The sequence below is a fragment of the Saccostrea echinata genome, unplaced genomic scaffold, assembly GCF_033153115.1.
Source record: "Saccostrea echinata isolate AGI-Se365-2 ecotype Australia unplaced genomic scaffold, CSIRO_AGI_Sech_v1 ptg000016l, whole genome shotgun sequence".
NCBI classification, from domain to species: Eukaryota; Metazoa; Mollusca; class Bivalvia; order Ostreida; family Ostreidae; genus Saccostrea; species Saccostrea echinata.
The window spans coordinates 5341605-5485783 of NW_026889765.1; the positions used below are offsets into that span (position 1 = coordinate 5341605).

Consider the following 144179-nt stretch of genomic DNA (forward strand, 5'->3'; position numbering starts at 1 on the left):
TCTGATCAATTAAGTAAGTGTTATCCATATTTCTCAGAAAATTATGCAGAGGAATTAAAGATCTGGGGCCCGTTTTTAAAAGGAACGTACGACTTAGACCAAATTTAATTCTGCTTATAACTTTCTATTTTAGTTAGTTTGAAAATGGTTTTAATCTTGTAAAAAAGGAACTTAAAAAATGTATTTTTGCTAGCAATTTCAAATAGAATAATTAATTTTTGCAATATTTTACAATCGACTTAAGTTTTTGATCTTAATCGTAAGTTCTTTTGTAAAACGGGCCTCTGGTCTTTTAATTGCAATGTCAAATCAAAATACTTAGTTCTTGGTACCAACGTTTTGTTTCAAATGAATTTATTTATAAAGTTATCAAAATTGATTTGATAGTATATAATATGATATTTTACAAAAGAATTAAGGACCAAGACCAAAATTTACTTTTATGCAATTTATGTTATTTTTAGAAGGATGTTATTGTGATTTTGATGTTAATAAGATTAATTCTTTTATGTAAATTTATATAAGTATATAATATCACAAAATTATGAAGTTGGTGAGAATTTAAAACTAAGTGAAAATTTCAAGGAGCATTTTGATAAGAGACAAATTGCATCTGTTAGTTTAGAGATTTATAAATGTGTTCAATGTAAGAAGACTGTCTTAATCGTTTCTGTTCAAGGTGTTATACATATCTCTTGGGAATTTAGCAGAGAAATCTGGCCTCTTCATTGCAATTGCTAGCATCTGTCAAATCAAAATAGTTCTTGTTGACCAGCCTTTTATTTTCAAAAATAATGTGGTATAAAGTTATCGAAATTTATTTGATATTAGTATTGCAGATATAATATTATTCTTTTTTATATCCCAGTAACCAACTTGCGGAGTGTCATGTCTCAATAAGATGACAGATAGTTCATTTTATTTGTTTTATTACGCTGTGGCATTGTTTCTCTTTCATAAAAATACGACATCATGTACTTTTTGTTCTAATTAATAACTATACAGCATATTAGATGCACATCAACCATTAGAAAAAGTAAAAAAGAAAATCATTGAAATCTTTGTACCAAGTTTGACATGATTTTTTTTTATGCACACTCAAACAATATTTGACGGTTGTATCATGTGCTGTGAGGGTGCACTGATAAAATGGATACAAAACTCCACTATCATAGCTCATATATTGCTTCTGTAAAATATTGTTTATCGTATCCATTTTTATTCTGTTCAATACATGTTATGGATTTGGAAAGACATTTCTTAAATATTCCATCCAAGTTCTGAATACATTCACGGTAATCTGTTGATCTGTCTTCTTTTTGATTTATTTGTGAATAATTTACTCATGAAAACCAGATAAACAATAGGATTAAACGCAAAATTTACCAGCCAGGCCATGCGGGAAGCAATCAAGATCTGTGCACAATTTCTCTCATTCGAACACACCCGGAAGTAGATCAGTGCAAAGGAAATGGGGAAGAGAGTCGCCGACGCAATATAGATCCATAACACAACCCAAATCATACGTGACATCTGTCGAATCTGATGTTTGATGTTGTGAGTTCTTGAGTCAATGCCAGTTTCCGATAGATTTGATATCCTTAATGAATTCCGTAAACGAGAAGTTTTGCGACAATGAAAATAACATATAAATGAAATCGGAATAATGATTAAGTATCCGCGGAAAATAAATACAACCGATGCAATATTTAATTTTGTTTCAAAACGCAGAAGGTGGTACAATCCACAATATAATGCACTTATAAACCAAATGGATGCCAATACTTTAATTATTGTTAGGTGTTGTATGCTCTCATATCTGAATGGTTTTGAGACACTGAAGTAACGCAATCCTAGAAGGAAAATCACGTGACAAGCAGAAGCATGCGCAGTGAAGTAGGAAATTGTCATGAATGCTGAACACACTCTGATTTCAATTGTTATTTTCAATAAATGTAAAGAAAAGTGTGAAATATAGAACAATAGGCTTATCATGTCACTAGCTGCAAGGCCAGCAACGACAATAAAAATTCCTTTACGAAAACTTTCATCCAGAATGATTTTCAAAAACGCTACAAAATTTCCTAGTAATCCAAGAAACGTTAAAACAATTACAGCAACCGTAACATAGATAGATTCTGCTTCCAAATAAACTGGCACAATAAAAACATTCCTAGGATCTAACTTGGATGTGGTGTTTTCCATCAAAAGGGCAGACGGTGGCCTATAGCTGGAGCAAATTAAAATTATTTTCAGCTGTCTCCGTAGACGTAAAGGTTGCTGTATTCCATGAAAATGAAATCCCTGCACTGAGCAAGAGGAATTTTAATCATCCATTGTTGTCGGCAATGCTCTACATCTATATACTGCCTCAATCTGTTAACAGTTTAACAGCGTTATAATGAAGTGGTGTTATCAAGATTAAAGAAACTTAATTTACGTGTATGCAGCGATGAAATTTCACACGTTTCTCCATTAATTGGATAACCTTTATAATAAAACATATGTTTGTGAAGATATTAAAACAGGAAGCAGCTAGCTGCATGGCATCATACACAGCTGATTAATTGTGGTTTGATAACTTCCGGAATATCAGTCGTTTTACATGTAGTTCAATTAATATGTTCATATACTTGAAGCTACCCCCATTCCAACCCCGAAAGAAAAAAAATCATGTTTTCCCCCAAAAAAGCGTCTGTCCGTTAGAAGTTCCGGTGATAACTTTAGATTCCTTGACGGAAATGAGGTCAAGCTTTACATGTACCTGCTTAAATCGAATTACTGACTTTTTTTTCAAATATTGTTAATCTTGCCTTTGTAGTTAAGTCTAATTTATTCAGGGACACCTCGTCAATATGTGTTCAAGATAATGGAACATATAAAGAAAGAACTATCCCAAGTGATATTTCTTTTATAAAAATTACAGTAGATGAATACCTCGTGCAATAGTATCATACGCTTCATGGGAATTTGAAGGAAACGGGAAACATAGTAACGGTTTAAATTTCATGTAAATGTAATGGATTTTAGGGCAAACACATTGCATGTCATTTCTTAATCATTAGATGAGAAACTACTGATACAGAGAACATATTTCTTACACGAATTACAGTCATTAACCTTAGTCAGGATGGTGCCAATGCCCATATTTGCAGTATTTTATTTTATTATATTGGATGACTTAGGCATACCTTGGGGGGAGGAATCTTTTATGTAACAAAATGCTAAAAATTAAAAAAAAAATGGCAACTTGTAATTTCCATTGTTCCTTTTTGGTGTTGATCAAATATGTCGCCTATCCCTATCTCATTATTTCTCTATGTCAAGACAGTTTGATATCTCAAGGCATTAGAATTTTATTAATCTCACTTCATTTTGAATTTTGACAATATTATACTTCATATTACTTGAAAATTGTGTGTGATATTTAATGTACTGCCGGTGTAACGATATTCTACTGCAAGTAGAGTCATTTATCGACGGTAGAAAACCCATCCAGGCCTGTAATTCTACCACTCCATGGCCATACACGTTTAAAAATGACCCCCATAGAAATCTGACTCCCTATTTTATAACTATAGTATATAATACAAGTAAAACTTGTCTAATATATCTATAACCCAACATCTTGCTTATTATATAATAATACGATGTTAACTCTTCTGACAGCGTAAATTTCAAAACTTTTTTAAAGAAATCAGAAGTCCAACAAGCATTTTGATCGTATATCGGTCTTAAGAAAGTATCACAATACGACACTTTTGTGTCGTCTGCAGAGCAGAGCTGCACTTAGGGATCAATTTACCCGGTCTGTCTGTCCGTCTGTCACATCCTTTATCTCGAGAACTGTAAGAGTTATGGATTTGATGTTTTGCACTTATACAGTATATATTGCTTGGCACTATGGCTTTTGTAAATTACCATGGTTACTGACCAGGTGACCTTTGACCTTTACCTTTGACTTACTTTTCAAAAATATATCAAAGTGCCGATATACGGAATATTTTTGACATTTAAGAGGTAAGTAAGTTATTTAGCATGTGCACTGTTTGTCATATTATGAAAAATATCAGCATTACAATTCACCCATAATAATCATGTAGACTGACAACTGCAGTAAAGACAGACTGAAATATCTTTTGGAGCATTGTTGGAAACACGTTGAGCTTCTGATACAGTGCTTTAAAACCGTATCATATTCGCTTATTCATATACACTTATATTTAAATACTATGAAAATACATCGGAATTGGTATTCCAAGTGGATCATGTAGACTGACAATATTGCAGTAAAGACAGACAGAAATTTCTTTGGAGGATTGTTGGAAACACATATTAATAAATGATAGATACTAGTATGTAGTTATCTCTAATAATTTCTATTTAATTATTCATTTGAGGGATTAGGAACAATATTTTCTTGTCAAATTCTATTGCAGTCTTATACTAATCCATGGATGCCATTTATTTTCTTTGCAGGCGAATAGTAAAATATAGCTGACCATTATGATTTATTTTCATCTTTAAGGAAACTACAAAGCAGGCGACACATGTGCTCCATGAAACATTCTAATTTGTCAACGAATTGCAATACATCGGTATATATTTTAGTTTCTTTTCTGGAAAGGTTTGCATAAAAAAAAGAACAAAACAGAACACAACCACAAACACACAAAAACAAAACAAGTAAAAGAAACAAAAACATAAAGGATATTAAGGGATAGGGGTAATGAAACTTCTGAAGAAACTAGCCGATTACCTCCATAACATAAACTTAAAATTTAACAAGGAATCCGTGTTACCTTGGAGGGTACTATTTCATTTACTACATATATGTAAGGGCCCCCCTCCCACACTCGTTCCTCTTCTGAACAAAAGAAGTAAAAAGGCAGCCTTCATGAGAATAGGGTGCTAAAGTATGGAGGGTAATCGTGCATGTTCAAACATCCAGTCTTGTAAGTTTGTAAATCCGAAATTGCAATCGTGGCAGGTTCATAGTCTACACATGTAAGTAGGTAATTCCGATTAATTTTAGCATGTAGTTCCGAACATACAACTTAAGAATTTACTGTAATTTTACCCCGCTTGATATCATTTACTTGTACACTTCGTCTACTTGTGGTAAACAAGATACTAAACTTGCATGTATTGTAAGTTATCCTTTCATCCATCTACATGTTTTCTGCTATCTATATTACCAAGCTCTTAAAAAACATATAAAGACAATTCATAATTCTACAAATGTAAAGTCTAGACGTTTGTCAAATTTTGATAATGAGAAGGTATGAAGGAGTATCAGTACCACTTTTTTAAGGTTTTATTTTCTGGTATTTATTTTAGCGAGGAGTAAAGAAAGTGCGCTTTAGTTATAGAGACTGGAAAACATGTAGAGAACTGATTGGTAAGTTGCAACACAATGAACACATTCAAGTTAAATTAACTTGAAATACATTCAAGTTAAATACAATGTTTTATATGAGTAGATGAAATATACAAGTATGATATCAAGCGGGTCAAAATAAGAGTAAATTTTGAAGTACCCATACCAAAGAAGCAAAGTTTACAACATCAAAAATACAAAAACATCAAAGTCAGCTCAGTTGTATATGCAAAACAAATTATATAACTTTTAAATGAAACTGCAACACCACTCTCTCCATCTCCCGTCTCTCCCCCTCCACCTGCTATCACTCTCCCCTCTCATTCTAGCTAATTTCTCTCTTTCCTCTCTCTCTCTCTCACACTCCACATTCTCTCTCCCCACTCTTTCTCCACACTCTCTCCCACCACTCTCGCTCTCTCTTCCCCTCCCCACTCTCTTTCTCTCCCCACTCTCTCTCTTTCCCCACTCTCTCTCCCCATACACACTCTCTATCTCCACTCTCTCCCATCACTCCACTCTCTCCTCCTCCCCACTCTCTCCCCCCACACATACTCTCCCTCCCCACACACTTTCTCTCTCTCCCCACACACTTTCTCTTTCCCCACACACAATATCTCTCTCTCTCTCTCTCTCTCTCTCTCTCTCTCTCTCTCTCTTTATTTATTTCTTGTCCGTCTGACACGGTTTTACTTTAGCCTTGAAAATTAATTATATATATGCCTAATACATAGATGTTTCATAGTTTTTACAATAAAAAATAATGGGGAAAATACTTATTCTACAAAAAAGAGAAAATATTTGATAATTATTTTAAAATAAATTAAAAAATATTTATTCTTGATCTTTTTACTTTAAAATGGATTTAACAGAAATGTTTATTTTTGCAAGAAATGAATGCAATTTAAAATAATACGGGCGATAACTTCACACAACAGAAAATACTGCTTCCCAGATTTCAATTAGATCATTGCGTTGTTTGTTTGCGTATTTAATGAAGAAGAATTTTATATGCTTGAAGGACAATACTTATATGTTTACTAACATGCAAGGAGGATGATATGTCAGCTTGAAATCCCAGTTGGATATTATTTGATTGTTGTACCGTTATGAAAAGTATCTAAATTATCCACATGCTGAGAGGAGTTCTATAAGATATTCTTTATTTGACCAAGTATGTAATAATGGTTTGACATTCACTATCCCTTTCTCTTGTATGCATTCTGTTTACTTCAATTTTATATTTTTATAATTTTTGTCCTGTTCATATATCTTGTCGTTGCGTTGAATATTGGCCAAAATACTTTTGCATCATGACTCCCTCGTTGTTCTACGCATTACCCGGTATGTCATATTTTCTGATTGCATATGAATGTTCGTTTGGTTCTTTATTCAAATGCATACTGTTAATAAAACCTACATGTAACCTTTACTTGTTCCATGGTTCTACTCTACTAACCTTAGCTTTTGAATGGATAGTGTCAAATGATTTACCGCTAGGCCATCAATGTAATTTGAGTAAATGTTCACCATATAACAGGCCTTAGCCATGCTTCTGGGAAAATTACAATCATTTCATTAAGCAGAAGAGCTATTCAACAAAAAAAGCAAATTGTATGCTTAAAAATTGTTACAACGTTGCCTCTTTCGCGCATACCGCCCTCCTCAAGCCATGTAACATTATAGAGATATTTTTTTTTAAATCGTAATGAATTTACAACAACCTGCATTACAATGCACATATGCATTATGTAAATACAATCCTTTTAACAGTATTTTCGGTGAAAGGAAAAGGTTTTTTTAATCACTTTTATCCTAAAAACCTTTCTATATTCTTAAACCTCGTTCCAGACAGCAAGAACGCTTAATTTGTTTATAGGAAAGACGTACATGGCCAGAAGGGAATTTTTTCCTATAGGATACTAATAACCCCTTCAAAACTCGCCACTATAGATACGCTTATACGAATCTCAAATGGTACACTGTACTTGATTCTAACACAATGTGTTACAATACTTTTTTGTACAGTTCTATATTTTTTTGCACACGCAACTTCAAATGTGCTAATATTGCCAATCATACTCAGGAAAAAAAATTATATAAATTAGACTGAAAAGCTTTTTTCATAATGCAACATTCTGGGGTTTTTTTTCTATTGGCAAAAATTTTCACATGTAATGAGAAAGGTGAAAGACGATACTACCGTGTATAAACTTGTGTCAATTCTTGGTATTCCAAACACCTTTTTTTAAGCAATCATTTTTTTTATGCAAAAAGCCTCATTTTCTAGAAGACTTTGTTGACACTAACAAAAGACATTGATAAAGATTTTGAGATAATCACTTTCTGTACCCCTGAAATCAAAGGTCAGAGGCATGTTGATTTAGTTCTGTGTTATTTTTTCACAAATGTAATCTTCCCTTCTATATTGTGAGAAGAAGTCTGAGACTTTATTTATACAAAAACAAATATATTTACGAGATCGAATTTTCTTATTCAATCTTCCATTTTTTCACGCAGATTTATTTGGGTAGGGTTCCAAAACGTCAACCTTTCTTATAACTTCTAAAGAAAAAAGGAAGACTATATTTTTATTTGTTGCACATAATTTTCCCAGAGTAAATCAAAGAGGATTACAATTATGGAAGCTACACATTTTTTTTATTTATATGTTTCACTTTCTTACACCAGCTAAGAAAATGATCTTGATTTTTTTAAAAATAATTACAAATGTGGAAACTTTTAATTTATTAAATGTGATAAAACAAATCAAAGAATGTACGTAAATGTATTCTTGCTTTAATAGTGATAGAACATCATTATAGCCCCGTTAGGCTTTCCTTTAATGGGGAAAAAAACATCTTGAATTATTAATGTAAAGTATAGTATTACCTTTTAATTTTATCATTTAAACTTTAAAGCTTTTAGAAATGAACACTTCATATCATAAGGTTGCGTGATGTAACCCCTATGTATTTACTTACTTACCTATGCCTGCTACCCCTTTTGTGACAAGATTCCTCCAGGCCCTATGTATCTGCCTAACAAGAATTTTCCTGCCAAAACCATGCAGCTTTTTTTCAAAAAATGACATGGGGTCAGTTTTCTACAATCCAAATGGAGAAAAATGACCCCAAGGGCATAATTTCTAATTTCTAAAAAGTGGGTCATTATTGACCAGGGGGACAAAATTCTACGTAGACAAATGATCCTAGGTCAATATTCTACGGGGGTCACTTTTTGTCGTTACACCGATACAATAACATAATCTACTAATCTCGGCAGACATTCTTTGGACTGACGCCTTCACCGAATCTCGGGACAGTCCTTGACAATTCATGTCTAGAAATTTAGCTCCAACTTCAACCGCTTGTCGCGGTTAAAGTCGGGACATACCTGTGTCCCACTCGCTTCATTTTGTCTCCTCAGCCATCCTTTTACTTATCATATTCATTGCCGTTCAATGCACATTTCTGTCCATTACATAAGGTAATTCCAACAATTTATCTAGCTCCTGTGTTTGCTTCGATTCAAACCGCCATTTTTATACTTTTTTTAAAATAAATGAGTTCCAACAGAGTCATTTGGAGGCTTTCGATCAATGCCCATTTCTGTGCATCATCTTCATTAGACAAGCTTCTCGAGGAGCTCTAGATGAGCGAAAATGGAGATAATACAGCATGGCCGTAGGAACCGGGGGCACAGGGGTAGTTGATGACCCCCCTTTTTTGCTTGTCAGGAAATTTTTCGTAGTGCTCCCTCAGCTATCAACTGAAAATGTATGGCTGTGCCCCCCCCCCCCTTCAAACTGAATTTGCTTCCTACGTGTACAGATCGATACACTAGCTGTAAAAATTGTTGGAGAAATACTAAGTCAAGATAAGACAAAGAGATTTCATTTAAATAAAATAGTTAGAAAGATATTCAAGCTGCAAATTTGAAGCAGGCAAAACACAGATATTCCCTGATTTTAACGACGACAAGCGATCGAAGTTGGGTCTGAACTTTGAACTGTATATGAAGGACTGTCCCGAGATTCGGTAGAGGTGTCAGTCCAAATATCTAGCCGATCCGAATCTCTGCCGAGATTAATAATCTACATAATTATGTACTCAAACAAGTTTTTGACGGTTACTTGGAAGAAACTTCAAAGGTCAAATACGTGTATTTTTGTTATTATGACTTATTAGATAGTTTTCAGTAGGCCCAAATTAGCAAGAGTTATTTCCCGTTGGCCGCCATATTGGAGGTCAACATGCCCATATTCCTTCATTATTCAACCAAATTTAACTTTTTATACTGGCCATTTTGGGGTAGGAAGCATTGTTTTTCTGAAAAATATACATTTGTTAAAGCCTCCTAACAATAGAAATTGGGACCGAAGCAACTGGAGGACAAAGCTTGTTGGGTACCGACTTGTCGGTGACCCTGACATCAAAAGTGTGTCTCGCTAAAATTGTGTCATTCCTAGCTGGAAGACTGCACGTGGAAAAACAAGAAGCGATTCACTGTAAATTTCAAAGATGGTTCGAGCATGGCACATGAACGATGTGACTGAAGACCAGAGGAAACCCCATATGACGGATCCCCCACAATTCGTCACGTTGGATCAACTGAAGGATCTGGGAGTTTTGTATTTTGAGGTAGGTCCTCAATTTCATTTTATGGTAGAGTGATGAAAAGAAATTAAGCTGAAAATTGTTTTGAAAAAGTAAAAATTTTCCTGGTTGGGGTAGGGGTAATTTGATTCTTTTAAATCATTATTTACAATTTTCATATATATCATGTATATATTTAAAAATAAGTATATCTGTTGGAGCACATATAACCAATGATTTATGCTCATTGTGTATGTGAATGACTTTCACGGTTCACCTCCGAGAACTTGTTTACCTTATATTTTTGCCCCAGTAAATATACCCATGTACCTCATATATTATATTATGCATTATGTAAAATGATATTTTTTAAAAGGATATATTTTATTGAAGGTTATCTTTAAATTTTGCAATGTATAGTTATAAGCAAAATATATCAGTTTATATAAAAAAAAAAACAATTATAATAGGAGTTAATTCACCAAACACCCCCCCCCCCACTGGAAAATACCCTTGAATGACCCTTTTGGGACCTCGGCAGTACCTATGCCCCTCGCCCTATCTAATCAGATATCTTAAGCTGCAGATCTGAAGCGCGATGGTCTGAAAAAATTGGGATGGACGACCAGAGCGCTACGGTGCTACTTATTGAAAAAACTGTAACTTTATTGCGCACAAAAAAAATACAAGTTCCTTAAAAAAAATGATCGATTAACCCTTGTTCGAATATTAGAGTTTTACATGCATGCTTAAGTTAAAACATTTTGGTAGTAGATTAATTATTGAAACCAATTTGGGACCCTTGGGGCATGTATATACAAATGTCCTCTAAAAAAAAATAAGAATTTTTTCATATTTAAATTTTCATATACAAATTTAAATTGAAAAATTCCCAATTTTTTGTAGAGGACACAAGTAGAAAGGAACACACATAAGAAGAAATTCAGAACTGATAGCAGCAACATGTAGACATAAAAAAAAAATTAATTATTTTTTTTAAATCTAGAGATTATCTATATAAATGTTTACAAAAAATATAATTAATATACGTACAAAAAGTTGTAACATGTATATTTGTACTAAAGTATTACATTTATTTGGTTCGTTTTAAAGATTATATAATGCACTATATTTCTTATTTTAAAAATATTGATTAAAAAATTACCTAGCTTGATAAGTAACATACATGTATCACTCTCACTTGACTTAATCCACACAATTTTTTTCTTTATTTGTTAAACTATAAAAAATTATTTTATGTAAATTATTTCAATTTTTTATTTGTTGGTACATGTATTAAATGTTAATGCATTGATTGCATGTGGAAAGTTAAAAAGGAGTTGGGTTGTTCAATCATATATATAAAAATATATATACATGTATTTGATATACTTGAAACGCAAAAACAGTCTTTTTACCATTCTATTTTGAACAGTTCCTAGTTACTGTACATATATATCATGCATGCATGAGAGGAATTCACATGCAATAAAAGGATATAAATTATGAAATCAAGAACATAATATTTAGCCACGAATCAATTCCAAAAAAAAAATTTTGATACTAGTACCATATGTTCTTTAACATTAATTTAATACGACAGATAGAACAAGCTGTTATACATAAATTATGCAGTTATAATATAAAATGATATAGTGAAAACAATAGAAATTGGGACCGAAGCAACTGGAGGACAAAGCGTGTTGGGTACCGACTCGTCGGTGACCCCGACATCAAAAGTGTGTCTCGCACTATAAAAAATTAATTTATGTAAATTAATTCAATTTTTTATTTGTTGGTACATGTATTAAATGTTAATGCATTGATTGCATGTGGAAAGTTAAAAAGGAGTTGGGTTGTTCAATCATATATATAAAAATATATATATTTGATATACTTGAAACGCAAAAACAGTCTTTTTACCATTCTACTTTGAACAGTTCCTAGTTACTGTACATATATATCTCCTACATTACTATTCTGACCGGGGAGAGAACAAAGATTCTATTGTGCCTCAATTTTGATTTCACTAAAGTCTTATGAATAACCCAGCTGTTGGTACTACTAGTATTTAAACATAATATTACAAAAGTTGAAACAACACACTGAAAAACATATACATCATATAACTATAAATTGTTGATTAAACTTTATGATAATAATTATTGATAGATCAGCTCAGACCCTGCTAAGGCCGAGGAACAGGTGAATAAATTACGTAAGGACCGAGGGTACACATACCAGGACGAGATCACGTGTAGCAGGGACAAACTGCCTAACTACGAGGAGAAGGTATTCAGCCTCTAATATGGGGGGGGGGGGGATTAATGTGTTATAAAGAGATCTCAGTGCTGTCAAACATGCACTTGTAGAGGGATGTCAGGATCGCGGGGGGAAGGGGGTCAGGAGACCCCCTCCCGAGATTTTCAGAGTTTTCAAAGTTGTATAGATAAGTAAGGAAAAGATGACACTGTAAGCCCACCTCCCCAGAAAACACGGATCGACCTCTTAGAAAACATCGATCCCTGGTAAAATGGTAGTAATTAATATATACGGAGGAAAGCGAATTGGTCAGACGACACAAAATTGGTCAAAGTATATAATTTTCCCCAAGAATTTATAATTGAAATATTGCTACTTAAAGAATTTTCCTGGGGAAATCACTTGAACTGCTGATATCACGATTTTAATTTGGTTTATATATTTTTTCAGACATATATTGAAAACAGTTTAGAAATCAAAAGATTCAAATAATTATAAATATTTTTGGTATATTACAAAGAGATTCCAAAGCAGATATTCAAGGGACGTATCGTCAAACCTTAAATTCATAGTAGAATTCTTTTTAGCTCACCTGATGATCTACAAATAATTACCTTGAATATTGATATAAGTAGGAATGCAAGACCTTAAGTTCATTGTATGAACGCTGGTCATTTCATCTGTTTTCTGGTTTGTTTTCGACTGAAAAATTTTCTATTAGATATATATATATATGTGTCATGGTCGGTGATAACTTCGTCTTTCATGTACTCTAAAATTGGTTTGCAGTTGAAGATTTTCTTTGAGGAGCACTTGCACGCAGACGAAGAGATTCGCTACATTACAGAGGGCAGTGGTTACTTCGATGTCCGCGACAAAAATGACAAATGGATCCGGATTGAAGTGCTTCCAAATGACCTGATCATTCTTCCGGCGGGCATTTACCATAGGTTTACTCTTGATGAAAAGGTGAGAAAATATGCTAGACTTGATCACCAAGACGCTTCGACTATCCCGCTTTCTAATAGGAAAACGTCTAAATGATTGAGACTAAAATATGCATGACAGTGAGCAAAGATTTTTATATGTAACTTCGATAATGTTAAACAACGTCCATGTTATTCCTTTAGTTTTTGAGTGTGTATTACTGTTGGTATATTACTCACTTTTAATTCTTATATTAACACAAAATTGATACCATGAAAGATCGGTGCCTACAATAGTTGAACTATTTGTTTGTATTCCTGTTATGTATAACAGCTAATTTGCTTGCTTCAAATTGTATTTGTTTGTTAAATTTGTTTGTTTTTTTATTTTGAATGAGATCATTTTAGTTTTAATATAAAATTGATTTTGTAGAACTACATAAAAGCTCATCGTTACTTTGTCGGGGAACCTGTATGGACCCCACACAACAGACCAGCGGACGACATGGATGTTCGAAAAGAATACGTTAAAAACCACATGACGTCAGGATAAACTGATACCGCCATAAAAGCGTCTGATTCCAGTTTATTCTAAATGGACTGTCCTGCTGTAAATAATATGTTATATTAGAACTATTTCCATGAACGAACTCCTTCAATATTACTTTTGTTTATAAGAGTGCATACAATGTACGTTTATGACAATAGCACAATAATCCCGATTCATGTTTAATATTTTGACATCAGTTAGGAATTTAAAATTCCTTGGTACAATAAAAATCATATGTAGTTATATATAACCTTAAGCATATATCTGTAATTGTGGAAATATTTGTTATAGATTTTGTTTGAAGAGGAGGGGACCTTTTCGAGAAGATTTGGAAAATTTTATAATTTCTTAAGTTATAAAATTATTTCTGCATTTCTATACAATTAACCTCCATAAAATTTTTAAAACTTGGAGATATTATTTCCCTCAAATATATCCACATTTACATAAACAGTCCTAAAATACATAATGCTACCAACATAACTAACAACTATCATTGAATTTTTCGGGTTTTAATAAAGTTGATCTTATTTGTGTTCTGTTTTTCTTTGCCTGGGTAATGATTACATGAAAGCCTTGTTATACATGTACAATGTTGCATAAAGACGTGATATCAAAAATGGTTACTGTTACATAAAACCATTACAATTCAATGTAAATTCACATTATTCTGCGAGAAAGATATATATATATATATATATAAGGAGGGTATCAATACACGAAATATCAAAAAAAAAATAAATAAATAAATAAAATAAAAATAAAAAATTACAATTGTTGCATTGCTTGTGGAATGAAATTTTTATTTTTTATTTTTGTAAATTTCTATACATAAAAACCTTCTTCATAGCGATCCAAGCATTTAAATCTTTATTTCATTACAACTGAATTAGTTCTAAAAACGCATGTACACACATTGGGTCAAAGCACATTGCGAATATTTAAATGTCGTATTGATCCTTGATTTATATACATGTATTGTTGTAGATAAGGTTTAAATTCTAGCTTGTTAGTTCTTTGAGTCGAAAATAAATATCCGACATTTTGGTACGTTTAGGATATACATTTAACAAATGTCCGTCCAACCTTTGGATGTTCGGACGGTCCAGGGAGGTAAAAAGGGGAGTATTATTCCTCCGGCCGATGAGGGGTATTACCCTAAACTTCCGCCGATCCTTTCAGCGCAACCACCTGGAAAAAGTAGGTAAACAGAGGGAATAGTGTCGATTGATCTTGTTACTGAACTTGTTTACATGCATCTATGTATATATAATACTTATGTTCATGACGTTTTGCTAAAATAAAATACGGAACTTGAGATTAAATTTAGGATAATTTAATCAAATAGGCAAATGAAAAATAGTATCTCAATATTTTTATCCAGATCATATGATTTCTTTTAATATGTATGAATTTTCATATACCATATAAATTATAAGAACATTCCAAACTTTAAAAGCTTAATACACATGAAGTAGCATATTAAACTTTACTTACGTCAGAAACAATGTTAAGATAAGTACATGACATTGTATACCTGCAGTAACATTTTTTTGCATTTTATAAATTTTTTCTCGACAAGACACACGCGTGGTAAATAAATAAATACTTAAATAATAAACAGGTAATAAAAGGGAAAAACTGATTTTATATGATTATTTCAAAGCTAGGTCAATTTCAGCGGTCAGTACTAATGCCCTCAGATGTGCAGTTCTAGTTTTATATAACAATGTCTGTCCCTCGCCGCATTGAAAGGTACAAAATTCAGTGATTTTTTTTCAAAGTAGGTTTAAGATCGGAGACTTCGAACGACTTCGAGGTCAGTGAAACCATGAAATAATGAGAAAACGTTCAGTATTCAAGCTCAAAAGTCCGCTCATACAATACAAATCAGAGGTAGGATCGGGTGCCATCGAGGAGTGAGCATCCCCTGCCGACCGGTCACACCCGCCTTGTGCTCCTGGCCTTGTTATGAACAGGGAAAACGGAAAAATCCGTAGACATTCAGTGTGTAAATAATGGCCTAACAATTAGTATGAAAAAAGTCAGTCAGTATTTGACTTAACGATAGATTGTACTTGCTGACAAGGTCATTGTATCGACCATAGAACTTGCGAAATGATGACTTTAAAGGAGACTGTTGATTTTCTAGTTTCATCAACTTGTTTGTCGATAGGTTGCCTCGTTTTAAAATTTTTGTACGTAGAGCATGCTCTTGAGTATCGAATCAACTGGGAGACAAAAACCTCATATGCAGGTGATAAGGGTATATTGCTACAGAAGTTAGGGAAGTTGACGATTGAAATGTTGAAATTATGTTTATCATAAAGCTTGGTTGATAGGTTACCATTAACGTCTTTTTCTAGTAAAATATCCAAATATGAAACAGATGTGTCAGACTCTGTGGTATCTTTTATTTCAAGCTCACTTGGATATATCGAGTCGACATATGAATGAAAGTAGCTATTGTTAACTGATAATACGTTGTTGATATATCTAAATGTCGAGCTGAAGGTCACAGCCAGTGTTTTCTTCTTCTCATGTATAAGAAAATCTAAAGCTAAACATAAGCTTAAAATCAATATATATTTTAATCCCAGTTCAAAAAGTAAATTGTACTAGCTGTACTTAAAGTATAAATCAGTTCGAAATACTTTTGCAAAGTATAATTTTAAGGTATAAAGGAAAGTAATTAATCTTGGTAAATATTCTGATCTCCAAGAGGTTTTGCATCAAGGTACAAATTTTCCGCCCTCTTACGCTCAAACATGTCGCTCTGTAAGTATCAAGTGACACATTATAAAAATCCAGAGAAGATGTATGGGATTCAGGAAAAGTACATTCCTTCTTTCTTTCTCAATAGGGCCCGATCCCCCTTCTTATATCTCGTTATTCTTGGCTCCGCCACCTGCTAACAAGAAGGCGAGTGTATATGAAGATGAGCCCCCATCCTGCTGGGAGAAGACTGGCTGTTTGTGTCAAAAATCAGGTAATTATCAGTGTAATTTTACCTAAGTCATTTGATAATCTCATTTAAATGGTGGATGAATCTGCTACCACTAATCATTTAATCATAATATCACCTGTCAGGTCTTATATTGTAGACTTGTCACTTATACACGTGTTTTTGTCAGCACTTGTCAGATAATTACATCGACTTGTCAGAGCTTTTTGTGGATTTGTCCCTTATTCATGTGTTTCTGTAAACACTTTTCAGATAATTATATCAACCCGTCAGCTTTTTTGTTGACTTGACACTTATTCATTGTTTCTGATATTACTTGTTGGATAATTATATTGACTTGTCAGATCTTGTTGTTAACTTGGTACTTATTCACGTGGTTAAACATTCAGCATGAAAACGTGCTCATGCCCAGTTTGTGCCATCCAGTTGACAACCTATATTTCTGATAAATCCACATAAGGATCTGACAAGTCAACATTATACAATTAATTACCCCTTATGCGGTCAACATGGTAAAATAAGGACCCGAGACCTGGCCCACGAGGTGACCTGACCTGACCGAGGCCGCGTAGCGGCCGAGGTCAGGTCAGGTCAGCGAGTGGGCCAGGTCGAGGGTCCTTATTTTACCATATTGAACTCATAAGGGGTAATCAATTGTTTTATTATACCGATATAAGTTAAGGCAATTTTTGTAAGCTTAATTACTAAAATAATCAATTACATGTATAAGACCTATGAACTGTTATCAGTGTTCCATCGGGATCGGGATTCGCTAGTGAAGTTGTTCACTTTTCGGCTGCTAGTCTTGTAAGTTTTTGCACCGCCGATTTATTAAAACACTCTGTGATTGTCAGTAACATTGCATTTTTATAAATTCACAGATACCATTCCCGACTACAATGACAATCTGGTGTAGACTTTAAGTGTACAAGAGAGCCGAGTCTGCGTTCGTTGAATTTGACATTGTATTGTAACGAAAGTTAATTTCAATGAAAACGATAAATGTTATGACGCATCTAAAGGCCAATCGTGTTCCGTATCCTAAAAATACTATACATATTTTTATAACGGCAATTTTTGTAATGTAAAATCATTACTGTATGCATATTTTTTTTTTAATTTGAATGGAATTTGGAGTAACAGGTCATTTTAAGCGGTCATTAATTTTATTGACCGGTCATTATACCCCACGTGCAATGATTCCTAGGTCATTATTGCTGTAAAAGGTACTTTTTGGAGTCATTATTGAGTTTAAAAGCCTTCTAACAAGCCAATCAAATTTGAGTATTCTTATAGAGGTATAATAATATCTTCTGACACATCGACATCACTTCTAGCATACTTATCTGACAAGTCGACATACATGTAATCATCTGACAGTCGACATCTGACAAGTCAACATTTTTCTTTCTAGTCGACTTAGCAGACATAACATCCTACAAGTCGACATTATATGTTGCAAGTCGATCGACATCATTACCTAACAAGTCGACATAATATATGGCAAGTCGACATTATTATCTGGCAAGTCGAATTGATCATTGAAAATTTATGTCGACTTGTTAGATAATAATGATGAATTGTCGAAATTAATATGTTTAGTTGTCAGATAAATATGACGAGTTCTCAGATAATTATATTAACTTGTCAGATAAGTGTTAAATTGTCAAAAAATTATGAAGATTTGTCAGAAAATTATGTCTACTTGTCAGGAAATTATCATAATGTCGATTTGTCGGCACAATACCTAGACCTACCTTTAACACAGTATACGATAACTGAAATGTATACTGTAGACAAATTGACCTCTACATGTAACATTGCAGACAAAAAAATAACTTTAACTGCAAAAATATGCGATAAAGTATGAATGAAATACGATGAACGTGTTTATTATATCGTACTATAGCAAACATAGCTAATTCATGTTTGTGTCCTCTCAAATATTACGTCTGATGACCTTTTTCTTTTGTATTGCTTGTCAAAGAATTTTTGTTTGATAGGGCACCCCCCCCCCACCCCTCCTCCTCTAACTGAAATTGCTTCCTACGGGCCTGATATGCCATACTTATCAATGTTTCATGTTTCTTTTCTTTATTTCAGATATGCGATTTTTAATTTTTGCGCTATTGCTGGGTTTCGGAATCCTGTATACATACGAGGGTAAGCTAACGTGGAATAAAGACTGTAACAATATATTGTATTCTAAAATTTTATACATCACGTCAGTATGAATGACATATATTTAGTATCTAAATCTAAGAATCAATCATGAACTTTTAGAAATTCTTAATTACAAGATATCCATTGGAAATGGAGAGATAGAGAGAGACCTAATCATTCCTGTTGATTTCTACATTCGCAATATATTTTCTTAATGTTCGAGCACTCCCCTTTGTATTTTTGATATTTTTAGGTATTACCTACATAGACCTCTGCCCCGCAGCCTCCTCCTTGCCCCTGTTATTGGGAATTGAAGGGGGTTCCCTGCTGTTTTACTTGTTTCTTTACCTTGTTCTGTTACCAGCGACTGAAAATCGGCGTCCAGTGAGACAAAGCGAGGAAGACATTCTTAGCAAACAGTTCAATTATTTGATTCGTGTTGTCCTTTTATTCGTCTATATTACTTATCTATATGTAATATGGATAATTGGTGAGTAAATGTCTTTATTTAATTGAAGGGGGGGGGGGGGGTCACCTGTCGGATTGTATAATTTGATGTTTAAGAGAAATTTGAAACAAAACTATAAATTATAAAACAAAATGTCATATGTTATTAAATTGATTTCGTACTATTACAATTCAAAAATAAATTATATATGTATTTTTACAAATAAAAAGAATCATAGCGTTCGAAATGAAATTTTCATCAATCAATTCGAACATTATCCAATAACTACGTAATCAATTTATAGAGATAAGGTCCCAGTGAGGAGGTAGACCCCATCACAACTGGGACCTCCTTTTGGAACCTCCTAAGAAATCCATGTACTATAGTAATTAAACACTGGCATTAATGTCTGATGACACGTTCTTCAGTTGTATTTATAATTTTTCCCAAGAATTTCTGATTGAAGTATACTGCTCAATATGTACTTTAACAAGTTTCTCACAAAAAGGGTTAAACATTGTATTACCTGGCATTTGTTCAAGATTCAAGACAGGGCTCGAAATAATTGATGGCCCGCTGATCTGGGGCCAGTGAATTTTCAATCTGAGCTAGTTTACATTGCAGAGGGCATGTGCCCTTTGGGTCAGCATTTTTTATGCAATTAATAGCGATTCTCTGTAACGACTTAAACTTCTTTGCCACGCATGGTCACCGATTTTGATGAAACTTTGCCCATTATTACAACTTGACACCAGAAACATATATCAAACAAAATTTCGTTGCTATGTGTCTTGGTTGCCATGGTAATAGCCAGAAAAGTTGAAAAAATAGAGATTTTCAGCTACTTTAAATCTTTATTAAGCCTTAATAAATACTAAGAAAAACAAACAAACTATTCTCCGAAAAACATGACACCTTGTTGCCAGTTATGCTATAAAGAAACTATTTAGAATTTATCTCTAAGTAAGTGGTAACCATGGGTACATTTGGAATACATTTTAGATGCTGAAAAATGCTCAATATTCACAAATGATAGATGTTACATGATCAAACTCAATCAACAACCTAAGAAAAACAATGAAAAATATTTGACATTATGTAGTTAGGTATTGACAATATTATTCTAAAAATAACTTTCATGGTTGCCATGGTAACACAGTGGCACCATGCAAAATATGTTGCTATGATTGGTTTAATGCTACTATCGTGAGGAAAAACAATTAAGTTCATGACTGGCACATATACATCCTTAGGACCTTGCAACACCGATAACATAAGAAAAATTGAGATTAATTGTTACTTTGCAGTGTAACCATGGAAACAACGTACTAGTTGTTTAAAGTGATATTTTTTTGCTGCTTTAGGAATTTACTAACCTTTTAATCAAGAAATATATTATTTGAATCACCTTGAATAGTACTTATCTCGTAGAACAAAAGTTGAATATCATATATTGATATGTTGAAAAATACAACATTGTTGCTATGGTTACCAAGAAGAGAAAATGTTCGATTTTGTTAATTTTATGTCAATATTCGACCCTATGTGCCAGCTTTTTGCATCCAGTTAGAGATTGGGTGGTAGTCAAAATTGAAAGTCAGGTTAGTTGTTGACATATATCAATAATTAAAGTTTTGGGAATCTACATACAAGGGTACGTATCCAAGGAAACAGAGTATTTTTCAGATTTTTATGCATGTTTTTTCGCCTTATTTTCATAGCAAAGCACTTTTTAAAGAATTGAAATTGATTTTTTTGAAATGTGAAAATTAGGGTCACACCAACGCCTTTAACAATTGATCATCTGTTATATAGAAATATGCCTTTTTAAAATATAGGATAAGATTAAAACACTAAGATAGTAAATTTAAAATCCCTTCGTGGTATTAAAACCGTGGCAACCATTGCCAACCTATAAGAAATATCATATTTTGTCCTTGGTATATGTTACAAGTATCTCTTTTCTATTATTTGCTTGCATTTCAACCTAAAATTGTTTTTATTCTTAAGTGTATGACTTTATAAAATTAAATGAACAAAATTATTACTTTTGAATACATTGTTTCCATAGTAACGTAGGCTATAGTTGATTTACCAAACATGTTTATCATGCATTGAAGACACCAGGCCTTCAACTTTCGGAAACAGTCATTGCCACTTGTTTGCTTTGCCGCAAACGTTAACTGTGGGACTCTGAACATGTTGAAAAATGCCATTTTTCAAACTTTAGGATACGTTGCTATGGTAACCATGACACGTAGCAACTAATTTTTGCCTGATTTGCCTTTATGGTATCAAAGACTTTTATCATAGAGAGTTTGGAGAAATTCTGAGACTATGCGTGCCACAACTCCTATATAAAAGTTGAATGGCTCTTAATTCACAGTCGGGCTAGTTAGCTTGACAGGGTCTGCGGTTTCTTGTTTTGTTAAGTGTGTACTTCTAAGTATCACAATATAAAATTTTTTACTATTATTATTATGGTCTTGGGCTAGTCATTTTAAAATCTACTGTCCCAGTGGGACAGTGAAAGTACTAAGCTGACCAGTAAAAATTTAAGGCGATAGCCCGAGTGACCAGTAAACAAAAATAATTATTTCTAGCCCTGCAAGAGCGTGGTGTTTCCTATTTAATCCCATTTGGAGTCTCGTGAATTGTTGATATCACAAGTTTTGGAATATAGTTTTGAGGAAATTTGCAACCAGTTTAGAGACAACAAGACAATAATGATATAAAATATTTTTGGTATATTACGAAAAAATACCAGAAAGGATACTCCAGGAATGTGTCGTCAGAAGTCATGACTTTGTTTTCTTGCTTTCAGGCTGTGTTCAGATTTTTGAAATATCTTCCGATTCAGTAAACAAGTCGAGGGAAATCGGAAGCAAGGCTAAAAATGAGTCGTGGTACTGTGACACAAACTTTTATGACGTCATATACTACAGCAATATATGTCAATCAGTTGTACAGTCTCTGATAGGACTACTAGTCATAATATTCTGGATGTCGAACCCATCCGAAAGTAAGTTGATTCTTAATTCAAGAGAGAAGTTACCAAGTTACTGTTACTGAGGGAAAACGTATTTTCAGAAACTAGAAATCATAGTATACATGTATAAACTTTATAATATTCTATTAATTATATTTATCAAAGGGCTAATTCATATCATTTTAGTATTAAACCTCTACTATTTTTTCCCGATTTAAAATTAGATCATTATATATACGAATGATTCCTTAGAAATCGGTGTGAATGGACTAATCACCGTTTTGTCGTGCGTTATATTCAAGTTAGCTAATTCCTTCTTCGAAATCTGTATCGATATAATAAAAAGGGGTATCATTCTCTAAAATAGATAAAGAAATGATTAATTTATTTATCATTTTATGATATACAGTTAAAGTATATCAGTGAGGGAGTGAGCAAGATTCCAGTTCCCCTTGACCAGGGCTTTTTCCCCCTCGTCAAATAGTCCTTGCCTCGAGGAACTGGAATCTTGCTCACTCCCTCACTGATATACTTTAACTGCATGTATATCATATAATGATAAATAAATTAATCATTTCTTTATCTTTTTTACAGAATGATACCCCCTTTTTTTCCTTTATGCAGAATTATGTTTTCTAATAACATACTTATTCCCTACGTATATTAAAATTCGCCATTTGATTAAATGCTTTTAGTAAAACTATATTACACTCTTTTCAGAGCAAAGGTTCATGAGAATGAAATGGAAAGCGTGGTTTCGGATGTTAGATCATGATAAGGATGGGATAATCAGTCAAGCCGATATGAACAATACTAATGAAAAACTGGAGTCCATTCGCATATACCTCAGGCAGAGAAATGTACCATTGGATCCAAAGAAATCTAAAACTTGGTGGCAAACGCATATTTTTCGAAGAGGGACGAATTCTATAACCTTTGATCAATTCTGCAATACCCACAATAATTTTACTGTCCAATATACTGAATCTCAAGAGTTTCAGTCAGCTGTACTCCGTTGTGTAACGGAGTTTTTTGATTTTTTCTCTACGCATGAGCAAGGTCGAAATCATATTTTAACTGATGAAAACTTTGTGCGCTTTTGGAACATGTTAGCTGGTATTGATGAAAAACATGCTCGAGAACATTTAATGGAATTTCCTGCATTACTCTCAACTGGTGATCTTATGTTAGCATGGATGGGATTTTTACAAAATACGAATCGTTTTGCTTATAAATATTACGAGTCTCAAGCCGTTTATCATATTTTAAAATAAAAACAATTCGAAAGAATCTTTTGATGGAGATTGTGATTGATTTGAAAAGGGAGGGAAACTTCACAGATTAACGGGCATTCACAAGAACAGAAAAAAACGAATTTGACCTTAAACTGCAATTTTTGTAATCTAAATGATAATTATACTAGTAGCCATTGTTATTAATACACTGTTAATAAATTTATAGGTGCGAATAAGAAAGGAGTACTACACATCTTTCGAATGTTTGTCATACATACTTCTTGTTTTACAAAGTGCCTCAATTTTACAAAACATGCATCAAGTATAAAATAATTGTGAAAGATTAACATGCAAGTGTATAATTATGCTTGTCGAATTTTTGTGAAGGTCATATTGTGATCACCATTTTTTGCAGAAAAAATTAACTGATATCTGCAAATTGTACTAGATGTAAATGTGGAATTAAATACTCACAATTTCTACTAATTAACCAGAATTTTAATCCAGTTTTTCAATTCATGTGCATGGTTAACATGTGCAATGTACCTCATATTTCTATAATATTTCTATAATTATTCAAGCCTCTGTCGGGGCAGTCCTTTAATTCCCTAAGTTTGTGCGTGTATGTGTATGTACTATTATTCCATTTCTTTCATTTTATACAGGTATTTTACATCAAAATTACCCGAGAAAAAAAAGACATCTAAGATTTTTAGATTGTAATAACTTTTCGACAAAATCCGAAATCAATACATATCCGGGGGTAGGAAGACTTTGGTGGCAATATGTACTACTCCATTAGTGGCCGTAAAATCCGGAAGTATCAGGAGGGAACCACTCACAGTAACATTACCTTAAAAGATGTCAACATAATGACGTCATAACTCGATATATACGTTATCAGTCATAAATTATGAAAATAATAAAAGAAAGCAAGAGTTTCAAATATTGGAGACCTTGTTGGTACAAAATATAAGGATCTTTCTGCTTTATGAAATTCGACATTCTAGGACGTATATTGAATAATACCGGTATTTTATCTTCTTCCTCTTTTTAAAGGCCTTTTAAACATGGATTTTGATCTTAACTGAGTTTTGGCAGATTTTTTCTAAAAACACACCTTTTATGGAATCGACCGTCAGAGTTTCTCCTAGCATCGTTGTAAATCTATCGTTTTGTCTCATTCCCTTTGTAAAATATGTACCGGATAGGATATGATTCTCCATAACACCTGTAAAATATGTACCGGATAGGATATGATTCTCCATAACACCTGTAAAATATGTACCGGATAGGATATGATTCTCCATTACACCTGTAAAATATGTATCGGATAGGATATGATTCTCCATTACACCTGTAAAATATGTACCGGATAGGATATGATTGTACCGGATAGGATATGATTCTCCATTACACCTGTAAAATATGTACCGGATAGGATATGATTCTCCATTACACCTGTAAAATATGTACCGGATAGGATATGATTCTCCATTACACCTGTAACATGAACTTATTACAGTTAAAATTATTGCCCAATTTACTAGTAAGTTGAGGTTCAACCGGGATAATATACGATAAATTAAGTTTCTTACAAATAGCTCTATGTTTTCTAACTTAAAGAATGCACGTGGAAAGAATTTATTGATAAAATAACAGGTGCTTGAGGAATGAGGATAGGTCTTCCACCCCCACCCACCCCGATAAGGACCTCCGGACGTTTTGGATTTTTTTTCTCATGAATAAATTATATTTCAAAGACATATTTGTGATATAATAACTGACATTATTTCCAAAAAGCATCTAATACATGCATTTTATATTAAAAAAAATGTTTTTGGATAATTTTTTCTAATTGATAGCATATATAACAAGTATGTCCTTAAGAGATAAGTTACGGGAAAATCAAGCAAATTTAGATATAAAATCGTTGTCTTAGTGGTTGGGATGCAATTATATATAGCATATTGTAACTGTCTTCTTTGTGCACCATAAAATAATAAATTATTGAATTAATAAAAGTTATGGCAAAAAGTAAGGCTTCTCAAAACTGCATCAAATTCAAGATCAAGGTCATGAGGTCAAATATCATAATACAATCCAAAAGGTTTTGTCGCAAGTACAGAAATGCACAAGTGAAAAATAATATGAAAGCCCTGTCTCTTCTGGGGCAAAGGTTATGGCCAAAGTTAACTTTTTTGATAAATACATGAAATGTCTAGGTCAAGGTCATGAAGTATAAACTGACTGGAAAAATGTTGTCATAATGTTGTCATAATGTACATGTAAAAATAAATATTACCACTGTAAAAAAAAAATTTGAAAAAGACTGAAGGTTAAACTTACAGGTCAAGTTCACAAGGACAAAAACTAGAGTAAAAATAGAATAAAAGGAACTTGAAATAGGTTAATATACACATGTAAAATGTACATGCCTTATCATCCCTCATTCAAAAGTTAGTGAAATTACGTCAAACTTTAAGGTCACAAATATCATAGCAATTTATGGGAAACTTTTTTGTCACAGGTTATACATTCGACAAATATGAACGCCTTATCATTTCTCATTCAAAAGTTATCAACAATGTTAATTTTTGAAAATTAGATCAAACTTCAAGGTCAAGATCAAGAGGTCAATTAAATCATAGCATGTTCGGAAACGTCTTGCCACAAGTACAATTTGTAAGGCACATGTCCAATATGAATGCCCTAGATTCTCTCATTCAAAAGTCGTCACCAATGATAAAATGTTTGAAAAGTAAGTCAAACTTCAAGGTCAAGATTACGGGGTCAAAAATCATAGTATATTTGGAAAGGTTTTGTCACAGGAAATGTACATTTTTTTTTGTCAAACACTTCAAGGTCACGGGGTCAAAAATCATACTAGGAAAGGTCTTGTCACAGGTGGTGTATATATATGTGAAATATGAAAGCCCTGTCTCTTATTCAAGTTATGAGCATGGTTAAAGTTTTAGTTAGGTTAAAGTAAATAGACGGACAGACAGACAGACAGACGAATGAGATTTAATGTCCCCTTGCTTTCTCTAAAGCGGGGGACAAAAATCGGAAAAGGTCCAGGGTCTTCATCGGGAGAGGGACCTGTCCTCAAGCACTTAGCTGTGAATACAATTGAACTTTTACAGACTCTAATCAATTGGAGAACAACTTTTTATACACCTTTGTGATATAATTCATTTCTTACCGATTAAAACAACTTTAGACAAATCTAGAATTGATAAACTCTGAATTTTTAAAACTTTGTGTTTCTACTCACGACGAATAGCCGTTTTGTTTCCAATAAGAATGTTCATAGTCTTATTTGGTAGTGACTCAAAGGCCAAGTCTGAAGGGGCAAAAAGAGTAAATGGTTCCTTCCCTGAAAAGGTAAGAGACTGATGTTTATTTACGAAAGAAACAAACTATTAAAAAGAATGTCAATGTACACGTATATTCAGTTAAGCAGCCTTTTTTTTTTTAAATAAAAATAGTCAGCTATTTACTATTTAATTTTTCTGCTAAGCCCCCATCAATAAGCCCGTACATTACATAACGTGTAATCGGAAGGGACGTCAGCTGGGCAATCGAACCAAAAGTGGGAGGTAGGTACATGACACGTGATAGAAGGTGAACAATTCCATTGGTTGCCTCGTTGTCAAACTTTATCATTGGACTTCCGGATGCTGTAATGACCTGCTTGAAGTTAAAAAAAAGAGAGGATAGTTTACGTCTCCTAGGCACCCGATCCTATACTCCGGTGTTTCCAGGGATTCATGTTTTTTGCCCTGTTCACGATTAGCATTCTTTACAGAACTTATAAAGATTGATCAGTCCGTTATCTTCATCTTTTCGAGATAATGTTTTATCCTCTTTGTATACTGTAGCTACAATGCAGTCCTGTCTGACAAACTTCATGGCTAGGTCTAAAAAATATATTATCTCGTAGAAGTAATAAACTAAGAATGCATAATCTAACAAAGTTTAAATTTCTTCTACTTTAATAATAATGAATCTTTTAAATACCCTATTGCCTCCAAGCCTTACCTCTCCCTCATGATAAATATTAAGACGAACTTGTAATAGCGCATCCCCTCCCTCAATCCTGGATTCCGATTTGTATGTGACCTCATTTTGGAAGCTGGCTTTTTTGTGGTATCCGTGTACGATGTGGTAGAGTAGGATAAGTTTGGCGTAAGAGGGGTCTTTGAGATTGTTCCTCTCGTCTTCTGGGAGCTCGTTAAACGCTTGGTTAGAGGGAATGAATACTGTAATTGGACCTATGTAAAAATATTGATACATGTATAAAAGGTCCTTAAACGAATTTGATTTTCCCCTCCCCCTCCCTACTCCTCCGGCTCGTGCACCATGTGTCAAACCCTGACTACTATTTAGGCATAGTATATGTAAAAGCACAACACTATTATATAAATATAGATAGGTATTTATGGACTAGAACCCCAACTCTTGTTGTGGGTGAAATATATGTATCCAGTGAGAGAGAGAGAGAAAGAAAGAGAGAGAGAGAGAGAGAGAGATCAATTTCATTAAAATCCGTATGGAATACTACGCATATAATTTAGTGTAAACTTTACCTTTCTGAGTAAAATTCCTTGTCAGGTTAGTTTTTTTAACTAAATCCAGGAATGTTGTTGCTCCGAGTTTTTCTGCTACGTCTAGTACACTAGCACTTGTCGTCTTCGGTGAAGATTCATTTCCTTGTATTGAAAAAGAAATTCCATTCAGAAGAAAGCATGTGATAATATATCGCGAGTACCTTGAGTTCCCGTGCGAATTCATTTAATCAAATTGTGTTATTTATTGGGATAATATTTGACATAAAAATAAAAGTCAAAATAGGCCACGATCTGACCTGGCTTTTTCTGTTTAGTGACAAATCTATATACAGAAGATAAGGCATTAATAAGGAATAAATGTGTATCAAAAGTTTAGTGCAGAAGAAAATACAAATTTGCGGATCTCAGATTCCACCTTCTGACATTGTTAATCATTTAGAAAAATAACCTCTCACCAAAACATGCAGGTAGTATCACACCCCCACCCCCCACGCCTCCTTTTTTTTTCGAAAATGCCTTATGCTCTTAAATTTTACCACCATCACACCCCTTTCACAAAATAGGCTTTTCGAGTTAAGTTTTGGCTTTTTAGGGCATTTTTTTATTGCATGATTGTCAGTTATATTCTGGACCCCCAATAAACTTTGAAAATGAAGATTTCGTAATTCCGTATACATGTCTGCACAAAAAGCTGATGGAATTATAAACCAAAGAATTACATGTGTACGTGAAAGTTAAAATAAATATCAATTTATATTTCAATTTTCATTGAAAAGCCGCATGTCCTCCCCCTTTTTTGTTGCAGTACAGTCTAATGGCTGAGGCTATCTGGTACCGCTTGCAAGGTGGCTGGCAGGAGTTATCTCTCCATAAGTGCGTACGAGTTATCTCGCATTAAAACGGTGATACCCTTATTAAAAAGTTCCACATCAATCATTCGGTACCAGATAGCCTCAACCCAAATCACCCCCATGGTAATGTATTATTATTTTTGTGGAAAAAGTTGGAATCTCCCCCCTTCCCAAAATAGGATTTCCGAGTTTGCTTGTGTCAAACAGTTTTCAGGTAGGCTTAAATTTTCACCCCCCCCCCTTTTCACACTTCCAAAAACTATAAGTACTACGTCGGACCCATTCCCACTTTTAAATTTGATATTTTTTTAAGCTAAAAATTAAAAAGTCTGTGTAAATTAGCAATTGTATGCCAAAGAATAAAACTTCCATAGATCCAACTTTTTCCGGAAATCACTTTGTCCGTTTTTGTATTTTATTCAATATCCGGCAGTAGTCCATAGCATCCAGGCGTGGTGTCAACTCGCACTTTGGACTCAAGTCAGAAGCATTTTATTATTTCTTCATTTACAGCATCATGAATTCAGCCGTAAGTGAAAAAACTGACTGCTTTAATCTTACTGCAACGCTTTGTAAAACATTTCAAATTATTCTTTATGAACTGTTGTTCGAAATAATCGATATTTTTTCAAATGGGCGGATCAAAGGCAATATTGCTTGCAATGACTTTGAAGAGATTTTTTTGCAGAAAGATCATGTCAAACCATTTTATTAAAATTATTTAAAATAATAATAAACACTCAGTTGTTTAAATTTCATGCAAACGTTGTAAGCTTGAGAAAATTTGTATTGTAGAATATTGAGAGTGCACAGATAATCAACATGATCATCTGAACAAATTGTTTTTTTGTTTTTGTGTGTGTGTAAAATGCAGGCAATATATGATAACTATAATTTTACAACATGCAAGGACAAGATTAAATCAATATTTAAATGATTCATATGAATACCCTTTATCTAACATTTCCTGTTAATGTGCCGATAGAGACACCTTGATGAGATCAGCAAATATCAATGATTCACCAGGTATATTGCCTGGAGAAAATGTAAATGTTACCAGAAGATGATTTTCTTATCCATCTTCAGGGTGTTATTTTGTTCTTATTCTCTATTCAGTGCTAAGATATAAAATTATGTTAACCTATTGATTGAAAGACTTTATTATAATAATGCTATGTCATTGCTGAAATTGCCAAGTTGAAAAAAAAATCTCTAAATTTTTTTACTATAATTTTGGATACGATCAATTCATTGCGATCAATTAAAAATTGAATGAAATTAGGCAAATTGAAAAATATGTTTTATTTTAAACATATTAAAGAAAATTAACAAATCATTTATGTTTATACTAAAAAGCAATTCTTATAAAATATGCAGTTGGTATTGAACAGAATTAATGTAAAATGAAAGAATATCGTAATGTTTAAATCTTGTGTCATGATGATTGAACTTAAAGGTTTCAAAAGGAGCCACATATGTTTTTCCATCTGTGATGTGATAAACAAAACTTTCATTGTCATGAAAGAGTTCCACTACCAGTCTTTTAAATTCTGGGTATGCAAAGTTTTGAACCAGTCCCTTTGAAACAAAAAACTGACACATTATGTTCTAAATGCAGCCAAATATTTGATTACTGTAAAACCAATTACTATTAGCAACAACTTTTCTTTGCAACTCATCAGTTTGAAATTCTTCCACAACTTCTAATTTTTGCAAGTTAGGTTGTACATTCTATGTACCAGTAAAAACTCATCTAAATAAATGCTTTGCAGCAAGAAATAGGAAGACTACAAAACTCATGAATATTTCTCAGACACAAAGAGCAAATGCAAGGAATATTGTAAATAAACATTGTGGGACAACTAGAGGGTATAAATTAACATTATAAAATAAACATGGTCCTCTTTAAAGAAATTTTAACCTTCCATATATTGTAGGAGTTCCAGAAAGCAGCTGAGGATGTTAAAAAGCTGAAGAACAACCCCTCAGACCAAGATCTGTTGGAGGTGTACAGTCTATATAAACAGGCCACGGTCGGCGATGTCAACACAGGTAGGTCATTCAAGGTCACTGTCCAGTCTGATAGCTAATCCATATAGGGCAGTTAGAAAGGCAGAATTATGTCTTTTTTTCCTCTGTATGAATCATACAGATACTGCAGATACTGAGAAAGAATAATATGTTACACTCATAATCATGATAATACAGTGTATTTGTTTTGACTGTGTAAAAACTTTTATGTTATCATGGTTATTGTCACTTGATTAGTGCATGAATGACTAAAAATATTAAAACATTGATCTGAACCTATGAATTTGATACAGTACAATTTATATATGCTCAAAATTCTGTATAACTGATTGGAATTCAACACATGTAAAAATAACTTATGAATTTCATCCCACCACCACCCCCACCTTCATTCCTTGACCTCCACCCCAAAATCCTTTTCTCTAGAGAGATGAGAATTTAAAGATAAACTTTATATGGCATACAATGTACTTACTAAGAGGTAAACTGTGTCTTTCAGCCTTGTTGAGAAAACGAGTTATTCCGCGACTTGTGTGGCATTTTGGTGAATAGTGTGTGTTAATATTGCACACTTTCAGCAATTCTTGTATTATGGATTTCTTTTTGCAGTGAAGACAATTGTTTCACTTTCAATTCAAAAAAAAAAAAATGCCAAAATACCTTTCATTTCTGTTCATAATTGTAGACAATATTAATCAAATTACACCATTATTTCTAATCCTAATGAAAAAAGAAACTATATGAGTGGAATTGTGCTTCTACACATGCAATCTGACAATGAACACACAATGTTGTTTACATATGTGCAGGAAGAGTTGAATTTTACAGCTGTCTAAACTTTCTGTTTGTCCTCTTATTTCTTCCCAAACACAGAGACAATTTCATCATGTGTTGATAATATTCTGAATAATGTTTATATTCTGAATAATATTTCAATCTTTCTAAAAATTTCTGTACATGTATGCAATGTATGTCATTGCTTCTGCCAATAAAATAGTGTCAGAGAGTATATTTTTTGCAATTTATGTTTTAACATTTATTTTTGCATATAATTAAAAAGTCTGGCTTTAATAAGAATATGTGTATTTAGAATTCCTTTCATAGCCAGTGCAATAAAGAAACTATGTGTGTTCAAATCTTTTAATCCTGTTTATATTTCAGCTCGGCCAGGAATGTTAGATTTAAAAGGCAAAGCTAAATGGGATGCTTGGAATGGAAAGAAAGGTATGGTTAAAGTCAAACCTCCAAACCCTTTATACATGTAGTTGTCTGTACAGACCAATAAACTCACTTGTTGTGAATTTGTTGTCGGATGGCATAAAATTCACAACAAGCGAGTTTAGTGGTCTGTACAGAAGACTATAAAGGGTTAGGAGGTGGATAAAATATAGAGGTTGGTTATAGAATATGTCTAGAATAAGGGGATGAAAGGTCGTTGATTAACCAACGCTGGAAAATGGCGAAATACATCCCCAAAGTGCGCAGAAAATCTTGCGTTGTAAATTGCACTTTATTTACATTACGGGATCTGTAGCGTTATAATCAAAGACTAAAATATAAAACCATAACGCTACAATTCTGCAGCTAATTTGAATCCACTTACTGATAATTATCATTACTTTTTAGAATTATTTTTCTAGTGATTTTTATTAAAAATTACTTTTAAAATGAAAAGTGGGGTGTGGGGATATTTTCTGTAAGAATTTTATCAAATTTCAAATTAAATAACCATAGATATTTGTTTCTCATTTAGGAATGAGTAAAGAAGACGCAGAGCAAGCCTATATAACAAAAGTAGAACAGATGAAAGGAACGTACGGATTTGATTAACAAGGTATTTTCAGATATACAGTAAAACACGTTTCTAATGAAGTGTTAGGGACCTACAATTTTGATTCGTTACAATCCATAATATCTGTTAGTTCACAACACATTTTAAAAATACTGGGAATGAAAACCACTTTGCTGTAAGCATAAATTCATTATAAGCATGTTCTCTTTAAGGTTCAGTGATACTCTGATAAGAAAGATAACTCTTAATGACATTTATGTCTATTATTCCTTTATAAATTTGTCCAGTTGAAGTGTCTTTTTTGTCCAGTTTTGCCCTGCAAGCTATGTCATATTTGTTTGTATTTTACTTATAAAATACATTTCTTTTGGAAAATCAGAACAGTTAAAGCAATATTTTATATGAATGAGCAGAGGGTTTATGAACCTTAACTGTGTTTTACTGTACCGGGTAGTGTGTCATTGGGAACTGAAAAGTAAATACCTGTAATGTAAACAAAAACATGATTGGTATGTTGACTGTTTATAAATGTACCGGTACTACATGTGTATTATGGCAATTTTAGTATATTCGAAATTTTTAGCAGTTGTTATTTCTCACTACACAATCAATGATGATTTTGCCAAGTTTCTATTAAATTCAGAGAGACTTGCAATGGCTTTAGAAAATAAAAATTCTCAAATTCTGTATGTATCATGATGCTTTGTGAAATTTAGACCAGTAAAATATGTGCATGTTGAGTTGTTTTTTTTCTGGGAATTGTTTTCATTTTTTGTTTCAGACAATGGATTATAGGCACAGCTTAACAATCAACATTCAGTGAACAACATCTATTCCTCAATGGTAGTGATTAGAGCCTTACATGTGCATATTATGTGTTCTTTTTAGCATTATAAATTTAGATAGATATTTTAGATGATTTGTACTTTTTGAAATATTATGACCTCATATGAAATAAAAATTCATTTTGATCAACGAACCAATGTTTAAACTCATATACACATATGAATTGTTTTCTGTACTTTTGTAAAGTTAAAAAAAAAATTGTGTGTAACACTTGTTTACTTGTTTTCACAATGTTTATTGAAAAATCATGTATTGTGATGTTTTGATAATTAAAGTAAATGTACCTCAGTTACATCATTTGATAAGACTTAAAGTGTACCACCATTGAATATATTTGAATTCAATTTGGATTATTGCACAGAAAAAAAATGAAGTTTTGGGATTTGCTCAACCTTTCTGCTTTTAAGATATAATCTTACATAAATTGGTGCTCATAAGGTGAATTGTAGGTATAATTTAGGGACTTGGCAAGAATTTGCAGTTGGCAACTTCTAGCAATTACTCTGTAAAATAAATTCCTGTCTTTCCAAATATCTCTTCCCATGATCATTTCATGTTTTGATACCAAGTATTATTTTGAAATTCATCTGGAAGGGTGTTTTTTTTTTTTTTTTTTTTGTTTTTTTTTTTTTTTTTTTGAATGAATTCAAAAAGGGAATTAACTGTTTAAAAAATTTTGGGGGAAAAAAACTTGATGAACAAAGGATGATAACTCTAAGAAACCTGCTTTGGATAATCTGAGGTCCTTTCTGACTGGTCAGATTTTAAGCTTTGATTTGTGATTCATACATATATATGTGTAATTTGTGTTTTCACTTTTTGATTGCCTTGATTTAAAATGGTAATTTTATAACTAGACTATATTTGCTTCATTCCACATTACATGCAATTTTTTGATCTCTTGGTGAAGGGCATTTGTACAAATAATTTATGTATATTGATTAAAGATTGATTATTTTTTTCATCTTGCAATCTGGTTTTTATTGTCTTAACAAACAGAGGATTTAAACTTTCCTCCTGTCAGTCATACCAACTTGATTTTGAATTAAATTTTGCCGTATTATTTATCTTGTATACTTAACAGGGGGGCTCAAAAATTTTATATATTTGCCATTTACATTTTGAATTTGAATATTTGAACACAATCAATTTTTAAAAAATGGCCAACTATTTTTTTGTCTGATGCATATAAGTATTAAAGAAACTGATTGATTCTTATTTAGAGTTGCCATGTTTCAAAATGGTTTTATTTTAATCAATGGTAAAATATTTCGGAATATGTATGGATGGAATTTTACTAATAATTTGTAAACGAAGAACCAATAAACAATTATGTTTGCCTGAATTTATTGGAATGCTTAAAATTTGAGAAGAAATGTACATGTTTTAATGAGACATGAAACCTTTGACATGTTTTCCGATTTGTTCTTTGACAAAATTTAGCATTTTAAAACAATTTTTACACTTTTATTATCTATATGAATAAACACTTGCCAAGCATGGATAATCCATTTTCTATTTTTGTGTTATAGTAGAAGGGAAATAATGCAGATTGTCTCTTTAAACTTTAAATGAGAGAAAAAGTTCAAATTGTAGAACAATTCATTTGTGATCGTAGCTAAAAAGCATCATGTTCTTAAAGTGTAGGATGTTAAAATTTATTACATTTTCAACAGTGAAATACTGTGATTTATTCATTGAATAAAAGTGATATTCTCTCACAGTGTGAAAGGATACCAAAAATGATATTCTCTCACAGTGTGAAAGGATATCAAATTAAGTAAAAAAATAATTTCTAGCCTGTCATAAGATAAAGATCTATAGCAACTAAGCATCTTGATAGAGCTAAAACTGCATATTTCTTCCTGAATATGTTGCTAAAGTCCATGCTATGTAATGTTTTCAATCTGACACACAACTTCTAAGCTATGACGTCTCAACCGCTCAACTATGACGTCAGGCCTACGACACTGTGTTAGAAAAAGACACTGAGAGGCAAAGGGAAAATCAAAGAAAATGTAATAAACAGAAAATTCCATGTTTTGTAGATGAATATGGAATTTATTTCACTCGTGAGACAGGATTTTTTGATATTTTCATTCGTGCTTCGCACTCGTGAAAATATAAAAAAAAAATCCTGTCCCACACGTGAAATAAATTCCATATTCATCTACAAAACATTGAATATCCTCTATGTACTTTTATATGGCATTTGTGCATTGTTCAGATCTAACTGTGAATTTTTACATTATTTTGCAAATTATCAGAGATAACAGAGTCGATTTAAATGAAGCCAAAAAATACCGGGCAAGCAAAGAGGTGTTACTATAATACAACAATATGTGTTTCTGAAACACTGATGACCCTACAGGGCATGCAGCTTATGGTGAAGCTTAAAGTTACTGAAATGCAAGTCAAACTCCAAGGTCAAGAGATCAAAAATGCACTTAATGGTGCAATTAAAAAAAAAAGTCTTATCACAAGGAATACACGTGAAATATGAAAACCCTTGCAACAACCATTCAGAAATTATGGCCAGGTCAGACACAAGTAGGTCAAACTCCAAGCTCAAGTTTATGAAGTAAAAAATGTATCATAATGATACATAAGAAATGGTACAAGGAATAATATCTTTGAAATATGAATGAAAGCCCTAGCACGAGGTGTTCAAGAGTATTGACTTTTCAAACGTAGGTCAAACTCCAACAAAAATGGTACCCAAAGGAGTGCCAACATTTTACAAAATCAAATTCCCACGTAGCCAGCATTTTGGTTTTTACACCTGAGTGATTAGCAGAATTTAGTCTGTTTTTCATGTATTTTTATGACGTCGAGCTCTTGGAGCTCGAACGTCATCTAGCAAGCGCCCAGTTGAAATCGTGACCGGATATGTACGCGACCGAATGTGTCAGTCGATGCATCCGCAATAGAAAGTAGCAATAGCTATAAACCAATTTCTTTGAAAACGCTCAAAATGAATAATAGCTTGAAAATAAAACTGCATCAATTATATCTGCAATTAATTCTATTGCAAAACAACAATATTATGTTTTATTCTCACACAAGAAAAACGTGATGGTTGTTGCGGATGAATTTCTACAGAAAGGTGCGTTGAATGACATGAATAACATTTCGGAACGATAACCGTGTAACATAAACAACACAACAGGAGGTAAAATAATTACAAAATTACATAAACACGAATACTACAAGACTGAAAAGATTGAATTTCTAAATCTTAGCTTTACTTATACAATCTTCTAACCAACTCTATCCTGAAAACCGATGATATTGACCAGTATTGCTGTATTTCTCCATTTCCTCAATTTCCCGGTATACCGTATACCACGCCCGATCGTAACTCGATCGTAATTGTAACAGAACAGAGTCTTGGTTGTAGTTTAGATGCAATCACTAATACAATGCTTTGACATTGGCAATTAGAAAAAAATATTATATAAATTCATGAAATCCTTCATAGTTCTTCAACTGACTGAAAGACATGAACACATTCGACGGTATCTGGTCAATTCGAACCCTGCTCCATTCGGACCATGACATAAGGCCCCAGACTGTAATTTTGATATTTTGTTTAAACTATTTTTTTATTACGTTTCCTGAGTCACTCACTTGACTTATTGCTATCTTCAAATTCAAAATGATCTTTTGAAATTGTTTTTCTTCTTCGACGTCATTGAAGCCTTTCAGGCTTTTGATTTGTATTTTACCTGAGAATTACTACCTTAAAAAATAGTATAAAAATAAACTAAATGAAAATTTAAGTAAAAAAAATATGATAAAAATTAAAAAAACAAAAACAAAAAAAACAACAACAACCAAAATTCCAGAAATATAAATGTGGTTAAATATGTCTACATTTCTTTTAAATTAAAGATTGATAAAAATATTCAAAATTAATTAAGAAATGAATTAAGTTTGATACAAAAATGTGTATATTGGAAACAATTTTCAATATCTAAAATATGATTATCAATTGTGATTAAAAATATTTATCTAAAGCATGGAACATTCAGTAGTTTGGTCTTTGGTCAACACAGCCCAAATAATGAATTTGACCTATCTACAGATATAGCGAAGTTTTTTGCAATCCCCGACAAAATATTCTCAATAATTCTTAGTAAAACTTGTTTAGTGTGAACACGAATATAGTGAATTTACGGATATAGCGAAGTTTTTTTTTTTTGCAATCCCTGACAAAATATTCTTAACAATTCTTAGTAAAATTTTACAGATATTTACAAACTCGGATATAGCGAATTTACTATAAGAGCAAACTGAATTTTGTGTGCCCTGGAAGTTAAAAATAATTTTAATTAAATTACTCTGTAATTTGCATATCATTATCAAATATTTAAAAGAGATATATTTATACCAGAACAGAAACTCAATACATCACATTAATATTCCATTCATATTATATACCAGGTATATTCGCTATACAAAATATTTTATTCGGTGTATTATAATCTTAAAACAGACTATATAGCCTACCTTAATTAATATATTTCTTTTGTTCACCTGCATCCCATTCCCACTTACTGCTGTATTTTCTCGAAATATTGACTAAGTGCGAAGACACCAAAGAGACTCCAGACAAGGATTTTGCAAAAAAAGATTTCCTGACCTTGACCTTTGACATATACAAAATTGGCTCAAGATGATTGCATACCCTGTACTTATGGGCACTCTGTGGGTGAAGTTTAAGCCAAACTGCTCCAAGGAAAGAAAAAAATATGTTCTGAACAAGGATTTTACACAGAGAGGCTTTTTGACCTTGATCTTTTATCTACAAAATTGGCTTAAGATCATTCCAAAATTCCGCACTCTCTGCCCACAGGCACTCTCTAGGTAAAGTGTGCCAAGGGGATATAAAATATGCTCTGGACAAGGATTTCACACACAATGTTTTCTTTCAACCTTGACCTTTGACCTAGACCTCTTCTGCAGAACAATGCTAAAGAGGGTTTTGCAGAAACTTGCGATTATTCCCTAAATCGAGAAGGACATTTAAATACCCACGACGCATGAGGAGTTATCTCTAACTAGAGATAATGCTACGTAGATGACTTTATTTATTACATTTTCAACAGTGAAATACTGTGATTTATTTATTGAATAAAAGTGATATTCTCTCACAGTGTGAAAGGATACCAAAAATGATATTCTCTCACAGTGTGAAAGGATATCAAAGTAAGTAAAAAATAATTTCTGTTCTGTCGTAAGATAGAGATAGTAACTAAGCATCTTGATAGAGCTAAAACTGCAAATTTCTTCCCAAATATGTTGCTAAAATCCATGCTATGTAATGTTTTCAATCACACAACTTCTATTCTATAGATAGTTTTCATATGACGTACAGTGTATTTTCTCTCCGAGTTATTTCCCTTGGCCGTCATCTTGGTGGTCAACCTGGTAATTTTTCCTCTTTGTCTTACCAAATCTAAGAGGGTGTAGCAGAAATATTTGGGGAAAATCTTTATAGAATAAAAATAATGAAATAAAGGAGGCTTTAACAAATGTATATTTTTCAGAAAAACAATGCTTCCTACCCCACAATGGCCAGTATAAAAAGTTAAAGTTGGTTGAATAATGAAGGAATATGAGCATGTTGACCTCCAATATGGCGGCCAACGGGGGATAACTCTTGTTAATTTGGGCCTACTGAAAACTATCTATTGGACGTCTCAACCGCTCAACTATGACGTCAAGCCTATGACACTGTGTTAAGAAAAAAACATCTAGGCAAAGGGAAAATCAAAGAAAATGTAATATTTAAATAAACAGAAAATTCAATGTTTTGTTGATGAATATGGAATTTATTTCACTCGTGAGACAGGATTTTTTGATATTTTCACTCGTGCTTCGCACTCGTGAAAACATAAAAAAAATCCTGTCCCACCGTGAAATAAATTCCATATTCATCTACAAAACATTGAATTTCCTCTATTTATACGACGGGTATGTCCAGCTTGTTATAACAAAATATTTCACATTTTACGTTTATTTCATGCATATACTTTTTTCCCAACATAGACTGGCGACCTGTAAGTAAACTTTTTTTCTGGTCACTCTCGCCAGATTGCACGAGAAAAGTTAGAACGATAAAAAAGCACAATTAATGGCAAGTGCACCTCGCACATCATTTTGAAAGATGTACTGTATAGACAGCGTGCGTTAATTTAATTTTTCAGTATATATAAAAATGTGTCCAATAATTCACGCTGTTGATGCAATATCCAAGAAATTCCATTGATTCATTTCAATTTAGTTGTTTCAAGTCAAATATGACATTAATTTCCACTAATTAACAGATCAATAATGAAACGAAATGCGTATGAAAAAATTAAATTATTTAAAATGATAGTACTTTATGTTTTAAGACATCACCACTAAATAATAACATTAAATATATATCTTATTAGTTTTAGATCACAATATCAAAGAAAACAATTTAATTCTGCAAGCATTTAAAATATTACCCATTAATTTTCTGACATTCTCTCCCTCTCTCTTTCTCTCTCAAGAGAGATGTTACATTGTACTTCTGTCATATTGTAATTTTTGAATTTACCGGGTGGTAGTAAATTCAAAAATTACAATATGACACTTCCATTATACATGTATAAGAAAAAAATATGTATATATATACCAGCCATTCCAGGATTCGAACTCATTCTCATGAATCTTTGCATAGAGTCCACACGCTTTAAATTTACCATGCATGCACTTGACCAGCTCCGACAGTGAAGTATCATGTGCTATTTTATGTGCACATTTTGCATTTCGGAAAGATAATAATTTTTATTCGATTTTTGTGATTTTCAAAAATATGCCTCTTTGAAACAAAAAATGGGAAATGGCAGTTTTGAAGAAAAATCCTGTCTCTTTATGTGTATATCAAATTCATTCTGTTTCAAGAAGGCAATTTTTCAGAACAATGGGGATTCCCTATTTGAAAAACAGAAAACTTAACTTATTTTGCTATGTGACTAAATTACACTTCATTTAATGGCAAATTGGAAGTCGATATGAAATTTCTAAATATTTTTCTACATTGTGCACGTGCTGTATATACCGTTGTATCTGAAAAAAATTTAAGACCGTTTTCTGTTATTTAAATTTTTTTTTTAAACTGCTACAACTTGAGGGAAAATAACAAAAGAACTGCAACACCCTCTTTAACCAAACTTGTCATAAAGCATTCTTTAGTTTAGGAGATTCTAGTTTGTTCAAATGAAAGACCACGACCATACCCACAATAACACCCCCACCCCACCCCCGGTCTTAGGAAACAGACACCTCGTAAGGTGGTAAGGAGAGTTGTATACACAATATATGAAGGAAATCAAGTCACTCTATATAATAGTAGATTGCATGCATTATATAAAGAAGATGGGAGAACAAGGCGATCGAAATGCCTATATTGTGCGACAGATAAAAAAGTAAAACATTAATTAAGTCTCATATGCAATTATGACAAATTTTCTTTGATATTTCATTTAACATTAACGTATATTAGTACTTGATGTAAAATCTCCACAAATCGCAACAATCTCACAAAGATTAAAATAATTCATCTATGAAATAGCATCACAGGTACACAGGCACTTGTTTCGGTAATAAATTGTTTAACCCATAGTATAATAATATATTATTATACTATGGGTTAAAAAATTTATACCGAAACGTGTACAAGTGCCTGTGATTAGCATGCATACACCAAAGAGGGCAAAAATGACCAATTCTTCACACTAAAACGCATTGAGGGGTCTTCGCTCCATCTTTAAAAAGATTTTACTCAAAGTTTGCGTGAAAGTGTACATTCTTCGGTTAACATATGGAGCAAAGACCCCACTTTACCTTAAAAATACACTTTTATGGCACAACCTTCGTTATTGAAGTCCATTTAGTCAAAGGTCATACATGTATCACATGTTTGGTATAAGCGGTATGCATGTAGCGGAGTGATTAGCGTGTAGTCTCAAATGAAAAATTGACACTCAGGATTTTATTGCTTGGGTTCGAATCCTAAGAATTACGTGTACAGAGTAAACTGTTAGTATTAATTCCAGTTTTAAAGTTAGTAATTAACCATGGCAACATACCTGTTTTTGTAAATCGTAGAATGATTTTTGTCGCAGGCCCGTAGAACGGGGGAGGTCAAATTGCAGGATGTGAACAGTAAATTTTGCTTGTCAGATAATTTTGGGAAGTCCCCCCCCCCCCACACACACTTTTGAAACCGTTGCTCCGGGACTGTGTCGAAAGAATTTTCCAAAGGAAAGTTTTGTTTCTCATACTTTCATACCTTTCAATGATAAGAACTTTAAATACTAAATTCACAATGTTCCTACATTTGAAGCTATGTAGGCATTTTGCACGCCTTGTTCCCACATCTTCTCAAAAAAAGTGCACTATATACGCGTCATTTCAATGTCTAAAACTGCCCTGATTTAGCTATAAATTTCCTAATTTTAGCCCTAGATTAGCCCTAAATATCGTTTTCTTAATTTTAACCCTAAGATTCGCCCTTATTTTTATTTATTTATTCATTTAATTATTTATTTATTTATTTATTTTGTCAAAAAAGTGCAGCCTGAGTCGGGGAAAAATCTATTTTGCGATATTTTTAATGAAAAGGACCAATCATTTTTTAGCAATGAATTTTCCTTTTTAATTTTACAAGGTTACATTTGGTTTACTTTCATATTCAGCTATAGTGACTTTAAAACATGCGTTTTACACGTACTTTATAATAAAAATCCAGGTATCACTGACAGGTCCATACACGGATGGATCTTGAAAAGGGGGGGGGGGGGGTGGGGGAGTCGGCCGGAGAAGTCTATGTAAAAGTAGCGAAAAAATGATCTTGGAAACCCCCTTCCCCCTAAGAACACGGAACACGCACCTCTTTAGAAACCTTACCACCCACGAAATAGGATTTTCGGGTTTGGGCAAGGTGTTTCGTTTTCTTTCTTTCTTCTTCTTTTTTTTTTTATTTTGCTTGTCAAAAATTTTCCGAGCCTGACATATGTTACATATAATTATATATTATAAATGCGCTTGATGTGAACCCCCCCCCCCGGAAAAAAAACCTGAATCCGCCCCTGTCATACATGTAACCTTTAGAAATAAAAGACTTATATTCTTTTTGTTTATTTATTTCTAAAGTAACCTAAACTTTCATTATTTCTAGCTGATTTTATGCATTTCAAAACAATACATTGCAAATCCGGCCGCCAACCTAGCGAGGTTACTTTTTACTATTTTTCTTTCTTGATCGATAGTTTAAAAAAAAAAACATCAACAGATTAATATATTTTACTAAATTAGAAGCATGCACACCAGTATTCTGTGAGAGGAATCATCATAAACTGTTTTATCTTCAAATTGATAAATTTACGAAGTAAGTTCCAAGTTTTGTCACTTATAATGCACTTGGAGTATTTTATCCAATGAAATAACATCGGAAAGTCACGTGATCTGCATTTTTGTGTGTAAAGTCTGCCGAACTTACGTTGACTGTATTTTATCGAAAATTGAGTGGTTAATGGAAGGCTGAAAGCTCTATTCGTTCAGTTGGGTGTTTATAAACTAACTGTGCTTCCTTTTCTGGATATAGCATTGGAAAAATGTCTACACAGCCGCAACGAGTGCGGAAGAACGCGTCGCCCTCAACGATGCGGCCTATGAAAGCCGTGCAACCCTTCAAATTGAAAGGCAGTCCCACCAGAAAAAGTCCGTCCTCACCCACACCATGGGTACCAAGAAGATCTCCAGATTCCAACTACTCCCCGGAGAGGAAGTCTCCGAATTCGCCAAGTTTCAAAGGTAAAATTTTAGCCTGAACAACGTGCAGTGAAAGAAGTTGGCATCAGGCCAAGTTTTGGAAGCTTTTGTCGAAATGTCAAATCCACTACACAGTTTTTGAGTGAATATGTTTCTTATTTAAAGTGAAATCGGTAATCGCCGGAAGACCCTCCCTAGGAAAGATATTTATCTATATCAAGTAGCTTAATAAAAAGGATTTCCTTCAAAGTTTATTTTATAATTTACAGGCGAGTTACACGAAATACTTGAAACCTTGTTTAAGACACCAATCATTAAAATGGCCGAAATTGTGGCATAGTGCCAATTTTACCTTCCAATAAGGCATGCTGAATTGGAGAATTTAAAAAATAAAATCTTTACTATCATATTCAAGAAATATTTTCTAAGCTCAATATTGTTCGATATTTTAATGAAATTTATTTTGAAACCCATTTAAATATAATGCAAACATTTATTCATTCATGTACAACATATACAGTGTATTTGTTTTTACATGGTTTATGTTTGTGCACAAGATTATATTTTTGTTCAGTTCACTGTGTGGGGAAATCTTGGGTTTTCCACTTTACTCTTGTTTAACAGCAGTATGTCATAGTATGACACATCTATTGATCTGGGTGGGGAGTATACTTTGTCAGTCATATTGTTAATGATGATGATTATAATATTTGTGAAAGTTGGTAAATAGGATTATTTATGAAATTCCTGAAATAAATTATAAAAAGAAAAAAATCATAATTATTTACTCACTATTTCTTGTTATTTTCATTAGCTTTAATCATTGTTGTAAAACGTCTATGTGCATTTGAAGAACTGAGATGTGTAAGTGATTTTTCTTAGTATGCACTGTGGCAGACTGACAGATTTTTTTGCAAGTTGAACAGAGTTATCTGGCCACTGGTGATCAAACCAGGGCTCGAGCTGTGATTCGCCATTTGCGCCAATTGCGAATTTTCTCCAAAAGTGGTGAAAAGAAATTCAAAAGTGGCGAAAATGAACTTTTTTTAGATATACCATTCAAACATGACGAAAATTGCAGAGCATGGCTGCTAATTTTACCTGATTAAAGTCAAAATAGTGTGTTCATTATACCATAAACTGACAAAGAGTGAAAGAGATACTGGCTTGGAAACAAAACAATACTTTTGTCAATTATGCTGAATTATTTTCAGTTATATGAATTTATATGCATATACACCCAGTGTCCAAGTTGTTAAATTAAGCCAAGTTTTAAACCTGATTTTAATTACTTCTTTTCACAATAAATTGTTGATATGATTAAAATTTTCGCCTATTAAATTATTTTTTCATTTTTAAAAATGTCATATATCTTTACTAAGTCTGTAACCCCCCTCCCCAGGCTAAAAAGTTATGAACAAGAGGACATCTACTGTTAAGAGTTGGCTAATATCAGTATCAGATTAATTGTATAAATGTAGAAATAATTCCTATATCAGTTTTGTAAGTGGATACAACTTTAAATTTTACAATTTTAAAACAATGCCTGTGATATAAACAAATTGAAATAGTGCTATTAGTGGAGTGTTTAACACTGTACACTTGTCGAGACGAGATGTAAAAATGTGATTCCTTTCATCGCGAATAGTGGCGAAAAATATTTTCGCTCCAGTGGGAGCTCTGTGATCAAACCTGCCTGACCACCACAAAATAAAGAAACCATGTTAGGACATTTAGAGATTTAGTTTTATTAATACCATAAGGTCAACAACAAAAAATATCAGTGGCGGATTTAAAGGGGGCGCGCCCCTAAAAATTGTCAAAGTAAAGCGTAAATCAGAGTTTCGTCGAGAAAATGTAAAAATGTTCTCGGTAGACCTCATTTTTACCCTACAAAATCTCTAGAATCCAGGACCCCCTGCCTACTTTTTGCGTCCCCTCAAACTTCAATTCCTGGATCTGCGCCTGACGTATATAATAAGAACATATAGTAATGTTGGATATATAACTTAACTTGCTACTCATATTCCTTTGTAGTGAAAAACAGTAATTTAGTTGATAACAAACACCATAAACCCAACATATAATGATTTTAATGAAAAATGTTTACCCCAAAATTCCTACAAAGGTCACTAATTTTCTATATTTTTTACGGCGCCGGTTCCAGTCCCAAAAAGTGGTGTGAGGACCCTGAAATTTACATTCTATTAAATCTGAAACTGAAAGACAAACTTTCTTGAGTTTTTTTTACCATGCATATTTTATTACTGAAAATTAGGCAGATAACAGGTTAAAGTTGGTGACAATTTCTAGTGCTGTGTGGTTATTTTGTTCACCACTTTTTTTATTTATTTAAAAATACACAATAAGTCGTCACTATATTTAAAATGTGAACAAAATTTAATATAATACTTTTATGATTCATCTGATGTAAAACATGCAGTTTTAGTTTACAGGGGCTGACAAAGCCCATTGCCTGACACCTGGGGCTGGTGAATTTTAGAGGCGGGCAAGTGAATTTTTAATAGGCACTTGTCCGTGGGCAAGTGACTTTAAAAAAATCAATCAATAAATATTTATAAAAATGCTTTAGTTTTACTTGAATGCAATCCATATTTTTTTGTCGTAAGAGTTATCTTCCTTTGCTTGTCACACTTCGTACGCAAACCAGTTTAATTGTGTCATCATGTATCTTTTATTCCATTCATTACAAGTTTTGCCAAAAGTTTTTAGCATACGTATTAATTTTGTACTTAATTGAAAGTGACAAATTGGCGTCGGAGAAATGGAGAAAGTTTTGACAGTTACGAGACAGAAAACGATCTAAAGCAAATGATAAGTACGTCGTCCATATCAATTTTAGCGAAAGAACTCGGTACAAAACCGACTAAGCATGCCAAGTATGAGAAATAAAAACAACGGTCGGAAACAATTATTTTTAACAAATAACAAGTATCATTACAATAGCTGAAATATGATAGTGACATAGATTGTATGGTACTTAGTACTTACTGGCAGGAGTTTTCAAATGTCACCAATATTCAGAACAACACATTGAGGTTGCAAAATTTTTTGATTTGGTCAAGAATTAATTCATGATGATGAATATGAAGTGCTGGATAGTACACAACAATGAAAAAATTAAAGGAAGTATGTTTTATTGTTTTAAATGTAATCAAAATTGTTTTGTTTTAAGTGTTATCTTTAATTATTATTTATAGTTTACTGTGGGGCAAGTAAAAATTGAAGTAGGGCAAGTGAATTTGACCATGCACTTGCCCGTGGGCAAGTGCTTGAAAAATCTATTTGTCAGCCCCTGGTTTATTTCTGTCAGTTATACTAACTTGTAAATTTTTAATTGAGCTTCAAATATCATGAATATGTGGAAGTGAGTTGGAAGTTCCAACCACTTTTTCCTTAGTTATTTTTAACCTCCGTATCTCAGAAAGCATGACATTATATTTCTCAACCCCATCAACAATGATCAACTTCAAGATAATGAGGTTGGACTATTTATATGCATAAGCCATGATTGAATTCGTCTTCATATTTGAGTACAGTATATAATTAATTCAACTTAAAATAACTATGGAATTGCCATAAAAAAAAATCAGTTTTGCTCCATTTAAAAAAATGTTAGTTTCTGAATTTTAAAAATGTTAGTTTCTCAATTATAAATGAGTGCTGAAAATATGATATTTAAATTTTAATCTTAATGCACTGAAATTTACATCAGGAAGTATTTTAAGCAGTGTATGCCATTATAGTATTTTAAGCAGTGTATGCCATTATTTAAGGTGTTCAGCAAATCATGGCACCTGGGGTTTTGGTATATTAAGAGAAAAAAAAGATATGTTGAATGATAATCAGCAGAAACTACCTGTTACCTTCACTTTTGCTTAAATGTATAAATCTGGAATTTAAGTTTGTAAAAGTTTGCATGTTTAAAGTATGGTGTATAATTGAGAGGGTTATTTTAGATACAGCTAACATTAAGAGATTTTTTATAAACCAGATCTATGTAAAAATGTATTAATAATATTAAATAATATATATTATATGTTTATAAACATGATAAAATAAATGTCATTTAATTATATGCCAACTCAAACTTTGCCAAACTATATCAGTTTTCCCTGAAAAAGAGAAGTTTCGCAGTTATCATGAAAGGGTCTAAAATTTTAGTTTTTTTGCATGTGGGATTTTGTCCAAATTTATTTGAAGATGTGAAAATGCAGTTTACTTTGTAAAACCTACTTCCAAGCTACATGTACTAAGTTATATATGTAAATCAACAACCCATCCGTATTTATAAAAAAAAAATATCTCACAGAAACCAAGCAGTAAACACCATTTTACATGTATTTAACTACATGGTACATGTTTAACATTAGTTGTAAAGATTTAATATGTATTTGTTTATTTTTTAGTTGAACGTCCCAAAGCTGTGAGAGTGACCAGTAGCCCTCTGAAGAGGACAGGGTCACTAGAAGCAATCTACCTAAAGGGACAGTGGCCCTCACCTGAGTTTCTGTCAAGTTTCAAGGTCGACGCCTGCACACAGGTAATGCACAGTCATGAACAGTAGAGGGGTTTTTACCTTAATTTTTACTCGAGCCTTAGAGGGACTTGAGTTACCGGTATCTGTAACGATGCTAGGTCATCAATTTACTCAGTAAAAAAATCATGAAAATGTATTATTTGTGTAAATAAAAACATTTCTAGAGACAAAACTGAAGCTTATCTTAAAAATGTCATCCAAAGATTTTAAGTGTTAAACATCAGATTATGATTTTATGCCGAAAGAATGATGAGTGATGCTACGCAGCCGCAACAGTTTCTATACAGATTTCAGGCTTTAGTTTGTGTGGGGATCTCAAAATCTCGGGTACTGTAAGTTTTCCAAAGATCGTCAATGCATGGACGAATTCATTGGTTGCTTTTAAAGATGACACAGGTTAACCCTTCATTAAAAACATTCCTCAATCCTGAGAATGAGTGATGTATTGGATACAATCCACTTTTAAAAGTAGCACGATTAATTATATTAATTCGAAGTTCTATATGCATCGTAGGTAAAATGTTATTTTATCACGCAATTGCAACTTCGTGTTAAGGCCAATATATATATATATATATACATGTATATGTATTTGTTTTCTAGTACATGTATTTTATTCAACAGAATTTGTTGAATCTTGGTAGCCTACATCTTACAGTGTATGTCATTTTAGGACATTTATGACATTTTTAAAACTTTTTTTTTTTTTTGGCAGTATTGACTATTGAAGTTTATACTGTATTTCCAGCCATACTTTAGCTAAACCTACCAAAAAAAAAAATTAGTTATCAAACTGTCTTCAAAACATACAAAGAACATATGTAAAGGGTTTATTGGCCAGTCTTTGTGGAATTAGTCAGAGAATCAGTTATACATCTGATAAATTATAAATAAACAATATAAATTAAAATCAGAACAAGTGTCAACTCAACATCTGTCTGGAAGTGAGGTAATGCCATTTATAAACAAAAGGTTAATTGTCATTTTTGAAACCAAGTAAAGGTTTTTGGCTGATGTCATATAAACAAAGATTTTATTGGATTTATTGTCCAAGGTCAGGTCACACAATTATTAATTTTATGTTGACTTAGGGAACACTGTCTCCATTGTCTTTCTGTCCCTTTATCTGTATCTGTATGGGAGGGGTCAAACTTTCACAAAAAGGTCGCCTGCAGGTGACACGTGTCCAAGTGCACTCTTGTTTTTAATTAGTGTATATTTTCTAGTTTATAAAAAATATAAAGCCAAGGCCTAAAGTAATATACTGTTTGTTTGTCATTAATTGGCACAGCAAACCCATGAAAATTCATTAATCCTGCTCAAAAAACATTTTATTCCTTAATTCTTTTCATGCTTTTAATTTTTTTTTTTCAATATTGTTTAATGTATATTATCATTGATATAATTTTTTCATAAAAAACTTGTTTGATTAAAATGTTACAGTTATATGATTACAGAGATTATGAAAATTTGCATAAATATTTATCTGAATTTTAAAATGAAAAATTAAAGTATTTTACCTACCTTCATATCATTGATAAAAATCTGGGTTGGAAAAAGGCAAACAGGCCTTTTTTTTTTTAAATTTGGCGCAATGATCTTTTTATGAAAAGCTGCAAGTCTTTCCATTGTTTGTAGACTACATATAAACAGGCATGGCAAATACATGCATTATGCATACATGTATAACTATTGTATTATCATGAATATAGTGTATAAATACATGATATACAGTAGCAAAGTTTGTTCTTTGAAATAACAAAAACCATAAAATTGAAGTTTCTTGACTCTCTTCTCCAAAACAAGTTCATAACTTGTAAAGTAATTTAAATTGTTGAAAAAAAAATGCATGAATCACCCGAAACATTTACATTGGTCTTTTAAGACAGTGATAAGAAATGCACTGATCTTCTGAAATTGAATTTAAGATTTAATTTCAGAAATTGAATGTATGGAGTATGTTTAAGTTCAGGGGGTGGCTACCTCTTTACTAGTGTATATACTGTATAAACTGTAAAATTTTTGCCTCTGTTTTATTTTCGCCCCTTTCTCCCTAGACACAAGTGGGCAAATTTAAGATGAGGCGAATTCAAAGATTCTTAAACAGAAATGTGACTGGGCAAATGTAAAATAGGGTAAAATTGTTTGGAAGTATGAAAGGGCGAAAATAACACAGGGCGACAATAATCCTGTATACAGTATACAGTGTCTTTAGTATACTGAATGACAGATTTATGACTCTTTACAGACAGAAGAGGCTGATGTGGCTCGTCACAGCTCACACAAACTGGACAAAAAACAGAGGAAAAAGTCCAAAGATCACAGACGATCCAGGTCATTTGGACCAGGTGACCAGTTAGCTGTAAGTCTGTAAACTAATATATCCCAAATATTAAGGAATAAAAGAATTTATAATCAGTGAAATATGGTTACAGCGTATGTCCATCATAAACAATCACACTGGGTGGTTTTTCATTCCCTGTAGAAACTGAATGGATATCATGAATTACTTTAAAAGTACCACAAAATTGTTTGATCCTTAAACTTTGCTTTATATATGTTAAAAGTACTGTATTTGACACAAAGTATGTAAAGTGTTCTGTAGGAGTTGTCTTTCCTGATGATTCTTCCTGTGCTCCAATAGGAGTTATCATTCCTGATGATTGTTTTGCAGGCCATCAGACAAAGGTTGAAGAACTCCAGTAGGAGTGATACGCCAAAGGCGCGACAAAGTCCAATCCCGGCGAGTCATGATGCACTGTCTGCCACAGCTCCCGCAGCCCTTCAGAACCTCATTGTGCCAATCCGGACGTCTAAACCCCTGGGGATCCCAGCTCACATCCCCTCCCCCAAGAATATGTCTCGGTACCAGAGGAACAGTGTAGAGGGCCTCAGTATGGTATGTGTTACCATACTATATGGGTGGAGGGACAAAGTTATTTACTTTGGAAGTATTATTTTTTGAGTAAATAGTGCATTGTTTTGATTCATTTGTTAACATTTTATCATAAAAAAGTTATATGAGGATCTATTAACTTCTGTTTCATTTAAATCTTTGGGAAGGAATAATATACAGATCTATTTCAATGGACACCAGATGTTGCTTTTCACTTTGAATTATTTATTACATGATGTGCATATTTTCTCTAGGAGATTGAAAAACTGGTGCTCAAGAACATAGAACATGACACCGAAGAGGCAGAAAGAGTGAGTCTTGGCATTAAAAATTCTTTGTCCACATATCTTTCAAAGTTGTGGTTTATAAAATGATTCATTTGTGTTGGTTAGAGATATAGTTAATTGAAAATATTCAACAGATTTGATACAGTAAGTGGCATAAACAGATATCAATGTGTGAATAAGAATCCAGACATTCATTGACATAGTTTTTTAAGTTTCATTATTTTGCTTAAATTTTATTAAATGCTGTATTAGACCTTTTTGAAAAATCCACAGATAGATGTCCAAAAAATAAATTTCCATATACAGTCAAACTTTGTTATTTTAAACTCAGTAGGGGCAAAGTTAAAAACTTTGAGATATTGGAGGATTCAAGTTGAAGATAACCACGAAACGAGACGAAAAAGGAAAAAGTAGTTAGGATTGCCAACTCACTTGGACATAACCCTTGTATTCGAGATATAGGTGTTCAAGATAACAAAGTTCAACTGTATATATATGCAATGCCCATTACTCATTCAAATGAAAATTTGTTACAGATTGAAATTCCCGATGGGCATCGTGCTCCAGTCCCCGAGCCAGTGCACCGGACCAGTAGTACACGCAGTATGGAAACTCAGACCCCCTCAGGAGTACTTGACACAGGAACACCTACTATCAGTGTGGATGACATGAGCTCAGGGAGTGGGTCACATTCCGGTAGTCCAGCAATCCCCATCATTCCTGGCCAGATGGACTCCTCTCGTCCGTCCAGTGGAGCAGACTCAGGCAATGAGAGGACAGAGAAAGGTACTCTCACTAACATAGAAGAACCACTTGTGGATACAAAAGTGGCTGACTTTGAAGATTTTGTCTATCAGCTTTCACACTTATATTCATTGAATAGAAATAATTGTTATACCTCTACTGATTTTTTACTAAATAAAAGTAAATCAATATATTTTGCTGATTCCCTGAAAATCACCATAAAGAGACTGATTCTCTGCAAAAAGGTGCATCAGTTTGATGAACTTATACACACCTATTCAAACACTGCGCAATTTCTTTTAATTGAATATGTTCCCAATAAAATCATGAATATTCATAATGCTGCTCAGTTAAAGTTACATGAAAGGGCTTATAAACAGAATATTGCTTGCAGATTTGTGTATTCTAAAGACCATTAATTCAAATGCAATGCCTTTCTATTGAAATTATTCATTTATTTTATCTACATTCTGGGTAACAGATATTTCAGTTGTGCACCTTATAATTGTACTGCATATAAAATAGAATTGCAAAACTTTACAAGTTAACTGATATAACAATTGTATACTAAATATTGGGTCGTATAGATCTAGTAGACATACATGTACATCTGCAAGCCTTGTCTTTTCTGTCTTGTAGAGGAATTATTTTTTGTGTATCAGTGAAGTTACTATGCACACACATTTCATATGATATGAAAATCTCTGGAATATTTTAAATCCTTGGGGATAATATAATAAGGGCTCAATTTTCCGTCATACTGTACAATTTTTGTGTAGAGCTGTAATAATTTTGATACCTTCTTACAGATATAATTTTTGTGTAGAGCTGTAATAATTTTGATACCTTCTTACAGATATAATTTTTGTGTAGAGCTGTAATAATTTTGATACCTTCTTACAGATATAATTTTTGTGTAGAGCTGTAATAATTTTGATACCTTCTTACAGATATAATTTTTGTGTAGAGCTGTAATAATTTTGATACTTTCTTACAGATATAATTTTTGTGTAGAGCTGTACTAATTTTGATACCTTCTTACAGATATTGAGGGATGCGAGTCACCAGATTCTCATTTCAAGGTGGTAGCTAGTCCTCGTCCTAACAAATCCTACTCATTCGTCAGGGAACCACCAGATGGCTGTGAAAAGATTAAAGTCATCACTGAAGAAGACAAGTAAGTCATAGACAGCCAGGAGTGGGGGAGGGGGGGGGGGTTTAGTCATAGACAGCCTGGGGGAGGGGGGAGATTAAAGTCATCACTGAAGAAGACGAGTAAGTCATAGACAGCCTGGGAGAGGGGGGAGATTAAAGTCATCCATGAAGAAGACAAATAAGTCCAAGACAGAGGGGGGGGGGGGGTTAAGTCATCACCGAAGAAGACAAGTAAGCACAAGACAACCGGGGGAGAGGGTGGGGATTAAAGTCATCACTGAAGAAGATGAGTAAGCCCAAGACAGCTGGAGGGCTCCAAAATCTGCAAAAACCCTTTAATTAAGATTCATCATTCTTCTGTTCAAGCTTGAAAAAAATTTGCTCTAACACTAATGATTTTCCAGAAGAAATGTAATACATGTACTAGTGTAATGAAAATGCATGCAATTTCAACATACATTAGGGGACAAAATTTGACAGAAATGGCCTTTTAACTTGACAATTTTATGAAAGAATAATTGTCATATATATATATTCCTTTAATTGTATAGAGTTATCTCTTTAAGCAGAGGGCCAGTGTACCTTAAAAGCAAGCCTTCTAATGTTTGTCACTTTTTTTTTTTTCAGGAAACCAAGTCAGCCGTCCATTAAAGTACCTCTACTGTGTCCAATCAAGACAACCCAATATGTCTTCAAACCCAGCATCGATTCTGCTTTTTGTCCCCTGAGAAACATGTACACAAATCAAGGGACACAACCCACCCCTGCACCAATTACTAATTAGAGTATTCTCCCCATGGGTGACCAATCTGTTGTTAATTTTTTTTCTCTCTGTGTATTTCTGCTTGTGAATATTATTGGTTTTTTTCCCATTCATTTTGATTAACTCAATAGAATAGTATTTATTTAGTAATTTGTTAAGAGGTTGTATTAATTTTTTTTATTACTAGAATCTCTAAACTGAGGATTTTGATCAGTTGAGCTAATTTCTTAGTTATGTGTAGTTGCAATTCTATTGTTAGGTTGACATTTTGCTCTGTTATTGGGCTCTTAATTGCATGCAGTTACATGTAAATGTGTTTAAGGTAAATGCTGAAATACTATCTTTGGCTTTATCTTTACCAAATACATAACTTAGTATACTAAATATTTAGGGTGAAGGTAGAAAAGTCAGAATCTATCTTTTGTACTTATGTTAAAGTTTAGGTTTTACATATTTTTTGCTTAATTTATTAATTTGAAGACAAGGAAATTTTCAGAAAAGACTATTATTGCAAGATTTTTCCTACCTTGGGAATCTCTTTTAAAATTTTATTTGAAACTACACAATGATGTAAAAACATTCCGTATGTTTTGGTATTTAACCAAATGAAATGTAATTTTGAGATCATATAGATTTTTTCAGGCATGTGTGAATTTTTTGGTGGAATGTGAAATAATGTGGCATCTCCATTTAAATGGCATTAAGTCTAAGGAGAAATATTTACTTAGTAAAAAAAAATACCTCATTTACATATACATGTATCACTAATCTAACGAAATATTTCCTCATGATATTTCATAAATAAGTATTTTTATATTCATGTTTCAATGTTGTGCTGCGTAACCTCAAGGGATGGTTAGTTTTCATACTGCAGATGAAATGTACTTGTTCTTGTCTTTTTTTTTAGTTAACTTTTAATGTTTCATTCACTATAAGTTATGATATTTTACAGAATTAATTTCACAGCAGTAGATTTGATTGAATATATATGAATGATGATGGTTGACCAATTTTCTCATGCATAAAATTTCTTGTTAACTTGAAAAGCTGTACATCAATTAGTAGAAAATAACTACAAACAGATCCCCTCTGTATTGACAGTTCTGTACAAGCTCACTTTTTATCAGAACCTGTCTATCTTTATTGACAGTTCTGTAAAAGCTCACTTTATCAGAATCTCTCTATATTTATCAACAGTTCTGTACAAGATTACTTTAATCCAAGGCGTAAGTAAATCATTCTGATAAAAATTCATCTGTTTTCTCACAATTCTACATCATACCAAACTTTTCACATTTAACCTCTTCCTTTGAGCTACAGACATTTGGGCTTAAATGTATAGTAGACTAATTGCTTAAGATTTTTTTTTTCTTCTTCTCTCAAATGGCAGTGTGGATGGACTTTGAGTGATCTCTATAAAGAAATGTTCAGCAGTAGATATTTTCTTGGGAAAGTCCTTGTACCTGAAACTAGTCTTTGCACAAATATTTTTTGTCATTTTGCCAAAAAATCAGATATTTTATGAATGATAAGCATTTTAGTACGACCACAATGACTGTGCTTTTTTGACTGCTGTTTATGCTTTTATGATTTTGAAATGGTAGGTCACCACTGTAAAGCAGATCTTGAGGCTACTTGTTCAGTGGGGTTTTTTTCCTTCCTATATACATGTTATTATCCTGTATACTTAAAATCTATTTGAGGTTGTTTAGACACAGGATATTGTGAGCTAGGGCCACTCGTTAAGTAATTGCTAATTGCTATGCTCAATGTGTTCTCTTGTAAGGTACTGTAAAATTACTAATTTTTATGAGAGTTTAATTGTTGTTTTCATGATATGAAGAGACCCAAGAATTCATGTTCTCTGCAAACTGTAAAATTTTAAATGTGTAGCAATGCCACATCTCTTCAACCATGAAATCAAATCCTCTTGAAGCAATATTTTTTTCCTCAAACCTCAAAAATCTGACACATCAGAAATATGTGATTTTATAGTATGACATAGATATGAAACTTCAGTTCACTTTAAGTATACATTAATTGTAGTATCTTAACATCTGCCAAGTTTGAGAGTAAGTACATGTATTTAAATCTTATTTCAAATTAAAGCATGTTTTTAGGCATTTGACTTTCATGTCTCTTCCTAATATGTACATGCCGCCAAATCGTTTCTTTTCAATGTCAAGCCCTTAGTGTACTTAACTAATGTAGACCAGATGACACTAGTGATTTTATCCTGTTAAACCGATTCTGGTTTAGTTGTAATTATTTTTCAGGTTTAATACATATAACTTGATTATCATACATTTGGTAAAAATGAAGCAAGATTTTTTTTTTTAAATTCAGACATGTTCTCTGTTCGTAGTTTGTAATTTTCAAATTTTCTTTATTCTGATGTGGTTTCCAGAATTCACAAACAGATTCATAAAGACAATTTGTACCGAAGTGCTCATTTGGGCTGCTTTAAAATTTTGACAAAATTTGTGCTAATATGTCTGATATTAAATGAATCTCACATTCCTTACTGTGGGAAACGAAAACTGACAACATGGGCAGATAAGCCTTGCATCAGGTATTTTCACATATCTCCGTCCATTTAGATCCTCCACTCAAGTTTCATGATCATGTTTCACTTCTATACCACTTCATCCCAACTTTGAATGATCCGTCCAGACAGTTTTTTTTTTTTACACTTTGTCCCAGAAGGTGTGTTTTACTGGTCATAATGTTTCAGTATTCTTTATTTTCCTCTGCTTGGGTTATGGAACAATTAAGATCTGCAAAATGTTATATTTGTATAAAGAAAACTTTTTTATTTCAACAAGTCTTAAAGCAGTTGAAAGGTGTCTGAAATGGCTTTTGTATGCCTATGTGTTGTATTGAAGGAAGGGGGATTCACTGTAAAAGCGATGAAGATGTATATTATTAAATTTAAAGGCTATCATATGATGATTATATGATGGAAGTCAGAATTTTTGTTCTTTCTAATGATATTCCATAATTATAAAAGCAAAGACTGTGCGAAATTTTGCAATGTTGATAGATTTCTTGTATTTTTTTTTTCTATAGCATGTTGTAAATATATAGTTGCAGGCTTTGACACACAAGACATGAGTTTTTAACTTGATGCTGACTCATGGTAGCTATTTTTTTTTTTAGAGAATTGCAAATAAAAGGGGAAGTAATCTATTCTTGCAATAGAATTTACATCCATATTAAAATTAATAAATTTTTTTGCAATACATTAAAATGTGTACAAATAGTTTTCTATTCATCTTTTTTCTTTGTGAAATAAAGTATCTGTAGAACTTAATAACAACCTGAATATCATGTCAACCCGTTGAACAATATAAAGTGAAAACTCTTTGTTGGAGGGGGGGGGGGGGGTGTAGGTGGTTTCAATTAAAAAAAAATATTTATACTTATTTATAAAAGTTAATTTATTTAATTTATGTATTTGTTCTTTGATTAAAAGACTGAGATTAAAGTAAGTATAAAATAGACTTTCATTATGCAGAGATATCATTGATTGACAAAAACTTGTAAAATGTCCAGAATTTGCAGTGAACTATTTAATCATATTAATAGCACGTGATTGTATTAAATGACAATGTTGTAAATGACAATGTTGTAAAATAAGTCCAGTTTTAATATTTTAATTACAGCTCTAGATTAATTTACAAGGGTAGTTTTGGAAACTTTAGAAAGGGCATGCCAATGTACTTGGAATGTTACAAGTCATGTGTACATGTACGTTTGTGTACGGCAATTTTCTGACATGCCAAACAATGTATAAAAATTTTGCATTACATGTATATAATAAATTTTGTGTGATTTTTTGAAAGGTCAAGGGGGAATTTTTCAACCTTTCTACAAATATAGAGGAAAAATGAAGATATATTGAAAAACTTGCCGATTCTGTACAAAATTTAATGTATGCATATACATGTACTCTCTGCATTGTTTGACTTGATCGAATCCAACTGAACAGCTAAATAGAGCTTTGACATACACTGTAATGAATGAGAAAAAAAAAACGAATTAAATTGGCAAGTCAAGTATCTTCACATTTTACGATGTTTCGTTATTTTTAATGTTATGAATGAAAAGTATAAACTTGTATTGTTAAAAAAAAAAAAGACAAATCATATGAAGCAATTGCAAGCTTTAAATTCATCGTCTTGAAAGATGTTTTTTTTTCTTTATATTTTGCTTGTTAGAAATGAGAAGTTTTCAAATTGTGAAAATTGTTTTAAAAAAAAAAAGAGAAGAAATAAAAATGTTATCTTTTGTAATTTTAATTGATTTTACAGTGTTGTGTGTTTTACTTCTATTAGAGGATAACATGTACCAAGAGAAAAAGTTTCACTGCAGTGGTAAAAGTACATGTACAGCATTATAACTTTCTATGTTAAATTGTGTAGATAATACCTGTATTACAACATTGTCACAAACCACAGATAAAATGTACAGTCCTGTAGGAGAGCTAAATATGTGTATATGTACATGTATATGGACTCTGCACTGTGGCTTAAGACGATGGTACTACAACAAAATCGTACACTTGTTTAACACTCCTATTGTTTGAGGTCAATTTCTTTAGCATAAAGGCCTTATGACATATAACAAAATTCAAGTTTATTGCAAATGCCTAGGACAACGGCATCTAATTCTTGTCTGAAGTGTGCAGACTCTGTAACACTGCTAGGAATTATAGGAGCTAGGTACACGCAGGGGGGCTAAGCCCATTTGGACCTCCAACCCTTTGTACCCACATTTTAAAACTGCAGATATATTTAGTAGTGATACATCACAATAGATCAAGCAAAAAACTGACTCTGTACAAAAAAATTATGGGCACGAAAATTTTGGGACAAAATGGGCATATCTCCTGTGACTGCAATATTCTAGCCTTCTTCCAACTTATCAGATATTGTTCAAAAACATAACATTGTGTATTCAGTGTAAACAAGAAAACTGAATAGTCGGCAAGAGCCCCGCAGAAGGATAGAAATCCAAGGGTGCAGCTAAAAGATGAGAACTTGACTTAAGAAAAAAATTAGAAGGCCGAAACTAAAAAATACATGAAAGGTCAAAATTTAATAAGATATGAATATAAAACAGCAACTGTATTTATAAAATTTGGACATACCAAACTACTTATTAGAAATTTATACCGCATATGTGGAATTTTTAGCAAGACACAAATTTAGCGATTTATCCCAAAAAATAGGTACAAGTTTTAACGAGAAGTAATTTTAGCGATTTTATAATGTCAAGAAAGATACATGTATCTGTTACAACTGTTACAGGCTAAATTGTTAGCGATATTCAATTTTAGCAATCTCAAAACCCTCGCTAATAATGCCAAAATTGAATCCTTGCTAAAAATTCTACTTATACAGTAGTATCCTTAAATTTATATAAGGGAGAAAAAACCTCATATCACTTGCAAACAGACTTGTTAATTAGTCTTAATGTGACAGATAAAGATAAGGTACTGCATTTTCTGAAGCAGGCAAGATAATTAATCCCAGAAGATTAATTGTACTGCTGTCTCATCCTTTAATTTTAAGTTTACAATTGAACCTTTAATTCTAATTTACAATAAGAACATTTTCAGCAATAATAGAATGAGGCTATTATTACCATACCTATTAGATTAATTATAGTTTCCTTGAATTTACACAAGGCAGCAATAAAATACTGATATTTTTAATGCTATCTTTTTTTTTAAAATTAATTTCCCATAAAAATTGTTATTTCAAAAAAAGGGAGTGCTGCCAAGAATACAATTCCTTTGGAATAAAAGGAAAAATGCTAATACAAGACCGAAAAGTAAAAGAACTAAAAAAAAGAAAATGATGAGCTTACTAGACTTCAGTAAAATCAATGGCCTTCAAATCACTATCAGTTTATGGAAAAACTGTGTCTTATAAACATGTATACCGGGTATATAAATAGTGCTGGATTTTAAAGACTAAAATATGCATATAAATGTTGCAGTAATGTATACTATTTTGTTGCTGTAATGAGTACATGTAATTATGTCACAATAATGACTATTTTGAATGTGTTGCAGTAATGAAATGCACCCTGAAGGAAAAAAAAACTGGAGTTTTTTGTAAGAAGTGAACAAATAATTTTAATTCTGAAATCCTTGCTGACATATATCATAATATAAATTTAATGTACAAGTTTTAGTCAGTCCTTCATCCTTGAATCTTCACTTTGGAAAGAAAATTCCACTGGCCGTGCCTTACACTTTTTTCTCAAAACCTCTGCAAACATGAAAACAAAAAGTCATGGCTGAATCTTTAGTTTGAGGGGAGGGATTTTCAGTCCAAGTCTTGTCACATTTTCTGTTATGTCTTCTCCTATTAGACTCCTGCAACAGAGAACAAACACTATATTGTAAACATAACAAACACTATATTGTAAACATAACAAACACTATATTGTAAACATAATACACACTATATTGTAAACATAATACACACTATATTGTAAACATAATAAACATGATATTGTTAACATAACAAACACGATATTGTAAACATAATAAACACGATATTGTAAACATAATACACACTATATTGTAAACATAATACACACTATATTGTAAACATAATACACACTATATTGTAAACCTAATACACACTATATTGTAAACATAATAAACATGATATTGTAAACATAATGAACACTATATTGTAAACATAATAAACATGATATTGTAAACATAACAAACACGATATTGTAAACATAACAAACATGATATTGTAAACATAATACACACTATATTGTAAACATAATACACACTATATTGTGAACATAATACACACTATATTGTAAACATAATAAACACTATATTGTAAACATACTTTTTTTTCTTTAGGGTCATAATTCTGTGGAATCATAATTTTGGTTTATTACTCTAGCTGGTATTTTTGTATGCTTATTTATAAGGAGAATCAATATTAAACTGAATTTTAATTAGATTGAATCCAACCTCACACAGCAGTTTTTCATTGCTTTATATACTCTTATCACTTAAATACAGTAAAGCTCGGTTATAGCCAAGTCACTGGGACCAATGAAATTACTTTACTATATCCGTAATTCGTTACATGTATATCTGTATAAGGAATTTATAAAATTTATATAGCTGTGGAACCAAGAAAACTTCGCTATATTTGTGAATTCGCATTATCCACGTTCGTACTAAACGAGTTTTACTGTATATATGTAAAGTTCAAGAATCATCTATTAACTTTACCTAGCTCTGTATGACTCTGACTGTGGATCTTTTGAAATCCCTTGTCCAACTTTGAGTTTCTCAACCCCATTCCTGAAGAAAAACCAGAGTTCAAAACAGTTTAACCATATAATCAAACATTAGATATTGTATAATTGTGCACTTATTTTAGAAGAATTCATGATTTTTGTGCAATATAGACAGTCTAATGTGAGCAAATTCAAGAACATTTCCAAAAACTAAACTTCTGCATAATTCTTTAATACAAACATCAACAGCTCTTATTCTTGATTGCAATTACTGGTAATATAATTTAAGGTTCAATGTCTCTCTGATAAGAGAGATAACTCTTAACTGGGATAAATGGCTATCATTCCTTTACACAAATGTCAAATTCAAAGACAATTTTCCTCAAATTTTGCTTCACAAGGTTTACTAAAATTGTGTGCATTGAACATAAATTAGATTTGGGAGAAGGGGGGGGGGGTCATTACCATTAAAGCTGTTATAATGAAATTATACATAAATAAATAAAAAATAAAAACAGAAGTCTGTAATCCAATGCTCACTAGTAATACCCCACTCTCATGTGAATATACACAAGTTTTCAGTTGCAACGGAAATTTGGTACGGACAGATGCATGGGTAAACAGAAGTTGACATTGAATTCGTAATGAAATGAATCCCACCATATGGCATACCTAAACAAAGAGTGTGCTAAAATTTCAAGCATCTGCAATGATTAGTTGCTGAGAGAACTGACGGAAATGTGGTACAGACAGACAACAGGCACACACACAAGGAAAACAGTATCGTCCCCTCTCCTTCAGAGCAGGGGTATAATAGGTACACAGACATACATTTAGAATCCATGCTGCCTATTTTTATCATAGAAGCCACTCCTTTCTCTGAATTCAGAAATTTATCTATTGTAAAAAGTTTTGATTTAACTTAAAATCCCAACATTACCACAATGATTTATCGTACGTAATCCATTTTTCAGTCATAATTTTGAATTTGAACTTCCTCTCCATTTTAGCTTTACTTATCCATAAATTTTCATGGAGTAGAGTGTATTTCTCATTTTTTTTTTTTTTAGTTCTAAAAAAGTAAAAAAAAAAAACAATAACAGCATGGATGGACTTGGTTGGTACATGATCAAATCTACTAATCTTCACAGGATTTGATCATGTGATCAAAAAGGTTCATTTCCCTGTGAATATTTTAACCTTGTTATTTATTTTTTTTAAAGAAAATACTTTATACATTGAATTTCATTTACATATACGTACAAGAAAATAGTTATTCACACCGACTCACCATGCAATCATGATGCCATTGTCTGTACAAAGCTTTGGAGGGGGACAGATTAGTCTGGCAGAATTTTCACCACACACCTGCTGTAGACATTTTCTTATGTACTGGTTGCTAGCCACACCCCCTGATACAACCTGAGCACAAAGAAAATATTACTGTAAATCACTAGATTTTTGTGACACCTTATTTTACCGAGATATGTAATTGATATTAATAAGCGAGACAAAATTTTCACAAATTCTGTATAACCTTAACTAACAAAAATATATGCGAGAATGAAATTTTTGCGAGCAGACAGTTGTGAAAACGCATAATTACACGAAAATAAAGTTAGCGTGAATAAAAAGTTATTTACAGTACTATTACATTTCATTAATTTTGTATCTAGTTTTTTAAATACTATTTTCACATTAAAATAATTCTAAAATTGAAGTTAAATTATTGGAGAATAAGATTTTCACATTAAAATAATTCTAAAATTGAAGTTAAATTATTGGAGAATAAGATTTGAAGAGTAGTGTTTTCTAAAACTGTAACTCAGTTAGCATACTTGATTCTGACCATCCGGCGCGCCCGGGTAAACCGGCGATGACCGGTGACATACTTGATTCTGAGCCGGTATTGCGCATGCATCAAGCCGGGTGAGCCGATTGAGCCGTAAAAATTTGATAGGCTCGAACGGCTTCAACATGGCGTCCTTGGGGATAGTAGTGTTGAAAGTTGTTTGTTTTAAGACATGAAGCTTTTGACCGAGGTACGCTTGTGAAATGAACATATTTGCAAAAAGTGTAGTCCTTTCCTATGCTAGATAATGTTTTACGATAGAAATACAAATATTTCTATTACTTTACATGAGCCTGTTCGCTTGATTCTAAGAGAGTACCGGGGTTTACCCTGCTTGGTTCAGCTCGGACGAATTCTATCACAATCAAGTATGCTAAGTTGGTAGAACATATTTAGAGTTCAGAGTTCAAGGGGGGGGGGGGGGCTGGTCTGTCACATATTTTCTCCCTTCCTGATATATTCAGTACCATGCCATGAACATCCCTAGAAGTGACAGTTGAATGACCTGCCAGGGAAAGTCTGAGTTGGTGTCTTTGGGGGCAGAGACCTTTAAGGAGGAAAGATTGGCAGTTGCCAGATACTGTATACAGGGAAATTTTTGCTTCCATTTTATTTTTGCCCCTTTTGCCCTACTCACAGGTGGGTGAAATTAAAACTGGACAAATTCAAAAAACAAGGTATAATTTCTTACACAGAACTGTGACTGGGCGAATTTAAAACAGGGCAAAATTGTTTGCAAGTGTGAAAGGGCAGAAATAACACGGGGCAAAAATAACCCTCGATCTATACAGTAGCTCAATTAGCAGGGCACCTAACAAATGATTCAGAGGGCCTGGGTTCTGAACCATGACATTTTCTTTCTTCCTGTTACATTTATCAGTCAATCTTCCTTAAAAATAATAAAAACATATTAAAATTTTCAGAGCTGTGTAGTCAAAATGAATCTTACAAGTGTGGGATTACTTGGCAATAAATCTTTCATTTGGCAATAGATGAAAGCTCTTTGAAGTCTGCGACAGATCTGAAAGGCAATACAGTACTGCAAGGAGGCACAAAAATCTGTCACATCACTGATCACTTCATCTTCAGAGATTCCTGTAAAATAAATGCAATCACTAGGTAACTATAAATACAACTGAAGATTATATACCAGCATCTCAACTTTCCTATTCTAATATTCTTGATGTTGCTTAATTCGTTCATTTGTTTTTAACACACTGACATTGTAAATCATGTTTATTTTCACATTTTTTTTTGTGGGACTGATTCTATGGGAGAGTAAATTACCAAGAAGTAACTATTAATTATTACTAATCACAGACAACATGTAAAAATTACAAGATGTGTATGTGAATCACTGATGCCCAAAAAGGCAGCTCATGGCCAAAGTTAAAGCTTTTAGAAAATAAATCAAACTCCAAGGTCAAAGTCAGCAGGTCAGAAATGTTCGTATCCAAAGAAAGGTCTTGTCACAAGGAATACATCTATGAAATATGAAAGTCCTATCACCAAACGGTCAGAAGTCATGGGCAGATAAAAGTTTTTGCTGACAAACAGACGGACAGACCAAAAACTATATGCCCTCGAACCTCTGATTATTGTAGATGGCATAATAACTTGAAAGTAAGAGAAATGCTACTGTCTCTTTAAAATAAGTGACAAGAAATATACTTGTAAATGATAATTTAAATATGGATTTTATGCAAGTTATAATTTTTTAATACATAAATTTCCATGATCACAATTAATGTACACATTAAGTCTTTAATCAAAAAGGACTGACACTTGACGACTGGATTTGTGGTACAAACCTTCCTCTTTTCGTTGCAATTCAATCACATGCTCTCCTTGACTGCGTAGCCCAGAAAAGGAGAAATTACAGCTTGGCTGCTTAAGTACGGCAACAGAAAAGGGAATCTTATGGGGGTCACCTCCCTTTGTCAAGAGTTCTATTGCAGCACCCCCATTCAGGTTCTCACACTGAGGCAGGGACTTTAAATTCAGTTTCCTAGCAACCTGAAGGACATTGTAAACAAGAATGGTTTGAGTTACACATCTTATAATGGGAGAAACAAAAAATTCTCCCAACTCAGATATCTGTCTTTTATTAATACAATCATAATTATACAAATTTAACAAGAGGTACATGTACATACTGTTCTTGGAATTTAAAACTTTAATATAGAAATTAATTTAGACAAGGTCTAAATTGAATTTTTGTTTGTTATTAAAACATTGTGCTCCAAATCTATGAATTTTGTCCCTGCATGTTTTTTTCCCCTCTGTAAAAACAAAGTACCGGTAATCAATATGATACATGACTTGCAAATTTTTCATCAAAATTGTCTTGATGACCCCTGGTATGATAATGTTCACTTCATTGTTAAGGGTTACATGTAACAGCACAGGTCTAAATTTATATTCCTTCACTTCCAGCTTGTGACATCTCAAAACAAGTAAAAAATGCTCTCTTTGACAGGAAAAAAGTCCGATACTTACCTAATTCGAATAAAAAAATGACAAGTCAAAAAAGAAATACAGTCAAACCTCATTATCTCGAACTCAATATGACCGAGATAAAACTTCGAGATATCTGAGGGTTCAAGTTATCGAGGGTTAAATACTTAAGAAATACATGGTAAGGACTTCTCAATCACTTCGACATATCCATGGTATTCGAGATATCCGTGTTCGAGATACCAAAGTTCAACTGTACATGTAGATCAAGTTAGTCTAACCAGTTACACAGATGAATATTTGATTCATCTTCTCCATACTAGTACCTTTTCTAGACAGTCGCCAGGTGAGGTGTCAAGGCCATTCCCAATCATCAGGAAGCGATTGACATCTTGTGCCACAGTAAGGATGCAATGTCCGCCACTTATCAACAATACAAGGAAAGGAAACTCGATACTGTAATGTCAATGTCAAAACTTTATTACAATTAAAGAAACAAAAGTAAGCAAGCTCACATATACCCCACACTTCCATATTGCTTGACATATGCTACACATAATGAATGGAAATGCTATAAGCATTATATACAACAAATGACCCCCCCCCTCCTTTTTACAGATATTTGTCACATTAGAATCAGATCTGTGTGTAATAACTCAAGGTATACTGAATATTAAAGTATTTCGGAATTCCAATTGGGAATACATCCTCTTTCATCATTTAAAATCATGAAGCATGTGCTAAATAAATACGTTTCACACAAATTACACAAAATGGTATTTTGACCCAATCTTCTAAATTCAAAGGGACATAATTCCCAGAAAAACAAGATGTGTTTGTGAAACACTATGCCCCCGTATGGCAGCTTATGTCGAAGGTTAAAGTTTCTCAAATGCAAGTCAAAATCCAGGCCAAAAGATAAAAAATGTTGATACCCAAAGAAAGATTTTGTCTCGAGGAAAACACCTGTGGAATTTGAAAGACCTAGATACAACTGTTCAAAAGTTATGGTGAAGGTTAAAGTTTTTTAAATAAAAGTCAAACGTCAAGGTCAAGGTCAAAGTGGTTGGTATCCAAAGGAAGATCTCGTCACAAGGATTACATATGTGAAGTATGAAAGCCCTAGCACCAACCATTCAAAAGTTATGGCCAAGGTTAATGTTTTTCAAAAGTAGGTCAAACACCTAGGTCAAGGTCAAAGGGTCAAAGTGGTTGGTATCCAAAAGAAGGTCTTGTCACAAGGATTACATATGTGAAGTATGAAAGCCCTAGCATCAACCATTCAAAAGTTATGGCCAAGGTTAAAGTTTTTCAAAAGTAGGTCAAACTCCTAGGTCAAGGTCAAAGTGGTTGAAATCCAGAGGAAGGTCTTGTCACAAGGAATACACATGTGAAGTATGAAACCCTAAGCACCAACTGTTCAAAAGTTATGGCCAAGGTTAAAGTTTTTCAAAAGTAGGTCAAAGTCCAAGGTCAAGGTCAAAAGGTCAAAGTGGTTGGTATCCAAAAGAAGGCCTTGTCACAAAGAATACACATGTGTAGTTTGAAACCCCAAGCTCCAACTGTTCAGAAGTTATGGCCAAGGTTAAAGTCTCATGAAATTTTGCAAAAGTGGGTCAAACTCCAAGGTCAAGGTCAAAAGGTCAAATATGATGGTACCCAAAGAAAGGTCTTGTCACAAGGAATACACATGTGAAATATGAAAGTCATAGCTCCAACCAATCAAAAGTTATGGGCAAGGTTAAAGTTGACAACAGACAGACAGACAAACAGACAAACAAACAGACAAACAGACAAACAGACAGACAGGACAAAAACAATATACCCCCGGGATCTTTCGATCCGGGGGCATAAAAAGCACATCTACACAGTATGCCTTTATCAACTAAATAGTTTTATGAAGTTTAATATAGGGGTTAAAGAGGAGTTGCGCTGAAAAACTGTTGCATTAGTTTAATAATTTTGGCCAAACTTCTTAGTTTATTAGGGGAATAACAAGCAGAAAAAATTGGATCAGAATTTCCCGTAAATATGCACCTCTACACACTAGTCGGTATGTTCTTATTAACTTAAGCATTTCCTGATACTCTGTGGAGCAGTTTCAGAAGAGTTGTGATGACAAGAACAGGGCTGAAGGAAGACAAACTTCTAAGTTTAAAAAGGGCACAACATCCAGAAAAGAAATTGAACCAAAATTTTCTGCAAATATGCACATATACATATTATGTCCTTATTAATTAACTACATAGTTTCAAGAAATTCTGTTGAGCGGTTTCAGAGGAGTTTTGATAACAAAAACAGGACTGATTGACAAGTCAAAAACATTACACACTCCACAACTCCTTGTGTGGGGTATAATAAGTTTTCCTTTTAGGAGGAATACTGTAGATGTATTACATTTGGCTGTGTATTCTTTTTATCGCCTTGAGCTTTGGCGGAAAGCAACTTCCACTAATTCAATTACAACGCCAAATGTCTTGCACATATACACATAAAGAGAAATGCCCTAAATCAAATCTATGCTAACTTGTTCAAAAATCAATTTCCGCCAAATATTGTGCACGCTAAATATAATACATTTACAGTAGCACATTGTCATTTTTTTTCAGTTGGGATATGTGTCACAAACGCAGAATTTATAGTCGATTTTGTAAAAGTTATTCTGTTCAAGGAAACTGCTTGAGTAGCTACAAATACGAAGATTAAAGTGTTCACTTGGTAAGCTACAAATCAGGTGTTTGATCCCAGCTGCAAAGTTTTTGATATCAAAGCTTTATTACTTTAATCAAATAATTTCCATCAGTATACTTTGTTATAAGTGCAAATGTTATGCCTTTTAAATGTCAGTCAGTATTTCTTCATGTACTTTCATTTATCCTTTTTACATTCAAACAAAAAGTCTACAGTCGCACACCTTTAACCAGAAGTCTCTGACGAGACTGTAGCTCTACTGGTGTTTCACTTAACAAAAGTAGAGAAAGGTATCACTTGGACTAGAAACTAAGGCAACAGCAATAAATAAAATAATGATCTTTCGTAAAGTCTCTTTCTGATCAAGTGCAATTGGACAAGTAACATTTGAAAGAATTTCACAGAGATTTCTATCTTTAGTAACCACTGCAACACTTCAACAAAATCAAAAACCGATAAAAAGAATTATGTATCTTAATGTAGTCTACTTGTGTAGTAAGTTATATTGAAATTGGACTGAAACTGTAGGAGAAGTAGGGATTTGAAAGAATTTCACAGAAATTTCTATTTTTAGTAACCATGGTAATACTATTTCATCAAAATGAAAAACTGATAAAAAGAACTATGCATCTTAGTGTAGTCTATGTGTGTACCAAGTTATATTAAAATTGGACTAAAACTGTAGGAGGAGTAGCATTTTAAAAGAATTTCACAGAAATCTGTTCATCCAAATCAAAACTGATATATAGAATTATGTACCTTAGAGCAGTCTACTTTCCACTTGTGTACCAAGTAATAATGAAATTGGACCAAAACTGTAGCATTTTGAAAAATTGTTTACACTTACAGACAGATAGACATAGGACGCACACCTTACTATCGCATAAGCTCTTCTGGTCTCTGACCAGTAGAGCTAAAAATTAAACATTTTACAATGTGAACAACAACTTATGAATGCATTTTAAGAAGCATTGAAGTTCTATTCTCATTTAAGAATAAAATGTTCTTCTGAAGTCCTTGTGCAATCATCAGACTTACTTTTCCAACATTCTAGCAGTCAAAGCGTGAGCCTGCATATGGTGTATGGGGATCATGGGTAACCTTTCAGAAGAAAAGGACAAGAAATAATCATACATGGTAATAATACAGCATGAAACTCTGTAAATGGAATGTGAAACAAACAAAGAAAATTTCAATGCATCTAATGCAATCAAATCAAAAGAAATATCATTACCAGTATATTGGTTCTTTCTATAAAATGAAATTTTAATGTCTCGTTCTTCATAATGTTTTTTTATTGCGAATGCGGAGAATTAATCTCCATGTCAATTTCTTCTAAACACCATGAACACAACACTTGTAATAAATCTGATCAATTTTCCTTCCTTATCTAATTTTTAAAATTACAATCTTCATTTGAAAGTTTCCTAAAAAAAATCAGAGATACCTGTGTATTTAAGTCACAAATAGTATACACGCTTTACCACATTTGGTTAAAAAAAAATAAAGCATACAAGATGCCAATTTTCTCTAATGGAAGCAAGTTTTCCTAGATTTGTTTTTCATTTGATTTTCTACCCTACCCACTCTGTGCCACCAGCTCCTTGGCATAACCCACTCCAACCCCCAAACAGATGGACAAGCCTGGTTCTACAGTGACAGCTATCGCATCTAATTCCTGAAAAATAGAAATCACAATGAAATGAGGCATTTGGACCTAGTTCACGGCATATTGTTGATCTTTATGTTATTAATTAATACACAAATATGGATATCTTAAATACCATGCACTGAAGTGAGATGGATTCCCAACCACTTTTTTCTTTATGTATTTTTTGACCTTAATATTTCAAAATCTTTTTTATCTTAAAGTATTTTCCTGGTCCCAAGTTTGAAAAACAAGATTTGATTGTATATGTTTAATATGTACATGCAAAATGAAATAAACTGTTTACTAGAGTAAACATCTCCATTTGCATGATTTCTGGAATGAGATTCAAAATGATTTTGGAACTCAATGGGACCGAGAAAAACTTCGAAATATCTGAGGGTTTGAGATATTGAGGGTAAAATACTTAAAGAAAAAGGTACTTGGGACTTCTATATCACTTCGACATATCCATGGTATTTGAGATATCCATGTTCGAGATACTGAAGTTTAACTGTATAGGAAAATTTTATCTCATATGAAAATTTTCAACTCTGATATGAAACAATGCATAAAACTGCATTGGTAAAATAAAAATAAAATAATAACCTGCAATGATTTTCCTGATCTTTTTAAGGCTGTATTCACCACATTTTCTATTTGCTCTCTATGTAAGGACTGGGCTGTACGGGGATTAATTCCCCCAGATCTGTAATAGCAGTGCATAATAATTACTAAGGCCTAAAAAAAAATTATGTCTGTTTCCTGTAACATTCCCAAAAAATCAAGGGTCAGTAGGTAGGGATTTTTTTTTTTTTTTTTTTTTTTTTTTTTTTTTTTTTGCTTATGAATAATGGAGTTAAACATCCCCACACTGAATTATCCAGGTGTTATATATACAGTGGACACCCAACATGGCTGCCTAGCGGCAGAAAACGAACTTGAAAAAGTTGTGGGGGAAATTGTTGTTACAATAATGATTACTCTTTATATTTAAGGTAAATGTTGACTAAGTTGACATATTTAATATCTCAAATAAAGATACAATTAATTTTTTTGAATAAATGGAATCAGCTGAATGATCAAACCAGAGAGCAAATGCAGATTTGGCAGAAAAAAAAATCCACCCGTGGGTAATTTGAATGGGTCGGTCGGGTTACAGGAAACAAACATAATTTTTTTTAGGCCTAATGACTTTCTCTGTTTAATTGTTTTAACATTGAATTTTAATGATAGAGAATCTACCCTGTGTCATCACAAAAAATGCAAAAATGATACCTTTGACACAAGCAATAATTCTAAGTCAGAACTAATTGGGTGTAGTCTATCTACTTATCTTATTGAAATTGAATGAAAACTGGGGAGGAGTAGTGTTTTGAAAGAATTTCTGAAAAATTTCTATTTTTAGTAACCATGACACCTTTTGTCGAAATTAAAAACCGATGCATAGAATTATTCACCTTGATGTAATACACATATGTACCAAATCTTATCTAAATTGAAGCAGAAATGTAGGAGGAGGAGTGTTTTAAATGAATTTCACAGAAATTATTTTAGTTAACATGGCAACACTGTTCATCAAATCAAAAACCTATGCACTTAACTATGTATCTTAGTGTAGTCTACTAGTGTGCCAAATTATATTGAAATCGTACCAAAACTGTAGCAGGAGTAGAATTTTAAAGAAATTTCACAGAAATTTCTATTTTTTGTAACAGAGACAAAATCCAAAAGAGTTGTATTTCAAACATTCTGAGGCCAAAGGGTGTATGGAATACAATCCAGGGTAAATTCCTTTATGTACATCGCTGCCATCTGAACCCAGAATTCTACACATCCCTTTTTCAAATATCAAGCCTGTCCAGCACAAATCTGCCTGTTAGTGATACACATATCCCTCTTATGTGCTTTCAAACCCCAAGATATTCTTAAAAGGTGGTCTACGGATTAACCAATCTGATAAAAGACATTCGTTTTATCATGCTTATTTAGGGTTGGATACCGGTCCTCGGTACCAATACCGTACCTAAAAGTTACTTCAAAAATACCGGTAAAATACCGTTTCATTTAATACCGGTACTAATAACGGTACTTCTTAATCTTTAAAACATTTTAATACATTCAATTTGATTTTAAAAAAAAAAACGATAATCGAATTCTCCGCTCATTGAAAAGGTAGGCTAATTACATGTAATGAAATGGATTCTTAGAACGATACTTACTTTCGACTGCCGATATTTGAGGTAAACCAATACGTATATTTAAAAAAAAAAATCAAAATACATTCACTGGTACATGTAATAAATGTAAATTAAAAATGCAAAATGTCACAAAAATGTTACCTATCCATTATCTAATGTTTTGTCATTTAGTGCGACCAAACAAAAGGGGTCCTGGCAACCGGGTGAAGCAGTCAGCCAATTTGTGTAAATTAATTTGTTTGGGATTCAGTTGATTTGTTTTGTTGATCATTATTAAAAGGTTGAAATGAAATGTTTGTAATTTGAATATTAGGAATATCTATTGTTATCTCTTAAAAGCATAGAACAAAGTTTATAAGCTCATTTTAGTTTATATCATTGAAAGGTTAGTGAATGGTGAAGGCACATTTGTTATAAAATGAACCCTCATTCTCATTCATCATTGCATAGTACCGTATCATTAAAAATACCGTATCGTTTCAAAAATACCGGTATGGTATCGTACCGTTTCATCCTTAACGGTATCCAACCCTATGCTTATTTGACGATTTGTCTATTTAGATGTTAAAGGCGTTGGGATAAAACAGAAGGATGCATAATAATTTAGAGAATGTATAATCGAATCAGCTTACTTTATGTGTATGTTAGATTGAGAATATAAAGACTCTCCAAGAATTTGACCGTCCGTATCAACAACTGCTGCACCTGTGTCATCACAACTTGTTTCGATACCAAGGACTACTTTCGGTTTAACCCATTGGTGATTTGGCCGACTAAAAGATGAAGTTATCCCTCGTCTCACATTTTGTAACAGCGTGCGATTTATCGAGTAAGATAATTTCCTAAAAATAACCATTATTTTGGCAATTTCACCTTAATTTGATTCTCTAGGTAATGATAATGTTTCTGAAGGTTTCATCACATTTCTTTTGGGCGCAGCCACCTTGGATTTGGAAATAATAGGACAACGAACGAGGAGATTTAAAATTTAAGCACTTCTTCTTAAAATATTTGTTACATAACTATGCATACATTATATGTACAACTCAAATAATTTTGTTTAGTTTTTTCTTTTTTTCTTTATTAATTCATTAATCTGACTTCAAATAATCACATACATTTATTGATAAATTGTAAAAGATCGGGCTCGAACATCTAAAATTCAGTTTCACTTTTACTGACGGAAGCGTGGCACCGGGCTGTCAATCATCCATAACATCTCATGAGACATATCTTGAGGTTGATTTGGCCACGACCACTAATTCTTCACCTAAAACAGACCATTCATTGTTGTAGCTTACTATCTGTAAATCGGAGACCTATATCTCAAAAATTTGAGAAACAGACAGGAACAATGGACCACGAGATAGAGGAAATGCTGGCACCACTGAGGGTTGCTGTAAAAGAACAGGTAAATTAAAAAGAATGATGCAACATGCACGTGTTCCATATGTTTATGAATGTAATTGTTTATGTTGTGAATTATACATTACTCGATACACGCGTTTAAATAATCTTTTTTCCTCTTTTTCTTAATTCTTGAGTTGACCTATCTTAATTTTACCAAATCCATTTAAATCTTTCATGAGAATGTGTAGATATCTTCCCATGCCTAATTACTACTGTACAGCTGTTGCTGAATTAAGTAATGGTACATGTATATTCCAAAGTTCATAATCTTGAATGCTTCATAGTTGACCTTACATACATGTAGCAAAACATAAATTAAAGATAAAAGTTGTTGGGCATGTACAATTTTTTTTTTTTTTACAATTTTTAAAAAAATAACTTTTCAGTTATTAACCTTTGTTAATCTTTAAAAAAAAAATCTGAAAATCCCTGGATGTGCTGCTTTCCACACCTTCTTTATTTATCTCCCAGAATTTTGTGATGTTTGCTTTCAAGAGAGAGGCCCAAGAATTCATAATCCATGTTTATAATAACATGATTACTATCATAAAACAAAATTCAAATAAAGTAAAAATGTTACCAAGTTATACACATATAACCGTGATAACCTGGATTTGGGAAGTTCATGCTTTATAAACCACAGAGTGATTTATAAAAAAGCATTAACTGTTCCAACCAAGATTGTAATAATAAATTAGTATTTAATACCTGCTAAGGCCATCTTTAATAAAGATGGTAGGGCTGAAACAATACGCCCACTCCACGATACGGTACGTATTGCGATACTAATGTGTCACAATTCAATTTTTTCAATACGATACATTTTAAAAAGAAACAAATCATAAGAGTAAAGAAAACATATTCAGATTTCAAAAGGTAAGTAAAGGGTGGTGATACAATAAAGAGCATTAATTTACTCAATGTGCTTCTGTAGATTAAAAGAGCACTTTGTTTGTGTCAATACTAGCAGTGGCAGCCTGCTCTGAAACTTTCTCCATCACAATTTTCTTCCTCGTGTGTGTCAAACTATTAAAATGAGGTCGAACCCGAACTATTTCAAGGAGTAACCAAACCCGATTATAAAAAACGTACTGAACCAAAAATCGAGATAGTGAATCGAACATTGAACTGAGCAGTGATATTGAACAATATCGATATTTCGGTGAATCGTTTCAGTCCTAAAACATGTAAAAGATGGCCTTACCCAGGTAATACTAAAATTAGTGAGAGCTATTCAACTGCATCAAAAACTTTTGACCTTGAACTTTCCTGTGACCTTGACCTCACTTTTCTTGAATTTGCATTTTGCTTAGTTTTAAAGAAACCATTTAAGATATTTTTATGTAAGCTTATGCAAAACATAATTTGGTGAGAATTTATCATCTATATCAGTGAGAATTTATCATCTATATCCAATTTTTTATGTAAGCTTATGCACTTATACATAATTTGGTGAAAATTCATCATAGATATCCAACTTTTTAGATTTCAATTTCAATTTTAAAGAAACTATTCAAGATATTCTCATCAAACTTCATACACTAGTAGAAAATTTTCATGTTGCATTACTAATATACCCTCTGTGGGGCATTCATGTCCTATGGACATATTTCTAGTGATAAAAGCATCTGTCCTGTGAATTAGAGATTAATTGATGAGTTTAGTGTAAGAAGATTTCTGGTAGAGTATTTCTGATCACACAAGCAGGTATTATCTATATCTTTTGGGAACTGGACAGAGGAATCTGCCTCTTAATTGCAATTGATAGTATCTGTCAATTAAAATAGTTCTTATTCAAAATTGGCTAGCCATATCTTTCAAAATTAATTTGGAATAAAGTTATTAATTTGATATTGTATAATAAAATACTTAAATTTTAATTTTTATATCTCAACAACGAATTGCAGAGTGTCATGTTTCACTAAGTCTTACATGATGACATTGATCGAGTATGCAAGGCTTTTACCTAAAAAAAGAATGTTTGAATTACTGCCTGGGGTATTTCAGACCCAAGAGGGAGGGAGGAATATTATTTTTTCCAAATTGAAGTTAATTAAAAACTGATGATAACAATTGCAAGAAACAGTGAACACTTTATTTTCTGAGTTTTTGTTAAAAAAAAAACTCCCATCAAGCCAGGAACCCTGGTTTTTTTTTGGGTTTTTTTTTTCCATAGATCTGAATGGATGCTAATTAATAAGTGTTTTGGCAGTGCATTTGATAATAGACCAAGAATTCATCAGATGAAAAAAAAATCTAATTTTCGGTGTATAAAGTTTTTTCAGGAGGAGGTTATTTCAGTGAGGTGGCAGGCAATTCCAAACAAGCACTAATTTCATTATGGCCTATCTTTTAATTTCATGCTTTATCATGCTCATGTACCTAAATTATATTGATTTATATATTTCATGAAGCAAAACGTAATATAATTGGTGTGCATTTACCGTGTGAATTATGACACAGTACATTGAGCCATGACAAAAAAAAAATTCCTATTCTCTTCCAAATTTATTGACAAATTTAGGGCAGATTTCAATTTTTATTTCTGTCAGTGGATAGATAATTTGTTGACAACATCAATTTGTGCAGATTTTATTCATTACATAGCCTGGATAAAAGTCATGAGTTCCACTTAAATGTACATATCTTTTACTATACATGCTATACATCCTCACCAATCTTTCAAAACCAATTCATATTGCAGCAAGCACTATTTTGCCAGCTGTAAAATCATGCCAACTTTTGCAGGATTTTTCAAAAACAGAAGTTTAACGTTAAATTGAATATATCCATCTCGATCAGAATCGAGACAAAGATCGAACTGTTAAATTTTAAATGTAAAAAAGAAATTTTATAAAATTGAGGCCGGGGTAAAAAAAAAAATCAGGTTAGGTGGGGATGAGAATCCGGGAATTTTTTTATTAGAGGAGTGTTAAAAATAATTATCTCATGCTTCATTGATGTGCTTTGTAGTCAAAGAACTAAATAATTGACTAAAGCCTATGTGTGTTTTTTCACTCTCAATTTTTCATGTTGAATACAGTGTTCATAGATTATAATTAAAACTTTGATGTTTTTCTACTGAATTTGTGAATATTTTATAATATTTTGTGTAATATAAGGGAGATATAGTGAAGAAGCTAAAAGAAGAAAAGGCTCCTGACATAGATATACAGAAGGCTGTGTCTGAGTTAAAGCACAGGAAGAAGACACTAGAAGACAAGGTAAATATGTAATAGCACAGACATCACAGCACAAGACAAGTAGACACTGTACTGACATAGACATACAGAAGGCTGTGTCTGAGTTAAAGCACAGGAAGAAGACACTAGAAGACAAGGTAAATATGTAATAGCACAGACATCACAGCACAAGACAAGAAGACACTGTACTGACATAGACATACAGAAGGCTGAGTTAAAGCACAGGAAGAAGACACTAGAAGACAAGGTAAATATGTAACAGCACAGACATCACGGCACAAGACAAGTAGACACTGTACTGACACAGACATACAGAAGGCTGTGTCTGAGTTAAAGCACAGGAAGAAGACACTAGAAGACAAGGTAATTATCTCACAGCACAGACATCACAGCAGAAAACAAGTAGACACTATACTGACACAGACATACAGAAGGCTGTGTCTGAGTTAAAGCACAGGAAGAAGACACTAGAAGACAAGGTAAATATGTAACAGCACAGACATCACAGCACAAGACAAGTAGACATCACAGAGCAAGACAAGTAGACACTTTACTGACATAAACATACAGAAGGCTGAGTTAAAGCACAGGAAGAAGACACTAGAAGAAAAGGTAAATATGTCACAGCACAGGCAAGAAGACAGCACAAGACAGGTAGACATCATAGCACAAGACAGGTAGACATCATAGCACAAGAAAAGAAGACACTTTTCTGAAATAGACATACAGAAGACTGTGTCTGAGTTAAAGCACAGGAAGAAGTCACTTAGAGGACAAGATAAGTATGTCACAGCAGAGACATCACAGCACAAGACAAGTAGACATCACAGCACAAGACAAGTAGACACTGTACTGACATAGACATACAGAAGGCTGAGTTAAAGCACAGGAAGAACTCACTAGAAGACAAGGTAAATATATCACAGCACAGACAAGAAGATATCGTAGCACAAAACAGGTAGACATTGTTTTGATAGACCTACAGAAGGCACTAGAAGACACATTCATTTTAATATATCAAAGAAGCATAGGCAGGTAAACATCATAGCACAAGACAGGTAGAAATCATAGCACAAGTAGACACTGTCCTGACATAGACATACAGAAGGCTTAAAGCTTAGGATGAAGGCATTCGGCTTTTTTAATTTCAAATTTCAAATGTTATTTCAAGTGTATGTTTTTGGTATCTTGAATTATAAATCATGAAACACTAATACTTGTGCATTTGCATTTTACGACTTGCATAATTTATGGAGACCCATTGATGACGTTAAATGCTGACAAGAATCCATCCTTAATTAGAAGAAATGATATTTAATATTTTTCCTGTACAAATATTATGTAAAATTTAAGAAATTTTTCTTTTTTTATAGTCTTTTACTAGACAGTATATGATTGCCTTGAATTATTTTTAATCATTACAGGAACTTGACCTTGGGGCCAAAGATAATATAGATCGAGGAAAAATGGAAGATTTACTGAAGCAGAAATTCTTTTTTGATCAGTCATTTTCAATTTATGGAGGCAAGAAATTCAAACATGTTAACAAAATTTCAAATGTGTCCTTTATAAATTCAAGTTAAATGAGTGAAGAAAAAATGAATATTTCTTTTCTCCCAAAAATGCCTTTTACCCTTCAAAAAATATATAGTATTCTCTAATATTCTATTACATTTGCCAATGGACATTTTTCATGTGCACAGGAGAAATGACTTTAAATTACCTTAAAAAATTCTTCTTATGACTTGTGAATCTCCTTTTGCCTTGTAGGTGTGAATGGCCTGTATGACTTTGGCCCCATGGGGTGTGCAGTCAAAGCTAACCTCCTCCAAGCTTGGAGGAACTTCTTTATCTTGGAGGAACAGATGCTGGAGGTGGACTGCTCCATGCTGACCCCAGAGCCAGTCTTAGTGTAAGTCATGCTCTATGCTGACCCCAGAGCCAGTCTTAGTGTAGGTCATGCTCCATGCTGATCCCAGAGCCAGTCTTAGTGTAAGTCATGCTTCATGCTGACCCTGGAATCAGTTTTAGTGCAAGTCATGCTCCATGCTGACCATAGAGCCAGTTTTAGTGTAAGTCATGCTCCATGCTGACCTTGGAACTAGTCTTAGTGTAGGTCATGCTCCATGCTGATCTCAGAGCCAGTCTTAGAGTAAGTCAAGCTCCATGCAGAACTTGGAGCCAGTCTTAGCTTGAGTCATGCTCCAGGCTGACCCTGGAATCAGTCTAAGTGTAAGTCATGCTCCATGCTGATCCTGAGCCAGCATTAATGTAAGTCATGCTCCATGCTGATCCCAGTCATGCTCCATGCTTACCTCAGATCCAGTTTAAGTGTAAGTCATGCTCCATGCGGACCCCAGAGCCAGTTTTAGTGTAAGTCATGCTCCATGCTGACCCCAGAGCCAGTTTTAGTGTAAGGTATGCTCCATGCTGACCCCAGAACCAGTTTTAGTGTTGTTCTCCATGCTGATCCTAGAGCTAGACTTAATGTTAGTCATGCTTCATGCTCATCTTAGAGCCAGTCTCAGTGTAAGTCAGATGGAACTCAGGCTTGTTAATTAACTTCATTGATTAACAACATTAATTTTATAAATTTAGACAAAGAATTTTAGAAGTAGTTTACAACATTTTGTGGAGAAAAATTTTTTGATGTTGTTTCTGACCAATGGAGAAATTTCCTGTGTACATACTGATTTTCTTTTATTAATGTTCCTTAGTCAAATTTGCTTTTTAACAGTGAATTTTCTATAAAAGTTTACAAAAAAAAACTTTTAACCACATATAGGTATAATTAAACAAGAGGCCCATGGGCCACAACGCTCACCTGAGTAAATTTGGCCTTGGTGTTTTTCACCTGATCCCCCCCCCCCCCCCTGTAGTACTTATTGTGGCCCTACCCCCAGGGGTCATGATTTGAACAGTTTAGAATCAAAACTACTCCAGAATGCTTCCACATAAGTTTCAGCTTTTCTGGTCCAGTGGTTCTTAAGAAGAAGATTTTTTAAAAAAAATTTCTGCATATTTCAGTGTAAAACTTGGATTCCCTATTGTGGCACCACCCTACCCCCGGGGGTCATGATTTGAACAATTTAGAATCTACACTACCCCAGGATGCTTCCACTTAAGTTTCAGCTTTTCTGGCCCAGTGGTTCTTGAGAAGAAGATTTTTTAATGACCCCACTCATTTTTTGTCTTTTCTTGATTAACTCCCCTTTGAAGGGGTCTTGGCCCTTCATTTTAACAGTTTAAACATCCCTTCACCCAAGGATGCTTTGTACCAAGTTAAGTTAAAATTGGCCCAGTGGTTCCTGAGAAGAAGTCGAAAATGTGAAAAGTTTACAGACAGATGGATAACGGGTGATCAGAAAAGCTCACTTGAGCTTTCAGCTCAGGTGAGCAAAAAATGTCTGAGATCATGCAAAGACATACTAGTATACAACTCTTATCATGCTAATTATGTCATATGCTGTGAGTCCGTTGTTCACCGAGTTATAGTCCTATTTTTATTACACTTCACATTTTTTATTCACAGAGCCTCCGGCCACGTAGAGAGGTTCCAGGACACCATGGTAAAAGATCTGAAGACAGGAGACTGTTACAGAGCAGACCATCTGATTGAAGGTAGGAGCAACGAGGAAATCAGCAGTTAGCTATTCAAGTACAGCTGAACTTACTTATCTTGAATGCCCATATGTGTAATACCAGAGGCTTGCTCAACAGAGCAAACATTCTCGAGCGCTCACCAAAATTCCTTATCCCTCCAACAGAATTGTTCTCAAGCACTCGCAAACATTCGCTCTATTGAACAAGCCTCAGGAGCCCATAGTTCCAACTGCTGATGTTGTGATTTTTTTTCTGTTGGACAGAGTTTCAGATGTCAAAGTTTAACTGTATTTATTTAGGATGTGATTCTTCTTTTTCATTAAGAAATACATGTTCTGTACTATATACATGTAGTTCAAATACAGTCATGTAGGTTTTAGATAGTCTTTGAATTTTACTGCTGTTCTTTGAGTTTTAGAAAATATTTTTAGGTTAAACATATGTTGCAAAGCTTTAAATTATTAGGCATTATAATTAAGAAGTGCTTTAATTCACAGATCTTCAATGTACATTCTACTAAGTAAAGTGTCTATGAACTCCCTACTACCGTATATACTCGCCTATAAGTCGGTTTTTTGGGAGTTTAATTTTGGTCCAAAACTCTATGTCCGACTTATAGGCGAGTCATAAAAAAGATTAGTATTTTTCTGGATGACGAAATGTAATATTTTATAAACATTTCCCATGATTATCGTTGAACAAAGTCCGGATATATTATATCATTGATGTATTCTAAGGTTATGCATAAAGTACCATTATTTACATATTTTAATAACTTAAGTTTTATCTTAAGTGTGAATTATGTATTTTTCTTAATGATTTAAAATTAAATATCGGCGTCATTTCCAAAAATATTAATCGAAATCATGGTAAAACATCAGAGCATTGATTTGAAATTGTCAACTGATTCTGGCAAAAAGTTGTACCGACTTATAAGCGGGTCAATGGCAAATCCCTCCAAAATAACCTAAAAAATACAACCGACTTATAGGCGGACCGACTTATAGGCGAGTATATACGGTAAGTGAAGTCTCTACAAACCTCTTACTTAGTGAAGTCTCTATGAACCCCCTACTTGATCAAGTCTTTATGATCTGCTCAGTAAAGTATCTGTGAAACCTCTACTTAGTCAAGTCTCTATGAACTCTCGACTAAGTAAAGTCTCTATGAACCCCCTGTTGGTCAAGTCTCTATGAACCCTATTAAGCTGCTCTAAATACAGAATTTGATCAAGAATTAAGGATATGTTTCATGATCTGTTTTCTGTTTATTTTATCTTTCTCATAGCCACATTTGAAAAGATGTTAGCAGATAAAAAAGTGGATGCAGAAAAGAAGACAGAAATTAAGAAGCTGATGCCACTGGTAATACTTCATTCTAACTGTTTCTACTCCAATCCACATTCCAGTGGATTTGTGTACAGTTTACAATTTACAATAGGCCAATGTTCTTAACAATACTGTAGACGAACATTCTTAACAAACCGAAGTTTCTTTGAGATTTTGTCTCCTAAAAGATTTTTTTCTTGAAATTATTTCTCAATATATACTTGAACTGAATTGTTAAATTTAACTTTTCCCAATGTCTATTACGCTTTCACTAGTGTCAAAAATTTTGAAGTCCCTTGTACTGTCATTGTGTCTTTATTGTGCTATCTGCAGGGCTTGCAGCCACATAGAGATCACTTTGTCTATCTGTCTGTCTGTCTGCAAGCTGTCTGTATGTCTGTCTGTCTGTCTGCTAGCTGTCTATCTGTCTGTCTAGCTGTCTATCTGTCTGTCTGCTAGCTGTCTATCTATCTGTGTGTCTAATTGATTAATCAAACTCACGGAAATACCTGCAGGCAACACATTTTCAGCAAACACTCTATGTTTGAATGACATTAAAGAAAAGAAAAAGATTTGGACATACCTGTTTCTTAAATTACCTCAAGATGTATTGTCAATGATCAAAACAGGTGAAAAAATCTAAAATTTTAGAAGACCTAGAGACATGTAGGTGTACCTTAACGAGTAGATATGTACAATCATCATGCTTGAAATATGTATTTTAAAATGATGATACTTGTAAATTATTAAGAAATTAACTAATTAATCATTAGATACCGTTCATTCATGGAGACCAAACCACTTTGTATATCTAAGCCACTATTTCAGATTGATGGAATGTCAATGGAGGATATGGGAAAAACCATTGCACAGTACAACATGAAGGCCCCCCTCACAAATAATGACCTGTCAGATCCAATGGAATTTAATTTAATGTTTTCCACTGCCATTGGACCCACTGGGCACATAAAAGGGTAAAGATTTTATTTTGATTAATTAAGAAATTATCCTTTCTGGAGTTTTAGATGTATTATATATTTATAAACTTTGAGATTTGTGCAAGTAAACTTTGTATACAGCTATATATTAAATGCTTCTTTCTTGGAAGAGCAAAAATTGTGATAGTGAAATTTCAAATTTAAGTTCAGTCATTTGTAGGGGAGATAAATCTTTTTATTTGAAGGATGTAAAAGTTAATTTTCTTAAAAAATGAGATCTTTTTTTCATATTGACAGGTACCTCCGTCCAGAGACAGCTCAGGGTATTTTCGTTAATTTCAAGAGACTTCTGAATTTTAACCAGGGCAAGCTCCCTTTTGCTGCGGCTCAGATCGGTAACGCCTTCAGAAATGAAATTTCACCTAGATCTGGACTATTAAGAGTCAGGTAAGGAGATGAAGAAATTATGTAAACAATGATTTACCTGAGAACATCATTGTTTTTACCTTAAAATCTCTTTGGCTGTTTATTAAATGAATTTTAAGAAGTGTCCACTTGTTAAAAAATACTGGTTAGCTCACCTGAGCCGAAGGCTGATTTCTGCTTTTCCTAGCCAAAGTTCTCAGGTGAGCGAGGGTCCAACACATTTTTTTTTCAATATAACCGAAGTTCAAAATAAGCTAAATGGGTCTATGAAGACGTTTTAAAATCCTGACCAAGATCTGAAAAACACGAAGACAAACCTGAATCAACATAAACAATACACAGTTAAATTTATGACACTTCAGAAGTGAATTGAAATAGTTTCTTCATTTAAGATTTATTTGAAAAAAGTCCGATATTTTATTGCAAAGATAATGAGAAACTGAAACTGGGGATTGAGTTTTACTTCAAAATCAGCAATATTTCAAAGTAAGCAATTTCTATATAAATGTATGTGGATTAGGCTGTATATACATGTAAGAGCATCTTTTCCAACAACATTTTTAAGGTTTGATCATCAGACCAAATTTTGATATACATGTAATGTTGAACGCAATCAAGTAAACTTTGGTGCCAAAAATAAAATGTTTGTACAAACTATTTTATTATTTGAATCCACATTTTACAGGGAGTTCACAATGGCTGAAATAGAACATTTCTGTGATCCTGTTCTGAAAGACCACCCAAAGTTCCATACAGTGGCGGATCTAGATGTGGTGTTATACTCTGCATGTAATCAGATGGATGGTAAATCCCCTCAGGTGTGGAAACTGGGGGAGGCCGTGAAACAGGTAAGTGGTGGATCCTTAGTGGTGGATTGTGTCTTGAAAGAGTTAAATGATCTGCCATTTAGATTAGGTGTACTTGTTGAAGGTAATTTTTTCTTAAAGCAAGCTCCATTATTCTTCTCAATGGATCTCATCTTTCCAAAGACATAAATAAATGGAAGGAAACGTTTTATTCAATATTTTTTTGTCCGTGTTGTTTTATATTAGCTGAAAGTGTTTCCTTTTTCAGAAACTGATAGCCAATGAAACACTCGGTTATTTTATGGGGAGGATCCAATTATTTATGCTGAGGTGTGGCATTGACAAGAAAAAGCTGAGATTCCGACAACACATGTCTAATGAGATGGCTCATTACGCGTGTGATTGCTGGGACGCGGAGTGCAAAACTACTTATGTAAGTGAGGAGTAATTGTGATAGACAATATATAACTGTTTTATTTCTTTATGTGAAGGTCTAAAAATTTTCAAGCATTTTTAAGGCAGTGGAGGTCAAGCAGGTATCAAGGAAGTTTTAAGCAGTAAAGTCAAATTGAATTTTATCTTCATAGAATGAAATTTGACAGAAATATACTTGTTATATCTAGCATTCCATGTAGTTAGGAAGGGGAACAACTCTATTTAGGCTCTACATAATCAATTCAACCAATAAAAAAAAATTATATTTTGAAAAAAAAGTGTTTATTGTTTTGTTTGGTTTATATACTTTTTACAATTTAAGACTCCATGTAAAATTAAAGTATGCATAGTTTAAGCAGATTTTTAATTGTTCAGCTCTTCTGAATATCACAAGGAGATAGAATATACTGTTATTTTGACATTGTCTCTCACATTTTATGTTGAATAATTAATTTCTAGCATAAAATAGATGAAGAAGAAAGTTTAAAACATGACCGGCTGGTTCATTTTCAGGGCTGGGTGGAGTGTGTGGGATGTGCAGACAGATCCTGTTATGACTTGAACCAGCATACAAAGGCCACAGGAACCAGATTAGTGGCAGAAAAAAGGCTTCAAACACCCATATCCTTTAATTTATCAGAGAAATTACATGTACATGTAGTTCAGTTAGATTAAACTTTGCCATTTTGGTGCAATTATGGAATATTCACATAAATTAGTTGCTTGTTGAGCTTCTCGAAAGCAAATTTTGTGCATTAGCATTTGCAAAATTTTGCTTATTTTCATGTGAGTTTAGTGTATTATACAATGATACACCTGTCTAATCTGACATACACTTGAACACAAATTTTGTGTCAGAATTAAGAGACAGGTTATCGGATTGAACAGTGTAAAGAAGGTGGAAAAAAGTAAAGTAGGAATAGAAACAAAGAATTCACACAGCTAGGTGTCGGATTAGACAGTTTTTACAATATGATAATTTTTAGGAAATTTGAACAGATTAAAATTTAGAGAATTTAAGATTTTTATATATTAATAACACATAGATTACATGTATAATCATTGGGCTGTGTACAAAAAGTAACCTAATACACAGTGAAAGGTTTGATCTGTAGAATTTTTTACTGTTTTATGAAGCAGCTGTAGATATAATGATCAATAATGCTGTAATTTAGTACTCAAAATGTTGCATGATGGCAATATTATAATTATGTTTAACCGGTATTATTTTGGTAGCAAGGGAAAAAAATTATTTGTTATCCTTAACACGACATACAAAGATGTGGATGTTGTGGAATGTACGTCTAATAAAGGAACTCTGGGTAAAGTTTTCAAGAAAGATGCAAAAGTAATCGGAGAGTATCTTGCTGGACTAACTTCTGCGGACTGTGATAAAATAGAGAATGACTTTTCCAGCAATGGGTGGGTGTTAATATGCATGTTTCACGTCTAAAAATATAACAAGGCAAACCCAGAGATCAAAATGAAGCTTTTTTGCTGATGTATTTAATTTATAGCAATCACTGTCAATTAAATGATTGATTTTTTTGAGACAAAGATGTGTCCATGCCCAAGACATATCTGAAATGAGAGATAAACTTCTCAGGGATGGTTGACTTTAAAAGCCATGACTGTCAAATTCTGCCCTGCATGGTACATGTTTGTTGAAATTGTTCACATTTTAGTTTTTTTCTCTTTTTTTTTCAGTGAATCTCAGATAACAGTTGGTGAACAAACCTTTACACTTAAACCAGACATGATAGCGGTCAAACGATACAAGAAAAAAGTACATGGTAGGTGAATTATTACTTCCCTACAAATCAATGGGGGTTGGCTTTATTATAGTTCTTCTCCAATATCTGTGAGTTTGAATTTTTCAGCAGGTTATTAGGTCACCTGAGTCACTCAGGTGACCTATTGCTATCTGTTTTTGTCCGTCGTTGTGCGTCGTCCGTCGTGCGTTAACTTTTGAACATTTTTAACTTCTTCTCTAGAACCGCTCAACCAATTTCAACCAAATTTGGTATATAGCATCTATGGGTGAAGGGGAACAAAAATTGTGAATTTCATGGTCCCTGCCCCCCCCCCCCCCCCCCCCCCCCCCGGGGCCTGAGGGGTGGGGCTAAAACCACCAAAAATAATGCAATCTTTAAAAATCTTCTTCTTTACTCCCGGACATGAAGCAGTCAAACTGTTGGCATCATTGTAATAAGCATTGAGCCCTCTACCAAAATTGTGAAATTCATGGCCCCAGGGTCAGGGGTTCTGGCCCCAGGGTGGGGCTATATAGATCATATAGTGAAAGTAGAACCCAGGGTGGGGCTATATAGATCATATAGTGAAAGTGCATAAATTCTTTGAAAATCTTCTTCTCTGCTCCTGGGTATTAAATAAAGTTACTAAGTACATAGTTATGATGAGCAAGAGTGCCTCTTCCAAAATTGTGAAATTCATGGTCCCAGGGTCAGGGGTTCTGGTGTTAGGGCAGGGCTGTATTGATCATATAGTGAAAGTGCATAAATTCTTTGAAAATCTTCTTCTCTGCTCCTGGGTATTAAATAAAGTTACTAAGTACATAGTTATGATGAGCAAGAGTGCCTCTTCCAAAATTGTGAAATTCATGGTCCCAGGGTCAGGGGTTCTGGTGTTAGGGCGGGGCTGTATTGATTATATAGTGAAAATGCATTAATTCTTTGAAAATCTTCTTCTCTGCTCCTGGGTATTAAATAAAGGAACTAAGTACATAGTTATGATGAGCAAGAGTGCCTCTTCCAAAATTGTGAATTTCATGGCCCCAGGGTCAGGGGTTCTGGTGTTAGGGCGGGGCTGTATTGATTATATAGTGAAAATGCATTAATTCTTTGAAAATCTTCTTCTCTGCTCCTGGGTATTAAATAAAGGAACTAAGTACATAGTTATGATGAGCAAGAGTGCCTCTTCCAAAATTGTGAAATTCATGGCCCCAGGGTCAGGGGTTCTGGTGTTAGGGCGGGGCTCTATAAATTATATAGTGAAAAAGCATTAATTCTTTGAATATCTTCTTCTTTGCTCCTGGGTATTTAATAAAGTAACTAAGTACATAGTTATGAGGAGGAGGTGGACCTCTTCCAGAATTGTGAAAGCCATGGCCCCTGGGTCAGGGGTTCTGGTGTTAGGGCGGGGCTGTATTGATTATATAGTGAAAATGCTTTAATTTTTTGAAAATCTTCTTCTCTGCTCCTGGGTATTATTTAAACAAACTAAGTGCATGGTTATGATGCATAAGGATGCCTTTTCAAAAATTGTGAATTTCATGGCCCCAGGGTCAGGGGTTCTGGTGTTAGGGCAGGGCTGTATTGATTATATAGTGAAAATGCATTGATTCTTTGAAAATCTTCTTCTCTGCTACTGGAGACTATTTAAACGCATAGGGATGCCTTTTCAAAAATTGTGAATTTCATGGCCCCAGGGTCAGGGGTTCTGGTGTTAGGGCGGGGCTCTATTGATTATATAGTGAAAATGCATTGATTCTTTGAAAAACTTCTTCTCTGCTACTGGAGATTATTTAAACAAACTAAGTGCATGATTATGATAGACAAGGATGCCTCTTCCAAAATTTTTAAATATATGGCCTCAGTTTTTGGGGTTCTTGGGGGGGGGGGGCTAGGGCAACAATGCTTCATCTATCAGTGTATTTAACTTCTAAATTGTTGTATTATACTCAGGTGACCGTTAAGGCCCTTGGGCCTCTTGTTTACTTTTACCCTAACTTAAGGTTGCATGCAATGTACCTTACAACTCTTTGACCCCTGTACAGTCAAACCTCGTTATCTTGAACTCGATGGGACCAAGAAAAAACTGCGAGATATCCGTGGTTTCGAGATATTGGGGGTAAAATACTTAAAGAAAAAGGGCTTGGGACTTTCCAATCAATTCCACTGTATTGGAGATATCCGTGTTCGAGATACCGAAGTTCAACTGTACTTTACTTTGTAATTTTTCAAGAAATTCTTAATTCAAAATCATAGTACTACAAGAAGTTCTTAGACAAAAAATTAGTATAGTGTAATACATTACCATGAGTTTTGAATAGATATCAAGTGATGAAAATTCATGTGTTACTCTTTAATTATATAAAGAATAAGAAATTAGAGCTCAAAACTACATTGTGTATGTCCTTAAAAACAACAGATACTGTATGCATGGAAAATTTCTGTTTCCTGTTTCATTTTTACCCCTTTTCATCAGTATGCAAATTGCAAATGTGATAAGTAGACAACTTTCACATTCTTAAGAGTTATCTTTTTTTTGTTGGCGGTAGCTCATTTTTCTCACTATTATCCTTTGTAACTTCCCTGAAAATATCTTTCAGACTCTTTTGTACTGTTCCTCTATTGCCATGATATGGATGGGGCATGAAAGAAAACATAGTGAACCTATACATGTAGATTTAATTTGTATGACACTGTCCCATAAAGTTAGTAATATTATAAAGGTAAAACAGTGGGTTACGCTGATTGACTCCATATTTACCCCAAAAAGGGAAATAACTTTTGTAACTGTGAAAGTCATAAATTTAACAGAGATTAATTTATCTCCCTGTTTATGCAACAGTTGTGTGGTTAAAGTGAAAGAAACATGGGGGATGAAAATAACATTCTTTCTCTCTCATGTGCATAATTACATACCTCTTAATTTTTATACATTGATTGTCACAGTTGAAGAATTGGTGCCCTCAGTTATAGAACCCTCGTTTGGGATTGGTCGTGTCATGTACGCCATGTTTGAACACAACTTTAAAATACGAGATGGTGATGAACAGAGATCGGTAAGTGTTTTAACAGACACAACAAGGACTCATTTTTTGTCATGATAATACTGTAAATCACTTTTTATTCGTGAGAACTTTTATTTTCGCGTAATTACGCGAGTCTGTCTGCTCGTGAAAATTTTATTCTTGCATATATTTGTTAAAGATTATATACAACAAAGAGCGTAGCTCGCGAAAATTTTGTCTCGCTTATAAATACCAAATAGCTATATTGCGAAAATAAGGTGTCGCGAAAATAAAGGGATCTACAGTAACTAAATATAATAACTAAATTTAGATTGTTCTATTTTTGCCTGTACATCATTGAAGGACAATGGCATTTCAATATATTCACTTTTTATAAAAAAAAAAAAAGAATACTCAAGAGTTATCCCCCTCTTTTCAATAGAAAAAATTCCTATATTGCTAAATTTGTGAGATAATGTTTTAATATTCAATCTTTTGTAATAAATGTGTTGAAATCTTTTCAGTTTACTTCAGAAAATGCTGGTTGATTATGTTTAAATCCATAGAATGTTTGATACTGATCCCTAATTTTTTGCAGTATTTTTCACTTCCTGCCATTATTGCTCCCTATAAATGCTCTGTCCTGCCCCTCAGTAACAAGGATAGCTTCATACCGTTTGTCAGAGAGCTCTGTAAGTATTTACATTGTTATACATGATTCTTTAGTTTATAATAGCACAGTTGACCATTAAATTGAAACAGAAAAGGAAAAAATGTTTGCTATTGTGCTCAATATGATGTACATGTAGATTTACAATGATTTAGGCAAAAAAATTTTTTTTAGCCTTTCAGATTTGTTCATTAAAACCTGATTACAGTGAACTTGCTTATAATGAATTCATGCTTAAAGCGAAGTGAATTTCATTTCCTGTAGTTTTAAAATGTGTTATAAACTTATTACTGACAGATAAAACAAATTATGTTTTTAAGGAATCAAAAGTGTTAATCCCTGGCTACATGTATAAGCAAGTTTCGGTGTAGTTGAAGATGCTTTGAGTGAGACAAGTTTTAACTTGCTGACTGTCATGTAAAATGTAATCATTTAATTAACATACATACCGGTACATGTATATACTGTACATATGTTGTAAAATATCCATCTTAGTGATTTATTTTTATTTGAACTTTTTTTTGTCAGAGAGTGAACACTACTTGTTTGAACTTTTTTAGCCAAGGCCTTGACTCTGAATGACATCTCTCACCGCGTAGACGACAGCAGTGGCTCCATAGGAAAACGATATGCCAGGACAGATGCCATTGCTATACCATATGGTGTGACCATAGATTTTGACACATTGAATGCCCCCCACACAGCCACACTACGAGAAAGGGACTCCATGAAACAGATCCGAGCACCAGTAAGTTTAACCAGCAATTAGATAAATACAGTTGAATTTTGGTATCTCGAATCTCAATATCTCGAATACTGTGGATATGTCAAAATGAGTTAGAAGTTCCAAACACATTTTCTTTATATACTTTAACTTCAGTATCTTGAACCCTTGGAAATCTTTTCTCTTTGTCCCTTAGAATTTGAGATAATGAGGATTGACTGTATTTGGACCTTTCTGGATTATGTTTGTGGATCAAAAAAGAACATGGGCAAATATATTAGCTAGTGCCCATGGATGCACATGTAAGAAGATGAATAATTTATGACTTGGCCATAACGCAATTGTTTTAGCAGCTAACATCAGTGTATATGTAATGTAATATATATACTTGTACAGTAAGGTGCAATGTTATCAGTATGGAAAGTTTTAATACAGTAGATGCAATTGACTATTTCCAGGAACTTCATTATCAGGGGGAGGGGGGTGGGGGTCCTCTCCATTTTATTGAAAATACACAAATTATTGTACAAAGAGATGCTATCTTGTGCTTAAATCCTCTGTGCAATGTATACAGTCAAACCTGGTTATTTCAAACCTGATTGGACCTAGGAAAAAAACTTCCAGATATCTGATGAGTTGAGATATCAAGGTTTAAAACATATTAAGTTGTTGGCGACTTTGAAATCGCTTTTACATATCCATGGTGTTTGAGAATTTGAAGTTTGAGATATTATTCAACTGTTTTTAGTGTCTGACCTGGAATCATTAAATTTACTTATTTTTAATGCAAATATTCACAGTTGACTACTACATGTTAACTAAATAACTGCAGTTTAAATGATTCTTTAGATAAAAAAAGCTGAGTTTATAATGAGGTCATGTTCTATTTTTACCAGTTGGAGGAAATCCCCTTGATCGTGAAGGCCCTGTCCACAGCGGTCAGGACGTGGGAGGATGTCCTAAATAACTACCCCATATTTGAACAACAGGAAGCAACAAAAGAGAAATGAGGACAATTTTTATTAGCTATTTATATTATTTTGTTTCAAAATTATTTTCTATGTTAGTAGCCATTGATATCTTGCTAAAACAGCCTTTCCTGACAGATAGTAATGGAATGAAAGATTCAGATATTAAATCCAGACAAGGGAGAAAACCTGTTTATTGACAGAAAATGAAGAAGTGAAAATTTCTTTGTGATTATGTTATAGCTTGTAATACCACAAAGCACATTTGAAAGTTATGATGATTATTAGTCAAGTCAGTGCATGGCTAATTCTTCACAGTGTACATTTTGAAAATTTTAAAGGTCTGGGTTACTTTGTGAATTTTCAAGATCTTCAAATTTTCACTAACTTGAAGAAATTTAACTAGGTGTAATATCTAGGTAATATTTTAGAAAGCTAAAGGTAAAATATTCAGGTGAATATCAATGTATGGTCTTTGATCTATCTCTGAATTTCAATACACTCTCAATTTATGATTAAAAGAATAATACTAATGAAGTAATAAAACTGGTGAAAAATAACTTCATTTGTTGTTTTAATTTAAGCATTTACATTGTATCTTGGATATTTTTATGAATATCACCCTGAGGGAAGACCTATGTCCTGAATTCTCTTGTGTCATTTCTTACTTACATGTTTACCTACCTAACCTCCCACCCATGGGAGATTCTTTTTATTACATGCTTTACACATGTTATTTCATATTTTACACCATTTTTATATGTATAAATCCACAATATTTGACCTGATCAAATTCATGCAAAAACGATTGTAATGTTGCTATTTCATAGGCGAATTATATCAAGCATTGTATGATTGTAGTAAATTCTGGAGATTTAACATAAAATACATTTTTATGTGAAATGAAATATCAAAGAATATTTTATTATAATTGAGATTAAAAATTTCACTTTCTTATATTGCACTATAGGCAATTCGATCACCCTGCTGGCACTTCTCCTTAAAGAAAAATGTAACCACATGAATAAGACATTTTATTAAGGAATCACTGTCACAAAAATATTACATGTTGATGTCACTTGAGCTATAAAAAAAAAATATTGGAATAAATATCTAACTGGTAATCATGAATGCATTTGGAATATATTTTGAATCCTGAAAAATGACGAAAAACGCTCAGTATTTATTAATAATAGGTGTTACATGATCAAAATCAACAACACAAGAAAAACAATAAAAATATTTGACCTTAATTAATAAGGTTTTGGCAATATAATTCTAAAAATGATTTTCATGGCTACCATGGTAACACAGTGTAGCCACACAAAATGTGTTGCGATGTTTTGGTTTATAATGTTATCTGAAGGAATATTATGGAAGTTAAAGACTGGCAAATATTATACATTTATTACTGTTTTTTTCAGTCACCACCAGAGGAGTACAATATTCACCTCGCCCTTTGGGCTTGGTGAATACTGTCCTCCTCAGGTGGCTAAATCATCGAATTGACTGAAAAAGCAATATTTGTTTCATTATATGATTCAATGATTAAATGATACAAAAGTAATCCATACTATGTTCCTTATTTATATCTGCTGAAGTCCTAGCCAAACACAATGAGAGAGGCGGGGTTAAGATAAACTAAACCAGTAAATGTTGTATTAATTTGGGATATTTAAAATCTAATTTAGGCGCGATGTAGAAACAATAAATCTAAGGCAGGATTGTTGCAAAGCTGCTATCTGAAGGAAAAACATGGAAATTCAAGACTGGCAAATATACAATTATTACTGGGTTTTTTTTTTTAACTCGATACGATGATTTAGCCCCCTTTGAAGTACAATATTCACATCGCACTTCAGGCTCTGTGAATATTGTACTCCTCATGTCTAGATCATCGTATCGACCTAAAAAAAACAGCAATAATTGTATAATATATATTTAAGCACTGTGTACATTAAAACCATTAATTTAAAAACTATACTTAAAGCTAATGAACACGATTCATAAAAGGGAGAGAGCTACATGTATATGTCGGCATATTAGTCTTCTCACGACCTCTATATAAGCACGGTTCAATGTATTTTGCTTTACGGGTTCTACCTGAGCACAAGTCGTCTTCATTGTCATTATTATACTTGGGCGCGACAAAAATGACTTCTGTATGCCTGTGCCATGTCAGAGAAAAGGTTATCAAAAGATATTCGCACCCAACTGCACAAATCAATGCATTACAACATGAAAAACAAGAGGCCCAAGGGCCTTAGCGGTCACCTGAGTAAAATACAACATTTAGAGGATCCATAAACTGATAAATGCAGCTTTGTTGCCCAAAAGCAAGAAAAATAGTATGATTATATAGCATCAACAAAATAATTGGTTTAGTATCTATCTGTCCCCGTTTGTCACTATATGTACATGTATTACCATGCAGACTATTATCAGAATGTCTATTTTTTAACCCCATACATGTATTATTACTTCTCACATTGGTCTCTCTTGGCCTTTGAAGAACATTTAAAATGATAAGTTATTTTTGTCTCATTTTTATTCATCTATTATTTCCAAGTCTACCTGATCATTAAAACTACGAAAGTACTTTTTGTGTTATACAATAAATATTCTTGCACTATTCTCTTATTCTATTAACCTTTCAAATACATTGTTTACAGTGATTAATTATCAAAGGTGAATGGCAAAGTGGAATAACTTTGCTCAACAGAATACAAATTAATAGAGCCCTGCCCAGGACCAGAACACTAGACTTAATGGTCCAGGTGTTCAAAATTCTGGTAAAAATACCTTTGCATATTAAAACTTTTACTGTTTGCATCGAATATGCCCAGAAGCATAGAAGATTTTCAAAGTAATGCATTTTCACTATATTATTAAATAAATAAAGTCCAATCCTTACAACAGAACATATGACCCAGGGGCCATAAACTCACAATTCTGGAAGAAGCACCCTTGCTCATCATAACTATACACTTGTTTCTTTGCTTTATAACCAGTAGTAGAAAAAATATTTTGAAAGAAATTATGCATTTTGTAAACCTACAGGGTTTAGAATGGACATTTTATCTGAACATTTTAAACTTGGACTATTTTCATAACATAATTATTCTAGTTCTTAATAATGACAGTAAAATAAAATAAAAGTTTGTTAAACGGAGATATACATTGTTTGTGTACCACATGCAGTGATTTTATAATTGGAAAAGAGACTTTAGCATGATGAACTATAATTATATTGTTAAAACAAATTGGATGTTGTTATTGATACAATGAACTATAATTTTGTAAACTCATTTGTAATGGAATTGATCAGAATAGATCAATCAAGCCCATTGATACTAAGTAATAAAAATTTGAATGGAAATGTGAAGTTACTATTAAGATTCTTGAATAAGAGTAATAAAATTGGGAACTTTGAAGCAGATACATATACGTAAAAGAGCCTAGGGCTAGAACTCCTGTGGTGCGAGGAGATGGAGACTGAGTCCATAAATATTATTAATGAAGGTATACCTGGATTGGTAGGTGGTGCCATGTTGGGGTTCATAGGTCAACGGACAGACCTACGGACTAAGCGTAGGTGGTATGGCAATGTTAAGTTAGCCAATGAAAAGTACTTTTATATCCGGGACCATGAATACCCTCTGAGCACAAAATACCCTGTTTTGCCTGAAAATAATACTCTATTCCTCCTTCTTGGGCATCTATTGACTCTCTTTTAGAATACTCTTTGGATTACAAATTGGAATTTTCACAATTTCTGAGGAGGCAGCCATGCTCATCATAACTATGTACTTAGTTTATTAAATATCCAGGAGAGAGAGAGGAAGATTTTCAAAGAATTAATGCATTTTCACTATATAGCTAATAGAGCCCCGCCCTAACACCAGAACCCCTGACCTAGGGGTCATGAAATTAACAATTTCTGAAAAGGCAGCCATGCTCACCATAACTATGTTCTTAGTTTATTTTATACCCAGGAGCAGAGAAGATTTTCAAAGAATTAATGCATTTTCACTATATGATCACTATATAATCAATACAGCCCCGCCCTAACACCAGAACCCTTGACCCCGGGGCAATGAAATTCACAATTTTGGAAGAGGCAACCATGCTCATCATAACTATGCACTAAGTTAGTTTATTTAATACCCAGGAGCAGAGAAGAAGATTTTCAAAGAATTAATTCATTTTCACTATATAATCAATAGAGCCCCGCCCTAACACCAGAACCCCTGACCCTGGGGCCATGAAATTCACAATTTTGGAAGATGCACTCTTGCTCTTCATAACTATGTACTTAGTTACTTTATTTAATACCCAGGAGCAGAGAGGAAGATTTTCAAAGAAACAATGCATTTTCACTATATGATCTATATAGCCCCACCCTAGCACCAGAACCCCTGACCCTGGTGGACTCAATGCTTATTACAATCATGTTAACAGTTTGACTGCTTCATGTCCAGGAGTAAAGAAGAAGATTTTTAAAGATTGCATTAATTTTGGTGGTTTTAGCCCCACCCCTCAGGCTCCAAGGGGGCAGGGGCTATGAAATTCACAATTTTTGTTCCCCTTTACCCATGGATGCTATATGCCAAATTTGGATGAAATTGGTTTAGCGGTTTCAGAGAAGCTAAAAATGTTTAAATGTTAATACACAACGGACGACGCACGCCGACGGACGAAAACGGATAGCAATAGGTCACCTGAGTGACTCAGGTGACCTAATAAACAAATGCACTTTCAATGAAATAAAACGTAAACAAAAAGAAACAACGTGAGATATACAATAGTTATACACTAAAATCTGGAATCACGTGTACATGTAACGAATGCGAGGGTTTTATATACACCCTTGCTGATATAGGAGATAAGAAAATAATATGGCGTATGTCTATTTACGAGTCATGTTCAGCTTTAACAAGCAATTAAAACATGCAGAAAAAAACATACTTGATTCTAAGTACAATACGTGCATATTGAACATGCATAATGTATAATGCCATGAAAAAAAAATATCTTTGATATAGACAAAAAGTGGTCCAAAGTATTTGCTGCCTAAATATATTTACAAATATATTCAAAGTTAACATCATTCGAAAAGACACGTCATTTAAGAATATTGCACATTATGTAGCATGTATGCTGCGTCATAAATATATGGCACAGGTACTAGCATCTATTGTCTTCAATAACAGCACCTCATTATAAGGAAGATATATTCAAAATTTCTATAATTAGAATTTTTCTTGTAATTTACGTAGTTCTTGAGCAACAAATAATTTTTCATTGTCTGAAACAAAACGTAAAATGTTATCTTTCTGAATAAAATAATTTTTGATTTCTCCATCACTGAAACATTTCATAAGTTCTTTAATACTTTCCTTGAACAAAGTCTCCTTATTTCCTTGAGAGAAGTCTTTATGTCTATCATAAAATTCAAGCATAAACATCTTTAAATGGTAACTGCAAAATTTTTCAGTTTGATTCGGATTTTGAAACTTGATAATTTCTTTAATTTTTTTCAGAATTTTAAAAATTTCTTTTCGACAGCCCTTGTCTTTTTGGTTGGCGTGAAGAATTAGTTCTTTCTCAGCGTGAGAGAAGGAAATCCTCCAGAGAAGGTCGGCATCGGGGTGATCTAAAGAGAAAAAAAATTACATTTAATTGTATGCGTAAGGATGTGTTCTGCTGAGGTGTCAGTAACTTTTACTGAACCTCTCTTGTTTTATTCACCAAAATAAGCAAAAAATTTTTCCCCGATAACTTTCTATTTTCTATTTATACGTATTTTAATTTTTTTTTTCAGTTTTCTAACTGAAACATAATATTACGAAAAGTTTAATTGAAGATCATAAGATCATAAGTACACTGTCTTATTCTCTCAAAATAGCGTTACTATACATGATAAAAAGAAATTAAAGAAAGATAATATGGAAGGGCAATTTTAAAATATGAATTTGGATAATTTATTTGGAAATCGGATAAAAGAAATAAAGAAAACAGTAAGCTATAAATATTTGCGTAGGTTGTTCCAGAATTGGTAATGCGAATTAACGGTAAAGTTTACACTATACAGAGAGAATGAACTTGTTTGTTATAATCCGAGTTGGGTCTAGTTCTCGTTCATCCTGGTGAAGTCATTTAGTTTGTTAATACCATTAGGGCGGAATGACTTCAGCCTGTTCATTCAGAACTTTTCTCTGAGCGTCTGTCCATCTTGGATTATGGTCAATAACCACTACTGTCATGTCCTCCCATTTGTGACCTTCAAGGTTGTAATGTTCCCCAACGGGTTCATTGAGTTTTTTTTTGGTTCTAATGGTAGAACGGTGATTATTGACTCTCCTGCGGAGATCTCCTGTTTCACCAACATACTGTTTGGAGCAAACTTTGTAACTGATGAGATAAATGCAGATGTCTGTTTGACAGGACAACTTCCCTAGTATTTTGTAGCTGCGGCCTGTAACGGGGCTGTTAAAGCTGTCTGTGTCAGAGATGTGCTTACAGAGAAGACATCTTCTGTCAGAACAAGTTTTAAAGCCCCCGTTAGGTAATGGATTGTCCAATCTGGTTCTTACTACCATGTCCTTTAGGTTCCTCGGGCGTCTGTATGCTGCCAATGGGGGCTCCTTAAAGACCTCTGCCATTCGTTTATTTGAGTGCGGAATTGGCAGATGGATGCCGCTGAGGTTCTTAAGGACGGGATGGTATGTGGTTACCAGAGGGATCCTGCCGCTATTGTCTTTCTCCTTGTAGCGTAATATAGGTTTTGCCTGTCATGTCCTGCCATCTCATCAATAACAGTTTGTACGGTGCGGGCATTGCAGCCTCTCTTGCATAAGTGGGGCTTGGGAAGACCGCTTTGTTCCTGATATAAGACAGAGTATGAACAGATGCGCCGAATTCTGGTGGCTAGACCCTTAGGCACACCCTTAAATGTGTGTGGGGGATGACAGCTAGTTGGCATAAGATACAGATGGGAATCTGTGGGTTTCGTGTGGAGACTGAACTCGATTTCACCATCAATCAGGGTAGATGTAGTATCTAGGAATATGTTTTTTGAATTAGATATGTCTACTGTAAATTTGATAGACTGATGAAAGGTGTTGGCAAACGAAATGAATGCCTCGAGGCTCTCGCGACATTCCACCCACTTCATCTCTATATCGTCAATGAAACGCAACCAACTAAGGGGCTTAAATGGCGCTTGAAGTAACAAGTTGCGTTCAAGTCTGCACCTGAAAATATTGGCATACGATGGTGCCATTTTCGTAGCCATAGCAGTGCCATTAACCTGCTTGTAATGTTCTCCATTAAACATGAAGTTGTTATACTTGAGAACATGTTCAAGGAGCTTGCCAAGGGACTCGGTAGAAGGAATTTGTATGGATCTACTATCCCAGACTTTTCTGCAGGCTTCGATACCCTCATCGTGCGTAATATATTGGTGTACAAAGATGTGACGTCCATAGTCACGAGAAGGGTATGATCTAGAAGGCCAGCAGAGGGCGTCTTGTTAATGTAGTCCGCGGTGTCCTTGAGATAGGATGGCAAATTCTCTACGTGTGGGCGGAGATGTAAATCAATGTATTCAGAAATTATCTCATTGGGTTTTCCAATTGCGCTAACTATAGGGCGACCTGGCATGTCTTCTTTGTGTATCTTAGGAAGCAGATAAAATTGTCCTGGTCTACAGTCAATAGGACAGAGTGTCTCATAGAGGTTGATACCAATCTCGTTTTTCTCAAACGTTTCGTCAAGAGTTTTGGTGATGGCTGTGAGAGAATAAGACAGTGTACGATTTACTACATGGTCGTAATTAGTTAGCGATAATTAATTCGTTCAATTATGTAAATCACACTTCACCAGAGGTCAGCCGATAGACCGGACGCAGTTCATAGCGCTCCGGATTTCTTTCTTCACAACTGTTTATAAACTTCAAATTAAACATGTAACACTGTAAATATTTAGTGTTTGGTAGTTTAGTAGTAGTGCAAGTTGTTTTTGTTTCTCTGTTTCCTTTGTTTTTATGACTTTATGACTTGACAATTTTTATTGTTCGTGTCTTTGGTCATTTTTAGTGCTTTATATAAATTTCCATCCGTTACCTTGTATCTACTTAGTAGATCCGACACTTAGGATATACAGTGTTGTTGGTTTTTAGTGCTTTATATATATGGTACGCCAAATTAAAAAAAAATGAGCCAAACATAGTTTCACAGTTGATAAACTAGGTTTAACGACTGTAAGCTATAGTTAACGGGCTGTAAACCATAGTTAAAGATGTAAATCTGTATTTCACATCTCTAAACCATAGTTAACGCCTTAATCTACGTTTCACAAACGTAAACTATACTTAACACCGAAAACAATCATTTGCGATTGTAAAACATACTTTATCTGATAAATACGGTTTGACTATTTGTAAACTATGGTTTACAACTCTAAACTATAGTTAACGTATGTTAATTATAATTTACGGTTGTAAACTATAGTTTACAGAAATTTAAGGCGCCAAATTCACAAAATTGTGATAAATATAGTTTTACAGCTGAGAAACACAGTTTAACGCCAGAATCTCTGATTTTGTATCGGAGATACACAGTTTTCTGTAAAACTATATTTCATGACTCTAAAGTATAGTTTCCGATCAAAACTATAGTTAGCAATAGTTTTGTCCGTAAATTATAGATAGGTTAATTCTAGTTACAGCTAGTTACAGGTTATTTTTAGCCAAACAACGATTATTTTCATTGGTTGTTAAATACATATATATTTCTTGTTGACATTAAAATTAAATGTTCTTTCATTTTAACGCAAATCTAGTTGGAAATAAAAACAATCTAATTAAAATTAGATCCTTTACGCTCCTGCATTTTTTAAAGTCAAAACTATACGGTTAAGTATAGTTTACGTCTGTTAAATACAGATTATGAGTATTAATGACAGTTAACTATGGTTTACGACCGAAATCTATAAGTATTGAATGTAAAACATAGTTTATCTGATGAATATAGTTTCACTATTTGTGAAACTATGATTAACAACTCTAAACTATATATATATATATATATATAGTTTCATTAGTTTCTTCTAGCTAGCTAGATTTTTTTTTTTTCTGGTCAAGGACATACATATGTAATTTGTTCAGCAAATGACTCGTCACATCTGTTTCATATTTGGATATTTAACTAGAAAAAGACGTTAATGGTAATCTAACAACCAATCTTTTCAATCGTCAACGAATACTCTTCGTTATCTCCATATATTTCATCGATCTCACGGGTCACATGGCTCAACTGAGTAACCTTGGCCTTGCAGCTGTTCTTGTGAAGAAGGTTTTAAAAGATTCAAGTGTTATCTTTGATGTTCTATTGTGGCTAAACCACCCTGCTTTTGCAATTTCTGAAATTTCTTTCCCTGAAATATTTGGATTGCTAATTATTCTATTTATTTGAACGATACAGTGTGTGACCTCTATACAGAGATGCTTTTTATTCCTAGGAACCTGATTCCACCGAAAGTATTTCCAATGTAAAAATTTACTGCCATGTTCAAGATTTATATTGATTTTATTGGATTTATTAGATCGATCACTGTTCTCCATTATCACTTTTTTCAAGCTTAAGGAGAAAAAATTGATCAAGTTTTTTGTAAGTCGACCCCAAATTATAACATTTTGATGCATATTTCATTCTAAATGTTCCACTTCACATACATGAAATTTGATTTTAAAATCTAATGATATGTTTTCATAAATATAGCTCTGATTTCTCTTACCTCCCGGATATGTCTTTGTGACGACGTGAAAACATTTCATTGCTCTTTGAACACTCTCAGTTCCTATCCATTCTGGATGTATTTTCCTTGCAGTCAGAGGCCAGGAATCAATTCTTATAGCAGGTACCAAGTCAATATCTATTGCTGGTTTGCCTACGCCAAGGTCAAACTGAAGTGTAAAAGCCGGACTTTCCGGTTGACGTGGCTTTCCTTAATTAAAGCAAAAGTTCTCATATGTCTAATACAACCATTTAGTATCTTTTTGGAATGTTTCATTATATAATTTGACACCTACTTTTTGTTCTTCTTCCCTGTCTAAAATCAGAACTTCTGATGCAATCGTCAAAAATGCTGAACATTTTTTGTTTGAAAAGTTCAGGAACAAAATACCCATCTTTGTTTAAAGTCTGATCCAGGTCTTTAATGGTTGTTCGACCTTTCCTTAGCTTACAAAATCCAACAGGACAATCTGTGAAAACTGTCTCAAACTTTGCTTTTGGACAAACCATAAAATCAAATTCATCGTCGTACTCAATCTATTCAAGAAACGAAAGATATTAGATATACATATTGCATACTTGGAAAATCATGGTTTTATCGAAGTGATTACACGTTTATCTTTAAATTGTCTTTTAGCAATTGTTCAATTCTTGTTTTGTCTTTGTACTTTGACTTTTTGAACCTGAATCAAAGGTTCCTTATCATGCATTTCTGTAGTAGGAAAGGGGTGAGAGGTTACATTGTACACGTACAATCCTCTTAATACCTAGCACGGCCTATGACCATATAAAACCATCTATCTTATGAATGCGTTCACTTGTTATTTTACCTCAAATGTGTTCGTTTCGTAATTTTTTTTTTCTGGAGTTTTTTTGTTTTGCAGCAACATTTGTTGTTTGACATTTGAAATTTTTCTTCAAAGTATTTGAATATCCAAGAAGACATCTCTATCTTTTCATGATCTTTTGACTTAATAGGCGAGATTTTACAAATTCATCATGGTTTTTTAAATATTAATTCATCACACATCAACACATACTTTGAACATATAGTTTGGAAGTAGATTGTTTTAGAATAGCAGTTACCTTTGATCTCTCATAGTGAGAACCGGATCTGAGCAACTGCAAGGGGACGTTGGAATTCCTCTCAGTCGCTGTAAGTAGTCTATCCATGAACTCGTTGACCCCTTTTATTGGCAACTCACTATCTTTTCTTGGACGTACAATACCTCCTTCAAGCATTGCTATGTACTTTGTTACATCTGTCACAGGGCATGGCAGACATAAGACTGTAATAGTTGCAAAACTTTATTCTTTATGAATAGATATAAATGTGTGAAGGAAAGGAAACATCATATGAGTCATTTAAAATGCTTTTGTTAAAAGATCAGATATGCACATATTGTGTATCTAGTAATACTGAAATAATATTTGTAATTATTCTTTGACTCACAAGGAAGTGACGTAGTTAATCCGTCACTTTCTGATAGTTTCTCGGGTTTAGTCTGTTTACCACTCAAAATTTCTTTCTTTCTGAGTTGTTGTTCAGGAAACTGTAGAGATTCTGTCTTTCTAATGCTATGTAGGTCTTTTAGAACAAGATTTTCATTTATGTTAACTTCATGCCTGTTTGTGTCTTTCTCCAATGTACGAACTTTTGTAGGTCCAGAAGGGCTTGTTTTTAATCGTGCCTCCGTACGAGTATGTTTTGTTTTTGGAGAGCCTGCATCTGCATCGCCATTATTGGAACAACATGCATCATGTTCATGTTTCACAGTTGGATATTTTCTGTATTCCTCATGTTCATCATGTTTTACAGTTGGAGGATTTCTGTATTCCTCCTCTGTACAACTAGATTTTGGTTTCCGATCACTTTCGTCCTTGGATTCATCTTTCCTTCCTGTCGTCGATGGTCTTCGGCGATTTTTATCATCATTGTCTCCTGTCGTCGATGTTGTTCGACGATTTTTATCATTATTATTTTCTTTGGTTTTGGTCACATATTTTCCAGTGGTTCCAGAATGCTCAGTATCACATTTTTCGTTTTTTCCTTGAAGATTAGGACTTCCTCCCTGCCTGTGTTTTTTTGAAATGTGTATGCGTAGTCCGTGTTCATTTTTACATTCTTGCTGACAGATTGTACACATAATGGGCAATTTTTTATCAGGCTAAAAAATAGCATTAAATAAGATTAGTATAATATTGCACACCGTTGTTCCGTACATAAGTTATAACTTCTTTGCCCATAGGAAAATAGACACCCATTAAAATACCCATGCAATAATTTTCTAAACTTTATTCAGGAAGTATTACTTTTCAAATATTGAACTCTCATCAGCACAACAAATGAATGATTTTGCATTTTTCTTTCTTTCGTTATTTCAAAGGGGAGATAACATTTAGTATATATGCTTTAAAAATGGGGGTGGGGGCACATCAAAACTCCAACTAAATCCGCCATTGATAAGCGTAAAACTTTTAAGAAGAGCGCAGGTTACTTTACCCATACATCTAAATACATTACATGTGGTATAATTTATTAAATCTCATTTCAAGGACCTTTTCTTTATAATTTCCGATTTTCTCCCATATTTTAAAGTCCCTGAGATCGAAGATAAGGAGCATATTGTTTTTGTATGTTCCTGTGTCTTTCTTCTTCCCTCTTTTTACTCTACTTCAATTTGTCTGCAAGTTTAACTCATACATTTTCGAAAAATACATTATATAGACGCTTTGCATTTAATTACAAGATAATAAATTACTAAATATCGTGTTGTAACACAATGACATAGTGTTCGCAACAGTATAAATCCTCTTTAACCTTAACATTTGTCCATTTTCTCTTCCCATCTAGAATCTTTATATACTCAGTAACCTAATCCTGTTATGCTCAAATGTCTTATCTCTAAGTTGTTTTGAAAATATTATTCAGCTTTTGAAATTGACCTTTTACAATGGAATCAATTTTTTCTGCCCACCCTGTTTATCTTTGTCAGTACATGAACGAAAAGTCAAGTAGTATTCTTTAAATAGTGAACACAACTACACTAAACATATCAATCATTTTCACTTGACTTTTGCAACCAATTCACAAAGTTTCTTTCACAAAGTGTCTAAATCTATATCTTAAGGATTACGTTTACTCAACGTTACAGTTAACACAAACGGGTCGCCGTAGAATATGATGTTGTAAAATCGGTGACGTCATGATATATTAAATATAGAAAACATTAAGAAAATAAAGTGTTGATTTTAAATCAAACACAACAGTAAAGAATTATATTAGTTTTTTTTAACAATCTGGTATATACAATTTGTTATTGTTCCTCTTTGTTATTTCCAACACTTTTACCTCTTGACCCTAAAATCAAAATTTCCTAAGCATACATCTGGAGCAAAAGGTCAAGTACTTTTTCAATTATTTAAACAACACTGTATTACGATAATCTTTCAATTTTATCGTTTGATATTTTTCTGGTAAATCTTTTGATTTTTGTGTGTCCATTTGTGCATGTTGTGTGAACAGTGATGGGGGTTTCCGTCCGCCCGTTACGCTTTGGGGTACCCATCTCTTTTCCACAACTCCTCTTAAACTACTGAATGAAATTTAATGAGACCTTCACAGAATCTTTGTTACATAGTGCCATTGTGACCTCCTATTTACCTTTTGATCGGACACATATTTCGGGTTTCCAATAGCAAAACATAGGCACTGCAATTTTTTCTACAATATTGAGGGGAACCAATTTCTTATCCGCAACTCCTTATATACCACTGGATAAAATTTAATGATACTTTCACAGTTTCTTTATTACATAGTGCCATTGTGCACCTCCTATTTTACCTTTTGATCTGACTCATATTTGGGTTTCCTATAGCAAAACATAGACTTTGCCATCATAAACATTTGGGAAGCGGGATGGGGGAGGGGGTGTCATTTTGTGAGCTCGGTGCTCACAGTACCTCTAGTTAATCTTACTTTTCCTAGAATTTTTTACTGAAGTCTTTTTTTTACATCAGGATCGTGGTCTGAAATATTTATTGTTTTACAACACTTGTTTTGGTTAATGGGTTAGGCTATTCAAACTCATCATTACTTTATAAAATAAAGATTTATCATGTACCAACAAATATATGCAAGTAAATAATGCTTCATTGAATATAACATTTGGAAATGAATTTTTTAGACTAGCACTTACCTTCGATTTCTCGTAGTCAGAACCAGATTTGGGCAACTGTAAGGGAGCGTTAGAAATCCTCTCCATTGCTGTCATTAATATAAATACACATATATGAACGTATTGACACCTTTTTTGCATCTATCTGTCTTTGCTTTGTACATTTTTATGCCCCGGGATCGAAAGATCCCGGGGGTATATTGTTTTTGCCCTGTCTGTCTGTTTGTCTGTTGTCAACTTTAACCTAGCCCATAACTATTGAGCTGTCAAGGGTGAGGCTTTAATATTTGACATGAGTGTTCATTATGACAAGACCTTTCAATTGGTACAGAAATTTTTGATCATGTGACCTCAACTGTGACCTTTGACACCTACATTTGAAAAACTTTAACATTGGCCATAACTATTGCACTGTTGTCTACGTCCCACTCCAGAATAGTGTTACCATCGGGGGCATAGTGTTTCACAAACACATCTTGTTTTATACATCTTTCGCAGAATACAGCTGAGATGAGACTGCAATACTTGCAAGCTCTCATTCTTTATAATTACGTAGGTATAAATGTGTTCAGCAAAGGAAAGAACCAGTAAAATCGTATACAATATGTTTTTTAATGGATGGAATATGCACAGATATTGTAAATGAATATCCTTTGACTTACATGACGGTAATGTAATTGATCTTCTGTCCTCTGTTTCTTTAAGTAGTTGTTCAGGATGCTGAGGAGATTCTGTTTGTGTGGTTGTGCTTAAAGTCGTGAAATGCTTTACGTGTTGGTCATTCAAAACAGGTTTTTCAACTTGCTTAATGTTAGTTTTATCTCTGGTAGTAAATCTCTCCGATGTAAGTTTAGGAGGGATTGTTTTTAATTGTGTCCCAGTAGGTTTAAACTTTCCATCTACATCGCCTTTGTTGGTACATCTTGCATCATGCTCATTTTTCACAGTTGAAAGTTTTCTGTATTCCTCCTCTGTACAATTAGGTTTTGGTAGCTGATAAATCTTGTCCTTAGATTTCTCTCTTCTTTCTGTTGTCCATGGTCTTTGGCGATCTTTATCCTCAATGTCTTTTTTAGAATTGGTCTTCCGCTCATCAGTGATTCCGAAACAATGCCCTGTAGCACCTTTTTCGTTTGTTCCCCGAAGATCAGGGTTACCTCCCTGTCTGTGCTTTTTTGAAATGTGTATGTTTAGTCCGCGTTCATTTTTACATTCTTGCTGACAAATTGTACACGTAATGGGCATTGTTTTATCAGTCTAAAACACAAAAAAAAAATATTGAAATTAGACTTGTATAATTTACACACCCATGTTTCGTTTGTAAGTTATTATTTATAATACAGTGTACTTATTAAGAAGAAGGAGAGAAATAGCCAGACAGACGATAGATATCATGTGATCAGAAAATTCTGTTCAGGTGAGCTAAATGTGTTTAGAGTTATAAACCTAAGTTTTAGCTCACCTGAGCTGAAAGCTTAAGTGAGCTTTTCTGATCACGTTTTGTCTAGCGTCCGTCTAGCTATCTGTCGGTCTGTAAACTTTTCACATTTTCGACTTCTTCTCAAGAACCGCTGGACCCATTTTGACCAAACTTGCCACAAACCATTCTTGGGTGAAGGGGATTCAAATTTGTTCAATAAAGGGCCATGCCCCATTTCAAGGGGAGAAAATTAAGAATTAGTGAAAATTTGGAGTCATCTTTCAAAAATCTTCTCAAGAACCATTAAGCCAGAAAAGTTGAAACTTATGTGAAACCTTTATGACATAGTGTAGATTTAATTTTGTTCAAATCATGACCCCCGGGGGTAGGGTGGGGCCACAATAGGGGATCAAAATTTTACTTAGGAATAGATACAAATTTTAAAAAAATCTTCTCCTCAAGAACAACAAAGCTGTTATCAGTCATATTGATTTGGAAACATCATCAGGTAGTGTAGATTCAAAATTGCTCAAATCGAGATCCCTGAGGGTCACAATGGGGGATCAAAGTTTTACATCTTAGGAATATATAAGAAAAAATTTAAAAATCTTATTCTCAAGAACAGCAAAGCCATGTTTAGTCTAATTGATATGGTAGCATACTCAGATAGTGTAAATTAAAGTTCGTTCAAATGATGACCCCCAGGGGTAGGATGGGGCCACAATGGGGGATCAAATTTTTACGTAGGGATATACAGGAAAAAAATTTCTCGGGAACAGAAAAGCCATGTTTAGTCTTATTGATATGGAAGCATCCTCAGGTAGTGAAGATTCAAGTTTGTTCAAATGACATGACCCCTGGGGGTAGGGTGGGGCCACAATGGGGGATCAAAGTTTTACATGGGAATATTTAGGCAAAAATTTTATTCTTAAGAACAGAAAAGCCATGCTTAGTCTAGTTGATATGGAAGCATCCTCAGGTAGTTTAGGTTAAAGTTTGCACAAATGATGACCCCGGGGATAGGGAGGGGCCACAATGGGGGATCAAATTTTTGCAAAGGAATACACAAGAAAAAACCTTCTGCTGTAGAATAGCAAAGCCCTTTGCTATACTGATATGGAAACATCCTCAGGTAGTTTAAAATTCAAGTCTCTCTCTCTCTCCCCCCCTCCATGTAAACTTTTCAATGCTGAACTGATTTGTGCTTTTTCCTAGCCAATGTGCTCAGGTGAGCGATGTGGCCCATGGGCCTCTTGTTTATATAGTAGTTAATAACAGAGCAAGGAGCAAATACAGTAAGGACTGGTTGATTTTATGTTGCTAAACATCCCTATTTGAGAATTGTTCACTCATATAGAGACGCCACAATATACGTGTACTGAGTGAACGGCTTCAAATTTATACTCGGCACTCAAGGCCATTGCGCAGTGAGGGTTCTTTATCGTGCAAACGCCTACTCTGATATAGCACCTAGGTTTTTAAGGTCTCATCCGAAGGACCCGTGACTTTCACTGTTAAAGATGGACGCTTAGCGAAAGAACAGTCATTACCTACTAGTATGTTTTCGTCGTTGGTTTGACGCAGTGCAGCGAACGAGAATCGAACCCGGGTCGATCACAAGGCGAACGCCCTCCTGACTGTCACTAGACTACCGTGACAGGAAGAAACATAACGTATGATTGAAAGGTGGATTACTTGAAGAGACTATCATCGTCAAGTGAAGTTGAAGTCTCATATACCTCTAAAAAGAATGTGTGTCCCGCTTCTTAGGACGAAGGGTATGGAAGAGTATTTAGTGCCACATAAATGTAGGTTATTTGGGATAATGGCAATTGTATTTTCTGTATTTTTTATTGAAAGATTTAGTAGTTAAATTTGATACAACGGCTTCAGAGAAGTTGAAAGATTACTTCTCACCTTATTTGAAAGATTGCAACGTAGAGAAAATATATGAGAACCAAAGAAACTTAATAATAAATTCAAGAACAGTTGTATATTTACATGTACTGAATTACACATCTAAATCAATACATGTTAGTTTATCAAGTAAATATATTTTTGATACACACTTACCAATTGGTCGATAACAGTAGACATTTCAGAGGGGAGTGCTGTTAACACCAATGGGTTAAGGGGCAATAAATACACATACCATAATTCACAATGCTCAACGGTGATTATTATCATTAAAAAAATACAGGACAGTCAGGGTAACGGCCTTGTGTTTTACAGTAATTAACACTTCACAGACTGACCGCACAATTTTAATCCAGAGCCATAGTTACCTCCAAATCAGCTTAAATAAATATATGAAAACACTAAAATATCAACGTTAAAGTAGAGGTTTCTTTTTTAAAAATGAATTTTAAGAAGATTGCGTTCAATTTTAGATGCATTTTAATTTTTTCGACTAACCGATTACAGATTCTCTAACCGATTGCCAATCGGTTAACCGGTTAGAAATTGTCATCCCTAATATATATATATATATATAATTTACGGAGGAAGTGCAGTTGTAAACCAGTGCTCCATTTAGATCTGTCAATGCAGCTTAAAACTTAAGGCTTTTTACGATGGCCGATATGAGCCGTCAAATTACAAGTAAGAGTAGCTCTATTATGTAAGCAGAATTAGTCGACTTTGGCAGTAATACCTGTATCATTTTGTACATGTACATCTTTGTCAATGACAAAACGCTTGTACTTGTAATATGAATTTGTACATGTACAGATCTTGAGACAAAATACATTTGAAACTACAGTAACTTAACATTCTTGAGATTTATTGGGGAGATTATCTGTAAACTTAGAAAGGGTTTGAAACAAAAACACGTGTGTTTTTTTTTGGGGAGGGGGGGTGTTAAATAAATGTTTATATTTAATGATATTAAAAAGAGCAAGACTGTACTTTCACATAAGTCGTATTAGATCATGACTCTCGGATTTTTCCATCATAGAATATTTTGTAAGTGTCTTTATTCAGATTCCTCGTGTTTTTGTTTGATTTAAACCTCTTTCACGACAACGCAATATAGAAATTCATTCTTAGGCCTCAAATACTAGTTAAAGATTCCCGAGAAAATGAAGCTGAATCTTTAAGTAAGAAGTTTATTAATTTCCTCATTCTATTCTTTTCCTTGTTCCAGTGAATAAAAATAAAGGAGAAAAAATATTAATGGAACAATAGACAGAGTAGAATGAAAAATAGTTCTTACTTACGCAGATCATCGAGCGACAATCTTTCATCTGAAGGGAAGGGAAGGGAAATACTAGAGATGCAGCTTCATTGTCTCTGGAATCTTTAACCAGTATTTTGGGACCTACGAATGAATTTTAATATTGAGTTGTCGATAAGGAAATTAAAATCAAACCCAAAACACGAGGAATCTGAATAAAGACACTTACAAAATATTCTTTGATGGAAAAATTTGATATTGAGGTCTCAGACGACGTATGTGAAAGTAAAAATAATCTCGCTACGTTTTATGATTATTAAAAATTAGGAATACAGCATTTATTTAACAACAACAAAAAAAAGGGGGGGAAGAAGAAAAGAGAAGAAAACTAGACACACGTGTTTGGTTTTAGTCCCTGTCTTAGTTTACAGATAATCTCCCCAATAAATCTGAGGAATGTTAAGTAGTTTCAAATGTATTTTGTCTTAAGATTTGTACATGTACAAATATATATTACAACTACAAGCGTTTTGTCATTGTCAAAGATGTACATGTACAAAATGATACAGGTATTACTGCTAAAGTCAATTAATTCTGCGTACATAATAGAGTTACTCTTACTTGTAATTTTACGGCTCATATCGGCCATCGTAGCTTTTACGTAGCTCGGCTATATGCAATAGCATGGCTACTACAGGCTCATCTATATGATGTGCATACATTGTTAAATAACGGTTCCCCTAACAAAAAAATAATCTAATTGTGAACATTTTAGACCTCCGGTACATAACTGTTTTCCCCCCAGTCATTGAATACTTCCTTTTTTCTTCTAGCAATGGACCCTTGATCTTGGTCGACGGAAGTACTCAGGCGCCTAGATACAATTAATACTTAAAACCTTCAATCAAATAACAACATACGTCATCATGCACTTATAACAGTTACAATGACACAGGAAAATGTCTAGGTTTCACTCGCATAAGTTATACTATGTGCTCAGTTGATGGATATAGAGCTGTTTTATATTGTTACTCGTAAATTGGTTCAGCAGATGTGAAAAAACGGGCATAAAATTTCAAAAGTTCTTTATCACTATAAATATTTCTTTTCCGTTTTGTGTATACATACTAACAGGTTATCTAATGTTATAATCCCTTCCCATGTTTAAAGTTTAAGCTAAGGTATTTGATTTATGAGCAGTAGGTCTTTTAAATTCTTGTGTTCCTAAGCAAGAAACTGCTCCGCATTATAAGAACTCGCTAAAACAACAATTTAATTATCACACTCAATTAAGAGGCCCTCTAAGGGGTCCAGGTACATGTAGAGTTTACCTGTGTTATCTTGATCTAATAAAGTAGACAAAATTAAATGATTTAATATTTACTGATAAAATTGTGTACTAAAGCACAGCTTTGTTGATTAAATACTTGCTATAATTGAAGGCACTGAACAAATATTTTTTTTCATATACATGTACATGTAATAAATATTTTTATTTAAAATACATTTAAAATTCGAAAAAGAAACATAACTGCACAACATTTGAATTAACAAATAGCATGTTATGAATTATTTTCAAACATAACTTTTTTTAACCTAACACTTGGCACTTGAAGCATCATTTACGTCACATATTAACATTTTAAGCTTTGTTTAATACATATTATTCATGGAGAACTTTTTTCACATCGCATTTGCAGGTCCATAGAACGAAAAAGAGGGGGAGGGATTTTTCTGCTAGACTATTCCTGTAGTGTAGTCTATTCCTCTAGATCTAATATGTATATTTTCATTTAAATGCTGTCTCCTCTTACTTTCTGTTGCTCTAAGGTCAAGCGCTGGCGAATTCCAGCACTTAAAAAAAATAATCTGCAAACAGTTAGAGAAAGTCCACCCCTCCCCACACATGAACACACAAAATAGGATTTTCAAGGTTTTTTTTTTAATTATTTTAATTTTACTTGTCAGATTTCTTTGGGAGGTTGCCCCTTCCCCCACTGTTTAAACCATAGCTACCTGTTTGTTTGGAAGCAATATCTATATGTTAGCTCCGTTTTCCGTTTTATTTACATCAAATTCAGACACGTTGTATAGTTTTTGAAAGGGGGAGGGGTCAAAAATTTTTGATAACTTACCTTTAAAAATATTGTCCAAAGCCCAATTTCATTGGGGGAGGGGGGTAAAATTCAAAATATTTTTTTTTCAAATAATCGTATCTTACGCTTCTTGATAGATTTATCCCAAAATAAATTAATATAGTGAGATTTGAGTTTTATGATGCAAACTAACAAAGATTTTGTTGTTATAATATTTAAAATTAATGGTTTGAAACGGTGATTAAAACTAAATTAAATTAAAAGTATCTAAAGCAAAATTTATTTAACTCATTTAATAATATATACAGTATTGAATAGAAAAATGATATCATCTAGCGATTTTTCCTGTTTAAGAAAGAATGCTACTTACATGTTCACGGAAATTTTATTTAACAAACCTTTAAGACATCTCCTCTGAAATATGACTTAAGTATGGAAAGATTGATATTAGTTTAAATTAATTTTTATGAATTTTTGGGGCTTTTTAAGGAGAAAATGAAAAGATTGTTTTAATTGCAAATAAGATCCTTTAGAGTTTAAAGTTTGCCCTAAATAAATGCATACATGTAATATAAATATTTAATAAAAAAAATGTCAAGAAAAATCAGATAACCTTTTTTTAATTTTTGAAAAAAAAATATTTATGAAAATAAAACACATTTTTAAAGATTTTTTTTAAACTAATGGATAAAATCTTCAAGATTTTTACATTTTCTCTGAAAAAAAATTATGTAAAACAATAAATATCTTTTATCAATCTTTCCATGTTGAAATCATGTTTCAGAAAAAATGCCTTAAAGATCCAAAAATTATTGTTGCTGTAGAATTCCTCCTTCAAAAAATACAGATAAAGCTATTTCATAAATGATTGTAGACTCTACCTGTACCCCTTAGAGGGCCCCTTAATTGAGTGTGATAATTAGATGTTGGTTTAGTCCAGTAGACGTTCGGGGAACATTCTAGACGCATTTGTAAAATTATTTTTTAGCAACCTTAAGAACGGGCAAATAACTTTTTAGGTATATGCTCAATGTTTTTCGTAATGGTAACAACAAACAAACAAACAAAAACAGACTATGGATTTTTAATTCATAGAGATCATTGTTCATTGGCAAGCAAAATTTTACTGGTTCAAACATTCGTGTCCGACGAACAATGATGATTCCATAGTACCTGTATTTTGAAAGGGTTTATCCGTATATGTAAGCGTGCACTCTGCCCAATTCATGTTTTCAACTTTAGTTCATATATTTAAAAAAAATTAATAAATTAGACTAAAAATATTTAAATTAAATGTTAAATAATTCAACCAATGTCAATCTAATATAATTACTTAATATATATATATATATATATATATATATATATATATATATATATATATATATATATATATATATATATATATATATATATATATATATATATATATATATATATATATATATATATACTAACCTACCTCTCCGCCTTTTTTCTCCTATGTACAGTTGTCAGCTACGAGAGATGACAAGAATGATTTAACGCTGATTCTAAGAATGTGCAGACGGTGTACTTTCTCTTTTGAAAAAGACCAATTTACACAATATAGAGGGTAAATGTGAGGGGAAAATGAGAAATTAAGTGAAAAGAGGAGAGAGAAAAAAAGAATATTGCCCCTCCCCTCCAAAAAATACCTGTATAGTTCTCATCCATTTCTGGATTTGCTCTTTACTTTATCAAAATGTTAAGTTTATACACAACTCTTTATCTTTCGTTTAGTGTGCATAATTTAAAACACTTTAGTGTTACTATGATTTCAGGAAATCTCAAGTAGCGCACTGTGTCATGATTAGGGTTTTCCGAACGGACTTTTAGCTTAAGTATACGAGATAGATGATAATGAAAAAATCAAGTGCATGCAGTTCATCAGTAGAAGTTTTCCTTGATGTTTAATTGATAATAATTTAATTTTGTTTGTATTCTAGCCTCTGATTGGTTAATATCCAAAAAGGAACACAAATTATTTCTGTATAACCTGGTTTGGTATGGGGACACACCCCCTTGACAACCAGCTGAATCATCTGTATCCATAAAATCCTCTCATTTCCAGTCCTCGGGACTCATGGAAAATTCCAGATTTAATAAATGTACCTTTAATTTCAAACGATAATTCGATCTTACCACATGTAACCAAACAACATGGCTGCTAGGCCTATGTATCAGTTTTTACCTCCCCTCGATTCCCATCACTTCTGTTACTTCCGTTACTACGGTTGTATTATTGAGCGGCAAATTTGAACTAATAAAAAGTAACGAAATTTTACACCCATAGTTATTTAATGATTTTAAAATTAAATTATAAGGAATGACTCTAATTCTTGGCCAAATTATTCGAGTATAACCTGGTTTGGGTCAGTTTACGCTGTTTTATAATCCGCTTCGCGGATTATAAAGCGTAAACTGACCTAAACCAGGTTATACTCGAATAATTTGGCCAAGAATTAGAGTCATTCCTAAAATAATTTATCAAATGATATTTGAAATCATGTTTTATATTGTATAATTATCTATGTATAAAATAGGATTTCTAGTTAGGACACGTTCTTTAATTTAAACTCACAAATTCACATCTGTTATTATTTAGCTAATGAATATCTACAATGAAAAACAGTACTACAAAAAGTCTATAGAATTTTAGCGTTCAATACCTTGGCGTTTTATTGAAGGCTGTGCTTGCATTACGAAATACGAGTACATGTATGTCCCGAAAAATTCCGAATACTAGCATTCAATATATAGAAATCCCCGTTGTAAACAAAAAATGTCGCCCACCCAACGACAATATTTATGAAGAGTAATGGCAGATAGGTAAGATGTGTCTACTTTCACTTAAAATTGAAATTAGTAAATAACAATTTAGTGCCTATATTAGCCTCAATAAAAACCTCAAAAAGTAAATGATAACGCTTGGTAGGGTCAATGGATTAATGTGATATTAAACACTTACAGGAAAGACTCTGATACTGGACAGTTTTAATTTGAATACCAATATTAAAACAATTCTCATTAATTTTGGGTTATTTGATTGAAATAATTAATAAAAATCAATGGGAAATGTTTTGGCCATATAATAAAGGAGTTTTTGAACTTATATTGGTGAATATTGGCATTCGTTGGACTTATTTACCCAAAACTCAATTATTTTAAGAATGCTAATACTATGAAAGGGCTGGCCCGTAGGAAGCAATTTCAGTTTGGGGAGCGGCGGGGGGGGGGGGGGGCAGGGCCATACATTTTCAGTTGGTGGGCACTAACAACCGAAAATTCCTTGACAAGTAAAAAAAAGGTCATCAGACGTTTTTATTGAGGGGGCACAAGCATATAGTACGTAGTATAGTAGTTATGTTTTCTATGGTATTCTATATATCGGCAAAATTATTGGTTACTGGAGGAGGGCAGCCCCGCCTCCGGTTCCTACGGCCTTAAAGGGGGTAATTCGTTTTGAATTGTTAATTAAATTTTGCACCTTTGTTAAATTTAAGATATATGCATGTGATTTCTCTGTACAATTCTTTGTAAGAAATTCTAAAATCACATCTTCGTGAAATATAACTTATGATATACGGTTATTGAACTTATATTGGAGTTGGTTGTACAAATGCACAAGCTTGCGAGTGCATTTTTACAGCCAACAAGTGCCAATATTCACCAATATAAGTTCTAAATCTCCTTTATTATATAGCTAATACATTTTCCCATTAACTTATGTTAATTATTTAAATGAAATAACTCAAAATTAAAGATGATTATTTAATATGGGTTTTACATGAAAATTACGCATCTGTACTGTTCAATATTACATCATTGCAAAGACCCTACCAAACGTTGAAATTTGCTTATTGAGGTTTTTATTAAGGCTTAAGGGCACTGATTTATTAATTAATATTTTCAGTTTTGTGTAGAAATAGACACATCTTACATAGCGGCCACAACCCATCATAAAATGTTGTTCAGTTGTTGACCAGACGTTATTTTTCGTTTACAACAGCGCGTTCGATATTGAACGCTCGCATTCGGAATGTTTCGGGGCATACCCGTACATATGCAATACAATGCAAAAAACAAACAAACAAACAAACAAACAAACAAACAAACAAACCAAAATTAAAAAAAAACTACATGTACAAGATATTGAACGCTAAATTTCTTAGACTTTCAGTAGTTTTTTTTTTTTAATTATTATAGACTATTCATTAGCTATATAATAATGAGTAATATTGCAGTCAGGCAGCACAACTGTAAGTTAAAATTAGGGAAATGAACCCTAGACAGTTAATTACAGCATGTTTGAATGAAATAATTTAAATGAATGGTTGGAATGTATAAGTTTAAGTATGGTATTTCATTTGTATTTTTTAAGTTTATGAGCACACGATCTGATACTTTCTCCCAAACACGTATCATGAACAGCTATAACTCGGGTAAAAAGTATCACGCCATAATTTCTTGAACCTTCAAAACTGAAAAAGGAATTCTTTCAAAATTCGCTTATTGATGTTTTATTAAGGCTTTAGGGCACTGATCTATTAAATAAATTAATATTTTCAGTTTTGTGTAGAAATAGGCACATCTTACATAGCTACCACAACCCATCATAAAATGCTGTTGACCAGATGTTATTTTTCGTTTACAACATGCAGCGCTTTCGATATTGAACTCTAGCATTCGGAATCTTTCGGGGGCATACTCGTACATATGTAATGCAAAAAACTACAAGATATTGAACGCTAAATTTCATAGACTTTCAGTAGTTTTTTTTTTTTTTTTTTTTTTTTTTTTTTATTATTATTATTATAGACTATTCATTAGCTATATAATAATGAGAAATATTGCAGTCAGGCGGCACAACTGTAAGTTAAAATGAGGGAAATAAACACTAGGGAATTAATTACAGAATGTTTGAATGAACTAATTTAAATAAATAGTTGGAATTTATAAGTTTAAGTATTGTATTTCATTTGCTTTTTTTAAGTTCATGAGTACACGATCTGATACTATCACCCAAGCACATCATGAACCGCTATAACGCGGGTAAAAAGTATCACACCATAATTTCTTGAACATTCAACTGAAAATGTAATTTTTTTTCAAACTTTGTCTGATGTTCCGGGCTTGTATATTTCCAAAAATTGTTAGGTATTTGATATTTGCGTCTATATTTTTTTTGTCCTAAGCTTTTCTGAATTTGTGTTTGGGTAATGACGATAAAAGATAACAAGTGGAACATTTAAACAACCACACTGCTGTCCATGAAATTTCTCATTCATGTTTAGGTGGCTTTTAATATTGATAATTATAAATTTTGGACGCATCTCGAAAATAATATACTAAGGACATGTATATCAGATTGTCATTTAACTCTGAGATTTCTTTTCACTTAAATAAAGTTTATCCAAATATTCAGCTTAATTTTGTTGTTGGTGGTGGTGGCGAATTGTGGGTGGGGGTTCAGACTTGACACACACCTTCCCCTGCTCAGTAGGATTACAAATGAATTGACTCCTGGAAACTTTAACGTTTATTCAGAAATAATCAATAAATAAAAACAAATAAATGTAATTAAGAAGTATAATGGTAAAATACAGGAAAAGAGGCTTTATATTATTTATTGATTAGTGGATATGACAACTAAATTATATACTAGTAACTAGACGTGTTACTAGGCAGGGGGAACCTTCTGGTTTTCCGAGGTTTTGAAAATTTGGCATTATATGATAAAATGCATAAGTATACTATTATATATATTTTTGTTTTTTCTTTTCTAATTATTTACGGTCCAAGGGGGTGAAACTACTGAAGCCACAGTTTTTTTGGAAGGGGGGGGGGAGATAATGGCAAAAAAGGGGGGAAGGGGGAAATCACTTCCATAACCTCCAGTAACGTATATCTTTTATGCAAACTTTCTCTATGTAGCCAGGGGCTAGGTCATTACATAAGGCTAAGCATATCTGATGTTCATGCATTGAATAACTGGGATCCAGGTCATTTGCGGCCTTTATGTCGTATATATTGACAAGTTTCTCCTAACAATGGACACATGTACATGTACTTGATCTTCAATCATACAAAAATCTCTAGGATGCTCTATTATACCATTGCACTGGCACAAGTAAAAATATATCAAGCTGTTCGTGTCAAAAATTTTTTCAAGTATAGGTTTTACTAGCAGACAGCTGTGTTCTCCATTGATAGATGTTAGCTGTCTTAGAGCTATAGGTAACGAATGCTTTACATGCCTATTTATATTGTTACACATAAATCGACATTGTTAAAGTTCTTGTGTACGACAAAAAAAGGCATAAACCGTTGTAGTGAATCGAAAACTCAGTGCGTTTTTTTCTTCTAGTTTATAATATAGCACCTCCCCTTCCTACTTTCAAAGGTTGAAATTGACATGGATATTTTAGCCGCAATATTTTTATTTTGGACTGCGGGTTCATTGAATTCCTATATATCTAGCAAAATTCATCTAAGTTAACTGCTCCAGATTTTTTATGCAATTATGAAATAATATTTTTGCTACATTTGTGAACCTTGAGAAGGGACTAATAACTTTTTAAGTATGTGAATTACATTGTAACCAAAAATTATTAAGAGAGTATGCCTGCTGTCCAAATCTGTGATGTATAATTTTAAACATGTTAAACTTTTAATTAGTTTCATATAACAGAAAACTGTTTGATGAACCTACCGAAAAAATATTATTTGAATTAGTAATTATACTAATGTCAATCTATATCTAATATAATTAGTAACACATGTATATAATATACAGACCTACTTCTACTGCTGTCGACCAGGAAAGTAAACACGTCGGAAGATGATGTATCGTTTATTCCCAGAACATATACATGCTGTCTACTTTCTTTTTCGAAAATGACCCATAAACACAATGTTTGGAAGGACTGGGAAAGGAAGTGGAAGGATGAGGAAAAGAACAATTGTAACCCCCTCCATTCATACAAAAAGGGAAAAGAGCAATTGTACCCCCTCCCTTCACACATGTATACTAAGCAACCATTTACGCATTTGCATTTCTTTTTATCAAAATACAACGTTTACACAATATAATACTCCTTTTAATTTTCTTTTCACATAGTTCAAAACCTTAAGTGTTACTTCGGATTCAGGAAATCTCATTTAACACACATTGTGATGATTGGGATTTTCCGAGCAGTCTTATAGCACAGTTACTCGAGAGAGGCTATGCTCAAAAATCAAGTGCTTTCCTTGATGTTTAATATTAAATGATGTTTGATTTCATTCGATTGGGAAATTAATAAAAGTTACACAAACTTATAAAAGTTTCACAAGCTTTTTATATCTGATCCAATGCATTTCCTAGACAGATTGACATATATCGCTGACACTGCATGACTATATTAGTGTATAGTGTTAAATATCATATTGAATGCATATGTTGACTAAATATGCATTAAGATAATTTTCAAGACAATGCGAAAATGTAAAATTGTGATTTGTTTACACTATATATTGAGATAGATGTAAATGTTAAATTTCGAATTGTAAAATGTTAAATTGTGATTAGTAAATGTTAAATTGTTTGATCTCGATCATTGACAAGTTTTGTGCCATAAAAAAATTAAAAAAAAAACAAAAGACAGAAAAAAAGAAGAGATTAAAACAAAAAAAGAAAAAAGTAAGAAAAAAAAATTAAAAAAAAAATGTTACAAAAAAAAAAAAGAAAAGAAAAAAAGCACGAAACTTGTAATGCTGCCTGCTTGAACTATCATCTTTGCATGTTTTTTCAAGTAGAAGTTTTCGAGCCCTTGAAAGCAGAAGAGAAGTTTTTTGGTATTATACAAATGTACATGTAAAACATTACTGAATGTGTGGAGTGCCAAATTAAGAAGTCTTAACTATAAATCAAGATATTTTTTTAATCATTGGAACATATCATCAATTCTTTTGATGCATGCAATGCATCAATTCCAATAAATCAAATTCAGATCTCTTCAATAAGTAGTAAAGATGTCTTTATTTTAATTTCTTTAATGTAGTAATTTGCTAAATTGAGGTGTAGAATTATGCCTTTGTTGCTCTCTTCAAATGAATTATCACCAGTTGAATTGATGCATGCAAGATCAGTCTGTGACGGTCCTCACCTTTTCATTTGTATGGAGCACATTTTTTCTCCTCTTGTCCCATTCGGGCTCAACTTCACCCATTGATTGTGGATAGAGGATATTCAATGACCTTAAACAAATTTTCTAGATCAAAGGTCAAGGTCAACAGAAAACATTTCTGTATGAAATCCTTGTCCAGAGCATATTTGATCTCCCCTTGGCCCAGTTGGGCTCAAACTTTACCTATAGAGCGCTTGTGGGTAGAGGGTTTGGAATGATCTTACACCAATTTCATAGATATAAGGTCCAGTCAAAAAGCCTCTCTGTGTAAAATCCTTATATAGAGCATATTTTTTCTCTCCTTGGAGCAGTTGGGCTTAAACTTCACCTACAGAGTGCCCATTATGTAGAAGATGTGCAACAATCTTGAGCCAATTTTCTACATGTTAAAAGTCAAGGCCAGGAAATATTTTTGTGTAAAATCCTTGTCTGGTCTGATTTCTCTCCCCTTTGCACAACCTGGCTCAAACTTCACTAATAGAGTGCCTGTGGGTAGAGGGTGTACAATGTCCTTGAGCCAAGCTGCTAGATGTCCGAACCCCCCCCCCCCCCCCCCCCCCGTTCCAACGGTCATGAAGGGGGGTAATTCGTTCTGACATTTAGAAATTCGTTTTGACATATATGCAGCAGAAAAAAATATGTTTTATGATAACAATAATTATTTGGCACTCTAGGAAGTAAAAATTTTGTGAAATTTATTATTCTTATAGGACCAGGTCATAATTAGAACTTATAGCTGAATACATATTTTTATGCATTACTTCTTTTAGAAACTGTTTGCGGGGGAAGTTATTACTGTACCTGAGCTTATTTTATCATATTCGAAATTTAGCCCATTAAGGTTCAAAATTTTTTAACTCAAAGATGATGAATGCAAAAGTTGATTCAAACAGGAAAAGAAGAAGCTGAATTTTACATACCTCGATATGAAAGACCGCAACAAACAAGAAAAGAAGTGAGTGGCCAAAGAAACCTCAGAAAAGGTTGAATTCTCCAATCAAAACAGCTATTTACTTAATTAACTGTGTGTGACAAAGAGACAGATCCTTAGGATAAAACCGCAAAAACCGAGGTCCCGTGTCGCAGAGAAAGATCCCTCACTGCTTAATGGCCCTGAGTGCCGAGTAGAGGTCTATTTGCAGCCCTCCACGGCCGGCAAGTGGTGGTTTCTCAATATGAGATAAAATTCTCGAAGAAACGTTAAACAGCAAGTAAACAAACAAACTTTAAATTAACTGTACATTTAAACCAATGCAAGTAAGCTTCTCAAGTTAACGCATTTATATAGCAGTATGTCAACAGTAACAGATGTTTTAGAAAGATGTGCCGTTTACGTCCCACCTCTGATGTTTTTAGAGGTCCGTGTTTGCTCTGCTCCCGATTTGTATGGTTTCAATGGACTTAGAGCTTGATCACGGTTCGTTATCTCCATATTTCATCCAAGGGCAGTGTGGCATGACATGGCAGATTAGTTAATATATAAGCCGTCTATCAACTGCACAATACAAATAATGATCTAAGTAAATTGTAAATTTTTGTACCTATGTTTAATTTAAAATACATGCATATGGTTTCTCTGTATAATTCTTTGTAAGAAATTCTAAAATCACATCCTAGTGAAATATAACTGATGATATACGGTTATTGAACTTATATTGGAGTTAGCTGTACAAATGCACAAGCTTGAGAGAGCATTTACAAGTACAGCCAACAAGTGCCATGCAATATTCACCATATAAGTTGCAGGAGGATAAAACGTACGCTCAACTAGGACCTGAGGTCACCGGCAAATAGTTCGTCATTTTGCGTAGTAATAAAATATCATATGAACTCTTCAGGCATTAAAGGCACAAAAGTAAATTCATCTATATCAGTACGGTGACCGCAGGTCACCTTATAATTTAATTGAATTTTATTATAGTTTTAAAAATTTTACTCAAATACAATCATATTAATAACTTTACATCTATCTATTTTCTAAAAGAATAGCAAAGATATGAAAGTAATGTACACACGATGTCAAGTTGTTAATAGGTCAGGCCCATAAGAAGCTGTGTGGGTCGGGTCCCCCCTCAATAATTTCCAGTACATTCTCTACTATAGAAATAAATAAGATTCTTTTCTTGTGCTCCTTCAATAATTTTTCAAGTATCCTAGCCTGGCATTTCACAAATTCGCAGATCTGATTCATAAATAAATTTTAATTAATTAACAAATTATCCCTTCATTTTAGATTAGGATTTCAATGTTAATAAGGTTAATCTCCTCACAAATGTTTAACTGCTTAACTTTTTTTCAAATAAATATTATTATCGGCTGCTGGAGCAGCCGACTATTTGTAGTTTAGTTAAAAAGTACACATGGGCAAATGGACCTTTTTTTATTTTCTTTATTCGTTTAGTATAATCATCAGTCATTATTTAAAAAACTGAACTTAGATAAACTTAAAGACTTTTCATAAACAAACTAAAGGCAACAAGTATGAAAATAATGTGAAAAAAACAAAATACAAGAACAGTAATCAATTTCAAAGTCCATTGACACAATACAGATTTAGAGCAGAGCACCAGAGGGCTTCCTAAAATCATCAGAGGCGGGGCCAGGCGCCAAGGAGGAGCAAGCATCCCCGCCGACTGGCCACACCCGCCGTGTGCTCATTTTCATGATCGGGCAAACGGAAAAATTCGTTGACGATTTAGTGTTTGAATAATGGCCTAACAACCAGCGCGAAAAACGTCAGCCATCATTCGACTTAACGATATATTGTATTTGCCGACAAGGTCATTGTATCGACGACAGAACCTGCCAAATGATGACCATTAACTAGTTTCTTGTCATCCCTGTTTCACCAACCCGCCTGTCAATATTCCACCTCGTTTCAGAAATTGGAGTTTTTAATATCTTCAATTTATTTTCAAATTTTTCAACTAATGTTCAGCTACAACCATATGCTGAACAATGAAAAAAAAGTTCAGATACCAAACAGGAATTGATCTCAAAAATCCTATTAACAAGGAAAATTTGTGAACAGGGCATAAAACATTTCCCTAAATTCAAGATATGGGATCAGGTGAAACAAGAGTATCCAAAACAGTAACCAGAGGGCTTCAATGTGATGTCCAGATTAGATGACATCTGGATTTTCTAATGATGTACAATGTAAGGTGAACTCTGGTCTCCGTATTCATAAACAACTTTATGTAATCTCTGGTCCACCTAATGATGAACAATTTAAGGTGACCTCTGGTCCCCCTAATGATGAACAATATAACGTTACCTCTGGTCCCCCTAATGATGAACAATATAAGGTGACCTCTGCTCCCCCTAATGATGTACAATAGAAGGTCACCTCTGCTTTCCCTTAATAATATACAATATAAGGTGATCTCTGTTCCCCCTTATGATGAACAATAAAACGTGACGTCTGGTCCCCCTAATGATGAACAATATAAGGTGACCTCTGGTCTTCCTAATGATGTACAATATAAGGTGACCTCTGGTCTTCCTAATAATATACAATATAAGGTGACCTCTGGTCCCCCTAATGATGAACAATTAAAAGTGACCTCTGTTCCCCCTTATGATGTACAATATAAGGTGACCTCTGGTCCCCCTAATGATGAACAATATAAGGTGACCTCTGTTCTTCCTAATGATGTACAATATAAGGTGACCTCTGGTCCCCCTAATGATGAATAATACAGTAGATTCCTAAATATACGCGAGGAATTAATTATTGCGTAATTACGCGAGAAGCACCACTCGCGAAATAAAATTTCTCGTTTTTATTTTTATGGTGCTGAAATCAATATAAAATCCCTTGATCAACCGTCCTTTTGCGAATTGTTCTCGTGATTTGACGTGAAAGAGCTATTTAGCGATAATAAGCACTCGCAAAAAATAAGGAATGTATAATATAAGGTGATCTCTGGTTCCCCCTTATGATGAACAATAAAACGTGACCTCTGGTCCCCCTAATGATGATCAATATAAGGTGACCTCTGGTCTTCCTAATGATGTACAATATTAGGTGACCTCTGGTCCGCCTAATGATTTACAATATAAGGTGACCTCTGGTCTCCGTATTCATATATAACTTCATTTCACCACTGGTCTCCCTTATGATGTACAATATAAGGTGACCTCTAGTCTCCGTATTCATACACAGCTTTATGTGATCCCGGGTCCCCCAATTAATGTACAATATAAGGTGACCTCTGGTCTCCTTAATAATGTACAATATAAGGTGACCTCTGGTCTCCGTATTCATATACAACTTTATTTGATCTTTGGTCTCCCTAATGATGTACAATATAAGGTAATCTCTAGTCTCCCTATTTATATACAACCTTTGGTCTTATACAGCTTTTTTAAATCATAAGGTCACCAGGAGTCACATAAAGTTGAATATGATACCGGAGGTTACTCCATATTGTTTATCATAAGAGAGCGCAGAGGTCACTGAAAGATATATATGAATGTGGAGACTAGAGGTTATCTTATATTTGCGTCATTAGGGAGATCAGAGGTCACATAAAATTGAGCATTAATACGGAAACTAGAGTTCACTCTAAATTGTACATCTTTACTGATACTAGAGTTCACATTAAGTTGTATACAGAGACCAGAGGTCACCTTATATTGTACATCATTAGGGAGACCAGAGGTCACCTTATATTGTACATCATAAAGGTAGACATGAGATCACTTTTTATTGTTCATCATTAGGGGGACCAGAGATCACCGTATATTATACATCATTAGGGGGGAACAGAAGTCACCTAATATTGTACATCATTAAGGGGACCAGAGGACACCTTATATTGTACATAATTAGGGGGACCAGAGGTCACCTTATATTGTACATCATTAGGGAGACCAGAGGACACCTTATATTGTACATCAATATAAGGAGACCAGAGGTCACCTTATATTGTACATCGTAAAGGTAGACATGAGGTCACTTTTTATTGTTCATCATTAGGGGGACCAGAGATCACCGTATATTATACATCATTAGGGGGAACAGAAGTCAACTTATGTTGTACATCATTAGGGGGACCAGAGGTCATCTAATATTGTACATTATTAAGGAGGACCAGAGGACATCTTATATTGTACATTATTAGGGAGACCAGAGGACACATACTATTGTACATCATAAGGGGGGCCACAGGTCACCTTATATTGTACATTATTAAAGGGACCAGAGGACACCTTATATTGTAAATTCTTAAGGGGACCAGAGGACACAAAATATTGTACATTGCTAGGGAGACCAGGGGTCACCTTATATTGAACATCATTTAGGAGACCACAGGTCACATGAAGTTGTATATGAATACGGAGACCAGAGGTCACCTTATATAGTACATCATAAGGGAGACCAAAGATCATATAAAATTGTATATTATATGGAGACAAGAAGTCACCTTATATATTGTACATCATTATGGAGATCAGAAGTCACTTAAAGTTGATGTAAATGCAGAGTACAGAGGTCACCTTATATTTTACGTTATTAGGGAGACCGGAAGTCACCTTATGCTGTAGATCATTTGGGAGACCAAAAGGTCTTCTAATGTTGTAAGGAGACAATAGGTTAAAAATTGTGGTATATAAAGAATTATTTCCCAAATTCAGACTCTGATTTTAATGACAAGCAAAAAAAAAAAAAAAGAACACAATTTCTCAATATTCACTTAATTTATTTCTCGGAATGGGTGTGTGTGTGTTTGGACAATTTGCATGTCTTCACATACATGTATATGATTCTAAGAAGCAATTTTCATGTAGTCCGTGTTCAGCATCGCCCTTTCATTAATATTTCACTTATCAATTACAAGGGGAAATCTGTTCTGTTATATCAATAAGGAGACCAGAGGTATATTGATTAGGTCGCCTATTGTGGTATGTTATATCATTTGGGAGACCAGGAGTCACCTAACGTAATTTATTATCAAATCATTATACCATTATCTTAAAGCATCTGTGAAAAGTCCTAGGGGGCATGATCACCCCCCCCCCCCACCTTTTCCAGCTAGATCTGCGCGTGCAGAGACAAAACGGCACCTACTCTGATATATTAATAAGGAGACTAGAGGTTAGCTAGTGTGTTACTTTGATACGGTCGCTTAACGTTGTTCATCATTAGGGAGACCACGGGTCACCTAACGTAATTCATTACCATATAACTTGTATCATATATCTTAAAATATAACAGTCAATGTTGCTTTCTTTACCCCCTATTGTATATTTCCTAACATTAGATGATTATTCTTTAAACAAATGCATATTCTGTTTGTTGTATTACATTTGTAAAGGCTTTCCAGCAGAAGAATTTATTCTACTTTCACTTTGCGGTTTCAATGCACTATATTTTGTAGCGGAGTAAACAGGTTTGATAGTTGTGAATGAGCAGGTGACCTTAGGTCCTAGTTGAGCGTACGTTTTATCCTTCTGCATATAAGTTCTATAACTCCTTTATTATATAGCTTATTCATTTTCCCATTAATTTATATTAATTATTTAAATGAAATAACTCAAAATTAATGATGATTATTTAATATGGGTATTTACATGAAAAGTACGCATCTGTACTGTTCAATATTACAATTCCAAAAACCCAACCAAACGTTGAAATTTGCTTATTGAGGTTTTATTAAGGCTTAAGGGCACTGATTTATTAAATAGACATGCAATCTTACAAAGCTGCCACAACCCATCATAAAATGCTGTTGAGCTGTTCACCCCTACTAATGTTATTGTGATTTAAATTCAAGACAAGTGGTGTAGGTTGACCCTTTCTAAGGTTATAGGGTAGAACCGGTTTTATAAATAAAATTGGCAGTAAACAGGAAATTGCTTTAATCTGTTTCTTTTTAAAACATGTCCTATAAAAATGTGTTTCCAGAATTTTCTGTAAGATTTTTAAGATTTTAAACAGAAATGAGTGGGATTTAAAATTCACAATCTACATGTACTTAATTAATCTTCGCTTTTGTGATAATTTACGGCGAAAATTGGAGCTATACGGGTAATGTGGCGTGTAAAGGACTTAGTGTGAGCTTACATGTATCTCACTAAACAAGTACTGCTAAGCAGTTTTGAAAAGCGTCTTTGATTGTTCTACAAAGACATCGGCGCTTTGTTTGAGTCTCAAAATATTCACTTATCAGTCACATAGGAAAGTTTATATTTTTTTCACTGTTGTGCCTAATAATAAAAATTGACCAAGTATGTTTTAATTAGACAGTACATCAAGCATTAAAATGCAATGTATTGTAGGACGGTTATATTTTTATTTAAAAGCAAAATTAATTAGCTTGCAATTAAAGAACTTCAGTCGACACTCCAATTTTCCTCGAGATGTTTCGCATATATCCATATCCATGAGAACCATTTGAGCGTTGTTTTTACTTTCTAAAGAAATAGGCGTGTCATTATATGGTAATCAATGTTCTAAAGAACGCTCAAAACGTTCCATTCAAATGGAGAATTTTACCACTTCAATGCGCTTCATTGTATGATCGATATCAAATGGATTGCAATAAAAAAAAATTAAAAAAAATGTTTATATGAAAAAATTCAAAGAGTAGAAACTACTCTATGATGCCATGGGCGTTTGTAATTTGTTGCTCCGTTGTTAACTAGAAAATACATATAAAAATGTACTCTGTGCCACGTTCAGAACACTAGCGCTTCAAGGTTAAGGAAAACTACCAGCATCCCATAGGCATTTAAACAGTTAAATGGACAAACAGTTAAATGGACAACAAAGTTTTTTTTTCATATTACAATACACGTGTGATCATCTGTTTTGGTCAGGGAACCCACCTGACAATTGTATTCACCGATAGTACAACAAAGGAAAGCAGACGAAATCGCCTTAGTTAGAGTATCTAGAATTCCACGTTTATTAAACGTGTTACAAATGAATTGTTTGTAATTGTGAGTATGGAAATAATAGAATAAAAATGGACAGCACGGAAAAGCATGCACATGCATGGAAAAAAATGTCCTGTGTGCCTTTTCGATCGCCTTGGGTTTTTTTTTCAAGCCTAAAATTCCTGTAGTATCCGTAGTAACCCATAATGCAATTCAACTCATTCAGATTAAGCTATATTGGTACCCCATTTGCTACATGTACTCTGACGCCAAAAAATATAGTTCCATTTCACATGCAAGCATGTTTGTCCAAAAAGAAATTTTAACACATAAGTGCAGAAAATAACGCAGTGAAATATACTTATTGACGTTTGAATGAATTCAAGAGAGATTGAAATACATTTTTACATATATTATTCAGTGGTGAAAAATGAAACGCAAGATAAATTTTCTGCTAACCATGTCTCCACGTGCTAGTAACTTCCTAGCCACATTTCCGTGAATAATTCACCTTATCTCGTTGTAGTCTCGCTAGATCTCGCCGGAGCTACTGTGAGAGCTACTGGGAACTCCTCGGATTTTATGATTAAATAAAAATAAAATGTTCCGAACACATTAGTAGGGGTGTGTTGACCAGACGTTATTTTTCGTTTACAACAGTACGTTCGATATTGAACGCTCGCATTCGGAATGTTTCGGGGCATACTCTTACATATGTTATGAAAAAAAAAAAAAAAAAAAAAAAAAAAAACTACAAGATTTTAAATTTCTTAGACTTTCGGTAGTTTTTTTTTCATTATAGACTATTCATTAGCTATATAATAATGAGTAATATTGCAGTCAGGCGGCACAACTGTAAGTTAAAATGAGGGAAATGAACCCTAGGCAGTTAATTACAGCATGTTTGAATGAAATAATTTAAATGAATGGTTGGAATGTATAAGTTTAAGTATGGTATTTCATTTGTTTTTTTTAAGTTCATGAGTACACGATCTGATACTTTCTCCCAAACACAGATCATGAACCGCTATAACACAGGTAAAAGTATCACACCATAATTTCTTGAACATTCAACTGAAAATGTAATTTTTTTTCAAACTTTGTCTGATGTTCCGGGCTTGTATATTTCTAAAAATCGTTAGGTATTTGATATTTGCGTCAATATTTTTTTGTCCTAAGCTTTCTGAATTTGAGTTTGGGTAATGGCGATAAAAGATAATACGTGAAACATTTAAACAACTACACTGCTGTCCATGAAATTTCTCATTCATGTTTAGGTGGCTTTTAATATTGATAATAATATTATTATAAATTTTGGACGCATCTCGAAAATGATATTCTAATATACATGAATATCAGATTGTCATTTAACTCTAAGATTTCTTTTCACTTAAAAAAAGTTTATCTAAATATTCAACTTAATTTTGTGTTGTTGTTGCTGGTGGTGGCGGGGTGTAGACTTGACACACCCCTTCCCCTGTCCAGCAGGATTACAAATGAATGTACATCTTGAAACTTTAACGTTTACTAAGAAACAATTAATAAATAAAAACAAATAAATATAATTAAGAAGTATAACGGTAAAATATGGAAAATAGGCTTTATATTATTTATTTATTTATTAGTGGATAGGACAACTAAATTATATACTAGTAACTAGGCGTCTGTAGGGGGTAAGCTTCTGGTTTTCCGAGGTTTAGAAAAGTTTGCATTATATGATTAGATGCATAATTATACTATTATTATGTCGCCCCGAACGAAGTCGGGTGACATATTGCTATTGCACGCATGAAAACGTTGTCCGGGGAATTTCTCGCAAATGGCTGGGGCATTGTTGTTGAAACTTTCCATAAAAGATGATGACCATCTGTATCTATGTGGAAAAATTTTTCAACATGGCTACCGTTTCCATGGAAACGTACGAAAAGTGACGAATTTTGTCCGGGAGTGTTCTCTCTGGGCCCTTGCACATTCATCATGAAACTTCACGGAAATGATGATCAGTAACTGTAGTTGTGCAATTCGCATTTTAAATTTTCAAATTGTCAATTGTTGCCATGGAAACAGAGGAAAATTGAAAATTCTGTAACTTCGATTTTCTCAGTAACTGCCCAAGCAATCACTTTGAAACTTTAATGGATGATTCCGTTCATTGTGTCAAAGTGATTTCTATTTTTTAAAAAACCTGGAATTGGCCGCACACAGTTACCATAGCAACAAAGCAGAAAAAAAATATTATGCTCACATATGTTCTTAAAGGTCGCTTGGACAATCTTGCTGAAAATTTACAGAAATTATAATTAGAATCTCTAAGTGTGCAGTCAACATTTAAATTTTTCTAAATTCCTACCGTTGCCATGGAAACGGACGAAAAGTGAAAATTCTTTAATTTCTATTTTTCTCAGTAACTACGAAAGCAATCTTTTGGAAAATTTAAAGGTTTATTCCTTCCACTGGATCAAATTGTTTTTCGCAAAAAAATGAATTGGAGCAGGTCCATCGCTTCAGCCACCGGAACGAAGTCGTATTTTGGTTTACTTTAGTTTTGTACTCGAGCGTTCTCGTAGATGGCTTTCAAAATCTTCGTGAAACTTTACAGAAATAAAAATCACCAACCTTAGTTGTGCATGGGATATTTTATTTTTTTTCAAAGTTTGTCGCTGAAGCCAGGTAAGGAACAAATAATGAAGAAAAGTCGCGGTCACGTGACCAGTGTATGCTATCAGAAATTTCTTTTAATCAAAGTACTGAAAGGACTGATACGAGTTGATAGGTGTCCAAGCTTAGCTAATGGGTATTGCTTAAGTGATGAAAAAATGAAATGTCTATTTAGAAACAGAAATTTAAATTTCCATTTATTTCTGATGTCAATTTCATGACATGATGCAATGAATTTTAAAATCCAATTAACAGATAATACTTTATGAAATTATAAGAAAACGATATTTCTTTCTTTTTACAGTATAATTATACAAGTTATACATTTATTGAGCATTGCTACCTTATTTTAAGAAATGAAATGAACTTGCACAACTATCATAAAATATATTAAAACCACAATTTTGACATTCCTTAGAGTGTATGCAGCAAGTATGTTTTTGATAAGTGTCGTTTTTCTCTGATAATTTTTGTTCTTGAGTAATGCTTTATTTTCAGATGCAGTTTTCAAACAAAATTCTGTTAACTAATTATTGTAAAGTCAAAAAAGTTATTGTACATTTCTACTACCCCCCCCCCCCCCGCCATACACACACCCGCGCGCGCCTCACCCAGAATAACAACATGAAATATTTCTCTTAACCCGAATTCGACCTCTGATCGACTTTCAAATCTACTAAAGACCCAAAATAAATTTTCATGAAAAAATGCTTGCCTTTGACTCAATTAGTTAATCGCCGAATTTCTGTACTGATGAACAGAGATATAAAATTTAGTTTTCGTAAATCAAGTTTACCTAATATATGAGTTTATATTCCGCTGCCGTGATGCTTTTTCTGTTGCGTGTGTGTAAATCATCTTATTTACGATTACTTCATCTTAATATAAACCACTTGTATAAGTTAAATAATACCGGTATCAGTAGTGACTAAAAACTAGCGATATTATTTCTTCAATACAATCCAATTCTCCGGATATGTTAGTGTTAGTTACATGTATAAACATCTGTGTTCTGATGTATTTCATGTTCATCAATCAGAAATAAAACAAAAGATAGGTTTTTGAGGAAATCAAAATTTTTATTAATCACCAATCCTGCCTGTCAAAACTATTACCTCCGCACAACAATTCCTCCACAATCCAAGTGTCGGTAGTCCAATCCCAGCAACTGGACCATGTGTTTTTAAAAGCTTCTTTGAAAACAACAACAACAACAACAACAAAATAATACACTTTTAGACAAATTCTAATAAAGCCAGTTCGGGGCGACATACGCTATTGCTTGCAATAGCAGACTTTCTAGTATATATTTTCTGTTTTCTGTCACTTTTCTAAATATTTACGGTCCAAGGGGGTGAAACTACGGTAGCCACAGTTTTATTGGGGAGGGGGGAGGGAGAGGTAATGGCATAAACTGTATTTTTATATACCTTAAAAAGGGGGGAATCGCTTCCACAACATCCAGTAACTCTATGTAGCCAGGGGCTAGGTATTACAGGACTAAGCATATCTGATGTTCATGCATTGAATAACTGGGATCCGGGGGTCCGTTTTACAAAAGAACTTACGACTAAGACCAAAAACTTTCGTTCATTGTTAAATTCTGCAAAAGTAATGATTCAGTCTGTTCAAAATTGATAGAATAAAAATATCTTACTGCATTTCTTTTAAAAATAGTAAAACCATTTTAATTTAATGTCAATTAGAACGTTTTAAGCAGAATTAAATTTTGGTCTTAGTCGTAAGTTCTTTTGAAAAATGAGCCCCAGGTCATTTACGGCCTTTATGTCGTATATATTGACAAGTTTCTCCTAACAATGGACACATGTACATGTACTTTATCTTCAATGATAAAAAGATCTCTAGGATGCTCTGTTGCAACCACTATTGAAATAACGACCACTAATGAAATAATTATTTCAATAGTGGTTGAAAGTGCATTTCAAAATTTTACACAGGTTGCAACCACTATTGAAATAAAGTTCACTGTTGAAATAATTATTTCAATAGTGGTTGAAAGTGTATTTCAAAACTAAACATAGTTTGCAACCAGTATTGAAATAAGGTTCACTACTGAAATAATTATTTCAATAGTCGTTGAAAGTGCATTTCAGAACCAAACACAGGTTGCAACCACTATTTGATGATATGATAATTGACACATGGAAAAGAGTGTACAAAACTTCTCCATATTGTTCAACAAACCTTGACTATTTCCAATTTCTTTTACCTTATTAATACTGTGAAATCACTATTTTTTTGGTGTAAAATTTTCTTGGTTTTAAGAAAAATTATTGGTTCTTGGGGATTTGATTCCGTGGTTAGGGAAGTGTTGAGTATTATGTATATGACATTTTATATTTTGTGGCCGACATGAATTCGTGGGTCTCTTCGTACCACGAAAAGCATAAAAATCAAACCCCCACGAAAATTAATGATTTCACATTTAGCATTTAACTAATTAAACTTAACTAATTAATATTATCATTTTTGATTTACCTGACGCATCAATTGCAGGCATTGCTATTGGGGGAATATGCGTTCTTGTATACTTGTCATTGCAGGATTCATATGTGTTTGCAGGTATGTGTTTCTGCTGGCAAAGGTATATAGGTCCAGAATATTATAATAAATAACATTTTTCTTGGATTGACTGAAAGTACATGCTTATCATTTTTTTTTTTTTGGTCAATGAGTATTCATCACTGGATTTATATAAGATAGACGATTTTATTTTTTAAATATAATACTTTTAAATTGGAAATTGTATTTAAGTTTATTTAAAATATTTTTTGAGTAGAAAATTTGCAGTGAAAAACTAATTAAAGAAACGTGCTCTGATATAGGTGAACTAAACCTTGTGTATGCTATTCATTTTCCTTGGACATATTGTTTGTAACCTTTTTATTCCTTTACAGACAAGTAAAACGTAAATAAGGGCTGGATGAAACATTTGATATAAAAAATATACAAGTAAGACCCTTTGAAAATCTGGTGATATGTATGTGTTGAGTGGAAAATTTAATAATTACAGACAATTCTGATGATCACTTTGGTGTTAGACATTGAATCTATTTATTTAAAGCAATGACACTGTTATAAACGTTTATTATAAATTAATCTTTTATGAGATATAATCTGGGCCAAGCACTTTTCTTAATTAAAGGTTATAACAATTAAGATTCTTCCAAGAAAACATGCCACCTATAGTACAACATTTTTAAGGATAAAATTGTTTCAAACTGGATTTTCTTTCTTATCAAAGTTATTTTGAAAGCTTGTTTTATTCTTAAATGGAAAGTTGAATGCAAAGGCTAAAGGTCACTAAGTGGTTATTAATATTTGTAGGACTTGAAACAACAAAGAGCTGACACAATGAATCATGCCTCCATCTAATACTGATAAATATATAGATACCCCCCCCCCCAAAAAAAAAAGTAAAACTTTTTTAAGGTCTACAAGGTCAGGAAGTCCATAAGCAATAAAACATCTATCAATTTTTTTGGCAGAAATACATGTTTAAGAAATTTCTGTCATTTGTTCTCTTTTAACAAAGCACAGGGTATGGCAAAAATGCTAAAATAACAGAGGTCTGAGGTTTTATCTTTGTAAAGTTGGCTTTGAACTCATCCTCATCATTTCTTAAACTGAACACCAACTCTTGCATTTATACATTACAAATTTGAGATATGTATACAAAAGGTAGATACACCATATTATTTGTGCTAAGATGAAGATTTTTAGGAAATGTTTTTTTGTTGTTGTGTTTTTCGGCCTACTGGAAGCAATTTGTGCAACCTTATCACGACACCAGCTGACAGGTCCAGCCCCCTCCCCCTCTCATCACCCCTGTAAGTATACTGTAACAACTGATAACATGTACTATAATTTAAATAACATCACCACATAACTAGATTCTAGATAACTCCACACCATCTGACACACATACACAGTACCTGTAAAAAATGCCTATGACAGTATCATCCAATAAAGACCTTATAAATATAACATAACCACATCATCTGACATAAACCTTTAGGTATGAGCATGCCATATGACACACACACCTGTATGTAATGCCACATGTCTTGTGACACATCTGTATGTAATATCAAAATGCCATTTGACACATACATGTACCTGTACATTACATGCACTATTACATTTATTCACTGGGTTCGAAGGCAACATGTGTTTTGTCAGATCCAAGAACCAAACTGTTTGCCTGAGGCCATTAGGCCGAAGGCAAACAGTTTGGTTCGAGGGGTCGACAAAACACATTTTGCCCAAGAACACAGTCAATAAATGTTTTGTTATACATTTTATTTATTTATTTTTTTTTGGACTTACATGTATTTGGTGCTGGCTTCAATGATGTAAATTTGCGGTAAAATTCGGTCAATGCTGTCACTCAAACACCAACGAATGTAAATAAAATTAGCTAATCCCGCCCACAGTGTGACTTAAGTGGTACAGTATCTCATCAACAGGTCCAATATCTCATTCCGCGGTCCAACAATGATTTTTTATGACCCCTCATTAAAATATTGGAAATGTTAGACTTTTATTCAGTAAAGATTTATATAGGAACCAATTTTAAAGGTATAACAAATACATTTATGTAACACATCACCTTGTTATGTGATACACACATTTGTAACGTCATCACCATGTCATGTGACACACACTTGTTTTTATATCATGACCATGGCATGTGTTACACACCTGTAAATACCCTATCATGTGATACACACCTGTAAATACCCTATCATGTGATACACACATGTAAGTATAAAGCTGCCACACTATTTAATACGTCAGTAAGCAGACCAACGTCACACAACATAACACTGTATACATGTACATGTATTATGAGACACACTAGATATTGACAAGATTATACCTTCCCTTTAAAACTTTCAAGTTATCTTTGATCGTATTTATTATTAAGTCTAGTCTTATTTCTCATATAAGGTTTATGACACTCTGTAAGATACTAGTAAGTTACCTGGTAATTATACAACTAAGAATACATTTTCTTCTTGCATGTTAAGTTCTTTCTATGCAGTAATGCCTTCAAGTACTAAATGTATCTTTTTTCCCTCCCATCAATATTTACATATGGACCTGCATCAGAATAGTTTTTGCAAGACACATATTGATACAATTCTGAATAAAACTAGGCTGTGATGACAGCATTATAGCTACCCATCCAGATATGATATTTGACTTAAGGAGGCTGGGGGGTCAACAAATTAACCATCAGATATAACTTATTTTTTTTTTAGATATGATATCTTAAGCTGTCAGCTATCATTTGGCAAAGAAAAAATTCATACATTTTAGTTTTAAAATTTGATCATTTTTGTATATCTTTATATGGAGCTCTTCTTCTAAAGGAGGTCAATATAGTCTGAAAAAAGCCACGACCACCCAGCCCTCTTAAATTAACAATTTTCCCTTGTGTTCTTGTTGCTCTCAGTTTCATCAAATTGTTTTGTCTGTACTCCTCAGAATGGAACAACATCAAATGGAAATATAACACATAATGAAATAAATCACAGTTATGAAGAAATCCTATTAGTTGGATCGACAGTGGATCTAGAGGAAGAAGACGGAAATGGGGAACAAAAGGACTCAAAACCTGGCCCCGGGATCATGAAACATCTTAGACTTAAGTCAAAATCTTCATGTTGTTCTGAAATGTTAAAGAAGTCAAGCAGACCAAAATTAAAATATTTTTCAATTTAACTTTGCAAAAGTGTTGTTATCTTCAAATTTAGAGATTAAGTCGACAATTATGAAGCATTTTACAGGAAATTGAAAATTTGACTTAAGTCTAGGTTTGTTTCATGATCCTGGGGCCTGACCTTAAATCCAATGTCGTTACTTTAGCAATCACGGATGTTCCGAGGCAGATCAGTAAGGATAGTGGACATGGAAACCTGTCCCCCACCTCAACACATGTACACGGGCCACCAACTTCAGAAGAGTCCGGAAAAAAGAGAATTTCTGAGAGATATTATATCGGACCTTCCTCCAGATTATGCCAAGGCAACTTCAGTTACCACCCAACGTGTGCATGGTAATAGTTATAACAGAATTATGTTGATATATCAATTTTATGAATAAACATATTACGGAGCTATTCTTCTCATATTTCTTGTATTTAAAATTAAAGAAATTTTTATAGATTCAAGAAGACAATATCATTAAGTGATGGTATCGATTTGATTAAATTTGACCGTTTTATTTCAGAAGCAAGTTCAGGTCAAGGCCATTGCCCTTTTTCTTGACATTCCTACTTCTATATTAAAAGATAAAATGTTTTTCTATTTGCCCAAAAAATGTTACCATATCGGGTCTATCAGATGATTCTACCAAATTAATTGACATTATGGAACTAAAATAGCTAATCCGAATTTCCTCTGTATATATTAGTTATTTTTATATACTTCTTATATTTAAATATTCCTTATTTTTAAATATGGTAAAGTAGTCATATAAATATACAAAATGATACAAAAACAAAAAGGTATGACGTTTTAGTAAGAGATAAAAAAAACACTTTTAACTGATTTCTTGCTCATATCTGCTTTTAGGTTGGAAGCTTTCAAAAGCTAACAATATTGTAGTTTGTATAGAAAATCATTATTATTTGCTATATATTAATAGCGATTCTCTGTAACCACTAAAACTTCTTTGCCACGCATGGTCACCGATTTTGATGAAACTTTGCCCATTGTTTCAACTTGACACCAGAAACAGGTATCAAGTAAATTTCGTTGCTATGTGTCTTGGTTGCCATGGTAACAGCCAGAAAAGTTGAAAAATTTGAGATTTTCAGCTTCTTTGAATCTTTATTAAGCCTTAATAAAGACTAAGAAAAACAAACTATTATCACAAAAACATGACACGTTGTTGCCACTTATGCTATAAATAAACTATTAAGAATTTATCTCTAAGTAAGTGGTAACCATGGGTACATTTTGAATACATTTTAGATGCTGAAAAATGCTGAAAACGCTAAATATTCACTAATGATAGATGTTACATGATCAAACTCAATCAACAACCAAAGAAAAACAATAAAATATTTGACCTTAAGTAATTAGGTATTGGCAATATTTTTCTAAAAATAGCCTTTATGGTTGCCATGTTAACACAGTGTAACCAAGCTAAATCTGTTGCTAAGATTGGGTTAATGCTACTATCTTGAGGAAAAACAATAAATTTCCTGACTGGCACATATACATCCTTAGGACCTTGCAACACCGAAAACATAAGAAAAATTGGGATTCATTGTTACTTTGCAGTGTAACCATGGAAACAACATACCAGTTGTTTAAAGTGATATTTTTTTGTTGCTTTAGGAATTTACTTACCTTTTAATCAAGAAACATATTATTTGACTCACCTTGAATAGTATTTATCTGGTAGAACTAAAGTTGAGTATCATATATTGATAAAGTTTGTTGAAAAATACAACACTGTTGCTATGGTTACCAAGAAGGGAAAATGCTCGATTTGTTAATTTTATATCAACATTAAATCCCATGTGCCAGCTTTTTGCATCCAGTTAGAGATTGGTTGGTAGTCAAAATTGAAAGTCAGGTTAGTTGTTCATATATATCAATCATAAAAGTTTTGGGAATCTACATACAAGGGTACGTATCCAAGGAAACAGAATATTTTTCAGATTTTTATGCATATTTTTTCGGCTAATTTCCATAGCAACGCTCTATTTAAAGAATTGAATTTGAATTTTTTGAAATGTGAAAATTAGGGTCACACCAACGCCTTAAAAAATTGATCATCAGTTATATAGAAATATGCTTTTTAAAAAGATAGGATAAGATTAAAACACTAAGAGAGTAAATTTAAAATCCCTTTGTGGTATTAAAACCATGGCAACCATTGCCAACCTATAAGAAATATCATATTTCATCCTTGGTATATGTTACAAGGAAGTCTTGTCTATTATATGCTTGCCTTTCAACCTATAGTTGTTTTTATTCTTAAGTGTATGACTTTATAAAATCAAATGAACAAAATTATTACTTTTGAATACTTTGTTTCCATAGTAACGTATGTAATAGTTGATTTACCAAACATGTTTATCATGCATTTAAGACATCAGGCCTTCAACTTTCAGACACAGTCATTGCCACTTGTTTGCTTTGCTGCAAACGTTAACCGTGGGACTCTGAACATGTTGAAAAATGCCAATTTTCAAACTTTAGGACATGTTGCTATGGTAACCATGACACATAGCAACCAATTTTTGCCTGATTTGAGTTTACGTTATCAAAGACTTTTATCATAGAGAGTTTGGAGAAATTCTGAGACTATGCGTGCAACAGCTTCTATATAAAAGTTAAAGTCATTACAGAGAATGGCTCTTAAAACTTTAGAGCATTATTATTAATTTAAGTTACACTTCAAAATTTCTTTTAGTCTTTGATTGTTTAAAAAATTTAACTAAAGGTATTGTTCTGTAAGCGATTTTGATAGGCAGAAAAAGTGATATTTTCATACGCCGCAGTTGTGCCAAAAATATAGTCCCTGCTGGATTTCAAAGTCGGTTAACCATTCCTATTTAAAATTGTACAATTATGACGAGTAAAGAAAAATGTGATCTTTTAAACACATTACAGCTAAGTATACATGTATAAGACATACTAGCTAATATACTTGGAATATTTTGTCTAGTCAGAAACCAGACAAGAATCCCTTCTTAAGAATTTCTATTGAGAACTGGTGAAAGATATCAGCAAAAGAAGGGATTAAATGCATTCTCGTAGATTTTTCTAGTTATCAGAATGGGTATCTGAATTTTTATTTAAAAAAAAAAACCTTCATGAAAGAATTATTATAATACATGTACTTAGAGATCATCGATATCATTAAGAAGTAATTAATGTACAGATTTTTTTTAGAACAACTAAGCTCTTCAGTGTTATTGTACACTGTTTACTGGGTTTTATTCTGTACGAGAAGGGAGTCTCAATTGGCTTTCATAAATGCCTCTGTGCGGTAATTTAGGCCTATATATAGCCTAAAAGTCATTTGGTACATGTAACTATGCAATTTAAAATGCAATACTTTTCAAAATGACTGTTATTCATATTGATTACAAACTAAATAACTTTATACATGAAGCAAAGCTTTTGTTGTTTTGTTGTTGTGGAATGAGTGCACATGTTCTGAGACCAAAACACCAATAATTTTAATATCCAATTTCAAATAACAATATTTAACTTCAAAATTTTAATAAATGAGCCACGTATAGTTACATCTCAAAATCTTTATCCTGCTAAAAGATTAAGTGGTCATGCATGAGAATTTTAAAATCCGGTCATGTTCAGTGCTGATTTCAATGGAAAAAATTTTATACCCGATAAGAGTTGTAATTAAGAGCACCCAACTGATCCAGCTGGTATAGCTAGTTTGTTCTTTATCTTCATCTATTTCATTAAGAAACGCGTTGAATGATGTGTGTGTAGAACGTAGAATGTAGGTGTAAATACGTTTGCAGTTCCTTATCTGAAAAAAATTATCTGATATCAAATTCCCTAGAGAGTGCTTATGTAACAAGATTACAAGATGGCTCACCCTTATTTTTGAAATTCGGAATTCCCAATTAAATTTTCACAGAACCAAAGAAGATAACCGGCGTCATTCTTCTCCCAGACGCTCCAGGAAACAGCCTTATTGTATCATGGTCTCCCATGCTCTGTAAAAGCTCAAAAGCAAACAACGTTTATATTCACGCCTATGAAATAATCTCTTGCCGATTGGATTCCAAGAATCATTGTACTGGTAAGTAAAATATTATCTTAAAAGATTTACCAGAAACACTGTCAGTACTACGTAAAAAAAGGCTATTTTACAACAAAGTCACCTGAATCATGCTGAACTCGAACAGATGTTCCTCCTCAGTCATATGAATTTATGTATCATTAGGCATCAAATCTCAGCAAATTCCGTTTAATTTTTTCATAATGTACGTATGTATTTTTCAAAACTTTAAATATACATATATTAAACAATTCAGGGAAAGAAAATTCTGAAGAACTTTGAGCAACACACAACACTCAACATACTCTTTAGAATCTTCATCCTGACGTTAAGCATGGTGTTTGGGTGAGGGCGAAATCATTAGCAAAGGTCGGACCTAAAAGCGATATGGTGTCCGGAATACCCACCAACAATGGTACGAATGAGAATCGCTAAGTATTACATGAATATACTGATGAAAACAACTGACATTTTATGTTCTATGTTTCAGCGACTTAGAAAAATATTTCCCTAATACCTAAATTTTTAAGATTTTACTTGAAGTGCATTTAAGAACAACATGGATCAATTGATTTAAAAGGGATTTCAATATTTTCGAAATTCCTAGTGCCAAATGGTGGAGATCACATTCACCTTTTGTGAATGTTTGCATAGTATGTCTGCTTTATCGACTGCAGGGTTGGAGATTTGTCTAGTAGTTATACTTTAAGTTAATTTTATATAATATTAACACAATAGTGTTTCATATAGTTGTTACATGTACATTTATCTTATTTGGATATTTATCTCTAAAAAGAAAAGATATTTCTACAAAACACTTAATGCAAATTTTGTTTTTTTTTAATTTAGACTTTAGGGACCGGTGCTGTAGTGGGCATTATCATTGCTGGAATTTTTATTTTGGTTATTATGTTGGCTGGTGGAGTTTGTATACTGAGGTATTATTAAGTATTTTTACAGCTTAAAACTCTATTAAACATTTATTAGGATCTCGAATAAAATTGTGGGAGCCCTATAGGAATCACATTGTCCGCCTGTCCGTCCATCTGCCCACTAACACCTTGCTGTGACGTTATCAACAAAACATTTTCAAACTTGGTACATCAATACTCTTCTCTAAGAGAAAAGCACCTAAAGTTTTGGGTCACATCACTTTGTCTGTCTGCACGTATGTTTTAATGTGTATCTTTGATACTTTTTTTTAACATGATAACTCAAGCAGTTCTCTTTTTAGGTCACCTGAGTCACTCAGGTGACCTATTGCTATCCGTTCTCGTCCGTTGGCGTGCGTCGTGCGTCGTGTGTTAACATTTGAACATTTTTAGCTTCTTCTCTGAAACCGCTTAACCAATTTCAACCAAATTTGGCATATAGCATTTATGGGTGAAGGGGAACAAAAATTGTGAATTTCATGGTCCCTGCCCCCCTGGGGCCTGAGGGGTGGGGCTAAAACCACCAAAAATAATGCAATCTTTAAAAATCTTCTTCTTTACTCCAGGACATCAAGCAGTCAAACTGTTGGCATCATTGTAACAAGCATTGAGCCCTCTACCAAAATTGTGAAATTCATGGCCCTAGGGTCAGGGGTTCTGGCCCCAGGGTGGGGCTATATAGATCATATAGTGAAAGTGCATTATTTCTTTGAAAATCTTCTTCTCTGCTCCTGGGTATTAAATAAAGTAACTTAGTACATAGTTATGAAGAGCAAGAGTGCCTCTTCCAAAATTGTGAAATTCATGACCCCAGGGTCAGGGGTTCTGGTGTTAGGGCGGGGCTCTATTGATTATATAGTGAAAATGCATTAATTCTTTGAAAATCTTCTTCTCTGCTCCTGGGTATTGAATAAAGTAACTAAGTACATATTTATGATGACCAAGAGAGCCTCTTCCAAAATTGTGAAATTCATGGCCCGAGGGTCAGGGGTTCTGGTGTTAGGGCGGGGCTCTATTGATTATATAGTGAAAGTGCATTAATTCTTTGAAAATCTTCTTCTGTGCTCCTGGGTATTAAAAAAAGTAACTAAGTACATAGTTATGATGAGCAAGAGTGCCTGTTCCAAAATTGTGAAATTCATGGCCCCAGGGTCAGGGGTTCTGGTGTTAGGGCTGGGCTCTATTGATTATATAGTGAAAATGCATTAATTCTTTGAAAATCTTCTTCTGTGCTCTTGGGTATTAAAAAAAGTAACTAAGTACATAGTTATGATGAGCAAGAGTGCCTCTTCCAAAATTGTGAAATTCATGGCCCCAGGGTCAGGGGTTCTGGCCCCAGGGTGGGGCTATATACATCATATAGTGAAAGTGCATTAATTCTTTGAAAATCTTCTTCTCTGCTCCTGGGTATTAAATAAAGTAACTAAGTACATAGTTATGATGACCAAGAGAGCCTCTTCCAAAATTGTGAAATTCATGGCCCCAGGGTCAGGGGTTCTGGTGTTAGGGCGGGGCTCTATAGATTACATAGTGAAAAAGCATAATTTCTTTGAAAATCTTCTTCTCTGCTCCTGGGTATTGAATAAAGTAACTAAGTACATAGTTATGATGACCAAGAGAGCCTCTTCCAAAATTGTGAAATTCATGGCCCGAGGGTCAGGGGTTCTGGTGTTAGGGCGGGGCTCTATTGATTATATAGTGAAAATGCATTGATTCTTTGAAAATCTTCTCTGCTACTGGAGATTATTTAAACAAACTAAGTGCATGATTATGATAGGCAAGGATGCTTCTTCCAAAATTTTTAAATATGTGGCTTCAGTTTTTGGGGCTCTTGAGGAAGGTGGGGGGAGGGCTCTATTGATTATATAGTGAAAAAGCATTAATTCTATTAATTAATCATTAATTAATCCTGTCTGCTCCTTAGCATTGAGCTGATAAATAAATTGCTTAGCTATGATGAAAATGGGAGCTTCGAACAGAATTTTTAAATCGTGTGGTCCTAGGGTCAGGGGTTCTGGCATAACGAGGGGGAGGGGGCTTTTGATAATATAGTGGAAAAGTGTTAATTCTTCGAAGTCCATAGTTATGATGATGAGGGTAACTCTTCCAAATCTGTAAATTTCTTGACCCTTGGTCTTGGGTTCTGGTGTTAGGGTAAGGCTTTGTTGAATCTGTAGTGAAAATGCATTGTACCTGTGAAATTCTTCTCTGCTTCTGGGCATATCGGAAGAAAACTGAGTAAAAGTTTAAATGATATAAGTAAGCGTATTTCTACCAGATTTTTGAACATCTGGACCATTTGTCTAAGCATTCTAGTTCTGGGCAGGGCTCTATTAATTTGTATTCTACTGAGAGAAGTTATTCCCCTTTTCCGTTCACTTTTGATAATTAATCACTGTAAATAATGTATTTGAAAGGTAAATAGAATAAAATAATTATGCAAGAATGTTTATCATATAATTCAAAAAGTATTTTCTTAGTTTTAATAATCAGGTAGACCTGTAAGTAATAGATAAATAAAAATGAGACAAAAATAACTTATCTTATTAAAAGTTCTTCAAAGACCATAAGAGAGGTCAATGCTAGAGGTCTTAAAATGGGTTTAAAAATAGTACAGAAGCACTAATAGTTTGTTAATAGTCTGCATGGTGATAGTGTTAAGTGGAGCACAGATTAGAACTTAATTTATGAGTTGATACTGAATACTAGACTAATTATTTTGTTGATCCTGATCTTCCTACTTCTCTTGCTTTAGGGCAAAAAAGCTTCATCTGTCAGTGTATTTAACTTCTAAATTGTTGTATTATACTCAGGTGA

The 144179-nt window shown here is 33.4% G+C and overlaps 7 protein-coding genes across 7 annotated transcripts; 5 read left to right on the forward strand and 2 right to left on the reverse strand.

The window, feature by feature from the left end:
• Positions 1 to 9812: 9812 nt before the first annotated feature.
• LOC133188846 (acireductone dioxygenase-like) lies at positions 9813 to 14251 on the forward strand. Its single transcript, XM_061324329.1, has 4 exons — positions 9813 to 10023; positions 12151 to 12270; positions 13030 to 13209; positions 13600 to 14251. Exons 1-4 carry the CDS (start codon positions 9904 to 9906, stop codon positions 13717 to 13719), a joined length of 540 nt encoding a protein of 179 aa, XP_061180313.1. The 5' UTR covers positions 9813 to 9903; the 3' UTR covers positions 13720 to 14251.
• A 4535-nt stretch (positions 14252 to 18786) lies between these two features.
• On the forward strand, positions 18787 to 23898 carry LOC133188848 (uncharacterized). Its single transcript, XM_061324330.1, has 4 exons — positions 18787 to 18844; positions 19098 to 19334; positions 22117 to 22314; positions 23002 to 23898. The coding sequence occupies exons 1-4, from the start codon at positions 18787 to 18789 to the stop codon at positions 23553 to 23555; spliced, it is 1047 nt and encodes a 348-aa protein (XP_061180314.1). The 3' UTR covers positions 23556 to 23898.
• A 359-nt stretch (positions 23899 to 24257) lies between these two features.
• On the reverse strand, positions 24258 to 28313 carry LOC133188758 (transforming growth factor-beta-induced protein ig-h3-like). Its single transcript, XM_061324246.1, has 6 exons — positions 28109 to 28313; positions 27561 to 27793; positions 27020 to 27209; positions 26794 to 26895; positions 24637 to 24747; positions 24258 to 24369 (listed from the first exon to the last, which is right to left on the reverse strand). Exons 1-6 carry the CDS (start codon positions 28311 to 28313, stop codon positions 24263 to 24265), a joined length of 948 nt encoding a protein of 315 aa, XP_061180230.1. The 3' UTR covers positions 24258 to 24262.
• Positions 28314 to 29366: 1053 nt separating this feature from the next.
• On the forward strand, positions 29367 to 35117 carry LOC133188849 (acyl-CoA-binding protein-like). The gene is made up of 5 exons (XM_061324331.1): positions 29367 to 29470; positions 30879 to 30993; positions 32134 to 32196; positions 32726 to 32806; positions 33546 to 35117. Exons 1-4 carry the CDS (start codon positions 29459 to 29461, stop codon positions 32800 to 32802), a joined length of 267 nt encoding a protein of 88 aa, XP_061180315.1. The 5' UTR covers positions 29367 to 29458; the 3' UTR covers positions 32803 to 32806; positions 33546 to 35117.
• An 8004-nt stretch (positions 35118 to 43121) lies between these two features.
• On the forward strand, positions 43122 to 58132 carry LOC133188369 (glucocorticoid-induced transcript 1 protein-like). Its single transcript, XM_061323758.1, has 8 exons — positions 43122 to 43462; positions 47851 to 47984; positions 50230 to 50343; positions 50656 to 50880; positions 51132 to 51188; positions 51701 to 51950; positions 52953 to 53085; positions 53691 to 58132. Exons 1-8 carry the CDS (start codon positions 43264 to 43266, stop codon positions 53845 to 53847), a joined length of 1269 nt encoding a protein of 422 aa, XP_061179742.1. The 5' UTR covers positions 43122 to 43263; the 3' UTR covers positions 53848 to 58132.
• Positions 58133 to 59990: 1858 nt separating this feature from the next.
• Positions 59991 to 72826, reverse strand: LOC133188850 (tRNA N6-adenosine threonylcarbamoyltransferase, mitochondrial-like). The gene is made up of 10 exons (XM_061324332.1): positions 72595 to 72826; positions 70371 to 70470; positions 69697 to 69791; positions 69152 to 69214; positions 65749 to 65878; positions 64777 to 64981; positions 63915 to 64060; positions 62405 to 62535; positions 61106 to 61177; positions 59991 to 60214 (listed from the first exon to the last, which is right to left on the reverse strand). Exons 1-10 carry the CDS (start codon positions 72816 to 72818, stop codon positions 60130 to 60132), a joined length of 1251 nt encoding a protein of 416 aa, XP_061180316.1. The 5' UTR covers positions 72819 to 72826; the 3' UTR covers positions 59991 to 60129.
• Positions 72827 to 73114: 288 nt separating this feature from the next.
• Positions 73115 to 91789, forward strand: LOC133188373 (glycine--tRNA ligase-like). The gene is made up of 17 exons (XM_061323763.1): positions 73115 to 73373; positions 76495 to 76596; positions 78000 to 78099; positions 78346 to 78487; positions 80108 to 80196; positions 81466 to 81542; positions 82335 to 82480; positions 82742 to 82891; positions 83556 to 83718; positions 83945 to 84109; positions 84625 to 84732; positions 85388 to 85533; positions 85819 to 85904; positions 88809 to 88918; positions 89466 to 89559; positions 90098 to 90285; positions 91158 to 91789. The coding sequence occupies exons 1-17, from the start codon at positions 73185 to 73187 to the stop codon at positions 91269 to 91271; spliced, it is 2169 nt and encodes a 722-aa protein (XP_061179747.1). The 5' UTR covers positions 73115 to 73184; the 3' UTR covers positions 91272 to 91789.
• The last annotated feature ends 52390 nt before the right edge of the window (positions 91790 to 144179 follow it).

Bases quoted from the DNA above. Each gene is read 5' to 3' on its own strand.
- LOC133188850 (XM_061324332.1), bottom strand. From the start codon at position 72,818: ATGGTTATTTTTAGGAAATTATCTTACTCGATAAATCGCACGCTGTTA. The intron at 69,215-69,696 runs GTAGGGTAGAAA...TTCTTCTGAAAG, and splicing joins GAGCTGGTGGCACAGAGTGG to GTTACCCATGATCCCCATAC. The intron at 64,061-64,776 runs GTTTGTACCACA...TTTATTTTACAG, and splicing joins ATTGCAACGAAAAGAGGAAG to GAATCTCTGAAGATGAAGTG.
- LOC133188373 (XM_061323763.1), top strand. From the start codon at position 73,185: ATGAGACATATCTTGAGGTTGATTTGGCCACGACCACTAATTCTTCAC. The intron at 89,560-90,097 runs GTAAGTATTTAC...GAACTTTTTTAG, and splicing joins ACCGTTTGTCAGAGAGCTCT to CCAAGGCCTTGACTCTGAAT. The intron at 90,286-91,157 runs GTAAGTTTAACC...TATTTTTACCAG, and splicing joins TGAAACAGATCCGAGCACCA to TTGGAGGAAATCCCCTTGAT.
- LOC133188369 (XM_061323758.1), top strand. From the start codon at position 43,264: ATGTCTACACAGCCGCAACGAGTGCGGAAGAACGCGTCGCCCTCAACG. The intron at 43,463-47,850 runs GTAAAATTTTAG...TTTATTTTTTAG, and splicing joins GAATTCGCCAAGTTTCAAAG to TTGAACGTCCCAAAGCTGTG. The intron at 51,189-51,700 runs GTGAGTCTTGGC...AATTTGTTACAG, and splicing joins ACACCGAAGAGGCAGAAAGA to ATTGAAATTCCCGATGGGCA.
- LOC133188846 (XM_061324329.1), top strand. From the start codon at position 9,904: ATGGTTCGAGCATGGCACATGAACGATGTGACTGAAGACCAGAGGAAA. The intron at 12,271-13,029 runs GTATTCAGCCTC...ATTGGTTTGCAG, and splicing joins TGCCTAACTACGAGGAGAAG to TTGAAGATTTTCTTTGAGGA. The intron at 13,210-13,599 runs GTGAGAAAATAT...TTGATTTTGTAG, and splicing joins GGTTTACTCTTGATGAAAAG to AACTACATAAAAGCTCATCG.
- LOC133188848 (XM_061324330.1), top strand. From the start codon at position 18,787: ATGCGATTTTTAATTTTTGCGCTATTGCTGGGTTTCGGAATCCTGTAT. The intron at 18,845-19,097 runs GTAAGCTAACGT...TGATATTTTTAG, and splicing joins AATCCTGTATACATACGAGG to GTATTACCTACATAGACCTC. The intron at 19,335-22,116 runs GTGAGTAAATGT...TCTTGCTTTCAG, and splicing joins ATATGTAATATGGATAATTG to GCTGTGTTCAGATTTTTGAA.
- LOC133188758 (XM_061324246.1), bottom strand. From the start codon at position 28,313: ATGAATTCGCACGGGAACTCAAGGTACTCGCGATATATTATCACATGC. The intron at 27,210-27,560 runs GTAAGGCTTGGA...AACTTCAAGCAG, and splicing joins ATATTTATCATGAGGGAGAG to GTCATTACAGCATCCGGAAG. The intron at 24,748-26,793 runs GTGAGTAGAAAC...CATATTTTACAG, and splicing joins AAACAAAACGGCTATTCGTC to GTGTTATGGAGAATCATATC.
- LOC133188849 (XM_061324331.1), top strand. The intron at 30,994-32,133 runs GTAGGTCATTCA...TTTATATTTCAG, and splicing joins GGTCGGCGATGTCAACACAG to CTCGGCCAGGAATGTTAGAT. The intron at 32,197-32,725 runs GTATGGTTAAAG...TTTCTCATTTAG, and splicing joins TGCTTGGAATGGAAAGAAAG to GAATGAGTAAAGAAGACGCA.